General features: G+C 46.9%; 6 protein-coding genes and 1 pseudogene across 18 annotated transcripts; 4 read left to right on the top strand and 3 right to left on the bottom strand.

Annotated features, from left to right (window-relative positions):
- Positions 1–1,327: 1,327 nt before the first annotated feature.
- LOC136546488 (transcription factor bHLH130-like) lies at positions 1,328–4,254 on the bottom strand. Its single transcript, XM_066538460.1, has 5 exons — positions 3,270–4,254; positions 2,588–3,096; positions 2,387–2,452; positions 2,170–2,238; positions 1,328–1,846 (listed from the first exon to the last, which is right to left on the bottom strand). The coding sequence occupies exons 1-5, from the start codon at positions 3,826–3,828 to the stop codon at positions 1,781–1,783; spliced, it is 1,269 nt and encodes a 422-aa protein (XP_066394557.1). The 5' UTR covers positions 3,829–4,254; the 3' UTR covers positions 1,328–1,780.
- A 7,926-nt stretch (positions 4,255–12,180) lies between these two features.
- On the bottom strand, positions 12,181–15,142 carry LOC136546487 (OVARIAN TUMOR DOMAIN-containing deubiquitinating enzyme 4-like). 5 transcript variants are annotated; one of them, XM_066538455.1, is made up of 8 exons: positions 14,988–15,142; positions 14,141–14,313; positions 13,792–14,053; positions 13,570–13,691; positions 13,405–13,445; positions 13,225–13,323; positions 12,727–12,922; positions 12,181–12,568 (listed from the first exon to the last, which is right to left on the bottom strand). In XM_066538455.1, exons 2-7 carry the CDS (start codon positions 14,285–14,287, stop codon positions 12,751–12,753), a joined length of 843 nt encoding a protein of 280 aa, XP_066394552.1. In that variant the 5' UTR covers positions 14,288–14,313; positions 14,988–15,142; the 3' UTR covers positions 12,181–12,568; positions 12,727–12,750. The 5 variants fall into 5 exon arrangements, with proteins under 5 accessions (XP_066394552.1, XP_066394551.1, XP_066394550.1 ...); XM_066538454.1 differs by having other exon boundaries at positions 12,181–12,643; positions 13,792–14,313; XM_066538453.1 differs by having other exon boundaries at positions 13,792–14,313.
- Positions 15,143–16,227: 1,085 nt separating this feature from the next.
- On the top strand, positions 16,228–18,217 carry LOC136546486 (probable polygalacturonase). The gene is made up of 3 exons (XM_066538452.1): positions 16,228–16,916; positions 17,236–17,567; positions 17,671–18,217. The coding sequence occupies exons 1-3, from the start codon at positions 16,357–16,359 to the stop codon at positions 18,156–18,158; spliced, it is 1,380 nt and encodes a 459-aa protein (XP_066394549.1). The 5' UTR covers positions 16,228–16,356; the 3' UTR covers positions 18,159–18,217.
- A 6,606-nt stretch (positions 18,218–24,823) lies between these two features.
- Positions 24,824–82,033, top strand: LOC136544219 (alanine--tRNA ligase-like; annotated as a pseudogene).
- A 6,479-nt stretch (positions 82,034–88,512) lies between these two features.
- LOC136542084 (uncharacterized) lies at positions 88,513–92,916 on the top strand. 9 transcript variants are annotated; one of them, XR_010780576.1, is made up of 4 exons: positions 88,514–89,108; positions 91,411–91,937; positions 92,344–92,576; positions 92,646–92,916. XR_010780576.1 is itself a non-coding variant. In XM_066534367.1 (2 exons), the coding sequence occupies exon 1, from the start codon at positions 88,670–88,672 to the stop codon at positions 89,018–89,020; it is 351 nt and encodes a 116-aa protein (XP_066390464.1). In that variant the 5' UTR covers positions 88,513–88,669; the 3' UTR covers positions 89,021–89,034; positions 92,344–92,909. The 9 variants fall into 9 exon arrangements, 1 of the variants encoding a protein (XP_066390464.1); XR_010780577.1 differs by having other exon boundaries at positions 92,344–92,554; positions 92,664–92,915; XR_010780578.1 differs by having other exon boundaries at positions 92,344–92,554; positions 92,646–92,915.
- An 8,500-nt stretch (positions 92,917–101,416) lies between these two features.
- On the top strand, positions 101,417–106,783 carry LOC136542083 (uncharacterized). The gene is made up of 8 exons (XM_066534366.1): positions 101,417–101,799; positions 103,470–104,548; positions 104,650–104,938; positions 105,069–105,275; positions 105,362–105,535; positions 105,649–105,849; positions 105,934–106,047; positions 106,156–106,783. The coding sequence occupies exons 2-8, from the start codon at positions 103,506–103,508 to the stop codon at positions 106,501–106,503; spliced, it is 2,376 nt and encodes a 791-aa protein (XP_066390463.1). The 5' UTR covers positions 101,417–101,799; positions 103,470–103,505; the 3' UTR covers positions 106,504–106,783.
- Positions 106,784–118,281: 11,498 nt separating this feature from the next.
- On the bottom strand, positions 118,282–119,793 carry LOC136546484 (serine/threonine-protein kinase UCNL-like). Its single transcript, XM_066538451.1, has one exon. The coding sequence runs from the start codon at positions 119,723–119,725 to the stop codon at positions 118,415–118,417; it is 1,311 nt and encodes a 436-aa protein (XP_066394548.1). The 5' UTR covers positions 119,726–119,793; the 3' UTR covers positions 118,282–118,414.
- Positions 119,794–142,901: the final 23,108 nt, after the last annotated feature.

Genomic DNA, 142,901 nt, shown 5'->3' with positions numbered 1-142,901 from the left:
AAAAAAAAAGAGAAAGCTATTAAAGAAGTTGCGCGTCCAGATCCCAGTCTGGATTGAAAAGACTCATCATCAAGTTATAAAAGTAAACGGAAACAGTTAGAGCACGGCCGCCGATTCGCCAATCTGAAGAATGCGCGTACGACACGAGACGGCAGAAAAGTACAAAGGATTTGCTTGCTTGCTTTATGTGATCCCACTTCTGCCCACCTCTGATCTGTGTCGATCTTTGCCCGCTCGACCCATTTACCCTCCGCCACGTCTCGTCTTGCACAAGTTTTTGTGAGCGATCGCTGCTGACCGGGCAAGCTGCCCATCAGGATGAACTGCCGATACTTTATAGAGCGCTCAGCGCTGGGCGACACGAACGAGTAGGGAAGGAGGGTATTTCCATCATGGCGTCCTCCGGTGCCCACGATCGATCTATGCCATCAGATCACGATCCTTTCCAAAAGCCAGGAGCCATATATTTTCTGCAACAAAAATCTAACTAAAGAAAACCAGCCCTTCTGCCCACTGTAGTACTACGCGCTCTGATGCTGCACGATGATGGTTACCGGAGAAAGCAATCAACAAAGAACCGTTGCACGGCGGCATGGCCAGCCGCCAAATGCAGGGTACGACGGGGACGGCACGGCAGGTCGGCAGCGAGGATCGGACGAACTGAAGCGACGAGAAAGCAAGCGCGCGGGGCCGGGGGCCGCCGCCGCCGTTTCTCTTCTCTACCGCTCGTTCCATACTTCCGTCGCCGTTCTTAGTTTTGAGGTCCCGAATTGAAGCGGGCTTCCGGGAGACGGAGGTCACACACTCACTCCCCCCTCCCGGTTGGCCCGTTCGACGCGATGTCAAGACGTCAAGTGTGGCCGCGGATCAGGAACCGGACGCAAAAGGCCGCCGCCGTGCACGCGATGTCAAGACGTCAAGTGCGGTTGAGCTGCCACGCAAGCGCCCGCGGTTTTCTGGAGTGCAGAGGTGGATGAGGCATGCGGTTTTACATACAGCTCGAGACAGCGACAAGTCACGGTAGAGACAGGACAATTCGTACGAGCCATCTGTATAGTGCTCTACTATTGTTCACTGAACCTGTCTGTGTGTTGGGATCCATTGGACCCAGAAATACTACTCGAAACAAACAAACCTTTTTTCTGTTTGGCGCGTGAAAATGTAGTAGAAACCAGTAATATAAAGGCCGTTAGGCGCCTGTGCTTCATATAAGGGCCGGAGCACCTCTACTAGCAACTTTGGCCACAAAAAAAAAAGCAACACGACTGCACGAGGAGGCGATGCTCCTAGTCCAGGATGCCATTATTGTTGGGTGAGAGACAAGAGGACGAGGAGCAGGTTGCTGTTAACACACGGCCGCAGGCTTACCGTAAAGGGAAATGCATCTGGACGACACTGCCTGCACGCAGCCAGACAGACAGGATTGGATGCATGCATATGCATGTACGTACGTGTAGCGTAAGTGTGCGTAACGATGACAGACGGGGCAGGATCAGACAAGCCACCACGCCTTGCAGCAAGAACCAACTAACTGATGCAGCTATCACTAACATGTGGGGCCTGCCTGCTAATGAACTTGCATGTACACACTACTCTCATTTCAATTCCTTGTTCCTCCTCATGTAAGCTAAACAAGTACACTGGTGCTCCTTCAACGGCTTACTAGTAGGGCCAAACGAGGAGGAGAAGGGAGCTGCCGCCTGCCGGCGCGGAGGCGTCAGTCAGGCCTTGCGGCCATGGCCGCGCATTGCATCGCACCGAGAGAAGGCGGCGGCTCTTCTTAACTGGAGAACTGGTCCAGCTTGCCGGCGGAGCAGGTGCAGTTGGCGCGGCCGTCGTTCAGCACCTGGAACGAACGAGATCACCATGAGCAACCATGAATAGAATTGGACGCCTTTTCACATTCTAATATACCGCTCTTATTAATTTGGACGCTCTTAAGCTAATGGAGAGTGTCCATGCCGACAGGAACACGACTTGAATAAATTAATATTCTTTTTGGATCATGTAGTTGGATAAGCCTTATCAAAGTTACCCCTGCCGTCAACCATAGGGAAAATCTACTTGATGGAAGCATTTCTGATGGCTCAGGGCGACCCGATAGCTGAATCGTGCATTCAAGTTCCTATCTCGAGCAGAAAAGAACGGTTTTTGGATGTGGGCATATACCTTGACCTGCTTCTGAAGATCCTTGATGTAATCCACGGCCAGATCCAGCATGTCGGCAGTGTTGGTTTGCTGCAGTCATCAATTAAAACCAGACGCATAACAACTGGTCGTCAGTTTATCTATCTCGCGCTGTTTTCAATCAGGGGTGAAAACAAACACCTTGTGACGTTTCACTGTTCTATCGATCTTTCTTGGGGTTTGGGCTGGGTTTTGTTACCTTTTCCATGTTGGGCACGAGTTCCTGCAGCTTCCGTATCCGCTCGCTGATCCTCGTCCTCCTCACCTGACAGCGACAACGACACGAATCAGTTTCAAGTTTTTTCCTTTCTTTTTTTTGATTGGACTGGAAAACCAAGCGAGAATTCAAGAGCAGTAGCAGCCAGGAATGCAGCTGGCCGCAGCCTGCAGAGGCACGAACCCGCTCGGCGATGCTGCGCGGGTGGGTGGCGCACCCGCGCTTGGCGCGGATCTTGCAGGGGACGGCGTCCTGGAACTGCAGGAACTTCTCGATCGCCGCCATCTCCGCCAAGGCCGCCGCCGGCTTGCCGCCGCCGCCGTTGTTGCCGCTGGCGGGCAGGCTGAGCTGCGGCGCCAGCGACGGCTGCACGTTCTGCGGCGCGGGGCCCGAGTCGCGGAGGCGCTTCGCGCCGGACGTCGGCGACGGCGACGGCTCGTCCGTCCAGGCGCCGCCCATCGGGTACCCCGGGATGCCGCTGTAGCCGCGCGTCGCGCCGCTGGCGTTGCTGCCGGCCGCCTCGGGGCTGCCGCCGCCGTCGAGCTCCTCGCTGCCCACCTCCGAGATCTGCGACATCACCGACCCTCGCCGGGACGAGAAGCTCAGCTGCCCCTTGAGCCGCGCGTCGCTGACGCCGCCGTTCGTCCTGAACCCGCCGCCGGCCATGCCCACCCGGAGCATGCTGCCGTGCCCTGCAAGGTGCAAGCCGCGCGCGGCGGCGCATTAATCGGCCGCGATCAGTTCCCCGCTCCGCAAATGGAAAGCTAGGCGCCTAGCCATGATTGGGATGCTACTACTTCTGGGGAGACCAAGAAAAAGGTAGTACAAGTACAAGACGAGGCAGAGGGCAGAGGCAACCAATTACCGTTGTCCATGTTCAAGTGGTGGAGGAAGCCGGCGGGGGAGCTGCTCTGCCGGATCAGGCTGTTGTTACCAGCGCCAACGGCCGCGCCGTGATCCGTGCCGCCGGAGCTGACGTTGCGGTACAGCCCCTCCATGGCGGCCATCTGCTGCTGCGACTGGTACATGAGCTGCTGCTGCTGCTGCGAGGCGGCCACGGACGCGGCGGCGGCGGCTTCGTCCATGAAGTGAGCGACCGCGGCGGGGCGGGGAGGCTTGCAGTCCCGGGTCTCGGAGTGGTGGTGCCCGGCGAGAAAGCGCGCGAGGACGTTGTCCGCGGCGGCGTGGTCCGGTGGTGGTCCTTGCCCTGCCCCTGCGCCGGCGGCAGCCACCGCGGGGAAGTCCTGATCCCCGCACATCACCTCGCCGAGCAGCGTGCTCGGCGCCGACCTGTACCGCAGCAGTCCCGGGGAGCTCATCTGCTGCTGCTGCTGCTGCGGTGGCGTCCTCGCACCGGCCCTGGTCGGCTGCGGCAGGGCGGCTGCTGGCAGGTTGAGGTCCTTGGGCACCGGCGCGCCGTACATCACCCAACCCCGCCTCCCCCAATTGCAATCAACCCCGGCCGCCTAGCTCCCAACACGCTAGCTAGTATAGAGCTAGCCTCCTCTCCCTGTCCACCGCGCCAGTACGATTGCGCGCGGACGGTGAATGGTGAAACCAATCGGACGGGAGGAGGAAGAAGGCGCAGGGAAGGGGCTCGGTGCGTCGCAGTCGCAGCGGTGCGGGCGGGCGTCGGGGACTGTGTAGATAAGAGGAGCTCGCTAGTCGCGCTGAGCTGAGCTGTGTTGACTGGGGAGGCGTGTGGGCGTAGCAGTTTAACATGTGGAGGGTGAGCTCGGCGCTATTTATAACGGCGGACGCGGAAGTTACCGGAAGAAACGAAGCGCCCTCGTGGCTGGGGCACTCGTCGTTCGTCGACGCGCCCGCGGCCATGCGGGTAGGGAGGGGAACCTCCTTTGCGAGTTGCGACGCTGCCTTGCCATGGCCACCGCCGTGCAGCGCTCTTTATTAAATTTCGATTTCAGTGTTGTTCTCTCTCGCTCATTAACTTCAGTGCTTACTGTGGACCTAGATGCTGTCTAAACTTTCATCTCTACTGACTATTTTTTAGGTTCGAGAATTCTTTACCTTGGCACCGAACCGAAGTGACGATTTTGGAAGTAATTTGACCAAAATCTGTTTCGACCAAAAAGGAATCTGAGCAAAAATAGTATTTCTGTAGCCTGCCCCTGCCTGACAGACTCACTGACAGGAACAGGAGAAGGAGATTGGGTCTCTACCCTAAGGCCCAGGCAAAACATCCTGCGGCCCGGCCCGTTCCACATGACCAACGTGGAGCTCCCACAGACAGGAGCCGCCGCGGGACCACCGAGAGCAGTTTATATACACGACGGAAAAATAAATCGAGAAAGGGAACGAGAAAATCTCCGTTCACGAGGGCGTGCACATGAGCGCAAGCGAGGCTGCGCGATCTGCCCGCGTGTTGCATCCCGGCTCCGCCAATCATCTCCCTGTGTTCGCTGACACCTGAAAAAAAGGATACTCCTCCATGCTGCTGCCAAAAGTTCATCTCGAGACTAACAATAACTAAATACCACGAGTCACTAGAAACTACTCCCGTGTTGATGCTTATCATGCTGAGATCGGTCACGGGAGTGGATGCTCTCGTTTTTGTTTAGGGTGAGGATCAGTCGCCCGATGATAGTTCGGTAAGACCGAATCAAGATCAGTCGCCCCACAGTTGGGTAAGACCGAATCATAACTCTCTTGCAATTCTTTTTTTTAAATGTTTTTCATTTCTTAATTAGACATAAATCTTTTCTGCTGGATATCCTCTCATGTCACACATGTTTAATGTTGTAACGAGATTACACGTAAACTTTAAAACTTCGACAACCATCAACTTTTTATATCATAGAAGCATACCTGACGCGTTGCTACAAGGATCACAAATGAATTTTAGTGGACGGTGAGTACGTTGACGTAGACAAATAAATACATGTTATCGGATGATGTGGCGTGCTAACGCGGATAGCTTGCGTGAATAGATAGGTTCTTGTTAACGCAAAGATTGGTCATACACCATAACTGCTAGGTCGCACATGGATCGCAATTGCAGTGCTACTGAGCAGCTGATGTGGATGGCTTTCATGTGGAGATAAAAATTTAGTAAGTCTAGAATTATAAGATATATAGAATATAGATATAGATATAGATCGTGGTGCAAATATGAATAGTTACATATATGTTCGAAGACTACTTCCATGCACGATAGTACCTATCGGTGTTTCGAACCACCAGCTCGTAAATTTGTATTTGCGCGTCTGGCCCGGATGGTATGCTCGAAGGACACAAGGATTTATACTAGTTTGGGTGGAATGTCCCTACGTCCAGTCTGCTGCTGCTCGTGTTACCGGCACTAGTTTGTAGTAGGGGTTACAAACGTGCGAGAGAGGGAGAATGTCCCAAGTCTCTGGTGAAAAGATCGAACGGAGTTGAGTCTTGTTGAGCTCGTTCAGCCGTGTGCTCGTGTCCCTCTTCATGGGGTGTCCTGCTCCCCCTTTTATAGGGGAAGGAGAAGGCGCATGTTACAAAGAAAAAAAGAGAGAGAAAAAGGAGAAAAGCGAGGGAGAAGAAGGCCTCCAGGGTCGCGGCGTCCTTCATCTCCTTTATCCGGGTCCCGCCGATCCTGTAGATGATGACGGGGACGGCTCCACGTCGCGGCCCTATTCGTCACTGGCGCTATACGCAGGCGTCGTCAGCCAGTCGCGGCGCTCCACTCCGTTCCGGCGGGCGGCGTGGTCAACATGTACTCTTGTCAGAAGCCGTACGGGGATTAGGCAGCACAGCGCCGGCATGCGCCGACACTGTTGGTGACGTGAGCCCCCAGGTATGGTCCGTCGTGGCCACGGATCACGTCGAGACGTGTCCGCTTCCCTCCTGGTGTCAAAAGTTTGACCCTGGGGTCGTACTCTTAGATCCATAGTGGTTGGAGGCGGTATGGATCCCCGTCGAGTGAGACGGAAACCGCGCCCGAGGGTTCTGGCGAGACGGAGCCCGCGCCCTCGGGGTCGGGCAAGACGGGGCCCGCGCCCTCGGGATCGGGCGAGACCTTAAATACGTCTCGGACCATCCGGACGAATTAACGTTCGTGGCCGTTAACTTCCTTCCTCCGAGTATCCCTAATATCGATACGCGACAGTGCCTCTGTTCTGGAAACAAAGCAATTCTTGGTGTATTTTTTCCTTGTCCAAGTTTGACATAAATATAAGTAAAAATATTAATATTTTGACACTAACTATTTTATGAAATATATCTCATAACAAATGTAATGATACTTATTTAATATCATATTTATCTTTTACATATAATTAGTTAAACTTAAGATACTTTAACTTGGTACTGTGTTAGAATTGTATTCTTTTTTTTATGGAGGAAGTATCATGAAACGTATTCACCAGACATATACTAGTATACCAATACCAACAGTAAAAAGTACCACTTTTTAATAACCAAAGAACATCCAGTTTTTTGTTTTAGGTCTTGTTTAGATGCATGTGTATCTACCTCAATGTCCATATATGTTGGAGTAAAATAAAATAGAATTTAGTTTAATTATATTTTAACCTACTTCAACCCATATAGATTGAGTACATACGCATCCGAGACCTTCGCAGAGAAATCACGCTTCATTCATCGCGCCACACGAGACGCGATAAAGTAATCAACCAGTACTAGTCTAGCACTGCCCACTGCCATTGATCATCTTCCTGACTTCCTCGATGCCATAACACAAATCAAGCCCCCACAGCTTGATTCCATTGGAAGGAAGGAATCAGGCGAGGCCCCCATCATCCTATTCGCCGGGCACATGTGAGTGACCCTGTGAACGCCGAGGCTCCACATCTGCACCGGATCCTCCTCGCTCCCATGCTTCCCCGGCACACCGTTTCCCTGAATGGAATTCGATGGCACTATATATTATTCTGTGCTAAGCTTCGGCTTCACTGTTCTACCAACGATATGGATCCTTTATCCATGGAAGCAGCGAGCCACGAAAAGGCGGTCGGTCACTTTTTGCTTCGGTGCGCTGATCCGACAAGAGACAAGAGAACCGAGGGCATATTGCAAATCTTTGGGAGTTCAGGGCATAAAGCCCTAGAAAAAGTGTGGGACGGAATAGGGCGCGATGCGGTTGGGTTTGACACCAGCTGGCTGGCTGGTACAGGTACCATTGGAGTCTCCATCAGGAGGTTGACCGCAATTTGGATGAGAAGAGAACAGGATATGGCTATTCGGCGTGTTCGCTGGTTGGTTTCTGGGCAGGTTTGAGCTGGCTGGTGCTGGTTTGTTGTGAGAGAAAAATACTGTTGGCTGGTTGAATAAACCTGACTGAAACCAACAAGCGAACATGGTGATTACCATTTCTCCATCTCTCTTTTAAGCGGGCAATTGGCATTATTATGGTTTGGTACTAATTTGGTACGGCATCAATAGTTCCACCCAGTGGTGAAGCTAGAGCAAATGAGAGAGGATGCACTTATCTTGTGGGTGCATAGACATGTTCTATGACATATATGGTAGACTTTTAGATGTAATCACTATTTTTATATTTTTTAGATGGTGCATACGTAGCTTCGCCCTTGGTTTCACTAGGCCATTAAAACATGTAATTCAACGAAAAATGTAAACCCTTTAACAATATATTATTGTAACTATTGTAATTCAAAAAAAAATCTATGGCATGTATTGAAACTATCTCCAATGACTTCAATAATGTTCTGGGCTAGATTCACCCTTATTTTATGAACAGTGAATAGCATTTACGTAATTTAGTTCGAGTACATCAAAGTTAATGACTAATATTGTATTAAAAATACCAACAAAATATCATAATTGAAGGATTTTATATAAGAGTAGTGATCAAATATACTCCATCCTTTCTCCTTTCTTTTATAAGGCATACACACATATCAAAATTTAAACTTTAAAATATTTTTGACTAACAAATTTTTAATTATTACAATAATATGGTTAAATTTATAATCAAATGTGCCATCCAATTATCATAAGCTTATAAATATAATTAATATAAAATAAAATAAATAAACGATCAAAGTGAATTGAGATGATGTGCCATGTCAAAATGCGCCTTGTAAAAGGAAACAAAGGGCATTAAAGACTATGCAACGTCAAATGTCATATATCTGTGTTGCAATATACATAAAACTGAACGGAGGGGCATATAAATTTCTAATTTTGAGGTTAGCGACATATTATTTGTTTGCATGATTTTTTTTCATATATTTCATGAAAAGTGAATTTCAAAATTTTCATATCTCTCCCTCTGTGTCCCTCACAGTCTAGTTTAATTTATTGTAAATTCTATATGGACAATGACTTCTTTAGTGTAGTATAAGACCAATGCATTGCCTTGCATTATTTTGTTATATATAGTCTATAGATAAATTCTATATGGACAATAACTTCTTTAGTGAGTAGAATAGTAGTATAGAACCTGTGTGATGAATCTTTCCTGGAAAGTATGCACATCAAGAATCATGTGCCACGGGTTAAAAGTTGTGAAGAACCATATCCGAGGATGCTATTCCTCGAGAATCCAACGCCGTAAAATCAAGGGCCCGCTTCCTCACTGATATCATAAATTCATAATGATCTCAACAAGGATTTCTTGGTGGCATAACCGCATATGGGTATCTTTGATCTAGGAGATAGACGACCTCGACGTGCACGTATGGGTTTGAACATCGCAAGGAAGAGATTCTCCTATTATATTATGCAAATTAAAATACGAGTATATGTACCGCGTGATGATGATTATATTATATATGTTTTCGAAAAGCTTGGCCATTCTTGGAATATAGTGTTCCCATTATTCTCACCGGTGGAAATACCAGCAATAATTCTGATGAGAAGAATCATTTTGGTCGTACTGAACACGAGAATATCTCTGCATTATTATTATTATCATCTGGGCAGTCCATTCCTGCATGCAACGCTAATGCTCTTTTATTATATTCCGGCGAGAATGAGAATTATCCTGTGATATCTTGATGGCAATTGCAAAATTTTGTGTCGCGGAAAGCTGTAACGGAAATCTATTCCCCTCGCTAACTAAAATTGCGTCATGTTATTCTTCAGTTCTTTCCTGAGGGCTTCCATTAAAAAAAAATCCTGGCACCTTCCTTTGTTTGGACCAGAGAAGTGTCACTACATGACCATGCAGCTGGTACCATTTAGAAAATATTTTAAATTCATCGCCTTCAAATTTAGCGATATTGATTCTGTTTTTTTTGGGGTCAGGTTCATCTAGCGTATCGAGAAGTTGTTTCTCTCTCTCTCTCTTTTATTTATACGATCCTTTTTCTGTCCACCCCCTTGAGTGTTGACGTAAGCGTCTGCTATACTTATGCCTATATATATACTACTACCAGTGAAACAAGGCAGGTGAAATGACGTGGGCCCTGTTCGACTGGCTGAAAAAACGGTCGATGCTGATGCCGATGCTGATTTGTTACGAGAGAAAAACACTATTATTTTGCTGAAACGGTGTGACTGGAACATACCCTTGGAACTCACGTGAAATCGCTACGATTCGAGTCCGGAATCCGGACACGATCACACGGCTAAATACAAACATTTCGTCCGATCTGGACTGAGGGCCTGTTTAGATTCCAAAAAATTTTGCGCAGTACCCGTCACATCAAATCTTGCGGCACATGCATGGAGTACTAAATATAGATGAAAAAAAACTAATTACACAGTTGGGTGAGAAATCGCGAGACGAAACTTTCAAACCTAATTAGTCTATAATTAGACACTAATTACCAAATACAAACGAAAGTGCTACAGTAGCTGAACCCAAAAATTTTTGGATCTAAACGCGCCCTGAATTGAGCGCACGGCAGCGGGCGGCAAGTCCGGTTTTTATTGGCCTTTTGAATGCACGAGGTGGTGGGTGTACGGTGTACCCATTCGGCCATTCTGACCACCGTACCGTACAGATGCGGCGCACGAAGTGGTGGTGCCCATGCGACGTGAAGCCCCCGCGGGCCGCCGTCCAGGTCCAGGCGCGGGGAGGAATGGCAGCATGGGCCACCGGTGAGATCAGATCCAGAGCCCGTGCTCCTCCCCGGGCGAGCAGCGGCATGTGAGCGCGTTAGCAGGAATGTAGGATGTCGCTCAGAGGCAACGGGATTAAGAAACTCTCTGCCCACGGTCCTGGCACTGGCCTGCGATGAGCGGACGGGACGTGGCTGACATTGTTTTCTTCTGCTTGTTTGATTGATCGAGGATGGCGAGCATGATCTCACTCAGGGTCGTTCTTCTGTCATGGCTTGCGCATCATATACTTTTTCAGCGAAGCAACGAATATTTTTCTCTCACATCAAATCAGACAAAAAAAAAAAAAAAAAAAAAAGCATTTTTCGACCGGACTTTTTAGCAAAGCGGGATTGCAGCTCACCTGATTTGCCGGAACGGCCGGAAGATGCGACGGCGGAGCTGGTTTCTGACACTTGCACGGGCAGGTAGCGCTGTTTTCTGGTCACCTTCTCACGTCCTGCGAAGCTTGTGTGTCATGTTGCAGGCGGGGCAGGTTGCTAACGTAACCTGCCCGCTCACCCCGTAAAACTGAGCTTCGTGGCTGTTGTAGATCGGCTGTAATTTTTTCATTGCCTAAAGACTTCCAACTCTCCCAGCCCGCTGGACGAGCGAGAAGCCTCGCAACAACCCGCAATACCCGCGACACCCTCCTCTGATTTCCCTTCCGGCTCGTCCTGAACCCTACCGGCCCTCCCGTTCAAGTAGCACCGGCCACGCTCGCCGTACGCGCTGGCCGCAGGCTGCGCTCCCCGTTCGCGCAGGTCGCGCGCCCACGCCGTCGCTGTGCCTCCGCCCCGGCTGTGCCACCGGTAGGCTGCGCTCGGGCGTGCGGCCATGCTCGCCTGCTGGCTGAGCTGGCTGCGCTCGGCCGCGCCGCCGTGCTCGCTCGCTGGAAAACGGCAGTAGCCCTAGCAAGCATGCTGGGTGACCAGCGGTACGACGGCGCTGTGGTCCAGCAGCAAGGCAACAACGGCACGACGAGCATGGAATACAGGCGGCAGGGAGAACATACCGGCTGAGAAATCCACGGCCGTCCATGTCCGTGCCGCGCTGCTTTCGTTTTGGAACTCGAGATTTGGAAGAGCATGGAAACCTCTGAGGTCTGAGCGTTGGGGACGAACTGAAGAAATCGCTTTTGTGGAACGGGAAGAGTCACTGAAGAACTACAAGGGCGAGAGGGATGGTAACCAATATTTGATCAACCTTATTGACTCACCTGGGCCCATGTTTTAAAGGCGGCTAGGCGTCTAGGCGGCGCCTAGGCGACAAGGCGCCACTGTTTCCCAAAGCGAGCTGGGTACGCCTAGGCGACGCCTTTAAAACACTGACCTGGGCACATCGATTTTTCTTCGGAAGTTACAGCTGCTCTTCGCATCACCGATGGTGCTCTGGTGGTGGTTGACTGTATTGAAGGTGCCTGTGTGCAAACTGAAACTGTGCTCCGCCAAGCCCTTGGTGAGAGGACTAGGCCAGTCCTTACTGTGAACAAGATGGACAGGTGCTTCCTTGAGCTTCAGGTTGAGTCCGTGGAACACTTGTCAGTCTTGCGGGTCTTGCATACAAGTTTGTTGTGTTCGCGGAACACTTGTCCGCGAGATCCGCAGCTTTGTGGTAAGCCGCAAACCCGCTAATAAACTTTGCGGCAAGCAAGGCGGGTTAGCGGCCGGCCGCGAACGAGCCCGCCTGCAAGTTGACTTGTGCGCGCGCGCGTGTGTGTTGGCTAGGAGAAGAGAAACAGAGACAAGCAGAGATAAGAATAAGCTCTGGAATCCGGCATCTGAAGCTGTTACGCGAACAGCGGACTCCGCTTGTTTCACTCGAGCCCAGGCTGGTACTTGGCTCAACATAATGGTTTCAGCTCTATACAGCTTCAGTGAATATACCTTTGACTCCACTACTCCGCAGGACATCAACGAAACCACAGACACATGGCCAGTGCACACTGCACAGGACGACTCCTCGTAATATTGTCGCACCTTTTAGGAAGTCAGGAGCATCTGAAGATCGCGAGAGCTGAGCAGATGTCCGTTCCATGGCCACCTCCAGGCATGTCAAAGGGCCAAGCTGAATTATGGCCATCTGTTCTTTGCCACCAAAGCATAAGCAATGTGCACGATCGACTTGCCGCTGCGTCGCTGCCTGCCAATGGAAGTTGCTTACAATGCTCAGTAAGATTACACGAGCAATTGGAATTTGGAAGAACCAACATACGACCTGTTTTTTTAAACCAAACTCTGATCATATTAGTAGATTATGTATAAAGGAAGAAAGGAAGAATGTATCCAACCGGAACTTACCATTTAAATTCAGAGCTACAAATGCTACAATCTTGACCTCGGACCACCCTTTCCTGTTATCTGCAGGGCATCATAATGGCCATAACCATGATAAAGAACTTGGATGGGAGCTTCTGTCCCATACTCTTGGCCATATTCAGCAATCGCTATTAAACCACCGGCTTCGTTATCATGCATGTAAACGGTGATTGGCATCCTGCAAATGCAATAATTGTATTCTTACTACTTTGGTATATCACGATTATGATGAAGGATCACCATAAAGAAGCCAACCTACAAATGGAATTCCCAAGTGTATCTTCTCAGCTATAGTGAATTAACAACAGATTTTGGTCCACGAGATAACTGAATAACTCTATCCAGTGTTAACATGCAGGTGTTGCAGATGATATTAAATGAGCACTATAAGAAGTACAGATGGAACTAACATATCTGACAAATATTTAGCTAAAATAGCAAATAGTATCAAAATATTCAAAGATAGTGGCTAACACTCACTGAAGAACATGTGAAGCCATGAACAACTCTGGCTCACCTCCCCAGACATGTGGCTTCCTAATCTGAGATACGTACGTATCGAAGTCCCCCTCAACAAACCTGAAAACAATGCACAATAAAATACAAGTACAAGAATATGTGAATGAACAAGCAGCATGACTAGGGAAGAGAGAAAATAACCATTCAGTCTCTGCCCGCCTCTTGATAAATTCATCTGCAACCTAGTAATAATGGTAAAGTTCATACAGGGGTTTCAATGATGAAAGGGCAATCACTACATATCTAGTGTTTATGAACTTTAGTAATCGAAACCATGAACCTGATAGCAAATAGTGTACAGGTTACCTTTGTTCTCAACTCATCGGCTAGCTTTCTTTGATGATCCTCATTAGGTATGGGCTTCCTTGACCTAATGCAGGCACCATGAGCTACAGAACGGAACAGACACCTTCCATCACCAGGAATGCCTGCAGGTCATTCGGTTCAACTATGAGTGCCTATTTGATGTTATAGTTAAATCATTTGCAAACTGTGCATTTATTTTAAATGAAACTTTCGCACTCTCACCAGTAACAGAATAATCTGTGTAAACATTTTTTCCATGAGATAAATTTGTTGATGACTTGTCAGGTTCGGTGCTATCTATGTTGTTGTTCACAGGACCCTCAGCACTCGCCAGCCCAGACACTGCAAAACCTAGTCCAGAGACTACACATCCTATTCTTTGTGGCATACTTCCCAAACTCCAGCTTACACTAACCTTTTGGTGGGAGAGTATATCAGACTTTACATTCAGGATATGGCTTCTTGCTGATAGTCTGCACTGCAACTGTTGTCCTAAACCGACAAAACATGTCGCATTTTGCAGTTGAGATGACTTCACGTTCTTCTTAACAGAAAAATCAACTGAACCTACCCTTGCATGATGCCCCACTGCCTGTGAGCAAGAAGTACTCCATAAATCTACTCTTCGAGTGAAACTTCCTTGTAACTGATTAGATGGAGAATACATATTGCACGAAGTAAAGCTCCGCCAGCAAATATTAGGCATATTGATAAGCATTAGATTCAGGTAGTATCAGGTGTCAACTGAAAAGTATTTACAGGGAATCATAATTAATAATCAGTGGGATATAAGATTATTTGGCCAAATAAAATAAGATGACACATAGAAGTGGAAATATAGATAGCCCAGAAGATTTGTGACACAATTGTGTAAATAGTAGCAACAATCAGAAAACAAGAGAAGGTTAAATCACATTCCAATGAAGCTATAAGTAATAAATAAAAAGGCAATAGACAGAAAGCTTCAAGGATTAAAGTCTGTCCACGCGGCCACACTAAACTTTGGCAAATACCCACTTTATTTTTAACCAAAAAAAAAAAAAACATGATAGAAATGGCCTGTTACACACTTCCGTATAGGATTCACCTTTGCTACCTTTATGAACTTATATAAGGACACAAAATATGCTAAACAGCGTACCCAAATCCCAGATATATGAAACATAGACAGTAACCTACATCCAGGTGACTCGTTACTCACTAGAATTCGAGCATATTAAGCCACTAAACAAGACTTGGCCTCAGGGGAAGACTACACCCGATAATTTTTTACAAAAGAACGAAATTAGGAGCCATAATAATACATATTTATATACTTGCAACTAGATTAGATCCGATTACAAATATCCAAAATAGCTTAGGTTAGGCTTGGGGTGCTCGGTTTTGCACAGCAGGCAGGGAATAGAGGGGGGCGGGACCTGGTGGGTGCTCGTTGCCGGAGAAGTGACTGAGCCTGACGAAGACCTGGGAACCTGGCGTAGGGCGGCGGTGGTAGCCGAGTCGTCGCCGAGAGAGAGTGAGATAGAGAGCACGCGGGTAAACGTAAACGGCGGCCGAGGGTGAGCGAGCGAGCGCACCCGCAACGGCCCTTCTCCTGGGATAATGGGCCGTTCTTTTTTTTTTCAAACGCGGGTAATTCGTGCATTTTCTTTCTTTCTCTTTTTTAGTTTTTATTATTATTGCATTTGTTCTTTTCGTAGAACACTGCCAGTCACTAGCGTAACATTGGTTTTAATTAGTGGCATCATAATAATATTTATGAGGACATTTTCATTTTATTTTTATCGTTATGCTTCAAACATTTTTCTCTTTAACATGTAACAATTTTTTGAGGCTGAAAATTTTATATTAAAGCTAGAACACTTCCCTTTTGAACATATAGCTGTGGAGAACTTGTCTAGCATGTACGACGGTTACTAAAATTAATGCTTATTTCTTCTAACGTGGCTCAAAACAGTTTGTTGTTAAGCCGAGTTAAATTAAAATTTATTATTTGTCCGTTGTTCTACCCCCACTATTTTTTTGCATGCTTGTCGCTTTGAAAATTTTGAGGCTCTCAAGTCTCAACCCACTATTTTCTCATACTTTTATTGCTTTTAAAGTTTTGAGGCTCCCGCACTGGCATCTGCTAGTAAACTCATATAAGTAAGTTGAGGCTAGATAAGCACTAAGAATTAGTAGAAAAATCAAAATAACAGGTGGTACATGGGTCTAAAGGGAAAGTTGAGCGATTTAAAGCTAGGTTCATAGCAATAGGATTTACACAAGGACAAGGTGCTGATTCTCATGTCTCCAATAAAGGTTAATTTAGAATCGTCATGATGCTTTTAGCTCATTATAACTTAAAGTTACATAAAATGAATGTTGAAGCTTTGCTAGAGGATTTTGTTACGAAAGGCAAGAAGAACATGGGGGTGCAGATTAAAGAATGATATTTATGGACTTAAGCAAATGTCACGGTAAGCTTTCATATGTTTAATGATTAATATGATGATATTTATTATGCATCATAACTATTAATGATATCTTGTATATATTTGATTAAAGTTAAAAGTACACATTTTAAGAAAAAATCATACTCAATTTTTTTATTATAAAAAAACTTCGCGACGCCGACATGTGGACCGAACCAATCCTTCTGACAAAACTTGGCGATCTTCGAGCTGGTGCCGTGCGATTTCTATACACTGTCATACCACTTCCCATGCTCCCCGTGCGATTTTTCCACACAATCGCCTCGCAAAGATTCTCGCTGGCCAGTTGGAGTCTCGGAGGAGAACAGCCGCGATGGCTTCTCCGCCACTTCAGCTCGCCGCCGCGCCCTTGCTGTTGTTGCTGCTAGTAGTGGTGCCGGGCACACGGTCCAGCCGCGTCTTTTCGGTGGCCGACTATGGTGCGGCGGGCGATGGGTCCCGTTACGACACGGCGGCGATTCAGGCCGCTGTAGACGCCTGCGCGGCGGCGGGCGGGGGCCGCGTTCTTCTCCCGGCGCCGGGCAACTACCTGACAGCGACCGTCCACCTCCGCTCGCGGGTGGTGCTGGAGGTGCCCCCCGGCGCGCGGCTTCTGGGCGGGACCAGGCAGGCGGACTACCCGCCCGAGTCGCGCCGGTGGTACGTCGTTCTGGCCGAGAACACCACGGGCGCCGGCGTCACAGGGGGCGGCGAGATCAACGGCCAGGGCGGGGCGTTCGTGGTCACGCCCAGCGAGGTGAAGAACGTCATGGTGAGCTGGAACGCCACCGGCGACTGCCTGGGCGATGAGTGCCGGCCGCGGCTCGTCGGCTTCATTGACTCCAAGGATGTTAGGATCCACGACATCACACTCAACCAGCCCGCCTACTGGTGGTAAGCATTTCTTACTCCATCAACTTCATCGATCAATTCAGGAAAAAAATACTGATAGATGCTGTTCTCACTGCTAGATCCATAATTGTGAACAGGAACAAACAAGCCTGCCTGATTATTCCATTCCAATTTCCAAAGATGCTAGAAGCAACATGTTTTTACTCTCTGCCCTTGTTGTTCTTGCGGTTTTGTGAAATAACTTATCCTGATATGTTTTCCTACTTAGGAGTTAGGACATATGATGAACAGAAGTAGACAGTGTTTATTTGTCAGTGTACTTGGGCAAAATTAACAGGCTCTATACTTGCATTGCACGCAGTCTTCACCTTGTCAGATGTGACAACACTGTCATCCACAATGTGTCAATATTTGGAGATTTTAACAGTCCCAACAATGATGGCTTTGACATTGAGGATTCTAACAACACTGTCATAACCAATTGCCACATAGACACCGGAGACGATGCTATATGCCCAAAGTCGACCACTGGACCAGTTTACAACTTGACAGCAACAAACTGTTGGATCCGGACTAAATCTTGTGCTATCAAGTTTGGAAGTGCAAGCTTCTTCGACTTCAAAAGGCTGGTTTTCGACAACATCACAATAGTTGATTCACATCGAGGACTTGGGATGCAGATCCGGGATGGAGGTACTAACCTACAACTTGCAATTGTCAGTATATATTCATACAATTAGGTAAAGCAAACATCTTATTGAATGTGAATGACACGCTATCACTTTAACTTTTGCAGGGAATGTGAATGATGTGGTTTTTTCAAACATTAAAATGAGCACCAGGTACTACCATCCTTTATGGTGGGGAAGAGCCGAACCAATCTACATCACAACTTGCCCAAGGCACCCAGATTCAAAAGAAGGCACCATCTCAGACATAAGATTCATCAACATCTCATCGGTATCAGAAAATGGAGTTTTTCTGGCTGGATCAAAGCATGGGCTGCTCCGCAACCTGAAATTCAAGAACATAGACCTTACCTACAAGCGGTGGACAAACTACACAGGAGGGCTCTATGATTACAGGCCTGGGTGCCGGGAGATGGTGAAGCACAAGACTGGTGGCATGATGCTGGAGCATATCTCCGGCCTGGAGATTGACAACGTGAGGATGAGATGGGCGAGAGGAAGCCTGAAGGGCTGGAACGTTAACCCTATCCTCTTCCGGCCATCAACCATCGACAAGCTGTCTTTCCATGACTGGCAGTCAGTGGATGTTCAGTAAATTTAAGTGGCACAATTGTATTACGTGTGTATCTATCTGAATAAAGGGGCGATTCTTTTTGTGAAATACTGAAATGTGTTAATAAGCAATCCCAACAGCATTTAAGCTTCTACATATGGGGGGACTGGTGTGATTTGCTATAATGATTTCATAATGATTCTGAATTCAAATCTTTAATTGTTCAAATGTGGTTTGCTTTGTGATTTTATAATGATTCTACTACAATAATGTACCTGATATTTGTTAATTGTCCAATATTGTCTGAATTCAAATGTTTGATTAATCCAATTCTAAGGATTATGCTTTTTGTGGTTTGAGGAAAGGAGTTCTTCACTTGGTTCTATTTCAAAGTGCTATGTGAACTTGCAATTAGAGTTATGGACAAGTTCTGTAGGCTCATTCCTGTTTGTTATTTTTAACCATTTCATTCAGGTATATGCCAGAGGTTCATGATATCATAGCTGGCTGTGTTATTGAGGTGTGTAAGATGTAAATTAATGTATCACTAACTGGACCTTCTCACTTTTGTGACTCAATTTATAATTACATCAGTTCATGGCATTGCTATAAGCTCTAGAGTTTTAAGAGCCTAAGATTGGTTATTATTGAATGTAGTTAAAAGAATGCATGAAGGGCAGGCCTGGTGCAAGCGGTAGAGTCTTACCGCCTGTGACCGGAAGGTCCCGGGTTCGAGTCGCGGTCTCCTCGCATTGCACAGGCGAGGGTAAGGCTTGCCACTAACACCCTTCCCCAGACCCCGCACAGAGTGGGAGCTTTCTGCACTGGGTACGCCCTTTTTTTTAAGTTAAAAGAATGCATGTCAGACTTCAGTATGTGAACTTATTTTGCACTTGTTTTTGATAATTCAGTAACTCTGATGTAGGCATGTAGCATGGTATTTGCTTTCGGATAGTGTGTCCACTTGTCAATCAGCGGCCTAGGAAAACCTGGTTATATTTGTTATGTCAGTAATAATCCAATACATTTTACATTATTGTCATACCAGTTTAGTGTCCATGTGTACCATTTCTGACCAATGTAAATTACAGTGTTTATCTTTATTTCTCTAGGTTGCTCGGCTGGACTCTGGAGGTTGGAGATAAGTTTTAGGCACAATGCGGTTTTGATGGTTTCTTTTATGAAATTTCCTGATGGAATTCAGGTACGTTTTTCTGCAGGTTTGCCGTGTAACACCTGTAAGCCATAATTTCATAGCATAGCACAATCTAATTAAAAGGGTGTGAATGTACAAAAAAAAAACTAACCCAAGCTGTGGAATCGGCATGTATTCGGACCGTTTTTTCTACCTAGTAATGAAATGATACGCAGTCCTCCTGTGTGTTCTAGAAAAACAAAATACAGCATGGCACACAGCTAAGCACTACATCGACAATTGCCACATTAGTATAATAGCATATCTTCCAATGTACCAATGTGGACGATAAATATCACCAAGCACAGAATCAACAAAAATTTCAACATACATAATGAAGTTTGAGCATGAAGTCTCTCCTTTTATATAGAACGCATTAGACACCAAGAAATCACTTGTTTGGTTCTGGAAATTATGCACCGCACTTACCTTCATAGAGTGTGAGTGTAGGGTAGGGGTATTATCAAAACACAAGTTTTACCAATGTATCATTGTCAAAGAAGGTAATAATTGCTGGCATTATTTCATTACGAATTTCACTGGTGATTCTTCTCCAATACCAGTTATTATATTTTCACACCTTTCTGAGAAGGAGAACTGCTGTTGATGAACTTAACATGTGGAGTAATTTTTGAGGAAAAAGGATGTCGTCTGCGTAAGTATTATACTTGCCTTTTTTTTTTCTTTGAAGCCATAAGAACTAATACTTTATTTTGGTGCTGGAATAGAAACCCATTTCATTTTTTTTGCGCAAGAATAGAAACACAGTTCATGATCTGCCTGTGATCTGTTGTGGTGGACTGGTGGGATATTGGTGGAACACAGCGAAGAGAAGTAGCTGTGTGAGGTGCACGGACGTGGCCCTGGCCCCTTTCGGCGTGGTTACGATGCCGTGCAGCGGTCCGCACCAGCAAGGTTAGGGAAGAGAAGCAGAGTATAGGGAAATAATACCAATCTGTTACTTGATTTTTCAGGTCTTTCGGGCTCATATAAATAGCTGACACGGTTTTCTCCTCTACCAAGTACAGATAGATCAACTGATCTCTTTAACCAAACCAACTCAAAAACCTAGTTGATCCCCTGAAACAAGCTAATCTTTAACCAACTCTACTAGACTCCAATGATGCCACAGTTAGCCCCGATTCGTGCCAGAAGATGGGGTTGCCGGCTTCTTCTTGCGCCTGGAGTACCGGCGGCCCCACGTAACAGATCTGAAAACTTTTTAAAAACAGTATTATGGACTTATGGTATACTTGTATATCTGTCATGTTGGTAGCACAATCCAACAAACATACGCTGTTACTATGCTTTGCTTCAATCATCATTGTTGCCTGTCAAGCCATTACCTTGGCACGTTTCTTTCAAGCCCTTGTTTTTAATTCAGAGGACTAACTAGTCCTTCTGTAACTTGTATTTGATATGTTCGCTTTGATTGGATTTTGAGGAATCATTCTTACTGCTAGCCTGCAGATATTACTAACTCAGTGGCTTTCATAGCAGAGTTACTGAATGTTGCATCTCAATCACACATGATTGCAAGTCACCTGGTACGATTGCCTTTTCCCTGTAAATTATGTGGTGATTTCTGCTATATATTGCTATGAACCAACAATGAACCTTCAGACAAGGTTGCTGTATGAATTAAAAGAAAGGTCATTGTTGGTTCATACTGCAACCTTGTGCTATTCAGGTCAATTTCTGGACCTTAGAGGTGAGGTCCTCTGAAAGAATAATGGGGACTGCAAAACCATCTTGTCGGTGTTTTGGACCGGCGAACCCTCAACCAACTAGTAAATTTGTACTGCGTGTTCCCAATCCCGGATGGTGATGTAAAGAGACACAAGGTTTATACTGGTTCAGGCAATAGGTGCCCTACGTCCAGTCTGAGAGATCGATCTTGTATTCCTTGCACCGAGGTGCTCGTAGTAGGGGGTTACAAGCTGGGCGAGAGAGGGAGCTAGTCCCAGGTCTCTACGTGGGGCAGTGTGGTTTGCTTGAGATGTTGATCTCAGGCAGCGGGGAAGCGCGTGTGTTCGTCTGAGCGTCTATGCGTGAGTTCGTCGTGTGGGCGTGAGCGTAAGTGTCAGCCTAAACGTCCGTCCGTCCATCCTCTCCCCTTTTATAGTTGAAGGGGGGACGGAGGTGATACATGTGTCAGCTACGTGGCGTCGTGCGAACAGAGGCGGTGTGTCCGAGCCCTGTAGCCTGTCACTGTGGCGGCATGGTCGATGGAGTGGTCCTGCTCTTGAAGTGCTGGGGCGACGCGCCGGTCACGCCCGATCCTGTGCGACGTGGGAGCTCCAGTGATGGCTTGACGCAGGGCATGGTAGACGACGCGCCGGTCGCTGTGTGTCGACAGCGTAAAGAGCCGGGGCTCAGTTGGTGTCGAGGCCGAGCCATCGTGGGGGGCTCGGCGGGCGTAAATCCCGAGGCTACCGAGACCCTGAAGTGGGTTGCCGAGGCTTGGAGGGAGCAGTTGGTCCTGTACACTGATTCCGAGGCTACAGGGACCCGAACTTGACTCCCCACGCCACGCTGTCCTCGGAGCAGTTGGGGTTAGGCAGCACAGTGCAGCACGGGCGTCAGTCGTGGATACAGTGTCGAGCACAGCGGCCGGTAACCCCTGCCCCATCCTATGCCGAACGGCATGGCGTCGATGTGACCTACGTCGCGTCGGCCACTCCGCTGTGTCGAGCCGTCATTCGGCTGACATCGCGGGGGCGGCTGATCGCATTAATCGGACGCGACGCTCTGTCGGAGAGTTTGGTCGAGGCAGAGGCGACGGGGTTGTTTGCCGAGCCGGCCTTGAGTGAGGCAGAGAATTGGCAACCCATCCGAGGCCTTCCGGGCAGGGCCTCGGACGAGTCGGAGAATCGGTTCCCTGTCCGAGGCCCTACGTGCGAGGCCTCGAGCGAGGCGGAGAATCGGTAGCCTCGGACAAGGCGGAGGTTAGCCAATAGTTGTGTTGGTGTTTTGGACCGACGGTCCTCAATCGACTAGTAAATTTGTACCGCGTGTTCCCAATCCCGGATGGTGATGCAAAGAGATACAAGGTTTATACTGGTTCGGGTAATGGGTACCCTACGTCCAGTTCGAGAGATTGATCTTGTATTCCTTGCACCGAAATGCTTATAGTAGGGGGTTACAAGCAGGGCGAGAGAGGGAGCTAGTCCCAGGTCTCTTCGTGGAGCGGTGTGAATTGCTTGAGATGTCAATCTCAGGCCATGGGGGAGCTCGAGTGTTCATCCGTGCGTTTATGCGTGAATTCGCTGAATGGGCGTAGGGCTAATCGTAAGCGTCCGATCCCCCCAGAAACGGGCCTGGTCCCTCCCTTTTATAGTTGAAGGGGGGACAAGGGTGATACATGCGCTAGCTATATGGCGTCGTGCGAACGGAGGCGACATGTCCGAGCCCTGTAGCCTGTTCCTGTGGTGGCGTGGTCGACGGAGTGGTCCCGTCCTTGAAGTACTGGGGCGACGCGTCGGTCACATCCGATCCTGTGCGTCGTGGGGCTCCAGTGTCATCTTGAGGTGGGGCGTGGCGGTCGACGTGCCGGTTACTGTGGGTTGACTGCGTGGGAAGCCGAGGCTCGGTTGGTGCCGAGGCCGAGCCATCGTGGGAGGCTCGGCAGACGTGAATCCCGCGGTTGCCAAGACCCTGCAGTAGATTGCCGAGGCTTGGAGGGAGCAGTTGGCCTCGTATACTGATTCCGAGGCTATGGTGACCCGGACTTGACTCCCCATGCCGCGTTGTCCCTGGGGCAGGGGTTAGGTGGCACAGCGTAGTGCAGGTGCTGATCGTGGGCACAGCACCAGAGCACAGTGGCCGGTAACCCCTACCCCGTCCTGTCCTAGACGGTGTGGCGTCGACGTGACCTCCTATCTCGTCGGCCGTTCCACAGTGTCGAGCCGCCGTCCGGCTGATATTGTGGGAGTAGTGGGCGCATTAATGGGACGTGACGCCTGGTCGGGGGGACTGGTCGAGGCAGAAGCGATGGGTTGTTGCCGAGCCGGCCTCGAGCGATACGGAGAATCTTCGTCCGAGGCTTTACGCGCGGGGCCTCGGGCGAGACGGAGAATCGGTTCCCCGTCGAGGCCTCCCGTGCGAGGCCTCACGCAAGGTGGAGATTTGGCAGGCCGTCGAGACCTCCCGTGCGAGGCCAAAGGTGAGGTGGAGAGCTAGTGGGCTCGGACGAGGCCTAGGGTTAACCGATGGCTTACCTTTTGGCTTTGTTTTTTATGGGGTTTGAGTGATTCTTTCGATATATGCTCGGGGTACCCCGCTTTATGGTACCCGACAGTAGCCCCCGAGCCTCAGGAAGAGCGTGAGCGCTCTTCTTGAGGTTTTGACAAGGCTCGACTTGCGGTAGCTCCTGGCGGAAGGGTGTTTCGCACTTCAAGGCCTTGGTGGGTGCGCGTGAGCGCACCTGCCGGGTGTAGCCCCCGAGGCCCTAGGGGAGTGGATTCATTCCTTCAAGGTCTTTTTCTCACGTTTGAGCGAGAGATTTTATCGTATTTGCCGAGCCCATAAGTGCGAGTTCAGGTCGTGGGGTTTCGGTAAGGTCACGGGAAGAGCCCCCGAGCCTCTGCACGGAGCGAGAGGGCGATCAGGAGCTCCCCTGACTTTTTATGCGACCCTCGCGCTTTCTTTTCGCTCGAAAGAAGGGGTGGAATATGCCAGGCTATCCTCGGTGGACGCGAGCGATGACACTTCCTGGTGAGCCGTTATCGGGTAAGTCCGAGTGGAGGCTCGTGCCCCGTTCGCTAGGGGTCGGCTAGCGGTCCAGAGACGCACTCCAAGAGTACCAGAGGGTTTCTCTAGTGGGTGCCGAGGCCGTTTGCTGGGCCCCGGTGGCTCGGTGCCTCCCTTCGGTGGAATCCCATTCGGAGACCTCCCTACCGGTCTCGGACACGACTTAGGACGTCCCGAGCGATCGTTCGCTCGGGCTTGGCCATACGCGGGCTCGCCCATAGTCGTCCCTGACTCTGTTGCCCTGGGGCGGCTGTCGAAACCCTAGGGGGCCCAGCCTTCGAACCCCTGGACCGTAACGGGCTCGGTGCCCAGTCCCTTCATTTGAAAGGAATCGGGTGGGGGGATATCTCCCCCGTCGGCTGGACAACAGTAGGCGCGCCTTTTGAGGCGATATTCTCGGGGAGGCGAAACGGCGTCTGCCGCTGCAGTAGTTGGACGTGACGTGGTGTCAGCGGCTGGAACATAACTGTTCCCGCGATTAATGAGGAAAAGGTGGGCATGTGGGCGGTAAAATCGGATCGGGATTAACTGTGCCGGATCTGAGGGAAACTTCCCCGATTTCGTCGCCCGTCCGTTTTGCCTTCACCCTGCATAAATACGCGACGAGCCTCGCCCCTCCCCTCCTTACCTTGCCTGCATCAGCTTTGCCACCCTTGAGCCGTCGCTAGAGCAGAGAGCACCGGGAAGAAGAAGGGAGAAGGGCGAGGCAGGGAGAGAGAGAGAGAGACTCACCGCCGTATTCGAACCCTCCACCGCACTCATGGCCAGCAACATTGTTGTCATCGAGGCGGACCCTTGGGGTCCATTCGACATATCCGTGGAGATGCTCCAGTCGCTCGTCGACGGCGGTCTTCTCTGCCCGGTTACCGACTCCAACAGGCCAGAGTGGATCACTCCGTCTGGCGAGCCGGAGCCGAGGCCCTGCGACGGCTATGTCATGAGCTTCGTGTCTTTTCACGAGCGCGGCCTCAGCCTTCCGGCAGACCGATTCATGTGGGCGCTTCTGCACTACTACGGCGTGGAGCTCCACAATTTCAACCCCAATTCTATCGTGCATGCGGCCATCTTCGTCGCCGTCTGCGAGGGGTATCTGGGGATTGCTCCCCATTGGGAGCTGTGGCTCCACCTCTTCCGGGTGGGGCACACCACTAAGCCGATGGGTACGTCGGGCACGAGGAAGGCGGTGAGGGTCGGCGGCTGCACTCTCCAAGTGCGCCAGGACTGTCAGCACCTCTACATCCTAGCCTAGCTCACGTCAACGAATCGTCGTTGGTACACGAGCTGGTTCTATCTTCATAATGACGATGGTGGACTTTCCCCCTACACCGGGCGGATCATGGGGAGCTGCCCGGAGAGGTGGAAGTACGGCGTCCTGAGGGAGGATCAGCCTAAGCTACAGCCGCTCCTAGAGGGGCTGGAGAGGCTGTAGGACCACGACCTTACTGCGGTTGTGGTCGTGGCCGCCTTCCACCGCTGGAGGGTGCTGCCGCTGATGGCTCGGCGGCGGCGCCTGTTCGAGATGAGGCCGGATGAGCCGATCGAGGGCATCCGGATGTCTGTCTCCGCCCTCTCCGACGAGGAAATTCTTCGCCGGGTGAGGGAGACGGTGGAGGCGAAGCTGAGGAGCGGTGGCCTGACCCCCTTCGCGTTGCGCCCGTCGTGGGGGTTCCTCTCGCTGGTAAGTCATGCGCCGCTGCAGCCCCCGAGGCCTCCCCGTTTCTCATCATTTCTTGTTCCCTTATCCGTGTTCGTCGTTCCTGTAGGGGATGAGAGACGTGCGAGACTCCCTGCCGCCTGTTCCCGAGGACGCAAGACGGCGGGCGGTCAACCGGGCGCACATCGAGGCGCAGAAGAGGCGGAAGGACGCCAAGGTGGCGAAGCGCACGAAGAAGATCCTCGCGCGCGAGGAACTGGAGAAGCGCCGCCGACAGCAAAGGAAGGACGGTCTCCCGTTGGAGGAGTCTCCATCGCCGTCGCTATCGACGGACGCTTCGGATGGAGATGACGAGGGCGAGGTGGGGCGGGGTCCCCTGGACCATCTCCCTAACATCAGGGAGACAGTGCCCGGGGCATTGACAAGCAGTCCGGCGCTCCTAGAGGGAGGAGGAGGAGCTGCCTCGAGGCCGGCAATCGCCCGCCCTGGGGCCGAGGCCGACACGCCCGAGGCGCGGGCGTTGGGAAAGCGCATCGTTAGCTCGGTGGGCTCGACGGCAGCGGTGGAGCAAGTGGTGGCAGGGGCGACGCAACTGCCCCCGCAGAGGACCGAGGGGGCACCGGGGTCCATCGAGGACCGGCCGGTGCCGACGAATGCAGAGGCCGTGCCTCTGCCTCCACCTCCGCCATCGCCTTCGCAGAGGAGGGTCACCGTGCCGAAGCGGCTGCAACCTCGCTCGAGGTAAGCGTATTTTCAACAGAGTCACAGCATTTTCTGTTCGTTCTTCGGTCTCATGCTGACCCCGTAAGTATTTTGTCTTTAGCCGGAAGCGTCCTGCGGAGGTGCCCACCTTGGCGCCTCTTAAGGCGCTTAAGGCGAACCCTGGCTCCACCACCCACTGGGTGGCGGAGGCGCAAGACGCCATACAGCGTGGCGCGGCGTCGGTGAGTGCCGACATGAAGGAGCCAGCCACCCAAGGAGGGGTTGCCGAGGCGACCCCGACACAGGCGGGGGAGGGAGCGCCTCCGCCCCGCGAGGCTGAGGCTCGTGAGTCAGATGGGGCTGAGGTGCCCTCAGTTGCCAAGGCGACCGAGGTCGAGGCCCCCCGGGCCTCCGAGGCTGAGGCGACGGAGGCCGGGGCGCCCAGGACCGCTGAGGCCGTAGCGATGGGGGTCGGAGCCCTCGGGACTACCAAGGCCACGATGGCGGAGGCCGGAGCCCCTGAGGCCGCCGAGGCCGATGTGATTGTGGCGAAGCCGTCGGCCCAAGAAGTGGAGATGAAGGCGGCGGAGGCCTCGGCGGCGCCCCTGGTCCAAGGCCTTCCGCTGTTGCGGGAGAGCGCCCGGGAGGCGGAGGTCTATCCGATCTCCTCCGACGATACTTCCCGGGCGCAGGAGGTGGTCGACGCCAAGGTGGCCGGCGCCGTGGACCAGCTGGCTCCAACCCTGGGTGAGGGAAGCTCGGCCCTCGTGCGGGTATGACCCAAGCCCCGCGGGTGGGATCACCCGCGTGTTCTATGGCAGAGCTAGGACGACCTTGAGGGGGAGCCTCTGTTCGCCCTTGAGGACGCAGCCGAGGGCGGGCGCTGGGACACCTTCGAGCAATACCGCCAGCTGGCGGAACGATCATTGCGGACGACGCTATCCGTGGTGGTCGACGATCTGCCCGGCGTCGCCCAGGTTCGCGCCTTCTTTTCTCATGTGGTGTCATCTTTTTCCAAGTTTTCTTGTAGTGAATGATCCCTATTCTGCTTACCCAGGAGCTCGAGACCCGGTCCCATGGGAAGTCGGTCTTTCTCCAGCGGGAGAGGGATGTCTGGGACCAGCTTCAGCGACAGAAGGGCCTGCTTGCCGGCGCCAACGAGCTCCTATCGGCGCGGAGCGCGGAGGTGGAGGACCTCCGCCTTCGCTATGCCGATGCGAAGGTCGAGGCGGCCATGACCTAGGAGCAGGTCGCCCCTTTGGCGGCGCGGGTCAAGGAGTTGGAGGAGGAGCTGACCCGCATTGCCGGTGATCGGGATGCCTTCAGGTCCTGGGCCGAAGAAGCGACGGCCTCGGGCAAGGTCCTTGCTGGGCAGCTAGGGGCGGAGCAGAGTGCGCACCAGCTGACAAAAGGCGCCTTGGATGAGGCTCTTAAGGTGGCTGAGGCTTCCCGGACCGAGGCTGTGGTATGGAGGGGAAAAGCCGAGGGTGAGTCCTATTCCCCTCATTTTATTCGCTTTTCTTGTGTTCGCCCCCTAACTCCCTAGTGTGATGCAGAGCTGGGGAGAGAAGCTTCTAGGGCGACCGAGGCTTCTCGGGTCGAGGCCCAGCGCCTGAAGGAGAAGGCCGAGGCTTCTCGGGTCGAGGCCCAGCGTTGGAAGGAGAAAGCCGAGACCTCTTGAGTCGAGGCCCGACGGTGGAAGGAGAAGGCTGAGGGTGAGTCCCATAGGCTTTCGCCCTTATTTGGCTTGTTTTCGTTTGCGCTCAACCCCATTCCGTTTCTTTTGGCGCAGAGCGGGAGAAGGAGGTCACTCGGGCAGCCAAGGCCTCTGTCGCCGTGCAGGCGGTGCTCGAGGCCGAGATCGGGGAGCACGACGCGCTGAAAAGTGCCGCCCGTACCACCTATGAGGCCCTAGAGGTTGAGGGGGTTCAGTCGGGTAGCTCCCTCGGGAGCCGCCTGATTGCGTTGAGCGGCCAAGTGCGTGAGCGGCTCTGAGGGGCGCTGCACACGGGCGTCAAGCGCGCGCTGGCCGTCATCGCCTCGCACTACATCGGCGTTGACCTCCAAGCCATCAGCGATGGCTACATCCTACCCGACGATGACGAGGAGGCTAACGAGGCGGTCGCGAAGCTGATGGAGGTGGCGGAGGGTCCCGGCACGGCGCTGGCAAAGCTGTTCGAAGAGGAGGTGGTCCCTCCCCTACCGTCTACCGATGCTGGAGGCCCTGAGCCTTGACCTGGGCCCCAGAGGCCATGTAAATAGAATAGGGATTAACTTTGTATCATAACGCTTGTGGCCGTCGAGGCCTTTTTTTAAAGTACTCGTGTTTCTTAATCGTTTTTCTTGTATTTTCGAGCCTCTGCCCTCTGTTGTCTCTGGTCAGATTTGTTTTGCAAAAAACCTCCTTGGAACCTAAGCCACCCCTTGGGCGAAAGGTGGTGAGGGAGTGCCGTAGCCCAGGGGCGTAGGCCGTCTCGCGACTCTACCGGCCTTCTGTCCCTGGAACAGACTTTTCGGTCCTTGGGTTTTTTACAACCGATTCGTCAGAGCGTGCTAGAGAGTTTGACGTAGGAATTTTTTCAAAAAATGACTAAAAAATGGTGCGCGGGACTTAGGAGGGAGTCCCCCATCTAGCCCCCGAGGGAGGCTCGGTTCTATAGAGGCAGAGCCGAGTCTCCCTTACAGTGCTATCGTATTGCCGAGACCCGTGATGGGCTCGGGGGGTTTCTCGAAAAATTAGAACAACTAAAGAACACTTCTTAATTGTATTTCGAGAAACAATATATACAATGCTTGGAAATTTAAGGGTAAAAGCGACGTAGCTGTTCTATGTTCCAAGCGTTGGTGAGGATTTTGCCCTTCTCGTTGGCTAGCTTGTAGGTCCCAGGCTTCAGCACTTGGGCGACGATGTATGGTCCTTCCCACGGTGGGGTCAGCTTGTGGCGGCCCTTGTTGCTCTGTCTCAGCCTCAACACCAGGTCGCCTACCTTCAAGTCTCGGCTTCGAATGCGCCGGGCCTGATAGCGCCGTAGGGCTTGCTGGTACTTGGCCGAATGCAGCAGCGCAACGTCTTGGGCTTCCTCCAGTTGGTCGAGGGCGTCCTCGCGGGTGGTGCGGTTGCTTTACTCGTTGTAGGCCTGTAGCCTCAGGGAACCATATTCCAAGTCAGTGGGGAGGATAGCCTCGGCTCCATAGACCAGGAAGAAAGGTGTGAACCCCGTGGCTCGGCTTGGTGTGTTCCTCAGGCTCCAGATGACCGACAGGAGTTCGGCGAGCCATTTCTTGCCAAACTTCTTCAACCGGTTGTAAATTCTTGGCTTGAGGCCTTGTAGGATCATGCCGTTGGCACGTTCTACTTGGTCGTTTGTCCTTGGGTGTCCTACGGCCGATCAGGCCACACGGATGTGGTGGTCGTCGCAGAATGTCTGGAATTTTTGGCCGGTGAACTGCGTCCCGTTGTCGGTGATGATGGTGTTTGGGACCCCGAACCTGTGGACGATGTCAGTGAAGGATAGCACTGCTTGCTTGGATTTGATTTGATTGATCGGACGAGCCTCGATCCATTTGGAGAACTTATCGATTGCTACTAGTAGATGGGTGTAGCCCCCGGGGGCCTTTTGTAGAGGCCCGACCATGTCGAGCCCCCACACAGCAAATGGCCATGTAACGGGGATGGTTTGGAGGGCTTGGGCCAGGAGGTGCGTCTACCACGCATAGTACTGGCATCCCTCGCAGGAGCGTACTAACTTGGTGGCGTCGGCAACCGCCATCGTCCAGTAGAACCCTTGGCGAAAGGCGTTTCTGAAGAGCGTCCGAGGCACCGCATGGTGCCCGCAGGCCCCCGCGTGCAAGTCCCAAAGTAGGGCTTGGCCTGCCTCGGCGGTGATGCATCGTTGGAGGACACCGAATGGACTTCGCCTGTACAATTCACCGTTGCAGAGGGCGTAAGTTTTGGCTAGTTGCGTAAGCCGTCGAGCTTTGGTCCTGTCACTAGGAAGCTCTCCCTAAGCGAGCCAATCAAGGAACGGGACTCGCCAGTCCGTGTCCTAGTCAGTCTAGGGAGGCTCCGTGTTGACTTCCATGACCTCGGGCTCGGCCGAAGGAGTCTCGGCGGTAGAGGGGGCATCGAGCCCCGCGGTGGGTTCGGCCGGTGGGCCCTCTTCCGCTGCCGAGGCGTAGTCAATGGAAGACTTGTGGAGGTCCCTGGCAAAGACGTTCGGGGGGACCGGAGCCCGTGCCGAGGCCATTTTTGCCAGTTCATCCGCGGCCTCGTTGTATTTTCACGCGATGTGGTTGAGTTTGAGACCGTCGAACTTGTCTTCTAGGCGACGTACCAACTTGCAGTATGCCTCTATTTTGGGGTCAAGGCAATTTGACTCCTTCATGACTTGATCAACGACGAGCTACGAGTCACCCCGGATGTCGAGACACCATACTCCAAGTTCGATGGCGATCTACAAGCCGTTGACGAGGGCTTCATACTCGGCTGCGTTGTTGGAGTCGGTGAAGTGGAGCCGAACCATGTAGTGCATGTGTACTCCGAGGGGCGAGATGAAGAACAGACCCGCGCCTACCCCGGTCTTCATTAGGGACCCATCGAAGTACATGGTCCAGCACTCCGTCTGAATTTGAGCAGGTGGCAGTTGGGTGTCGGTCCACTCAGCCACCAAATCGGACAAGACCTGAGACTTTATTGCTTTCCGAGGCGCAAAGGTCAGGGCTTCCCCCATGAGTTCGACGGCCCACTTGGCTATCCTGCCCGAGGCCTCCTGGTTATGTATTATCTCTCCCAAGGGGAAAGATGACACCACGGTTACTGGGTGGGACTTGAAGTAGTGACGCAGCTTGCGTCGAGCCAGGACTATGGCGTAGATCAGCTTCTGGATGTGGGGGTAGCGCGTTTTGGTCTCGGAGAGCACTTCGCTGATGAAGTAGACAGGTCGTTGGATGGGTAAAGCGTGCTCCTCTTCTTGCCTCTCTACTACCACGGCCGCGCTGACCACTTGGGTCGTTGCGGCGACGTAGAGTAAGAGGGCCTCGTCCCTAGCCGACGGTACCAGGACGGGAGGATTGGTGAGCAGTGCTTTGAGCTTGGCAAGGGCTTCTTCGGCCTCAGGGGTCCATGGTGAGCTGGCAGAGCGGTCGCTACGGACGGCCCTATCCGTGGTGGCTGACGAACTGCCCGGAGTCGCCTAGGTTCGTGTTTTCCTTTCTCGCGCGATGTTGTCCTTTTCTGGTTTTGTTGCAATCAATGACCCTCGTTCTGCTTCCCTAGGAGCTCGAGACCCGGTCGCTTGGGAAGTCGGTTTTTCTCTAGCGGGAGAGGGGCGTCTGGGACCAGCTCCAGCGGCAGAAGGGCCTTCTTGCCGGTGCCAACGAGCTCCTATCGGCGTGGAGCACGGAGGTAGAGGACCTCCGCCTTCGTTGTGCCGACGCGAAGGTCGAGGCGGCCACGGCCTAGACGCAGCTCGCCCCTCTGGCGGCGTGGGTGAAAGAGTTGGAGGAGGAGCTCACCCGTGCAGTCAGAGATTGGGATGCCTTCAGGGGCCGAGCCGTTGAAGCTACGGCCTCGGCCGCGGATCTCGCGGGGCAGCTGGGGGCGGAACAGAGGGCGCACCAGCTGACGAAAGGTGCCTTGGATGAGGCCCTTGCTGCAGCTAAGGCCTCGTGGACCGAGGCTGTGGTTTGGAGGGGGACGGTCGAGGGTGAGTTTTAGTCCCCTCATTTTGTTTTCTTTTTCTTATGTTCGCTCCCTAACTCCCTTGTGTGACGCAGAGCTAGGGAGTGAAGCTTCCAGGGCGGCCGAGGCTTCTCGGGTCGAGGCCCAGCGCTTGAAGGAGGAGGCCGAGGCTTCCAGGGCCGAGGCCCTGCGCTGGAAGGAGAAAATCAAGGCCCATCAGGTCGAGACCCGACGCTGGGAGCAGAAGGCCAAGGGTGAGTTCCGTGGGTTTCCGCCCCTAACTTAGGTTGTTTTCTCCCTCGCTCGACCTCATTCCATTTTCCGCGGTGCAGAGTCAGAGGCGGAGGTTACTCGGGCCGCCGAGGCTTCCAGCGCGGTGCAGACGGTGCTCGAGACCGAGATCGGGGAGCACGAGGCGCTGAAGCGTGCTGCCCTTTCCACCTGCGAGGCCCTGGAGGTTGAAGGGGTTCAGTCAGGCAGCTCCCTGGGGAGCCGTTTGATCGCACTGAGCAACCAGATGCGCGAGCGACTCCGAGGAGCGCTGCACACGGGTGTCAAGCGCGCGCTGGCCGTCATCTCTTCTCACTACGTCGGCGTCGACCTCTCGGCCATCAGCGATGGGTATGTCCTGCCTGATGAGGAGGAGTCTAACGCGGCGGTCACGAAGCTGATGGAGGCGGCGGAAGGCCCTGGCACGGCGCTGGCGACGCTCTTTGAAGAGGAGGTGGTTCCTCCCCTACCACCCGCCGGTGTTGAAGGCCCTGAGCCTTGATCTGGGCCCCAGGGGCTTATGTAAAAATAGAGTAGGAGTTATTTTTGTATCATAACGCTTGTGGCCGTCGAGGCCTTTATTTCTGAAGTATTTGTGTTTCTTAGTTGTTTTTCTTATGTTTCCGAGCCTCTGCCCTCTGTTGCTCCTGATCAGATTTCGTTTGCAAAACACCCCCTTGGGGCCTAAGCCGTCCCTTGGGCGAGAGGTAGTGAGGGAGTGCCATAGCCCAGAGGCGTAGGCTGTCTCGCGGCTCTACCGGCCTCTTGCTTAGGAAACAGACCTTGGTCCGAGGAGTTTTTATGACTGATTCGTCAGAGCCTGCTGGGGTCTTGGCGTAGGAATTTTTGCGAAAAACAACTGAAGAATGGTGCGTGGGACCTAGGGGGAGTCCCCCATCTAGCCCCCGAGGGAGGCTTGGTCCTGCCGAGGCAGAGCCGAGTCTCCCTTGCCGTGTTACTGAATTGCCAAGACCTACGATGGGCTCGGGGGGTTACTCGAAAAATTAGACCAACTAAAGAACGCTTTTTAATTGTATTTCAAGAAATGACATATACAATGCTTGGAAATTTAGGGATAAAAGCGACGTAGCTGTTCTATGTTCCAAGCGTTGGTGAAGACTTCACCCTTCTCATTGGCCAGCTTGTAGGTCCCGGGCTTTAGTACTTGGGCGATGATGTACGGTCCTTCCCATGGCGGGGTTAGCTTGTGGCGGCCCTTGTTGCTCTGTGCTAGCCTCAACACTAGGTCGCCTACCTTCAAGTCTTGGCCTCAGACGCGTCGGGCCTGATAGCGCCGTAGGCTCTGCTGATATTTGGCCAAGTGTAGTAGCGCGACGTCTCGGGCTTCCTCCAATTGATCGAGGGCGTCCTCTTGGGTGGTGCGGTTACTTTGTTCGTTATAGGCTTGTAGCCTCGGGGAACCATATTCCAAATCGGTGGGGAGGATGGCCTCGGGCCCATAGACCAGGAAGAAAGACGTGAACCCCGTGGCTTCGCTTGGAGTGTTCCTCAGGCTCCAGATGACCGATGGGAGTTCGGCGAGCCATTTCTTGCCAAACTTTTTCAACCGGTTGTGAATCCTTGGTTTGAGGCCTTGTAGGATCATGCCGTTGGCACGCTCTACTTGGCCGTTGGTCCTTGGGTGTCCTACGGCCGACCAGGCCACACGGATGTGGTGGTCATCGCAAAACATCAGGAACTTTTTGCCGGTGAACTGCGTCCCGTTATCGGTGATGATGGTGTTGGGGACCCCAAACCTGTGGATAATGTTAGTGAAAAACAGCACCGCCTGCTCGGATTTGATTCGATTGATTGGACGAGCCTCGATCCATTTGGAAAACTTGTCGATTGATACCAGTAGATGGGTGTAGCCCCCGGGGGCCTTTTGCAGAGGCCCAACCATGTCGAGCCCCCACACGGTGAACGGCCATGTGATGGGGATGGTTTGCAGGGCCAGGGCCGGGAGATGTGTCTGCCGAGCATAGTACTGGCATCCTTCGCAGGAGCGTACTAGCTTGGTAGCGTCGGCGACCGCCATCGGCCAATAGAACCCTTGGCGGAAAGCGTTCCCTACGAGCGTTCGAGGCGCCGCATGGTGCCCGCAGGCGCCTGTGTGCAAGTCCCAAAGTAGGGCTTGGCTCGCCTCGGCAGTGATACATCGTTGGAGGACACCTGAGGGACTTCGCCTGTACAATTCATCATTGTAGAGGGCGTAGGTCTTGGCTCGGCACGCAAGCCGTCGCGCTTTGGTTCTGTCGCCAGGAAGCTCCCCCCGATCAAGCCAATCGAGGAACGGGACTCGCCAATCCGTGTCCTGATTAGTCTGCGGAGGCTCGGTGTTGACTTCCATGACCTCGGGCTCGGTCGAGGGGGTCTCGGCAGTAGAGGGGGCATCGAGCTTTGCCATGGGTTCCACAGGTGGGCCCTCCTCTGTTGTCGAGGTGTAGCCAATGGAAGGTTTGTGGAGGCCTCTGGCGAAGACGTTCGGGGGGACTAGGGCCCGGGCCGAGGCCATCTTTGCCAGCTCATCGGCGGCCTCATTGTACTTCCGCGCGACGTGATTTAGTTCGAGACCGTCAAACTTGTCTTCTAGGCGTCGTACCAACTTGCAGTAAGCCTCCATTTTGGGGTCGAGGCAATTTGACTCCTTCATCACTTGATCTATGATGAGCCGTGAGTCGCCTCGGACATCGAGGCGTCATGCCCCAAGTTCGATGGTGACTTGTAAGCCGTTGATGAGGGCCTCGTACTCTGCCATGTTGTTGGAGGCGGCGAAGTAGAGCCACACCATGTAGCGCATGTGTACTCCGAGGGGCGAGATGAACAGCAGACCCGTGCCTGCCCTGGTTTTCATCAGGGATCCGTCAAAGTACAGGGTCCAGCACTCCGTCTGAGTTTGAGCCGGTGGCAGTTGGGTGTCTGTCCACTCGGCCACGAAATCGGCCAAGACCTGAGACTTGATCGCTTTTCGAGGCACAAAAGTCAAGGTTTCCCCCATAAGCTCGACGGCCCACTTGGCTATCCTGCCCGAGGCCTCTCGGTTATGAACTATCTCCCCCAGGGGAAAAGATGATACCACAGTCACTGGGTGAGACTCGAAGTAGTGACGCAGTTTGCGCCAGGCCAGGACCACGGCGTAGACCAGCTTCTGGATGTGGGGGTAGCGTGCTTTGGTCTTGAAGAGCACCTCGCTGATGAAATAAACAGGTCGTTGGGTGGGCAGAGTATGCCCCTCTTCCTGCCTCTCTACCACTACGGTAGCGCTAACCACTTGGGTCGTTGTGGCGACGTAGAGTAAGAGGGCCTCATCCCTGGCCGGGGGTACTAGGACGGGAGGATTTGTGAGCAGCCTCTTGAGTCTGTCGAGGGCTTCAAGAGTCGGTATAGAGGCAAACCTTTTTTGCCGAGGCGCGAGATGAAGCGGCTCAGGGCCGCAAGGCATCCCATGACCCTCTGTACTCCCTTGAGGTCTCCGATTGGTCCCATGCTGGTTATGGCCGAGACCTTCTCTGGGTTGGCTTCAATGTCGCATTCCAAGACTATGAATCCCAAGAGCATGCCTCGGGGGACCCCGAACACACACTTCTCGGGATTGAGCTTGATGCCCTTCTCTCTAAGGCATTTGAAGGTTATCCTCAAGTCGTCGATGAGATCCTCGGCCTTTCTAGTCTTGACCACGATGTTGTCTACGTAGGCCTCAACAGTCTGCCCAATGTTGTCGCCAAAGACCTGGGTCATGCACCGCTGGTACATGGCACCTGCGTTTCTGAGGCCAAAAGGCATAGTCACGTAGCAGTACATGCCGAATGGTGTGATGAAAGAAGTTGCGAGCTGGTCTGACTCTTTCATCTTGATTTGATGGTAACCGGAATACGCATCAAGGAAAGATAGGGTCTCACACCCTGCAGTGGAATCAACGATTTGATCGATTCGGGGTAATGGAAAGGGGACTTTTGGATAGGCTTTGTTCAAACCGGTGTAGTCCACGCACATCCTCCATTTCCCATTTTTCTTCTTGACTAACACGGGGTTAGCCAACCACTCTGGGTGGGACACTTCCTTGATGAATCCGGCCGCCAAGAGTTTCTGTATCTCCTCACCGATGGCCCTACGCTTTTCCTCGTCGAAGCGGCGCAGGCGTTGCCTCGCCGGCCTAGATCCGGCCCAGATGTCCAGGGCGTGCTCGGCGACCTCCCTCGGTATGCCCGGCATGTCTGAGGGACTCCATGCAAATATGTCGGCGTTTGCATGGAGAAAGTCGACGAGCACGGCCTCCTATTTGATGTCGAGGGTGGCGCTGATCCTCAGCGCTCGGTCGTCGGGGCAGGTGGGGTCGACCGAGACGAGTTTGATGGCTTCCGCAGGCTCGAACGCCCCCGCGCGATGCTTGGAGTCAGGTGCCTCGCCACTGAGTTGGTCGAGGTGGGCGATGAGGGTCTCGGCCTCCGCAAGAGCCTCGGCGTACTCGATGCACTCAACGTCGCAGTCGTATGCATGTTCGTACGTGGACTCAATCGTGATGATACCGCTGGGGCCTGGCATCTTGAGCTTGAGGTAGGTATAGTTGGGGACTGCCATGAACTTGGCGTAGCACGGCCGCCCCAGGATAGCATGGTAGGCTCCCCCAAACCCGACTACCTCGAAGGCAAGGACTTCCTTGCGGTAGTTGGAGGGAGTGCCGAAACAGACGGGAAGGTCGATGTGCCCGATGGGTCGCGTGCGCTTCCCTGGCACGATGCCGTGGAAGGGGGCGACGTCGCCTTGGAGCCTCGACCGGTCAATCTCCAAGAGCTCCAGGGTATTGACGTAGAGGATGTTGAGGCCGCTGCCTCCGTCCATCAACACCTTGGAGAGTCGGGTGTTGCCGATGATCGGGTCGACAACCAGTGGGTACTGCCCGGGATTCGGAACATGGTCAGGGTGGTCATCTCGATCGAAGGTGATCGCCTCTCGAGACCAGTCGAGGTACTGGGGGTGGCCACCTTGACCGAGAAGACTTCTCGGCGTTCCCTCTTGCGCTGCCGCGTCGTAAGGCACGCCGAGGGCCCACCGAAGATCATGAAGGCGTTGCGTACCTCGGGGAACTCATCGTCCTTGTCTTCATATCGGTCGCCGGTGCCCTTCTGCTTGGCGTCGTCATTAGGGAGCCCGAGCCTGGCGTAGTAATGTCGCAGCATGGTGCAATCCTTGAGGGCATGCTTGACTGGGCCTTGGTGATAAGGGAATGGTTTCTTGAGCATGTCGTCGAAAGGCCTAGGGCCTCTAGGGCCTTGGGGATTCTTGCGTTTTGTGGCCCCGACCAGATCGGCCTCCAGGACCTCCTGCTTCCCTAGGCGCCCCTTTTTTCTCTCTCTTGGCGAGGGGGGAGGCTGAGGCCTCGGGGGCCTCATCCCTCCGCTTTCCCTTGGAGTCGCTGTCGGGGAAGATGGCTCCGACAGCCTCCTCGCCCGAGGTGAAGTTGGTGGCAATGTCGAGGAGCGCAGCAGCAGAGCATGGTATGTTCCGACCTAACTCTCGAACTAGGTCTCGGCAGGTGGTGCCAGAGAGGAAAGCCTAGACGATCTCCGAGTCGCCGACGCTGGGCAACTCAGTGCACTGTTTGGAGAAGCACCGGATGAAGTCTCGGAGAGACTTGTCCGGCTTCTGACGATAGCTTTTAAGGTCCTAGGAATTCCCAGGGCGCACGTATATGCCTTGGAAGTTCCCAACGAAGATCCTAACCAAGTCACGCCAGTCGTGGATTTGTGAGGGAGGAAGGTGCTCGAGCCAGGCTTGCGCTGAGTCTGACAAGAGCAAGGGGAGGTTGCGGATGATGAGCAGGTCATCATCCGTGCCACCTAGCTGGCAGGCCAGGCGGTAATTGGCAAGCCAGAGTTCAGGGTTGGTCTCGCCGCTATATTTTGCGAGATTGGCTGGTTGCCGAAACCGGGCCAGGAAAAGGGCAGCGCGGATGGCCCTGCTGAAGACCCGAGGGCCTAGCGGTTCAGGAGAAGGACTGCGGTCCTCCTCGCTGTCGTAGCGACCGCCTTGGTGTGGGTGGTAGCCCTGAGCAGGCCCCTCGTTGTCGTGGCGTCGTCGCCTGCTGACCACCTCATGGTCTCCCTGCACCTCGCGTCGATTACCGAGGCGGTCCAGAAGCACGGGGACCCTGTGGGCTATCGGCGCTCGAGCGGGCTCAGGACGAGCTGAGGCTTCCCTGTCCTGCCGAGGCGGTGCCACGGGCAGGTTCGAGACGCCCCCGTGCCGTCGGGAGGCGGAACTCTCGGCCTGCTGAACCGCGGCGGTCTCTAGGAGATCCCGGAGCTCGCCGCGGACCCGCCGCCCCTCCGTGGTAGAAGGCTCGGGCATTGCGCGGACCAGCATTGCCGCAGCCGCGACGTTCTGGCTAGCGCGATTGAAGACTGGGGGTTGCTCGCTCCCTTCGTTGTCATGGATGCGGTGATGCACATCGTGGGCCCTCCGTCGGGCTCCCCCACCTTCGCCGCGACCTCGCTGTTCCTGTTCGAGAGTGTCTCGAAGCTGCTGCAGAAGGAGTTGGTCTTGTTCGACCTTGGCCTGGAGCTCACGGAGTTGTTCCAGGTCTGGGCCTTGAGGTCGCGCAAGGGCGGGGGTCTCATTTTGTGCGACCGACAGGACAATGCGTGGAGGTGTGGCAGCGCCTGTACCTGGGCGAAGCGGGGAATGGCTACCTGCCCCCTCGTCCTCCTCGCCCGCCCTCGGCATCCCGAGCCCAACGTGAAAACATTCGCGAGTGGGGTCGTAGGTACCATCGTCGTCGGAGTCGGAGTAGCTGAAGCAGTAATCGCTTGCGGCCAAGAACTAGCGCATAGCCCCAGGGTCGTGGAGTCCGGAGAAATCCACTTCGGGCCATGCCTCGTCCTCCTCCGAGGAGTCGGCGTGGGTGCTCAGGTCGAGAGCGAAGCGCTGGTGGCGTTCTGGGGGATCCTCGTGAGCGGCAGTGTAAGCGTAGGTGTAAGAGGCAGCGGCATTTCTTAACCCAAAGGGGTATGGGGATGGTGCCATCGCCCGACTCTGCTCCGCCGGGATTAGCTCCTCAGGGAGTGGTGGAGCGGACCTTGACGACTGGGCATCACCGCGTGCCACCGTCGATTTTCCTTTGTCCAAGCTTAGGCTAGACAGGTCCCCAGCCAGGGACCCTGTGCCAACAGCTGGTCGTAGGATATCGGTGGGGAGCGGCATGCTGCCCTGGATTCGCGTAGCGTCGGGGTGGTCTTGCTCGCGTCGTGCCTGGCGAGCGCGGCGAGAGCGGCCGCCCAAGCGCCGCCTGCGCCTGGGCTGCCGGTGCATGACTTCATCGTCGGTTGGTGGGGCTCGAGGAGTGAGGAGTACCATGTCGTACTCATGCCCTAGAGACATGAACTCTAGGCTCCCAAACCAAACTACCGTGCATGCAATGGTCGTACGGGGTCTGCCATCCGGGACTTGCTGGGATGACGAAACTGACACGCAGCGCCCCCTACCTGGCGCGCCAACTGTCAGTGTTTCGGACCGGGGGGGTCCTCAACCAACCAGTAAATATGAACTGCGTGCCCCTAATCCCGGATGGTGATGCAAAGAGACACAAGGTTTATACTGGTTCAGGCAATCGATGCCCTACGTCCAGTCTGAGAGGTCGATCTTGTATTCCTTGCACCGAAGTGCTCGTAGTAGGGGGTTACAAGCTAGGGAGAGAGGGAGCTAGTCCCAGGTCTCGGCAAGGTGTTGCGTGGGCCGTTTGAGACGTTGCTCTCAGGCGACTGGGATGTGTGCGCGCGTGTGTGTTACAAGGTGTTCTCCCTTTTTTCTCCCCCTTCGAGTCCCCTCTAAGTGGCCCAAGTCCTCTCCTTTTATAGTTGAAGGGAGGACAAGGACAGTACATGTGTTAACTATGCAGCGTCGTGCCAACAGGGGCGGCATGTCCGAGCCCTGTGGCCTGTTCCTGTGGCGGCGTGGTTGTCGGAGTGGTCGGTCCTTGGAGCATGGGGGCAGCATGCTAGTCCCATCTGATCCTGTGCGTCGTGAGAGCCCTAGGACCGCCTCGGAGTGGGTGCGGCGGTGGACGTGCAAATCGCTGTGGACGGACTATGCGCGAGGCCGAGGCTTGGTCGGTGCCGAGGCTGCACTGCAATGGGGAGTCTCGGTGGGCACGATCCCCAAGATAGCAGAGACCTTGGTGCACAGTGCCGAGGCCCCGAGTGGGCGGCTGATCTGGTGCGTCGGCTTGGAGGCGGTGATGGCCCAGGACAAGTTGTTCGTGCGATGTTGTTTTCGAGGCAGGGATCGCGGGGCATAATGCAGTGTGGGCGCTGATCATGGGCACAGCGTCAGAACATAGTGGCCGGTAATCCCCGCCGTGCCCTGTCCCGGCCGGTATGGCGCTGATGTGACCTCAGGTCCCGTCGACCATTCTGTGGCGTTGAGCCCTCGTCCGGCTGAGATTGCGGGAGTGGTTGAGGTATTAATGAGACACGACGCGCTGTCAGGAGGGTCGGCCAAGGCGGGGGGCGACGGACCGCGGACGTACCGGCCTTAAGCGACAAGGAGAATGAGGCCTCGCGCGAGACGGAGATCGGACTCCTTGCCGAGGCCTTCCGCGAGAGGCCTCGCGCGGCACGGAGAATGCACCCCCTATCAAGGCCTTCTGTGGGGAGCCTCGCGCAAGGCGGAGATCGTGTTCCCTGCCGAGGCCTCCCGTGGAGAGCCTCGCGCGAGGCGGAGATTGCGTCAGGACGCCAAGACCTCCTACGCGAGGCCCGAGGCGAGGCGGAGGGCTTGGTGGGCCCGGTCGTGGCGGGTGAGGGGCCCATGGCTTACCTTCTAGCTTTGTTTTTTATGGGACTTAAGCGACCCCTTTGATGTTCGTTCAGGGTACCCCGTTCTAAGGTACCCGACAGGATGAGAAGAAGAAGAGTGTGGCATTCAAGGCCACATCATCCAAGGGCAAAGCTAAGCAAGAAACATCAAGTGAAGAAGATGAATCATGGGATGATGATGATGATGATAAGATGGCTCTATTTGTCAAGAGATTTGGCAAGTTCATGGTGAAGAAGGGCTACCATGCTAGAAGAAATAAGTCTTCATCCAAGAACAAAGAAGAGTCAAGAAGGTGCTTCAAGTGTGGAGGCAAAAATCATCTTGTTGCTCAATGCCCATACAATAGTGACAATGATAATGACAACAAGAAGAACAAGAAGAAGGACAAGAAGGAAATGAAAGAGAAGAAGGACAAGATGGCATTCAAGAAGAAGAAGGGTGGTTCATATGTAGTCACTTGGGATAGTGATGCTTCCTCAAGTGATGATAGTGATGATAACAAGACCACCAAGAAGAAGGTTCTTGCAAGCATTGCTATAAATGAGAAGCCTTCTCTCTTTGAATCTTCATCGTGCTTCATGGCTAAGGCCACTAAGGTACAAACTAGTGATGATGAAAGCGATGAAGAACATGACGATGAAAATGAAAATGAAAATAACCATGATAGTGATAGTGATGATGAACCCACCAAAGATGAGTTATTTGACATGCTAGAGGATGCTAGAGAACACTTTGATATCAAGAGAAGGGAATGCAAAAGCTTGCGTAAGAACTAAGAGCCCTTAAGCAAGCCTTTGATGAGCTAAATGCGTCTCATGAGAGGCTAGAGGAAGCTAATGAGAAACTTGGCAAAGCTCACAAAAAGCTTGAAAAGGCTCATTCCTCTTTGCTTGATGAGCAAAATAAAAAGAAGCATGTTGAAACTTGCAATGTAGGTTTAACTTGTGATATAATTGATGAATCACTATCTATGCCTATCATTGTTGCTCCTACTAACCCTTCTTATAGCACTTCCACTTCTACCTCATCTAGTGGTGATGGTCTCATGTGATGCCTCACTAGTGGATGAGAATGAGAACCTCAAGAAGGAGGTCACTAAGCTCACTCACACTTTAGCTAAGGCTTATGGTGGTGAGGACCGCTTGCTTATGTGCTTGGGTAGCCAAAGAGCTTCTCTCTACAAAGAGGAATTGGGCTATACCCCCAAGAAAGGCAAGGCGGTCTTTGCTCCTCACAAGACTAGTTTTGTGAAGAATAATGGTCGGTTTTGCAATAGTTGCAAGCAAGTGGGTCATAAAGAGCAAGAATGCAACAACAAGAGCAAAAATGCTAATGTATCCTTCATAAAGCTTGATACATGCTATATGCTTACTAAGGGTACAAATGGTGTGAAGGCTAAGTTCATTGGTAAACCATGGATGGGCTCAAAGAAGAAAGCCATTTGGGTACCAAAGAGCTTAGTGACTAACCTTCAAGGACCCAAGCAAGTTTGGGTACCTAAAAAGAATTGATCTTCTTTTGTAGGTCAATTACAAAGCCGGATGAAGGCATTGGGTTCTTGATAGTGGGTGTACTCAACACATGACCGGTGATGCAAGAATGTTCAACTCAATCAACACCAATGGCAATGATGGTTATGATAGTATCTGTGGGGGGTACGACCCCGGATACCCACGGCAGGTCACATGGGCTATGCCTCCAGGGGCGGTCCAGCCCGCAAGAAGGAGCCTTGCGGGGCACGATTCTGTTCGGCAACCCCCGCAAGGCACGGAGAGGATATCCTAAAGATGTTATGAGATCTGATAGGATATATACGATCCCATGTTTCTTGTAATCTGTTATTACTTTCCGGTTATCTCTCAGATCTAACCGACTTGTAACCTTGCCCCCCGGACCATATAAGGCGGGCAGGGACCCCCTACGAATTCACGACAAATCATACGATAGCTAATGCAAATCAACAGACCACAGGAGTAAGGTATTACGTCGTACCGACGGCCTGAACCTGTATAACTCATGTGTCTCTGTTGCCTTCTTGTTCTCGATTACACGCTCCTCTACCGATCAATCTACCATCGCGGGGTGCCTCTCGGTGGACTGCCGACGATATTCCGTCGACAGTTGGCGCGCCAGGTAGGGGTGTGCGTGCTGTTTCCTTGTCGAACAAGATGGTTTTTTCCATAGGCTCTTCGTCCCTCCCATAGCCCGGCTAGATCTTCACGGTCGGATCCATCACGTGGGTCATCAACGCCGACGGAGTTGGAGAGCTTCTCGAGCTGGTGCAGATCGGCTCTGCACCGACCACCCTCGCATCTGCAACTACAGATCCAATCTCGGAACCACTTCTGGCTCCATCAGCCACCCACCGCTCGCTTCCTTGCTACCAGAGGAGGCATGTCAACAACGACGATCTGATCGAATCTATCGATCAGGTCGGCCTGAAACTCGCCGATTGCCTCTCCATTGCTGAGTCGGCTCTGGACACCCTTGTTCAGCACCGAGCACCCTCCGATCCCGATCTATCAACGATCAATGCTCGGCAGACTCCAGGGCCCGCTGCCCTGCCTTTCGGGCTCTCCAACACCACAACTACATATCAGGACGCCCTGAGGGGCAAATTCGCCGACCAGCTCGCCGACCAATTTCCACCAACCATCAACATGCTGCACGCCGGCCGGGATCTCGGAGCATCTCTCCAAAGTATCCTCGAGGAAAATCCAGACTCCAAATCTCAAGGATCCACCGAGCCCCTCGCCGAGACCTTCACCAAGCAACCTCCTCTCCTGCCTTTCTGGGGTGGTGTGATTTTCAACGTCAATATCGACAGCCCCCCCGGAATGGCGAAACAGACGAGGAGCGCGCCGCCCATGAAAACAGGAACGCCAACTGCGCGCAACGGCATGATAACGAACGCGCCATCACGATGGCCGAGGCCGCTCGTGATAACCAAATCGATTCACAAGGAAGGCCCCTTCATCGCAACCTCAACGAAGAATTCCTCCGCGTTGACGGCCACGACGTTTTCAAGACTCCGAGTGCTAATTTGGCCATGGCCGCCAATGAACTCACTCACCTCCCGCAGACGCCCGAGCTCGCCAAGGTCGCCGCCATGCTTAAAGCGGCACACTATCAAGTTAACGAGATCCGAGAAGTTCAGAGACCTTCGTGCTCCACAAGCGTGATCCGCCAATCAGTTGATCCTAGATCCAATCGCTGCCCCAGTCAAAGCCGCTTCGCCGACCAGTCACCACCTCCCCAGGGGGGAGTTGGGGGCCACCACGCCGAGCATCATCACCGGCCCGACCAAGAGGTCGAACAGGACGCCCGAGTGCACCTCAGCAATCTTCAGGACGCACGATGGCGTATCGACCAACGACGTTTCGGGCGGCATGAAGATGAAGTACGATGTCGCCAGGAGTATGAGCAGGAATAAGGCAACCCGGACTCAGCTCTGGAGCCGATCATCGCTGGCAACACTGCCGATGTTGGTCCTAACAGCCCAGAAGGGCCCCCTGCATTCACCAGGGCATTCTGAACGCTCTAGTGGCCTCGTGGTTTCAAAATCACTGGAGTCGAGCCCTATGAAGGAAGGATGAACCCAACTCAGTGGCTGCAGGCTTACGCCGCCGCCGTCCGAGCCGCCAGAGGAGACACCAACATCATGGCAAACTATCTCCCTGTCATGCTTACGCCAGCCGCCATGAGCTGGTTCACAAGCCTCGCCCTGGACTCCATCGGCTCTTGGGAAGATCTAAAGAGAGTCTTCACCGACAACTACATGGCCACATGTAGGCGGCCAGGCACCAAGCACGATCTCAACCGCATCAACCAAAAGCCGTCCGAACTACTCCGCAGCTACATCAGACGCTTCTCCGAGATGAGGAATTCTATTCCCAACATCACAGAGGCCGAAGTCATCACCGCCTTCGTCCGAGGACTTCATCACCGAGAACTCCATTCTAAGTTCAATAGAAAGCCACCCACCGGCATTGGCGAGATGATCACAACCGCCAATCAGTACGCCGACGCCGAGGAAGCGGAGGTGTGTTTTAACGAAGACACGGGCACTAATCGCCTGTCTCGCCGCCATGACGACCGCAACAACGACCGACAGCACAACGTTCACCGCCGCGACAACCACAACGATAACCAACAGTACAACGATCGCCGCTATGACGACCGTAGTTTCCACCGGGACAGCGGACGTGATTGGCCAGATGGATTCAAACCTGGTCAGAATCGCCGCCGCCGACCAGATCACTTTGTCGCCAACGTCAATGAGCCGCGCGCAAAGCGTAACTACGACGAGCAGTACAAGAAGATTCTGGACGGTCCGTGCCCCCTGCACAAGAACACCAAACACAAGATGAAAGATTGCCTTGGTTTGGCTAAGGAATTCCAGGAGAAAAAGTACAACGACGACAATGGTGGGAACGGAGGACGCCGACCACCAGGGGATAATAATAACGCCTTCCAGGACCACGACAAGGTGGTCGCCACCATCTTCGGGGGTCTCGCCTCCAACGAAAGCAGAAGGGAACGGAAGCTCGCCGCCCGACGAGTGCTCGCCATAGCTTCAGAAGAAACTACCGCTAACCCCAGCTATCGCCCGTGGTCTGAAATCTCCATCACCTTCAGCAGGGCCGACCAGTGGGCAGACATACCCTACACAAGGCGTTTTCCCCTCGTCCTTGACGCGACTGTTCAGAAGGTGTTCTTTAGGAAAGTCCTCGTCGACGGTGGGAGCGCTTTGAATCTACTCTTCACCGAGGCCCTAAGGGAGCTCGAACTCAGGACAACAGACCTCACGCCTTCAGACTCCTCCTTTTGGGGTGTGGTGCCCGGCAGGGCATCCAGACCACTGGGGGAAATTACCCTACCAGTACAGTTCGGCACGGCAACCAACTATAGAGTGGAGCATATCAACTTTTATGTCGCCGACTTCGACACCGCCTACCATGCCATACTAGGGCGTCCGGCTCTGACCAAGTTCATGGCCGTTCCACACTATGCGTATCTGGTGTTGAAGATGCCTTCGCCTGCTGGAGTCCTATCTCTACGGGCCAACCTCTCCGTCGCCTACGCCTGCGAGACGGAAAGTCTCGCCCTCGCCAAAGCCACCGACCTCTCCATCCAGATGGCCAGCGTGGTCGCCGAAGCCAAGACCGCATCTGCAAACGACATGGAGATCCCAGAGCCTCCCCGGGCCTCCGCCAAGTCCAAGGAAGTCAAGGAGATCGGCCTCGGCCTCGATGACCCTTCCAAGACGGTGAAAATAGGGGCTCACCTTGACCCCAAATAGGAAAGCGCGCTCGTCTCCTTCCTACGTGCCAACGCCGATGTGTTTGCTTGGAAACCTACAGACATGCCGGGGGTACCACGGGAGAAGATCGAGCACTCCTTGAATGTCTCGCCGACCGCTAAGCCGATCAAGCAGAAACTTCGACGATTCGCGCCGGACAAAAAGGAGGCAATTAGGGTAGAAATAAAACGGCTTTTAGCTACCGGATTTATAAAAGAAGTGTATCATCCAGATTGGTTAGCTAATCCTGTTCTTGTTAAGAAAAAGAATAAAGAATGGAGAATGTGTGTTGATTATACTGATCTTAACAAACACTGCCCTAAAGACCCCTTCGGCTTGCCTCGGATAGACGAGGTTGTCGACTCCACCACCGGCTGCGAGTTGCTCTCCTTTCTCGACTGTTACTCAGGCTACCACCAGATCTCCCTCAAGGAGGAAGACTAGGTTAAAACATCGTTCATTACGCCTTTCGGTGCATATTGTTACACCACTATGTCCTTTGGACTAAAGAACGCTGGCGCGACCTACCAAAGGGCTATCCAGACGTGCCTCGACCAACAGATCAGCCGCAACGTCGAAGCCTACATCGACGACATGGTCGTCAAGACTAGAACCACCGACAATCTTATCTCCGACCTTGAAGAAACTTTCTCCAACCTAAGCAAATACCGATGGAAGCTGAACCCTTCAAAGTGCATCTTTGGAGTTCCATCCGGTATCCTGCTCGGCTACATCGTCAGTGCTCGGGGCATCGAACCAAACCCCGACAAAGTCTCCGCCATCACCAACATGAAACGGCCGACGTGTGTCAAGGATATACAGAAGCTCACAGGCTGCATGGCTGCATTAAGCCGATTTATCTCACGCCTCGGTGAAAAAGGGCTGCCTTTCTTCAAGCTTCTCAAGGCCTCTGAGCTTTTTTCTTGGTCGGAGGAGGCAGACATAGCTTTTGAGCAGCTCAAATTGTTTTTAACAAAACCTCCAATCATGACAGCGCCACGACCAGATGAAACTCTGCTGGTTTACATCGCCGCCACTTCTCGAGTTGTCAGTACGGCTATTGTCGTCGAATGCGAGGAAACTGGACACGCCTACAGGGTACAGCGTCCGGTCTATTTCATCAGCGAGGTACTTAATGAGCCCAAAACCCGCTATCCTCAGGTGCAAAAGCTGTTATATGCAATCTTAATCACCTCACGCAAGCTCCGACATTACTTCGAATACTACAAGATCGCCGTGGTCACCGAGTTCCCTCTGGGAGACATTCTGCGAAATAAAGAGGCCAACGGTCATATCATCAAGTGGGCTGTTGAGCTTGGCACCTACTCCATTGACTTCAGAAGCAGGCCGACCATAAAGTCGCAGGCGCTCGCCAATTTCATAGCGGAGTGGACCGAAATCCAAGAACCCGTCACCGCCACTTGCCCCGAGCACTGGGTGATGTACTTCGACGGCGCCCTTAATATTAATGGAGCCGGTGCGGGCATTCTATTCATCACACTGACAAAGGATAAACTCCGATACATTCTTCGCATACACTTCCCAGTCTCTAACAACGCCACAGAATACGAAGCATGTCTCCACGGCCTCCGTATAGCCGTCGAGCTCAGCGTCAAACGCCTTATGGTATACAGGGATTCCGCGCTGGTCATCAATCAACTCAATAAAGATTGGTCCTGTTCCAGTGAGAAGATGGACGCTTACTGCGCCAAAATCAGGAAGCTGGAAGGAAAATTCTACGGCATTGAGTACCACCACGTGGTACGGGATCAAAACCAAATAGCCGACCAACTGTCGAAGATAGGATCTTCTCGTACCACGGCTCCGGCGGGGATCTTCGTTCAGGACCTCTTGACACCATCCATTAAGGAAGACAAGGAAGTTGTAGAAGTACCCCCTGCCGAGTAGTTGGTGCTCACGATACCTTCGCAGCTCGATGATTGGAGAGAACAGTTCATTGAGTACCTCTCCAACGGCGAAGTACCTGCCGACAAAATCGAAACTGAACGGCTAATTCGCCGAAGTAAGCACTACGTGTTGGTAGACGATAGCCTGATGAGGAAAAGTGCCAAGGAGGGGACACTGCAGAAATGCATCATCCAAGACGGCGGCGTGAAGCTATTATCTGAAATTCACTCTGGCTCCTGTGGCAATCATGCGGCTTCGAGAACACTGGTCAGCAAAGCTTTCCGAGCAGGTTTCTACTGGCCCACGGCCATTACCAATGCAGAAGATCTCGTCCGACGATGTGAGGGATGTCAATTTTTCGCCAAGCAAATACATGTGCCGGCACAAGAATTACAAACCATTCCAGCTTCCTGGCCATTCGCATGCTGGGGACTGGATATGATCGGGCCTTTCAAACCTGCGCCAGGAGGTTTCCGGTACGTGTACGTCGCCATCGATAAGTTCTCCAAGTGGATCGAATACAAACCACTCGTCGCAGCCACTGCTAAAAAAGCAGTCGAGCTCTTTGAGGACATCATACACAGATTCGGTCTCCCGAACAGCATCATCACCGACCTCGGGACAACTTTTACCGGCCATCATTTTTGGGACTTCTGCGAGGACAGGTGCATCTCAGTTAAATACATTTTCATCGCTCACCCTAGAGCTAACGGTTAGGTCGAGCGAGCTAACGGTATGATCCTCGACGCCCTCAAGAAAAGGCTCTATCAGAAAGAAGAGAAGCACTCGGGCAGATGGCTCAAAGAACTACCAGCTGTGGTCTGGGGACTGCGCACTCAAGCTAGTCGCAGTACCGGCGTATCTCCATATTTTATGGTCTACGGCTCAGAGGCCATACTTCTAGTGGATATTGCATTCCGAGCACCTAGAGTAGAAAACTATGATGAAGACCAAGCCGTAGCTATTTGGACAGAAGACATTGATCGGGCCAAGGAAGAACGTCTGATTACTTGCGTTCGCACAACCAAGTACCTCGAAGGTCTGTGGAGGTATTACAACCGTAATGTCAAAGGTCGTTCATTCGCGATTGGCGACCTCGTCTTACGTCGGAAACAAAAAAACAAAGGGCTTCACAAGCTGTCTTCACCATGGGAGGGCCCTTACATCGTAAAAGGTGTCACTCGACTAGGGTCTTATCGTTTATGCGACCTAGATGGACTTGATGTTCCCAACTCCTGGCACATAGAGCACCTTATACGTTTCTTCCCATGAAATAACATAGATATGTATTCTTTACTTTAATATTAATAAAGTTCTGGTCTCCATAATTTGTCTACATTTTTTCCTTCATCATAAGCTTCAACTACCGTTAGCGAAATGTAAGCCACACCGCGATGGCCTCCAATACGCTCGACTACTACCTCCAAATCGCCGAGCACGATTCCTCCAAATCGCCGAGCACGATTCCTCCAAATCGCCGAGCACGATTCCTCCAAATCGCCGAGCACGATTCCTCCAAACCGCCGAGCACGATTCCCCCAAATCGCCGAGCACGATTCCTCCAAATCGCCGAGCACGATTCCTCCAAATCACCGAGCACGATTCCTCCAAATCGCCGAGCACGATTCCCCCAAATCGTCGAGCACGATTCCTTCAAATCGCCGAGCACGATTCCTCCAAATTGCCGAGCACGATTCCTCCAAATCGCCGAGCTTGATTCCTCCAAATCGCCGAGCACGATTTCTCCAAATCGCCGAGCACATTAACTCCCAATCACCGAACACGATTTTTACGAAAATCGCCTACTATGCTTCCTCCGGGACGCGTAGGTTTTCCTACAAAAACAACGACGGTGTTGCACTTTCAATTTTCGCAACATAGCCCACCGATCGTCAAACAGCACACCTTTTTTCCTTCTGTTATCTATGGAAACGACCCAGTCCCCGACTACATCCTACACGTGCCTAGGGGCTCCGCCCTCTGCGTTACGGTTGGTCAGCTGCGGTTCCTTGGCCATGCCTGTTCGTCCTACACGTGTCAGCGCCTCCGCACCCAACGTTATGGACTATGGGCTAGTCAAGGCCTAGATTTCAGTTATGAATTAATCGCTCGGACGCCGCTTTAGCCATTTCTCTCGCCACGTTATTCACGTTGGCTGCTGGGCAGAACATTTTTTCGCAATAGCAATTCTAGAGGGCAACAAGGCTCTAACACCCCACCAAACGTACCATGAGCTCGGTGCTCGGCATGTTGGCCGGCAGGACACGGTCTTATGACAACGCCTATTTCTCCAACATACGCATGGGCTCCGCGTTATGCGTTACGGATCGCGACCTAACTAAGGCATTTAGTTCAGTGAAAACTAAAAGATCGAACACAGCTTATATTGGGAAAAAAAGCATCGGGTCCATAATACACAGATTCTTCTTAGCCAGATAAATCATGTAATACAGGAGGTAATATCCGAGCAGTTCTTTAAGCTTCGCCAGCAGCTTCGGTTTCGCCAAACAAGTCTATATCGCCGACAAGCACTTTCACCACATCCTCAACGTCATCCTCTAGCTACTGGGTCTATGCGTCGCTCAGCCCATCGGCAAACCCACCACCTATCGACTGGATGTCGACGGACGGATAATGGGACCGAACAACCGCAAGGGCATGAGTAGCGGTGGTCAAAACGGCGTCGCGGTTGAAGTTTTTGAAGTTTTCCCACGCCGCCTTACATCTCTGCATGATGGTGTCTGGCCCTTGCTGCCTACCATCAGGACGGGGCACCGGTTCAACGTCGACGCAGTCCAGCACTGGTTTTATTGCGGCAGTTATAGTGTTGAAGTTGTCCTTCTGGACTTTGGCCTCTTGCACCAGCACATCGAACTGTGCCTTGGTTTTATGTCGATAATCAGCAAGAATTACAATGGTTCGTCATGGCAAAAAAAAATTACGACATCACTTCCGATCAGGGGAAGCCTACCTTTCAATTCTTCGGCCAGTTTGTCGGCTCGATCCGACTCCTTCGTTTTCTCTTGTCGGATTTGTTCGACGGTCTGGCGAAGCCAGTTGAGTTTTGCATCTTGCTCTGCCAGCACAAAAGATAAGACAAAAAAAATACAGCGACTTACTGCAAAGCACATTATGTGAAAAAGAATACCCGATTTCAGCTTGGATGCATCCTCCAACTGCTGGCACTTCCGATCGAGTTGTTCAGTTTTACTATCGAGTTCTACGTTTTTCTTGCTCAATTGCTCGGACATCTTCTTAAGTTCCTCGGATGCAATTGCTAGCTCCTCGGATGTCTTCTTCAGTTGCTCGGACGACGCCGTTAGTCGCTCGGACAGAACCCCATTTTGATGTTCAAGGTCCTACGAATTCGACTCCGCAAGGTCCCGCTCCCGCTAGGCCCTTTGAATACTTTTTTCCAAAAGACTTAAAGCCACCCGGAGTATCTTATTTTCCTCGGCGAGGGGCTCCATCCTCTTTATCAATTGGTGCCGTTGTTCAGCTGTCCGAGCTATCCCCTGCGGGTTAACAGTGCAAAAGATAAACCTTGATCTTCCGACAACATTTATCGGTGTTATTGGCGTGGCACTCACCTCGATTTGAGTCATAACTCCGGCGACGGCAGATTTCAACCTCTTTATCTCTCTGGTGGTGTTTTCTTCTTCGACGACTACCACCTCTTCCCCGTGTTTCTGGAGAATCTGGACGAACTGGGGCTCAGGCGCGGCGCGCTCGATCTCCACGACCTTGTCCTCCTCCATCGTCGCTTGAGGCACCTTTGGGGGGCTCTGTGGTCGGACCGCCGCTCCGACCACTCCTGGCACCCCTGCGGGTGACGACGTTTGCTCCTCAGCAGTTGACGGGGTGGCGTCTATAACCTCCGGCGCATCAACAGCAGCCGCAGTTTCCGTTTCCACGGTAACGACCTTTTCGGTCGTAGCCGCGGTTGCGGTCGCCGACGCGCCCATCGTGTGCGCCAACGATTCACCATCGCCAGGTCTGCTGGGAGCGACGGCTGGCTCGTCCTCTGTTCGCCGAACACTCGGGGACTCCTAGACGGGGGCAGTCGTCATTTTTGCTTCTGAGGCCACGGGCCTCGGCGTCGCACTGCGTCATATCGGCTTCTCAGTAACAAGGTGAAATCAAAGAACAATATAATTACTCCAAGGCAAATATACTCATGGTTTGGTCTTCCGATTGATTTTCTTAAATCGACGGTGCCTGCCTGACCCCCCAGGCATGGCTGCTTGATCGACCTTGTGGGAGGACTCTTGCGCCTCCGCAGCAGGCTGCCGCTCTTCTTGGTGCTCGGTGGCCCCACCTTCCATGCGTTGTTCGGGGGCTTCGGTACTTTGCATCGCCGGGGCGTCCACCGTTGCCCGACCATAACTTTCCCCTGCTCGATGCTTGGGGGCGACACTATCCGTCGGCACCTCCGTCGTGCTCGGCGGAGGTGCTGACTGGTCTTCGTCATCGTCCGACCACTCCAGCACAGCAGTTCGTGGTGGCCGAACTGCTCGGTCCTCTCCAAGAGAGATGCCTCCTGGTTTGTGTGCATGAGAGCTGGCGGTTTTTCTCCTTTTTTGGGCCGGCTCGTCTACTGCCGGTCTCTTCCCATGGACCTTCTCTGACACTGGGGATGGACTATTCGACGAGGAGCTCGGCTCACCTTCTTCATGCTGCAGTGGCCGCCGAGGATCTACTCCTTTTGGCCAATCGGCTCTCGGCATGTTTGAAAAGTATATTGACCTATCCTGCGAATGAATCTTTTCATAAGTGAGTCAGTACTATGCTCGGCAATTATTGCCTGATAGACGCGAAGCGAAATGGTTACCTGAGGAGGCGGGTTGGTGCAGTTGAAAGCCTTTGTCCCTTTAGGCCAGCTGAACGAGACATTCGAAGAAAACAGATCCATGGCACGGTCCATCACTTCTTTCTTCGATAGGCGGTCCGTGCTTTCACGGGTACCCTCGTTGTCACCTTTAAAGTCGAACGCCGGGTGGGCCCTCTCTTTGCAGGGTTGGATGTGCCGAACTATGAAACTAGCTGCAACCAGTTCACCCCTAAGCTCCAAGCCTTTACTCAATTCCAGAAGTTCCATTACCTGCTCCATTTTAGCGTTGTTGGGTCTCTCCGACCAGTTACTGTGGTTAACCGGGATGTAGTGGACGTCACATCGAATCAACGGGTGACTCTGTTTGATATAGAACCATCTAGAGTTCCAACCTTTCAGAGAGGTATTCAGCAGAACATTGATATACTCACTGGCCATCGCATCCCTGAGCTGCAAGTACACGCCGCCGACCACCTTTGAACCGCTGCCCCCCTTCTTCTTCAGACAGAACAAGTGCCTGAAGAGGTTGAAGTGTGGCAGAACACCGAGAAATGCCTCGCAGAAATGGATAAAGATAGAAACATGCAGAATGGTGTTGGGGTGCAGATTATAGAGGCTAATCGCCCAAAACTCCATAAGATCCCTGAGAAAGGGGTGGACAAGAAACCCTAACCCTCGCCAGAAATAATCCTCAAATACTACAGCCTCATCAGTATGTGGTGTCAGGAAGGGCTCACCGCTAGCTGGCCGCCATCCAGCAGTAAGACGGTCAGGGATAACGCCCGCCGCCACCATCTTATCGAGATCAGCCGCCGACGTCCTTGACGGCACCCACTCCTCGTCACGGCTAGCTCCGGTGGCCACTTTCTTCGGCTTTATGGCTCCTTTTTCGGCGCCATCTCCTATGGTTTGGTCCTAAGGTTGAAGGCGAATGCTTGCGATTGATGCGGAAGGTGATGCACAGGGATTGCGAAGGCAGGAAGCAGGGTGGCTTGATGGAGGTAGGAGGTGATGTGAGTGGCGGCGCGGTTATAAAGCACTTCCCCCACTCTGCCTTGACTCTGAGGGTTTTTGGGAAACCGTTCCCGCGATCAGCGCTACATCGATTCCTCCAAAATGGTTTGATGGGCCGCAACTTGGGCTATCGCGTCATAGTAGCCCACGCCGCTCATTTATCGCCGCCACTTTCTCCGAATTCTCCGCATTTTAATGAGGCTTAGTAACCAATACTGTACGGCCATTACTCCGAATTTCTCGCCGCAATTTGATTTATCCGATATCTACGCCAGAAACTCGGGGACTGGCTACCTGCTCGGACGGTTCACTAATTTCTGAGCCTGGCACCACGTGACTATGTCACCTACTATCAGGCTCGGGGACTAAGTGGGCACACTTCACCTTGCGGTGAATGTGCTCGTTTTTTGTCTCGAGGCTACGCTCGGGGACTGGCTACCTGCTCGGACGGTTCACTAATTTCTGAGCCTGGCACCACGTGACTACGTCACCTACTATCAGGCTCGGGGACTAAGTGGGCACACTTCACCTTGCGGTGAATGTGTTTGTTTTTCTGAAAGCCTCCGAGCATCCAAAGGATAAACCAGGTATCTTTACCATTGTTTTCGGATTCTAAGTGGGCACACTTCACTTTACTATGCAGGAATTTTTAATTTTGGACTTGAGCTCCTTACACCCTTATGACAAGTCATGCTCGAAACACACTGCTCGGCGATGTTGTACACTGCTCGGTAGTTGCTCACAACTGATCGGCTGCTCCTTATGGTGGTCGAACCACGATTTGGACAGCTCGGTCTTGGTTCGCACCTACTCGGAAAGTCTCAAGACGGCGTTGCGCAATGGGTACAAGGTGCTCGGGGACTAGCTGTGGGGGGTACGACCCCGGATACCCATGGTAGGTCACATGGGCTATGCCTCTAGGGGCGGTCCAGCCCGCAAGAAGGAGCCTTGCGAGGCACGATTCTATTCGGCGACCCCCGCAAGGCACGGAGAGGATATCCTAAAGATGTTATGAGATCTGATAGGATATATACGATCCCATGTTTCTTGTAATCTGTTATTACTTTCCGGTTATCTCTCAGATCTAACCGACTTGTAACCTTGCCCCCGGACCATATAAGGCAGGCAGGGACCCCCTATGAATTCACGGCAAATCATACGATAGCTAATGCAAATCAACAGACCACAGGAGTAAGGTATTATGTCGTACCGATGGCCTAAACCTGTATAACTCGTGTGTCTCTGTTGCCTTCTTGTTCTCGATTACACGCTCCTCTACCGATCAATCTACCATCACGGGGTGCCCCTCGGTGGACTGCCGATGATATTCCGTCGACAGTATCACATTTGGTGACAATGGTAAAGGCAAGGTCAAAGGGCTTGGTAAGATTGCAATATCAAATGACATGAGCATATCCAATGTGTTGCTAGTAGAGAGCTTGAATTTCAATTTGCTATCCGTGGCTCAATTATGTGATCTTGGATTCAAATGCATATTTGGGATAGATGATGTAGAGATCATAAGTGTAGATGGCTCTAATTTGATCTTCAAAGGATTTAGATATGAGAATCTATACTTGGTTGATTTCAATGCTAGTGAAGCTAGATTATCTACATGCTTGTTCACTAAGTCTAGCATGGGTTGGTTATGGCATAGAAGGCTTGGTCATGTTGGAATGAAACAATTGAATAGATTGGTTAAGCATGACTTAGTTAGAGGCTTGAAAGATGTTGTGTTTGAGAAGGATAAGCTTTGTAGCTCTTGTCAAGCCGGCAAACAAGTTGGAAACACCCATCCTAAGAAAAACATGATGAGCACTAGTAAAGCATTTGAGTTATTGCACATGGATTTGTTTGGGCCAACACAATACACTAGCATCGGTGGTAATAAATATGGCTTTGTGATAGTGGATGATTACACTAGATACACATGGGTATTCTTTCTAGTGGACAAAAGTGATATGTTTGCAACATTCAAATCATTTGTCAAGGGCATTCACAATGAGTTTGAAACAACCATCAAGAGAGTTAGAAGTGACAATGGTACTGAGTTCAAGAACACTAGAATTGATGAGTTGTGTGATGAATTTGAAATTAGACATCAATTCTCGGCCAAGTACACTCCACAATCAAATGGCCTTGTTGAGAAGAAGAATAGAACACTCATTGATATGGCAAGGTCTATGCTTAGTGAGTACAATGTGAGTCAATCTTTTTGGGCCAAAGCTATCAACATGGCTTGCTATTGTAGCAACTGCCTCTATTGTCACCCATTGAATGAGAAGACACCATATGAGCTCTTGAATGGTAGAAAGCCCAACATTGCATATTTTTGGGTCTTTGGTTGCAAATGCTATATCTTGAAGAAAGGCACTAGATTGGGCAAGTTTGACAAGAAATGTGATGAAGGATTCCTACTTAGTTATTCCACTACAAGCAAAGCATATAGAGTTTGGAATTTGGATAGTGGTACTCTTGAGGAAGTTCATGATGTTGAATTTGATGAAACCAAGGGTTCACAAGTAGAGAATGAGAACTTGGAAGATGTTAGAGGCATTCAACTTTCAAATGCCATGAAGAACATGGATATTGGTGAATTGAGGCCTAGGCAAGTGAATGATGATGAAAATGATCAAGTGCAAGTGCTCTCTAACTCAAATGTGCAAGATGATACAAATCAAGTTAGTGCAAGTGGATCTCATGATAATGAACAAGATCAAGTGGCTAGTACATCATCTCAACCAAATGATCAAGCAAGTGCAAGCAATCAAGTTCCAATCCTCCAACCAACCAATGTTGCAAGGGATCATCCATTGGACACTATCATTGGTGATATTTCAAGAGGTTTGCAAACTAGATCAAGATTGGCTTCATTTTGTGAGCATTTCTCATTTGTGTCATCCATTGAACCAAAGAAGATAGATGAAGCATTAAAGGATGTTGATTGAGTGAATTCTATGCATGAAGAATTGAATAACTTCACAAGAAATCAAGTATGGGAATTGGTAGAAAGACCAAAGGGACACAATGTGATTGGAACCAAATGGGTCTTTAGAAACAAGCAAGATCAAGATGGGTTAGTAGTAAGGAACAAAGCAAGATTGGTAGCACAAGGCTATACACAAGTTGAAGGTCTTGACTTTAGAGAAACATTTGCCCCGGTTGCTAGATTGGAAGCAATTAGAATCTTGCTAGCCTATGCTTGTGCCCACAACATCAAGCTCTATCAAATGGATGTTAAGAGTGCATTTCTCAATGGCTACATCAATGAAGAAGTATATGTTGAGCAACCTCCCGGTTTTAAAGATGACAAGAAGCCCGACCATGTGTACAAGTTGAAGAAGGCTTTGTATGGATTGAAACAAGCACCTAGAGCATGATATGAGAGATTGAGGGATTTTCTACTCTCTAAAGGGTTCACAATGGGCAAGGTTGACACCACTCTTTTCATCAAGAAGATTGAAAAAGATCTATTTGTATTACAAATCTATGTTGATGACATCATATTTGGATCAATAAATCAAGACTTTTGTGATGAGTTTGGAAAGATGATGGCTAATGAGTTTGAGATGTCCATGATTGGAGAGTTGAGTTACAAAGCAATTGAAGAATGGTACATTTGTGAGTCAAGGCAAGTATATCAAGGACATGATCAAGAAGTTTGGCATGAGTGATAGCAAAGCTATTAGCACACCAATGGAAACAAATAGCAACTTGGATAGTGATGCAAGTAGAAATATGGTGGATCAAAAATTGTATCGGTCTATGATTGGAAGCCTACTCTATGTGACCGCATCAAGGCCGGATGTCATGTTTAGTGTGTGTATGTGTGCAAGATTTCAAGCATCACCAAGAGAAAGGCATTTGAAGGCTACAAAGAGAATTTTGAGGTACTTGAAGCATACACCAAATGTTGATTTGTGGTATCCCAAAGGAGTAAAGTTTGAGCTAGTTGGTTACTCCGACTCGGATTATGCGGGATGCAAGGTCGAAAGAAAGAGCACATCGGGCACATGTCAATTGTTGGGAAGATCACTTGTCTCATGGTCATCAAAGAAGCAAAATAGTGTTGCATTATCAACCGCCGAAGCCGAATACATATCCGCCGGTAGTTGTTGTGCACAAGTACTTTAGATGAAGGCCACTTTGAGTGACTTTGGAATCAAGTTCAAAAAGTGCCATTGCTATGTGACAATGAGAGTGCAATCAAGTTAACCAACAATCCGATTCAACATGCAAGAACAAAGCATATAGATGTCCGCCACCATTTCATAAGAGATCACCAACAAAAAGGGGACATTAGCATTGAGAGTGTAGGCACCGAAGATCAACTTGCCGATATATTCACCAAGCCATTGGATGAGAAAAAGTTTTGCAAGCTAAGGAATGAGTTGAACATATTGGATTTTTCAAATATGTATTGATGCACCCCCCACTCATATGACATGCATCTCCTTCGAGCAATCCAAGGTAAAAGTTGATTGACATGACATACATCCTTGCTAAGGACATGTTTAGTGCATCCAGTCATCTCTCCATTTTATTAGGCTCATTCATAAAAATCAAATGAATTTGATGATTATATGGTATCACTATTGCTTCTATGCTTGACTTGATCTAGTGATAGCATATGACATGTTTATGGGCTTGTAAACCTAGTGTTTTGATCTAGAAAATGAACTCTAAGTGTTTAACTCAACATGGTATAAGATAACCCTTATTTGGAGGTGTGAAGAAGCTTGTTCTTGGATCAAACCGAGTTAAATATCTTTGGTAAATGATCTAGATTAGACCAAATTTGGGAAAATGATCCTCACCCCATTGATTGACATTGATAATCTCTACCTATCTATATTTTAAACCTTTGTGGTCATTGATGACAAAGGGGGAGAAATAGTGCACAAAGATAGTGAAAAGACAACACAAAGGGGAAGAGAAATAAAGATACAAGTAATAGGGGGAGAACTTGACATAAGGGGAGAAATATAACAAAGGAAAGGGATCAATTAAAATTTTGAGCACACAAGTAGGGGGAGCAAGCTCATAAACTTGTATGGTGCATTTGAATGTGCATTTCATATGTTTGCTTGCATGGCATAAGTTTTAAAATTCAAAATATACATGCTTGTGTGATATATGCTAGTTGTTAGATTGAATGATGAAATGAAATCACTAGATAACTTTTATTTCCAAGTAAGTTTTTACAAGTGGTATTTTTTCTAAGTATGTTTCCAAGTGGTATAGAGCTAACCATGGTGCTAGGGATGGTATAATGGTGCACTCCGATTGGTATCATGCTTCAAAGGTCCATCTTTTATACCTTAGCATCATTTGGTAGACATTGTCTCCTATATTTCCTATCTAAGCATATGTGCAAGCTATAATCCAAACTCTTAGCACATATGTAGGGGGAGCAATTGCTACCATTTGGGGTTCATGAAACTCGTCCATGTCCTTTTACACATGGTAAATATGCTTGGGCAAGCAACATGGATTCAATTGAATTTCAATTCATATCTTTGTGAAAGGGTTGTCATCAATTACCAAAAAGGGGGAGATTGAAAGCTCTAGTTTGGTTTTGGTGAATTGATGAAACCCTAAGTGCTAACCTAGTTTATCAAGTGATCATGAGATAGGTAGCACACTCCAAGTGATGAAGCAAATGAAGATCATAGCATGATGATGATGATACCATGATGATGATCAAGTGCTTGGACTTGGAAAGAAGAAAGAAAAAAATAAAAAGCTCAAGGCAAAGGTATAAACTATAGGAGCTATTTTGTTTTGGTGATCAAGACACTTAGAGAGTGTGATCACATTTAGGATTAATAGCCGTACTATTAAGAGGGGTGAAACTCATATCGGAATGCGGTTATCAAAGTGCCACTAGATGCTCTAACTCATTGCATATGCATTTAGGATCTAGTGGGGTGCTAACACCCTTGAAAATGTTTGTGAAAATATGCTAACATATGTGCACAAGGTGATACACTTGGTGGTTGGCACATTTGATCAAGGGTGGTGAAGTTTTAGGAGCAAGGGTAAGAAACTCCACCGGCGGAGTATCTGCTCGTAGAGTGAGGACAGTCCGATGGTGCCACCGACGCCCTAAATAGAAAAGACGAAGGTCACTGGAAGTGACCGGACGCTAGCCTCAGTTGGACCAACGTGTCCAGTCAGGTGTAACAGCGAAGACGCTGGCGTCGGTCAAATGACCGAACGCTGGGTCGCTCTATGACCAGACACTGGCAGGGTGCGTCCGGTCAGTGCTGATGTACGCTAACGTGAGGCGCACAGAGGAGACGTTGTCTGACTGGACACTGGCAGGGTCCGGTCAAGCATGACCAGATGAGTTCGGTTGGGAAAATACGTTTCTGGAACCTTACTAGAAATGACTGGACGCTGGAGGCTCAGAGTCCGATCAGTTGTAGCGGAGCGTCCAGTCAACAGATGACCGTTGAGATCAGACGACTCCTGTTGAATGCAGTGTGACACATGGCTGACATTGAGGACCGAACGCTGGGTCCTGAGTCCGGTCGATCAGATCGGAGCATCTGGTCACCCCACGTTATGCCCAGTGAAGGGGTATAACGGCTCTATTTCGTGGGGGCTTCCATTTAAGCCCCATGGCTGGTTGAAGCTCACACTCTTGGCCATTTTGCATTGACATAGCAACCTTGTGAGCTTAGCCAAAGCCCTCCCACTCATCTCCATCATTGATTCATCATCTTTGTGAGGTTGGGAGAGAATCCAAGTGCATTGCTTGAGTGTTTGCATCTAGAGGCACTTGGTGTTGGTGTTTCACTGTGGGTTTCGCTTGTTACTCTTGGTAGTTGCCGCCACCTAGACGGCTTGGAGCAGCGAGGATCATTGAGCGGAGGGTGGTGATTGTCTCCGGCTCCGATTATGGTGATTGTGAGGGGTTCTTGACCTTTCCCCGGTGGAGAGCCAAAAGGTACTCTAGTGGATTGCTCGTGGCTTGTGTGATCCTCATCTTGTGTTGGTTGTGCGACACCCTATTGAGGGTTTGGCATGTGAAGCCAATTAGCGCGTGAACCTCCTAGTGAGTAAATCACCACAACGAGGAGTAGCTTGCCGGCAAGCAAGTGAACCTCGGTAAAAAATCATTGTGTTCATCATTGATTCCGAGGTGATTGGTCTTCATTATTATTCATCCTTGTGATTGATTGGTTCCTTCATCCACACGGTGGTATAACATTCTTGATCACTCTCTTTACATTACCGCAAACTAGTTGTCAAGCTCTTTAGTGTAGCTAGTTGTGAGAGCTTGCTTGCTTGGTTGGTGTGGCTCTTTAGTTAGCCTTTGAGAGCACAATAACATAGGGTAGTGTCACAGCTATTGTGTGAATAGATACTATCTAAACTAGAATTGTTGTAAGTGGCTTGCCTTTTGAGTAGGCTAGCGCAACACTTGCTTCGCCTCATAATTGTCTAACCATTTTGTTAAGTGTTGTTGTAGAAATTTTTATTAGGCTATTCACCCCCCTCTAGCCATTAGGACCTTTCATCCTCCACATAGACATGGCCATCATAGCTTGATTAGTACCTCAACTAAATGCAAGTACTTCCTTCTTCACCCTAGCTAGGTTCTTCAGCCGCCAAGCCTTCGCTTGCCCTTCACCCTTGCTTAGTACCTCGAAGCCTTTCCTTGCTATCTTCACCATCTCAAGGCATCAAGTCACATCTTGTGTTGAATCATCCATTCATTTGTATTGTTATCTTTTTCATTTTAATTTAGCAAGCTTCAAATATGAGACCATTCCATATGCAATCTCTCATGTCTCATTAATTAATTCTTACGAGCTTGCTTTCACACAGTACATGGAAATCCCACAATAAATAAGCCTTTGCATGAATTCTATTTACATTGTTGTCTTGTGCTTGAACTAGGTTGTTTATACAACAACACATCATTTTGGCTTTCATTAAGTACCTGTGAGATAACCTATTACCTGTCCACACTTAGCAAATGGGTTAGACCTTTAATCACGTTGTCAATCAATCATCCAAAACCCACTAAAGGGCTAGATGCACTTTTAATCTCTCCCTTTTTGGTGATTGATGACAACTTGATTAAAGCTTACAAAAGAATATAAACTTTTAAGCTTTTGGGTTCAATGATTTATGAGAGGCTCCCCCTTAATATGTGCTTATGATTAGAATCCACAAAATGATCTCAAATGTCAATTGCATATACTAAAATATATAGGAGACTCCCCCTAAATCATTGCATCCATGGGGTGCATGTGTGTGTGACAAAGTAAAACCGTGATACATATGACAAGATATATCACACAAGAATAAACATAAAGGCATCACATCAAATATTTTCATTCTGGCATGCATAGTCCTTATGAAAATAAATATAACACATGTATTTCACACATAGCACTCATTACATATTTTCTCAAGTCCACAAGCCACTAATATAATATAAATAAAGATCATGTCTCAAGAGATACATAGATAAAGCATAAGTAAGTCTCATCTCTCACATGATACAATCTATCTCAAACTCAAGATATACATCAATGAAGCTCAAAAACTAAAAAGAAGCTGAAGCTACAGCCTGCAGTACATATCTTTAGGTATAAAGATAAGCAAATAAAACAAATATCCTAAAGCTTTAATCAGTCTCTCTCCCCCTTTGTCATCTATCACCACAAAGGTCCAACAATGACATACTAAGGACAAAGGGGCTGCAAGCTGTATCTAATCTCTGACATCACTCATCGCCATCACCATTGCCCTCGTCGTCTAAGCATGAAGCACTGGGTGGGCGAGAAGAACTCTGTCTTAGAGCACCAATACCCCCATAGAGATTCTGGCCACCAAAGCCATAGTCACTGGTAGATGTCCTGCCAGAAAGCAGAACCCATCTCCTCTCCTGCACTAGGACGTGGCTGCTGTTGTGCCTACTCTTGAGGCTGCTCCTGCAGAGGCTGCTGTCGCTGAAAGAACTCATCAAACTATCTATCATATCTAGCCTGCTGCTGCTCCTCAGTCTCTGGCTCACTAGATGCTGAGACTGCTCCATCTAACAGAGGAGACCTAGGAGGATCAAGCTCAAGTCTGGTAGCTAACTGCTTTAGAGTCCTGGTGTCCTTCCTCCTAGCCTCCCTCTCCTTCCTCTACCTAGACTCAATGCCCCTCTGCCTAACCTGAATGTCCTAGCACATCCCAAAGATGGAACTAAAAAACTTATGGATAGACAAGGGAGGACTTCCACGTCCTGAGGAAGAACGTGAGTGAGAACCATGTGGTGGAAGGGAAGCTCCTCCTGCTTGTGCACCACCAGTAGGTGCATCTGCCATAGCTGCAGCTGCTGCTTTCCTTGGACCTACTAGAGGTATCCCTGTCTCAGGCAAGTCTACAATAATCTTTAGGGCCTTGTGAATCTTGTCATACTCGAATGTGTGCCCTGTGACCTACTCAATCATATACATGATATAAGGAGCAAATCCACAGCCCTTGAGGGGCCTCTCACATACACTCCAAATCTCACACTAGATAAAGTCAAAAACACTGAAGGGCCGAGCATTAGGTGCCATCCTATGGAGCAGGTTCCTGGAGTAATCTACGATGTTTCCCTTATCTCCACCCTTACAATCAATTGTCTTCCTGAACATCCTGTCTAGGTATCTATAAGTAGGGTGAAGACCTAGAACCTTGCCCTCTACTCCTCTCTCACCTCCTAGTGGGTACATGTAGGCTAGCTGCTCTAGAGGAAGTACCTATTCTATGTGAATCTTATCCCTCTGGAGATCATCCTCTAAGAAGCCAAGCTGGATGATGAATACATCATAATCAACACTATACCATAGCCCTCAAGCATCCAGTGCATCCGTCTCTCATCCTCCTCAACGAACAGAGTAGCATAAAACTAGGCTACCACCTCTATGTTCCAGTCATGCTGGAACTCCATGATCTCATAAACTCCTATGCGCTAGCAAATGGCAATAGCAAGATCAATTGAGACCTTCTGCAACTCTTTGATGTACTGCCAGTCTATCCACTAAGATTTGGCTACCACAGGGTTCCTAGTGAGAATCACACTAGAGTAGAAGTCCATGTGAAAGGCTATCTGGAAGCGGTGATCATACTGAACCTTAGGTAAGCCTCTTGGATCTACTCTTCTCTCATCTCTGGCTTTCCTGGTCATGCCCTTTCCCCTGTAGTCAACTCTGGAAACATAAGAGGGCACATTAGGCAAACGTGTCTCAAGAAGACCATGATGCATACCCTGACTAGGCTGGTGCTGAAATGGAGGTACTAGCTCCTCCTCCTCAATCTCCTACTCCTCATCTAAGCTGTCACCATCTAATCCTCTGTCAGTGCTCTTCCTCTTTCTATCTTCTTTGGGTTCCACTCTGAACTCATCAGTATCAGTGTCAGAAGAAGAGCTCCCTGACCTTTCTACATATGAGGTGCTGCACTAGAGGCAGCTCTGGTAGACCTCCTACTGGTCGGCTCAAATCTAGGATGCATGTCCTGCCTTGCTTTCTTGTATCTGTCCAGAGCCAGATCATGACTGTGCTTGGCTCTGGGTTCCTTTCTTCTACTCATAGCTACTGCCCTGTATCCAAAAGATTTCCAAAGAATTTTAGATACATGCCCAAACGATAGCTTATTTTAGTTGAAACATAGAAATAAGAGTAATTATCCTATGCTTTGTAATCATCTCAACCAAACTAGGTCAAAAAGGTTCACAAAACACAATAGATAATTAAACTTAATCCTAAGAATCAACCACTAAGAAGATTGAAATAAGAGAGCAAAATCTGCTCTGCTGTCCCATACCAGACACGTCCGGTATGTATACCAAACACGTCCGGTATGAGCAGACAATGACCCTAACCGGGGTCCTTGGCTCAATCTTCAACCAATCCAATCAAAACTCTAGGCATTGCTTCTAGATAGGTAATGTAGCATCTCTACCGAAGGGATTTCAAAATTATGCCCTAACCACTTAGATCGGATGAGGTCTGTGATTAGGGTACCTTGTGAGAGTGAATGAAGATACGATTGGAAATCCAAGTCCCAGAGTCTTTGATCTTGATGCAAATCTCCTCTGATCCAATCTCTCTCTCTTCCTTTTCACGGTGGAAACTCGAAATCACCAATGGAGGTCGAGGAGAGGCATCTGGGTTGGCTGGAAGGAGGAGAAACTAACTTGGCCGAAGGGGTAACGACTATTTTATAACCCCGCTCATACCGGACACGTATGGTATGCATACCAGACACGTCCGGTATTTGTGGGCTAGTTGATCTTTTTCTAAATTTCATTCACTTAATTCCATTCCCCCTTCTCTATCATTTCTTTATCCAAAAACATGTATGTCCTTGATCCAAACAAGGTGTAAAAACTTTTCTTATCCAAATGCCATGAGTAGCACTTCTCTTTTCCAAATATTTGGCATATGTAGATCTTGATTACTCGAGAGAGAGATATTGGGAGACATGGTAGATTGTGGACTTAAGAAAGCCATGTCATGTGTAATTAGCCAATCAAACAATCAAGGAGAGCCATAATTATCACCTAACAAGGCTAGGTCACAAAGACCAAGATTCAAATAGTTTTTCAAATTCACACCACCTACACATTCTAGTTATGGGTTTTGAAAAACATCTCTTCTATGTCACACAAATGCACATTCTAACATATAAAGGGCCTTAGATGTACTTACAATGCATGTATTTAAAAACATACCTTTGCCTTGAGCCCACAAGAATACCACTAAGAAGATACATAGCATGATAATCTTTATGTTGACCTTAATTGCCAAATAATCATTCTAGATACGAAATCACTTTTTCATCCAAAGGACTACAAAGAATGCTAGATAAATTTGTTATTCCACAAGGTGCAAAATAGAAACTGAGCTCCCCCTAAATAAGTGCTTTAAGTAATTTAAATGACTTTCAACTAGCACTTTATTCTATTAAGAATTTGGGGAGTCAATTTTCTATTTTGAACCGCAACCAAATAATTTGCCATATTTAAATTTGAGTTCAAGAGATGCTCACAATTCACTTAGATTTGGTAAATCACAAGCTTATGAGTAAATTAAGGATATATGAAAATATATGGATCAAAGACTCAGTTGCAATCCAATTTGTGTTCTGGATCTTGCAATATTGGACACGTCCGGAATACGTAGAATAGAAACACTTTCTTTCTATCCCCGGCCATACCGGACATGTCTGATAGTAATACCGGACACGCCCGATAGGTGCAGGGCAGAAACAAATAACCCGCTGCTTGTGATTCTTCGTTTTAGCTATATCATTTATTTTATGCCCTGCATCTTAACAAATAAATTGCTCTACTAGAGAGCCATTAAAAGCATCATATGGCAAAATAAAATACTTTTCAATTGAATCTAATTAGCCACTTTCAATTTTTTACAAATATGCCTATTTGTGAACTATTGAACACAAAACGAACAAAGTGGCTATCCCATAAGGTTTAGGTACTTGTTACCAATGGTGAGGATAAAATGGATGATATATTCATTGAATTATCTTCTAGTCAACCATATAAGAGATTATGATAAGACTTGGTTGATAGATTGAGTGAATATTATCAATTTGCTTGCTCAACCACCCTGAAGCCTTCATCTCATCACCAAGTACCTACATCATTTACCTAAGCACACTTTGGTACCCAACTCTTGTTGGGTCCTTTTGAGTTAGTCAACAAGTGCTTAGGCACCCAAATGGTTTTAGTACTGGTTTGTGGTGAACACATCACCTTGCTAGTGCTAACTCCATTTGTGGTCTTCCTAAGCATATCATTATAAACAAATGTGTTCGACTTAGGAGCGTTACCATTTGGGCATTCATAGCTTAAATGCCCCTTTCTCTTACAAGCATAGCATATGCGGCCTTTGTTTGCTCTATGCTTGTTTTGCTTGTATGGACATCTATCAACCTTGTGGCCCGTCTCATTGCATCCATAGCATCTTATTGTTGCAACTTGGGCTTCCTTTCTTGCCTCTTAGTACATTGGGCATTTCTTGGTATGATGCCCCAATTTCTTGTTGATGAGGCAAGCACTTTATCCATCACTTTTCTTTTGGTTGGCCAACTTGTTTGAGGCCTTTTGTTCGGTCACTTCACACTTGTTGGCCCAACTCTTATGTGGACACATGGCCCACTCATGTCCATATAATCCACAACCATAGCATAACCTTTTTCTATGTTTCTTGCTCTCGGTTGTGTTGGCCTTGCTTGAGATGTGATTCTTTTGTTGGGTTTTGGAGGAAGCAAGGTTTGAACCCTTCTCAAGCTTCTTCACCATGTTATCACGATTATCTTGAGAAGGTTGTGCTTTCTCCTTACCCTTTAATTGAATCACATCTTTCTTTAATCTTTCCACCTCTTCTTTGAGCTCTATGTTTTCTATGAGATTTAGCTCAATCGAAGATTGGCTTGCTTGAGGAGCACATTCATTAGTACAAGAAATATTTAATTGAGATGGTGTACTAGTGAGTGAATGTGTGAGAGGTTGAGAAAATTTTACCGATGTGATCACAACCTCATGAGCCACCTCAAGCATGATGCTTGATTCTACTACTTCATCATGAGAGCACTTTAGATGAACATAGTTTGCTTATAGCACATTATACTTGCTTGATAGTTCATCTAGCCTTGCCTTGAGCTCCAAGTTTTCCTTCTCTAGTTGTGAAACACTAGAAGAGGAGTTAGTAACTAAAGCATGCTCAATTGATAATTTTTCATACCTTTCACTTAGAGCCTTTAGTTTTTCCATCTTGGAGATGAGAAACAATTCTTGCTTTTGAAGTGATTGCTCTTGCTTCTCAATCTCTTCTTCAAGCTCATCATTCTTTTCAACTATCTTCATGATGATGAACTTGTCTTTGCGGTTGAGATGATCAAGGTTGTAGTTGTCTTCAACTTTAACATCACTCTCATCTTGATCATCTACTTGTGCTTTCTCCTTTTCTTGATCTTTCTTGTTACTCTTCTTCTTGCTTTTCTTGGCCATGAGACACAAGTGATGAGTATCATGAGATACTAAGGTTAACTCATCGCTTAGCCGCCACCGAGCTTGAGCATCATTGCAAACAGCGGCTTGTTGCTCTGCTGCCTTGGCCATACCGGACATGTCCGGTAGGCATACCGGACACATCCAGTATGTGCAGGTAGACAACAAATCATGCGCTGCTTGCACTTCTTGCTCTGGCTCGGCGCTCTTGAGGTCTTGTGAGGCTTCTTCGCTGCATGAAGACATAATGGACATACTTTCCATTGACTCGATCTCAAGTGCATCATCACATTTTGATTTTCCATATAAATCAAAAAGTCTAGTCCAAATAAGATGAGCACTCTCCGGAGGTGGTTGTCCATTGAAGATTGCCTCATCTTGAACCTCTACACTTAATGTACTCAAAATGACATTAATAGCTTGAGCATTGAGTTGCACACATATCTCTTCCTCTTTTGACAAATTTTTGTAGTTGCTCCAATCAACTATAGGAAGAGGTATGCTTACATCCACAATATGCTCAACAAGAGGACTAATATCCCTAAAAGCATTGAGTACACGAATTGACCAAGGTAGAAAGTTTGAACCATCATTTTGGAGAAGCACCGGCTCCAACTCGATAGGCGTCGACATCCTTTTCTCACGGTGGTGAAGCTTTAGGTGAGAACCTTGCTCTGATACCAATTGAAAGGACCTAGGATGCCGCCTAGAGGAGGGTGAATAGGCATTTCTAAAAATTAACACCTTTAAATATGAAAACGATTAGTAAAGAGAGTTTCTAAAATGGAAACTCCAAATTAAGTGTAGTACCACCCCTCACAAGTTAGCCATAGAGTAAACAAGATATAAAGAATATATATATATAGAAGTTACAACCCTGCAATACAAAGTTAGAACAGAGAATGAATATATTCAGCACAGGCAGGAAATACCAGACGTGTCCGGTATGCACGTGTTCTGCAGAACAGCCTAGCACAGTGATCAATACCGGATATGTCCGGTAGCTATACCGGACATGTCCGGTATACACAGTTTCAGTGGAACAGCTCTAAACTTGCTCCTTTTGATTTCTAACTTCAAATCAAATTGCAGGTACCTACTAGATATGACAATATACACAAATAACCTGCACAAGAGTAAGAGCAACACAAATATCAAATAAAATACGAATTGAGACACGATATTTGTTTTACCGAAGTTCAGACTCGTTCAAGTCCTACTCTCCGTTGAGGAGGCTACGGGTGACCTAGCGAAGGTCAGCCCTAGAGGGTACCACGAAGGTCACTCTAGCCAGAGTCTTTTCCAACTCCTTTTCGTCCTTCCACTAGTTGATTCTGAGGCGGCGGAATCGACCGTTACAAACTTTTTGAGGCACACACAATCTCTAAGGTGCTCTCCAGTGATGCCTAGCCATCTAGGACCAAAGAGTCCAAGAGTAACAAATGCGAATCATGAGACTGACAATATGCACAAGTGCTCAAGTGGTTGGTTGGCACTCTTTTTGAATTTCTCTCAACCCACTAATTGATTTGGCAATTTGGATCACACACTCACTAAGAGAGGGTTTGGGAGAGTTGGCAAGGCAAACGTGTATGTGTATTAGCAGAATCAGCAGCCTCCAAAGATGGAGGCTTAGGGGTATTTATAGCCCCCTTGGAAAAACTAGCCGTTATATAGTCGTTGCCATACTGGACATGTCCGGTATGACTTACACTGCGCCAATGGTAACTGAGTTACAGTAACGTTGTGAGGCGTCGGAACTCCCAATGAATGCTGGAACTTTCGACCGTCGGAACTCCCGACTTACGTCGGAACTCCCGACCCTCAACACATTTGAAAACTATGGTAACTGAGTTAAAGTATGTGAGGTGTCGAAACTCCTGACTCATGCTGGAACTTTCGACCGTCGGAACTCCTGACCCTCAAGGCATTTGAAAACTAGCCATTGACTTCTGGCCATCCATACCAGACACGTCCGATATGACCACCATAGTGAACTCTCCTAAGTCTGTTAAGCACGAGACGTCAAAACTCCTAACCATTGTCAAAACTCCTGACCGTCCGAACTTCCGACTCACGTCGGAACTCTGACGAACCAACCCGAGATCAACAATATTATCATTGCTGGGCAAATACTGGACACGTCCGATATTGCCAGACCAGCAAAAAAATAGTTAGCGCTTTTGTCTCTCAAACACTCAAAACTCACATGGGTTGGCTTTAGCACTTATGAAACATTGTCTATCAATATGATGCATCTCTCTTAATAGTACGACATTCCTATTAACTCAAATTTAAAAGTATAACGAATTTAAACCTTTTGAGTTGATCTCTTTCAACCGAAGCCGTGTATTCCACTCTTTATCAAGTGAGGGTCCCAACATGTTGATATTGATCTTTTTACTTGAGCATAGCCATCTTGAGCACGTGACTTGATTCCATTCATCAAATTTGAATAATCCCAAATGTATCAAGTCACTTCCATCAAACACTCCAGTAGTGATTTGATCCTCCACATAGACATGGCCATCATAGCTTGATTAGTACCTCAACTAAATGCAAGTACTTCATTATCCACCCTAGCTAGGTTCTTCAGCCGCCAAGATGTCGCTTGCCCTTGACCCTTGCTTAGTACCTCAAAGCCTTTCCTTGCTATCTTCACCATCACAAGGCATCAAGTCACATCTTGTGTTGAATCATCCATTCATTTGTATTGTTATCTTTTTCATTTCAATTTAGCTAGCTTCAAATATGTGACCCTTCCATATGCAATTCCTCATGTCTCGTTAATTAATTCTTACGAGCTTGCTTTCACACAGTATATGGAAATCCTGCAATAAATAAGCCTTTGCATGAATTCCATTTATATTGTTGTCTTGTGCTTGAACTAGATTGTTTATATAACAACACATCATTTTGGCTTTCATTAAGTACCTGTGAGATAACCTATTACCTGTCCACACTTAGCAAACAGGTTAGACCTTTAATCACGTTGTCATTCAATCATCCAAAACCTACGAAAGGGCTAGATGGACTTTCAATCTCCCCCTTTTTGGTGATTGATGACAACTTGATTAAAGCTTACAAAAAAATATAAACTTTTAAGCTTTTGGGTTCAATGATTTATGAGAGGCTCCCCCTTAATATGTGCTTATAATTAGAATCCACAAAATGACCTCAAATATCAATTGACATACTAAAACATATAGGAGACTCCCCCTAAATCATTGCATCCGTAGGGTGCATGTGTGTGTGACAAAGTAAACTGTGATGCATATGACAAGATATATCACACAAGAATAAATATAAAGGCATCACATCAAATATTTTTATTCTAGCATGCATAGTCCTTATGAAAATAAATATAACACATATATTTCACACATAGCACTCATTACACATTTTCTCAAGTCCACAAGCCACTAATATAATATAAATAAAGATCATGTCTCAAGAGATACATGGATAAAGCATAAGTAAGTCTCATCTCTCATATGATACAATCTATCTCAAACTCAAGATATACATCAATGAAGCTCAAAAACTAAAATGAAGCTGAAGCCAAAAAAATGTCTCAAATCAATCACTACGAATGTTTTGCATATGCACAAAATAGACAACACTGAGAACACAAGCAAGCTGGATCCACTGGATCATGGTAAAATGATGCTACTGTTGTTGATGACAGCTCAGGCGCCAATAGACTCAATAGTCTGAAAGGAAATGGCTCTAATTGCAACACATAAAAACATACGGCACACGGTTTGGAGAAACAAGTTGGATCCATAGTACTCATGATAGAGATAGAGAAGCACTTTTAGTACAAATCAACATGTTTAAAACCAGGGAAAAGAATCTTGAGTAGCTAATGTAACTTGAGTAAAAAACTCAATTGGCTAGTACGAACATCAAACGACCCTAACATTTGCATCCTAAGAATAGGTGAACTAAAAAAGGCTATTCTAAATCAAAGACAAGAGACATGTAGATGCCAAAGGACAATTAGTATGCTGCTAATGAATCATAACATCCCCGTAACTCCTCTCAAAAGGGAACCAATAACTACTCTAGAACCAGCGTTATAAGCTGCAATAGGCCAGTGGTGTAGTGTCAAAGGAACAGCAACTAGATAGCATCACATCCACTTAGGCTGATTAAGAATAATCTCTGGTCTCACAAGGAACAGGAACAGGAGTAAAAAACCAATAGAAATCAGTAGTAGTACCTTGTTGATCCTGCAGATTTAGTCGTGCCTTGTTTGGACTTTTTCTTAGCTGCAGGCTCAATGCTTTGGCTCCTCCTACAAATTCAGATTTTAGTAATAAAAAATTTGAGCAAAAATTTTGTACAAATAAGAATCATACCCTGCTGATCCTGTAGATTCAGAAGCGCTACGCTCGCCCTTTTTCTTAGTTTTTGGTTCCACGCTAAGGCTATGGTAAATATAAATGAAGTTACATTCAAAGCATGTTTTCATATAATGATGAACATAAGATTTTTAGTTAACCTTGGTGAAAAAGACATGGATCGTGTTGTTGTTTCATCATCCATCGACACAATGCTAGATTGAGATGCTGCCTTCTTCTTCTTCTTCTTTGGTTCCCTACAACTGAAGATATTAAATCAGGGCCACTTATCTTTAAATTTCTTCTCTTCTATGGTACTGAACATATATACAAACTTTTATTACCTCAGTGCTACTAGAGCTTTCTTGTCTTCTGGATTACCCTTTTTACATGTATGCCAGTGATGCCCAACCTCCAAACAAATAGGACACTTATGCTGTCTTTTTTTCTTGTTCTTGTCAGTGCATCCTTTGAACCTTTGGTTCCTTCGCCTACCAGAAGTGGGTTTTAAGAGTGGAGGATACATGAAAAATCCATGTGTTGCTTTAGGTCATTGAGTCTTGTCAGGCATAGCTGGGATTAATTGAGCATATGCTACTCTAAATTTGTCAACAGAGTAATAAGGGTCCACATAGTTATCTAGAGCTGCATTGCTAAGTGATGTAATAAATGCTATGGCATGTCTACATGGAATTCTAGAAACCTGCCATTGCCTATAGGAACATGTTCTATCAAGCAAGTTTACCACAAACCGGAAGCCACTACCCCCCAATGCAGTAACTTCTCCCACTTCCTCTGAGCATTCCTTAACTTCCAACTCTAGCTCCCTGCTCTATTAATTCAATTTCTTAATTATATGTGGGAGAATCAAGTCATCTAGCTTCCTTGAGATTTTTCTTCTTTGGTTCCATTTGGTCATAAGCAATTGCCTAATCTTGTCCAAGAAATCATCCAAATTCAGGACTTGTGTTCCTTAATCCAATTATTGAAGCTCTCAGCTAAGTTGTTGGTTACATAGTCTACCTTTGATCTAGTGGAGAACTGACTCCTAGTCCACAACCTAGTATGGCATTTACTTAGGTATGCGGTTGCGGCTGGTTTTTCTTTCTCCATTGCAAGCCAATGCTTCTCAAATACATAGGGGTTCCATGAGTAAGCTGCTTCCCAAAGATGGTCATCAAACACTTTTCCATGGTACTTCTTCTTAAAGTAGGTAAGTGAAACATGCATTCCCTATGTTCTACTTGTGGAAACACCTCTTTTACACCATTCATGATTATCTGCCCTGCATTAGTACATATGGCTAAACCGTTTGGTGAACCAATAGCATCTTTGAGCAATTGCATAAACCAGATCCAGTTATCATTAGTTTCAGAATTAAAAAACCCAAAAGCTACTGGATACAACCAATTATGGCCATCAACACCCGAAGCACTAGCCAATTGTCCCTTGTACTTTCCAGTTAAGAATGTACTGTCTATAGCTAGATATGGCCTGCAACCAGAAAGGAACCCCTCTATGCAAGGTTTTAAAGCAAAGAATAGCCTTCTAAATCTGATTTTCTCATTAACTATGTGATGATCAATAATTACCATACTACCTGGACAACAATGCTCAATTGCTAACTTAAACCTAAATAGATTATCAAAGCCGCTGTCCCAATTACCCTAAAGCTGATTTAGTGCTAGCTCCATACACTTATACACTCTCTGGTAGTGAATGTGTACCTTGTGGTGCTCTTTTAGTTTCTTCTACAGTGCTTTTGCTCCCAAAGTTGCATCATGAATGAGCCAGTCCTTCACCTTCTCACATATCCAATGCTTGGTAGCATTCACTACCTTCTTTTTTCTTCTTGTGCTAGAACATGTATGCTGAAATGAATTCTTTTTTACCTAAAATGAAATGTTGTAGTTAGAAACATTTAAACAATAAGATGGCAAAGTGTACACAATGGTAGGATTATTATCATTATACGGCATGTTCGCTGGTTGGTTTCTGGGCTAATTTGGGCTGGCTGGTGCTAGTTTGTTGTGAGAGGAAAACACTATTGGCTGGCTGAAACCAACAAGCGAACAGGCTGATAGTCTGCTTGTCTTTTGTTGTTGAAGCATGTATCCTCCACGAACATTTGTCTTCATTTTTCCTTGAACAAATACCTGTGAACCTTTTTGGTGCACTTTTCACAGTTCTATATTCAAACTCATTTTTATTGCATGTTGAGATAATGCCAGTTTAAAAGTTGCCATGTTGGGATATGTTGTGCCTTCTGTCATTGGAGGGTCTTCTTTATCATATTCTGTCTAGGACATGACCTTTCTCATTGTCGTCTCCTACTAAATCCTTGGCCTCCTCTATTTCAGACTCTGACTCAGACCCTGACTTCCCTAACTCAGACCCTAACTCAACTTCATCCTCATCATCTTCAACTAGAACATATTGCTTATCCTTGTCTTTGGCAGAATAAACAACTAGGTCCAAACCATGTATAGCTTCATTGTACATACCCTCATCATCTACACCAACATGTTCATTCTCTGGTTGTGGATTTCATAGATAAGCATCCTCACCCTCATCCAATTGTGTGGTGTCACTAGGAGGCTTATTTGGCTTGTTCCTATTCTCACTATCCCACTCAGTGATAGGATGCTATTGCTCAGAAGGATCACAATATGCTATGAACATGTCCACAACCTTTGTATTCATCTGTCTCTCAAACATTAACATCAAGTCTTGGTCTGTTTTAACTTCTAGAAAGCTTTTCAAAACATGGTCATGATATTGAAGATGAGCAACTTCCATGTAACCGTGTGGATATTGCTCTATGATTGATTGAATTAAGTCTTTTAAATTTGTTCTGTCACTATCCACAATTTTCTCAAAACAAAAACATCTCAGATCCTTCCTAACTTTCTTTGGATTACAAAGATGTTTAAAGTTCAGCATAAAAGTGGATTTAGGATCCATCCTGTGAGCAAAGTAATTGTAAACTTAAGTCATCGATACACACACATAAATCAAAGTCGGTGATTGTTAACTCACCCTTTAAGCCAATCTGCTTGTACTACAGATGCACCACCTCCTCTAATGTCTAGGTCCTCGTCTGCACCTTCGTCGGGCTCCATTCAACCCGTGTTGGCATCGCAGGCCACTGGCACACAGAGAGCCGATGTCTAGGCTATGCACCTAGGCCGCACGCCCTGGCCACCGCAACCCCAGGCAGCCGCACGCCCTTTCCTCCACCCACCCAGTCACCTGCTGAGCCTACGCGCCCTGGCCACTGCCCCACAGTTCCTAGGGTTAGGGTTCCTTTTTATTTTAGAAGAAGAGAGCGGGCTCGGATGTGGGAAGGGACAGAGACGAGACCGAGAGGTCGAGATAGAAGAGAAAGGAGAGACACGGCTTTAGTTAGGGGAATTTCTGTCTGTTCAATAAAAACTGACAACTCAATGATGGCAAACTTTGACAGATCTCATGGTAAGACCAGATTAGAAAATGAAACTTTGAGTGAGGCCAAATAGGTAAGAAATTTTGTTTTAGGGCCAAGGAAGAAAGACAACTTTAAACTAGGACCAAATAAGAAATTTTCTCAAAAAAGAAGCCCAATGCTCGCACGTAATCGCGGTCACCAACTCGCCGCCTGCCCGCCTTCCTGGTCCACCACGGCACCGCTTGCTCCTCTCCCGGCCACCTCCTACCCTCCTCCAAGCCGTGGCCGCCCGCCCGCCCCTCATGCCTCGTCACCTCCTGCCCAGATGCCAGCCAGCCAGGAGCCAGCCAGGTCTCCGATCTCCAGTGGCCAGCACATCCAGATTTCTAGAATCTAGATTTTCAATAATAAAATCTCTAGCCGTATGAGTCCTCAGTTTTTAGTTATGGATTCTAGATATTTTAAAGAGTTTTTCTCCCAAATACCCCTCAGCATTGCGTTCAATTAGTAGAGTGGTTAAGAAAAGGAAAACATAAGAACGTACTTTGCCTAGGTCCATGTGAATTGCATCTCATCTCCATCCCTGTGCCTATTGGTTGCTGTATGCCATCACCACCTTTGATCTATGCCAGGTTTGCTTCTTGTCTCCTCCAAATATCCCCTGCAACATCCAATCGCTCCTGCATCCTGATCCACGATGCGTGTCCTCCATCGATCAACCATCACCACTAGCAGCCCAAGTCCCCATTCCCTGTCCGCTCTCCTTGGCATGAGGAAGCCTGTAGAGTACATGTGGATGTCGTCGCCAATGTCGTAGAGTGTGAAGCGGTGGGCCCAGATCTGTAGAGGGGAAGGACGATAGAGGAAGCGTGTGCGTACCAGTGAGTAAGCATGATCTCACCCACGTAGGCGGTGCTGTGCCACTCCCTCACACACTGGGGCGTTCGCTTTCCTGTGATGCGGCTCGCCGGCACCGCCCCGCATGGTCATGAATACAGCCGCTCCGATGACGAATCATGAATACAGCCGCTCGCCGGCACCGCCCCGCATGGTCATGAATACAGCGTGCTCGTCATGTCGTTGGTAGCCGTCGCGTACACCGCTCCACGCCACATCCAAAGTAGGCTCGAGGCCGCTCGTTCACACTCCTCGACCTCGCCGTAGCACCAATCAGCGGAGCCGAGTTGCCTACTAGTGGCGGCGCTTGTGGCTGGGGCGGGGCGGAGGCGGCAAGAGTGGCTGTGTAGGTGAGAACAACACATGATGGCAGCCGACAGGGGAAGATAAGGGTAAGGGCAGACATGACTTTTCGAATGTACTATCCTGTGTTATCTGGGTTTGGGGAGAGACAGAGATTTCCATAATCCTGATGGCGGATTTCCAGAATCCTACCCATAATCTGCCCTATTTGAATGCTTGTAGAATTTTTTTATCTGGATCCTCAAAATCCCAATGGATTCAGACGGGCCCTTATTAGTTATACTCAACTTTTAGTTCTTCCCACACTTTTGATATTTGTAATCAACCATTAGGGTTATGCCAGTGTTTACTATGCTTTTCTTGATCTTACCATTAAGAATTTGTAGGAACATGAAAGTGCGGTGAAGGCTATCTATACTGGCTCAGAATACATTACTACAGCCACTGGTGATGAGGACTTTGGCCTTGTGCTGGAAAGTACGAGTTTCTATGCCGAACAGGGTGGCCAGGTACACCATGTCTATATCAATGCAATAGCAATATGAAATCTGGCATTAAGTGTTTTTAAATTCACTCCATCAAACGTTAGCCTTGTTCAGTGTCTAGAAATATCAGCCTCGTCTGGCTGGCAAATTCTCTTTAATTTTTATTTTCAGGCAGTTCTTGGATAGTTACTGCTGGTATTCGACCCAAATGTGCTGTTCTAGGACTTGTTTCAATTTGCCAAAATATTGTCATGTTAAAACATTTCTGTTTTTAACTTTATTTTATCTATATCATTTTACCATTTGAAACACAAAGTTTGTATTGTCCTTCCTGATCTCGAGACTAGAATTGTAGCGTGGGAACATTGATGCATGGCTCTAAAGGTTCTCAACGTTACTTTTAATATTGAAACTTGAAACATAGTATATAATTGTTGGAAACAATCCTGTGTGCCTAGGTGCATGCTAGTGTCAAGGTTCATAGCATTTACTTTAGCTGAATTTCAACATGGAGTAATAGGCTGATTATTTGGGTAATATTCTGCATTAATTTGGAGGCTATCACAACCACATTTTAGCTCACGGCTGCCTATATATGAGAGAAAAAAGAAAATGATAAGTCATTTTGTAGCCACCAAACCCACTGTATTTGTGTGTGTGCTTGTGTGTTAGAGTTTCTTAGTATCCTGTTATGGGCTATCTGCCTTTCAATAATTTCTATAGCTTGATGTCATTATATCACAGCAATAATATACTCTAGTTTACATTCAAAGTTATCTGCTTTTTAAAATGTCATCACTGAGACATACATTTGCTAAATCTTTTGGATTAACATGGATTTTCCTGCATCAAGATATTTGACACTGGGAGCATTGAGGGGTCTTTTGGAACTTTCAATGTGAACAATGTCCAAGTGTTTGTTGACTATGTTCTACATATTGGCTCATTTACAAAAGGTTCCAAGGTTTTGTCTCTTGGTGATAGTGTGATATGCAAGGTGATACCTTTTACTAGCTACATTTTTGCACTGAATTAGTTCTTATGTAACCGATCATATTTCAATATGGCAAACCCATTGGTAGGTTGATTACAATCGGCGCACACTGATTGCTCCAAACCATACGTGTACCCACATGTTGAACTTTGCTCTAAGGGTATGTTTCTACCTTGTCCAAAATTTATACAGTTGTTGTCTTTCTCTCCTGATGATTCTGCCATTGCATTTATATGAAGTACTTGGTGATCATGTTGACCAGAAGGGTTCAATTGTTCTACCGGAGAAGCTGAGATTTGATTTCTCTCATGGTATTGTGGCTCCTTAGTATTCCACTGACTGAATTTTATAAGCTCGTTTACTTAGCTGTTAATTAATATGACAGGAAAACCTGTCCAACCTGAAGATTTGAGACAAATTGAGTCCATAGTGAACCAACAAATAAAGGACGAGCTGGGTGTATATGCACGTGAAATAAAATTAGAGGATGCGAAGCGCATAAATGGTCTTCGTGCTGTGTTTGGTGAAGTAAGTTTTCTTGCTCATGGAAATGTTGATATTTCTTGTTTGGCTGGTTATTAACGGGGTTCGCATATTGATTTTGTAGATCTACCTAGATCCAGTAAGAGTTGTATCAGTTGGTCGCAAAGTGGAAGATCTGCTTGCAGATCCTGATAGCAAAGAGTGGTTATCCATATCAACTGAACCATGTGGAGGATTATTTTCAGCTCTCTGCTATGTAATTCTATGTTTCATGATTATGATACCTAAAATTCTGTGTATATGTCAGGTACACATATCACAAATACAAGAGATGCTAAAGCATTCGCACTCTTATCTGAGGAGGGTATTGCAAAAGGTGTTAGGAGGATAACAGCCGTGATTGCTGGTTGTGCCACCCAGGCTATGGAGTTGGCATCATCTATTGATTCTGATATCAATGAAGCATCTCAGTTGGAGGGAGCTTTGTTGGAAAAGGTATTAAGCCTTTATCATTTTTAGGGATTGTCTCTCCTGGAGTTGCAGTGTTGACATAGCATGATCAGTTGAGTGCTACAATAATGAACCAAGGCGTAATCTTTTTCGTGGGAGCATAAGAAACAACATTAATAAAAATTGTTCTGATGCATGTCTTACATTAGTAATGTTTTATTCTTTAATAACCAAGCAAACATGCCCGTATGTTGTAATGGGATGTATAATTTGTTGCACAGTCCTCATGCTAATGAAAATGAGCAAGCTATTTTTATTGGATTTAATTGGGCTTGGCCCAACCTATAAATCATATACTCCCTTCATCCAGAAAAAGATGCAATTAAAGCACAGTACCAAGTTAAAGTATCTTAACTTTGACTAACTATATATAAAGAAGCATCAGTTATTATGATATCAATTAAGTATCATCACATTTGTCATGAGATATATTTTCATAGTATACTTATTTGGCGTTAGAAACATTAATATTTTTATCTATATATATTTGGTCAAACTTTAGGCACTTCAACCAAGAATACACCAAGAATTGCATTCTTTTTGGGACGGAGGAAGTAGATTCCATGGCCTTTAATTAATGTTAGTGCTATAAAGTATTAATGTTAGTGCTATAAAGTATTATTCCCATGTAGAAAATTGATAGGAGATTGACTCAACTTAAATATGTGGATATTGTGTGCACCTGTTGTGAGTTTGAGAAAGGTGGAGGGCGAACCACATACGTGCTACGACATGAACGGGCTCTGTCAGCCAGGCGGACATGAGTAGTGCAGCGCCAACAAAGTTTTTGCAGCTCCAAACTTAAAGCGAGAAAGCCGAGAGTGATGGACGACTTACTGAGGATGGGTGGATGGCAGTGGAGAAAGTGAGACGGAAGAAAGAACATTTTGCTCTTTAATATTATGTATAGATGTGGATATAGGTAACATGGCACTCTTGTTCAAACAGATGTGAGGGATGACTGACTGAGGGACGGAAGAGGAGTGAGAGATAGATGGTTTGGAGAAAGTAGGAGACGGAAGATACTTCTGCTCTTTAATAGGAGGTATATATAGATATAGACTAGATGATTTGATGTAAATTGTAGAATGACTATAATGCACGAGTGATATAGAATTGTCGAACCACATTCACATTTAAAGTGTTTATTATAGATCTAGTCGACACCATTGGGCAGGTTGAAGGACTGCATCTGTACATTACTCATGTGGAATTGTGGACTTCTTTGTCTTTTCTGCTGAGATATATATCATTCTAAGATTACCGTCTAATATCAATGCCTCTTTTATCAGAAAATTGCTTCCATCAAGAGTGGGCTGGATGCAGCTGCTATCCCTGCTGCGAAAAAAGCTGATTTGAGAGGCAAGGTTTCAAAGTTAGAGGTCTGTAAATGTTTCTATTTCGGATGTCATATATATGCTCATGTTTAAGAAAGAAGAATCACCTACGACATTTATGATCTCTTTTTAATAAAAAGTTACCACCTAGTAATTTACTCCCTCAGTTCCAAATTGTAAGCCGTTTTGATTTGTCTATACATAGTGTATACTTAGGTGCATAGCAAAAGCTATGTATCTAACCAAAATGACCAATTTGGAATGGAGGGAGTAATAGTTTAGTTTTAGGATGATTATAACTGTTGCACATCTCAGGATGAACTTAGGAAGCCAAAGAAGAAAATGGGTGAGCAAAATATACAAAAGGCTGTGAAGTTTGCAATGGATGCCGCAGAAGCTGCTCTTTCAGGAAATAAGCCATTTTGTGTTACTCATGTTGATGTGGGTCTTGATACCACAGCTGTTCGGGGTTATCAAAGTCATGGACCAGAAGGTACTTGCATTGTTCATTTTCGTTTTATTGTTAAAATAATGTTAGTCAGTAAATTGCTATAGTACATGGCATGTTTTAGAACTATTTTATCCCATCTCAAGTCTTAGACATCCTGGTGAACTTTGGATATGTCTTGGCCCAGGGTTTGCCTATAATGTTATTCAGCACTGATGATGCATCAAACAAAGCTGTTATCTATGCTGGTGTGCCTCCCAATGCTCCTCTAGCGGCTTCAAGGTGTTGGACTGGCTAACACCTTCAATTGCACCACTCAAGGGAAGAGGGGTTGGTGGCAAGAACGGCATCGCCCAGGGCCAGGTTAGTGAGCAATCCATTCCTAGAATATTCTATGGTCTTGGGTGCAAGTCATGAAGTAATAAATGTCTAAATCAATTCTGCGATTCCTTTTACTGCAGGGAAGTGACGCTTCTCAGCTCAAGGAAGCAATGGCACTTGCGAATAGCATTGCTTCAGTGAAGCTCCGCTGATCGGTGATAACAGCTGCACTCCCCATGGGGTCTTATGCGTGGCTGCTGTTGGATTACACTTCGCTTTTAGTTTTCCATTTACCCAATGTACTTACCAAAACTGTAGCCGCCTAACATTAGTCATGGCAACCTTAGGCCGTAATCCAATAAACAGACCCATATAACTTTCTTTTTAGGACATTTACTTCTTGGCCAAACAGAAAATAGGCATTCCTTAATTCCTTTGCGATTTTTTTTTTCAATCACCATCCTTAAACTATAGGATCAAATATAACCTAATAACCATGATATTAGCAGTTGGATGCTCATCTGAGGGCCTAATATGGCGTGACGAAAAACAAGTTAGTTTGAAGCACTTAAAAGTTTAATTCTTTATTTTATGATTTTTTGATATAATATAAGCTATTAAATTCATTTTTCACTACTGCCGGAGATGCCTTCACCAAATTGGTGCCGCGTGCTTATACGTACATGCTAGCAGTCTCGCCTTCTCGGCGATTAATTTTTGCATAGGCTTCTGGTACGAGATATTTTGATAAATTGTTCAATAGTGAGAATACGGACACAACCTTTCAATTGGATGACTCTTTTGATGACATCAATAGACGCTTTGTGCGTAGAATCTAAGAATCTGAGGTTAGAGAGGCGTTGAAAATGATGAAAGGAGGTAAGACGATGGGACCGGATGGTATCCTAATTGAGGTGTGGAGATGTCTCGGGGACATAGCTATAGTATGGCTAACTAAGTTGTTCAACCATATTTTTCGATCGAACAAGATGCCTGACGAGTGGAGAAGTATATTGGTACCGATCTACAAGAATAAAGGGGATATTCAAAGTTGTACTAATTACCGGGAAATTAAGTTGATAAGCCATACGATGAAGCTATGTGAGAGAGTTATCGAGCATCGCTTGAGAGCAATAACGCGGGTCTCTATAAACCAATTTGGTTTCACGCCCGGAAGGTCAACCATAGAAGCCATTTTCTTAATAAGACAAGTTATAGAGTGGTATATGGAGAAGAAGAAGGACCTACACATGGTTTTTATTGACTTGGAGAAGGCTTATGATAAAATACCAAGGAATGTTATGTGGTGGGCTTTGGACAAACATAAAGTCCCAACGAAGTAGTTGGGCTCATTAAGGACATGTACAACAATGTTGTGACTAGTGTTCGAACAAGTGATGGAGACACGGATAACTTCCCGATTAAGATAGGACTACATCAAGGATCAGCTTTGAGCCCTTATCTGTTTGTCTTAGTGATGGATGAGGTCACAAGGGACATACAAGGGGACATCCCTTGATGTATGCTTTTTACGGACGATGTAGTGCTAGTTGATGAAAGCCGGACAGGAGTGATTCAGAAACTGGAGTTATGGCAGAAGACTTTGGAGTCCAAAGGTTTTAGATTCAGTAGAACTAAAACTGAGTATATGAGATGTGACTTCGACACTACTACTCGGGAGGAGGAAGATATTAGTTTGGAAGGTCAAATAATGCCTAGGAAGGATACCTTTCGATATTTAGGATCAATGCTACAGAGACACGGGGATATTGATGAAGATGTTAGCCATAGAATCAAAGCAGGGTGGATGAAGTGGTGCCAAGCATCTGGTGTCCTATGTGACAAAAGGGTACGACAGAAGCTAAAAGACAAGTTTTATAGGACGATTAGATCTGCTATGTTGTATGGTGCAGAATGTTGGCCTACGAAAAGACGACATGTTCTACAGATAAGTGTCGTGGAAATACGTATGTTGCGTTGGATTTGTGGTCATAGAAGAAGGGATCGAGTTCAGAATGATGATATACGTGATAGATTAGGGGTAGCACCAATTGAAGAAAAGCTTGTCCAACACCGGTTGGGATGGTTTGGACATGTCCAACGGAGACCTCCAGAGGTACCGGTGCGTAGTGGAATCCTAAGGCAGGATAGTAACGTGAAGAGAGACGGATGAAGATCGAAGTTGATTTGGGTAGAGACAATAAAAAGAGACTTAAAAGGATGAAATATACCCAAAGACTCAGCCTTAGATAGGAGTGCTTGAAAAACAGCTATTCACGTGCATGAACCTTGATTGCTTCTGCTGAGTTTTAACTCTAGCCTATTCCAACTTATTTAGGATTTAAAGGCTTTGATGTTGTCGTCGTTGTGAGATACACTGTGCACGCTCGCGCGCGTGATATAAGGATGTGCTATCCATGTAATATTTAAAAGGGAAATGCCCTGAGCACATGCATGATTGAACTACGTGAGGTTAAACATAATCCCTGAAGATATCTTATTTTGCTTTTCTCAGAGTAAAAAGAACAATCATTTGTACCGTGTGACATCCGGATATCCATGGACATTATTAATAAGCACATCAGAATTTTATGTCAATTAAAGAGGAAGGTCCAGACCCCCTTGCCCTCCTCCACCCCAATTATCTGAAGAATCCCCCTGTTTAGCACCTGAATTAAGAAGCCGACCTTCAGAAACTCAAGTACAAGCAATACTCCAAACATTTACATGTTTGTGAAGACAAATAGACAATGTAGTGAATTCCTTCATTACCAGTTCCACAAGGAAGGTGCCAGTGAGGCTTGTGAAGACAAATAGACAATGTAGTGAACTAGTGCAAAGGCTGTAACTATGCTTTGCTTCAATCATCATTGTTGCCTGTCAGGCAATTACCTTGGCATGTTTCTTTCAAGCCCTTATTTTTAATTCAATGGACTAACTAGCCCTTGTGTAACTTGTATTTGATATGTTCACTTTGATTGAATTTTGAGGAATCATTCTTACTGCCAGCCTGCAGATATTACTAAGTGGCTTTCATAGCAGAGTTACTGAAATAGCCTTTTTTACACTATTGCATCTCTATAACACATGATTGCAAGTCACCTTGTACGATTGCCTTTTCCCTGTCACTTACGTGGTGATTTCTGCTACATATTGTGATGAACCAACAATGAAACTTTAGACAAGGTTGCTGTATGAATTAAAAGAAAGGTCATTGTTGGTTCATACTGCAACCTTGTGCTATCCAGGCCAATTTCTGGACCTTAGAGGTGAGGTCCTCAGAAAGAATGATGGGATAGACTATTAGAGCATCTCTAAAAGTTTTTTCTTAAATTTACTCTCTAAATCATCCTTTGGAGAGCCATTTGAATAAAAATAATTCTCTATATCTTCCACACTTAAACTTTTTCTATATATCTTGTGTGCGCTTTAGAGAGCCAGTCTCGTTATCTATCTTTGGCTAGCGAGAAATCTGGAATAGAGAATGACAATATTTAGAGGTCTAATTAAAAAATCTGTTGGAAGGTATTTTATTTATCAAAACCTATATTCCTATCAATTAGGAAGGATATAAAGAGCCTAGGGACTGCAAAACCATCTCTCTCAGTAATCTTAGAAATATTATTGGATGACCCTAGTACTATTTTGATGAGGATAAGATATTAGGAGATATGTGAATAGTACCTGATTTGCAAGTATCTACCTGCGGCTACATTGTACACACTTGAAAGAGATGTTAAATTGAAGATACTCATTTTTTTTCTCCAACCTGTAGACTGTAGTGCCTCGCAGGTCTGAATACACTATTGTCGACTCAAGGTTTCTTTTCATTTGTAATTTGACATGTTTTTGCTGGCTGTACATGTAAGGTGCTTGAGCATCTCAAACTAAAGTTATCCTATCACAACACGGCAAGAGCACTGGATTATATTCATGGCATCTGTCCAGTTCTGACAATAATATATTATATGATTTTCATGCTTGTTGAGGTCCAGATGTATTCATCTTGTTTTGACGTGAATTAAAAAAAAACAAAGTATAAAATCAGCTGCACTATGAGTTTGGAAGGTTAAGTAGTGCCTAAGAAAGATACATTTTGTTATCTAGGATCGATGTTACATAGAAATGGAGACATTGATGCGGACGTTAGCCATAAAATCAAAGCAGGGTGGATTAAATGGCGATAAGCTTCTGACGTTCCTTGTGACAAGAGGGTACCATAAAAGATAAAAGGCAAGTTTTATAGAATGGTGATTAGACCGGTGAAAGCATCTAGGCCCCTAATTGGGTTTCGGTGATTAATGACAATACGAGATTACTGTGACTAACGTGTGTTTTACAGATGCAATTAAGTTAGATCATAGTAATGGCAATTGATTGGGCAATCATGGTTGTCATGCCCCTACGATGGAAATTATTTCGGTTTTCAAAGGATGGACGACAAGGTTAATGATGGACTAGTTCTAAGTGTCGTTTGGTGTTGAAGAGACACTTATAGTAGTTTAGGATTTTGTTTTTCCTTTGGTCGTACTATTAAGGGGGATATGGACGGGTAGCTTGACCTAGGTGAGTCTAGTGGGTTAGGTGTGGTGCACACTTGTCAAATCTAGCACTAGGTAGCTCCTAAAAACTATTAGATCAATTGGAGCAAACTTCATTCGCATATAATTATGAGTTGGAAGTGAATGGAGAGTCAAATGTTGATCGGACGCTGGTTCCGGTGTGACCGGACACTAGCGCAGAGTCCGGTCAGTTCATTTGATCAAGGTGAAGTCGTCTGGCGCGATCGGACGCTGAGAGGTCAGTGACCGAACGCTGGGTGCCAGCGTCCGATCGACTCCAGTAAGGGTCCAGAGAGGGGAAATCCTGATCGAACGTGTCCGGTCAGTGCTGACCGGACGCTGGTCAGGTTTCGGCTACTGACCGGACGCTGAGCAGCAAAATGACCAGATGCCGGGTTCTAGAGTCCGGTCAACATCAGTAAAGTTTCAGAGGGTAGTTTTTGTGACCGGACGCGTTCGGTCAGTGCTGACCGGACACTGGCCAGTATCCGGTCACAACTTAAACTGCATAGAGGCGGGTGAACTAACCGGAGCGTCCGGTCACCCCGCAGAGGCACATAATGGTTCATTTTGAATGAGGGGTTATAAATACTTTCTCTATTCACTCAAGGGATCACTTTTGCTCATTCCAACAGCTGAGAAACACCCTTGAGAGTGCAAAGAAGAGCAATGTCCTAGTGAGGTGATTGAGATTTGAGAATCTAAGTGAGAGGCCTCATTAGTGAAAGCAAGAGTAGCAAAGTGTGCATCCACCCTTCTCATTAGACTTGTCGTGGTCAAGTGAGAGTTCATGCTTGTTACTCTTGGTGATCACCATCACCTAGACGACTTGGTGGTGATTGGGAGCTTGGTGATCATCCGGCGGAGCTTGTAGATGATCCAACTCAAGTTGTGAGCGGTTGTGGGTGATTCACCATGACGGAGTGTCAAAGAATCAACCCGTAGAGAGCACTTGATCCTTGCGCGGATCAAGGGGGAGCTACACCCTTGCGCGGGTGCTCTAACGAGGACTAGTGGGGAGTGGCGACTCTCCGATACCTCGGCAAAATATCGTCGCATTCCTCCTTCTCTCTTTACTTTGAGCATTTACCTTGAGCAATTCAATTATTGTCTTTATATTCATATAATTGCCATGTTAGAGTAGGGTTGGAACATAGGTTACTAAGCTTTTGTGCGGTAGAACAATAGAAACACTTTCTAGGCATAAGGGGTGAAGTGGGCTAACCGTAGGGTTTAATTATTGCAAAGAATTTTAGAATTAGCCCAATTCACCCTCCTCTTGGGCATCTTGATCCTTTCAACCGGCTATGTTGTATGGAGCAGAATGTTGACCTATAAAGATTCATCATGTTCAACAACTGAGTGTTGCAGAAATACGTATGTTGCGATAGATTTGTGGTCACACAAGAATGGACCGAGTTAGGAACGATAATATACGTGACCGCCTATAGGTAGCACCAATTGAAGAAAAATTTATCCAACATCGGTTGAGGTGGTTTGCCATATCAAAGGAGACCATCAGAGGCACCAATGCATTATGGAGTCCTAAGTCAAGATAATAATGTGAGGAGAGGTAGAGGTAGACCGAAATTGACATGGGGGATACAATAAAAAGATATTTGAAAGTTTAGGATATAGCTAGAGATTTATGTTTGAATAGGAGTGCTTGGAAAGCAACTATTGATGTGCCTGAACCATGACTAGGGATTTTTTTATGGGTTTTAACTATAGCCTACCCAACTTATTTGGGACCGACATGTTTTGTTGTTGTTGTTGTATAAAATCATCTGCACACTTAATGTGTTTGATGATAAAGCCCCAAATCTGAAGAATGACTGCTCAACCGTTTTTTTTAAGATAAATGCTCAACTGGTTAAAACACTTTTGTGAAATAGGTGCTTCCAAACACATTAGATTTTTATTAGTATATGGTGTATAGAAAGACTATGAACGAAACCGCATATGGGATTTTGAAAAAGAAAAAGGAAAGAAGGAATTCATTTCAAAGGGAAAAGGGGAAATGTTTTTTCTTTTGAGGAAGAAGGAGACAGCCCTCACTTCTGTACAAGATCCAAAGCAAACCGTAAAGACCGTTCCATCCCATAGATAACAGCAGCTTCTGCTATGCCCAGCTCAGCACTCTCAACCCAAGCCCAGCCCATTTACAGCACCTCCTGGCTCCTGCAAGCGGGACGCCGGCCAACCCGCGCCAGTCTCCACAGCGCAACCTCGACGAGCACCCAAATCGACGACTTGTCCCCCCCTCTCCGATCTCGACGTTCACCGATGCGGGCGATGTCGTCGGCGGTTAGTGGGATGCTGCGGGCACGGCTGCGCGGGGCGGCGCGCGTCCGCCGCGGCGGCGGCGGCGAGGGGGCCGGGCGGTGGACGACCCCGGGGCACGAGGAGCGCCCCAAGGGGTACCTCTTCAACCGGCCGCCGCCGCCACCGGGGGAATCTCGCAAGTGGGAGGACTGGGAGCTGCCCTGCTACGTCACCTCCTTCCTCACCGTCGTCATCCTCGGCGTCGGCCTCAACGCCAAGCCCGACCTTACCATCGAGACCTGGGCGCACCAGAAGGCGCTCGAGCGCCTCCAGCAGCAGGAGCTCGCCGCCGCCGACGCCCAAGCTGAGTGATCCGCGCGTCTCAGGTCCCCTCGAACTCTCGGCTGCCTCTGATTTGGTTCCAATAAGATGGTCACGATGTGCGGTCCTGAATTTTCTGGTATGGATGGAACACGAGCTGAACACTATGATGTTGTTTTTTTCTGTTTCGTTTTGAAATTTGCCCGATGATGATGGCGAATGCCCGAAATATTTTGAAATGTTTCACTGCTGTATTATCATCTTATCCTTCGGTTGTACTACTACATGACCACAATTTAGGATTTTACTTGTTTCGCACTTCTGCAGATAGCTCTGTTGTGAAATGTTTCTTATATTGTTTGAGAGCCTCAGTCATTTTCCACATTTCTCAGTAGGTATATTACATAGATAAATCAGGAGCACTGCTATGTGTCTGACGCTTGTATGAGTATGACCAGGCCTAATCAACCAATCAGAGAGCTCGTTTTCATCCATTTGGGATAGGCAGCACACATGTTTCTATAGTTGCACACAGGCACAGGTCGGATGGCCATGGCCATACTATAGCCAGTCTAATAAATTTGTTTTAAAATGATAGATGGTAATGCATACTGTGTTAATTAAGTAAATGTGTAAATTTGTTGGGCTATAGGTATAGTTGTATGTAAGATGCAGAACAATATTTAGGTGACTACATAAGGTGCAGACTGCAGAGGCTTTCTATGGTAACCTAACCTGTTGTCTCATTTAATGAAAAGGTAGATTGAAATTGTCACCTCGAGCCAAATGGAATGTTGCCTTAATGTTGTTGCAATGAATCCTGTGAATCTTTAATCATAGTTTAGACTCAAATAATTATGTTGTGCAATTGAATTGTGGATGCTTTGAGTATCTATTGATCTACATTGAATGTGATATTCTTGGTGAAAATGTTCATGGATTGCTTAGATATCTTAAAATAAGATAATGTTTTAACTTTTAACTTTTTAAGTACAGCAGCTGTTCAGGAGGGTGTGGGCAAACCTGTGCTTGCCCATACCCTAATTTGGACATCAATTCCCCATTTTCGCCCTTATCCAATTTGCCCATACCCAAATGCCCTTACCCAATCAGGAATCAGATAAATTGAACAGGAAATGGGTGGGGAAGATGACATGACAAGAGCAAGCCATGTTAACCATGAAGTTTGAATTTTTTTATAAAATAATTAGAGACAAAGGCACAAAGCAGCAAGAAATGACTGATTAACAACATATCACAATACTACGGCATAGAAAGAACCAAGGCACTAATTCAAGATTGGAAGGATCACACCCCGGTTCCATTTTTGTTCATAGTCTTGTTTCAACTCGCCTATCTTCATACATGTGGCATATTCTGATGTTCAGAAATTTTCAGTGTAAGAAGAACGATCAAAAGCTCTTGCGTAAATTGTACATACGCATTTCATGGGACCAATCGAGAATTTTGGAAAGGCCAACCGGAATCGACCCAATTGTAGATACATGCAGTCAGAAGAAACTGTTTTTTGGGTGGGTGGGGGGCGGGAGGGGTGGGGGGGGGGGGGGGGGGGGGGGGGGGTGGAGATTTCAGAATTTGGTCCACCATCTGATTTGACCAGCTGTACAAACTTTTACAGCGCCAGAAGCATTCAAGCTTGCAGTTTCACCAGATCCATAAAAGCATTAGTAGATAATTTGCTAATTTTTCTATTTCGCATTTTAATTTACCTGATGATGATGGCGAATGCCCTATTGCCCTAAACATTTTTAAAATGTTTTGTGGCCATCCCCTTCATCCTTTGGTTGTAATTGTACTACATGTCAACAGTTAGGAACTTTGGATTGTCTTCTGTCTGTTCTGCTGATAACTCTGTTGTGAAAGATTCTCTCTGTAAGTATGTTACTTGGAGAAGTTAGTTTGAAAACATTAGAAGAAGACAGCCCATAATGTGTAAATGTGCTGGGTTGTGGGTATAATCATGTAGAAGATGCAGGACAATATTTGGATTGCTATTAGGCATAACTATTAGCTTCTATGGTGGCTGAGCCCGTTTTATCATTTGATAAAAAGGGATATAAAACCAACTAACCAAATCAATGTAAAGCAAGTGGAATGCTGCTTCATTAGTGTCGCTATGAATCTTATGGTCAAATAGGCATGTTTTACACTTGAATTGATGATATGATGAAGGATAAATCATTGCCTATTGCTTTGCACTGAATGTGATGGTTTCTGGTAAAACTGATCATGGATTGCTTAGATGTCTTAAAAATAAGATCATATTTTGACTTTTAAGTTGGCAAAGGATCCAGGACCTCCATTTCATACCAAATCCTTTATGTGTCATGACATCTAGTATTACCTTGTGCTCTATTCTGTCAAAAGCCTTTTCTAAGTCCAGCTTCAACACCACAATCTCCTTCTTTGAATGGTGGCAGAGGTGAAGGTACTCAAAAGACCAAGCAATGCAGTCCTGAATGGTTCTTGTTCTGATAAAGCCATACTGATTTTGGTGCACCAATTGAAGGATTACTGTCTGAAGCCTATTAGCTAGAAGTTTTGTAATCAGTTTGATAGAACAATTCAGTAGGGAAATTGGCCTGAAGTCTCCAACTTGCTGGGCCCCATCAATTTTGGGGATGATTGTGATGTATGAGTCATTTATACTTTGGAGGCATACTGAGTTATCCTGGAAGGCAAGGCACAGTGCATAAAAATCCTCCTTGATAAAGTGCCAGCACTTTTTAATAAACTCATTGTTAAAGCCATCTGGACCTGGAGCTTTATCATTGGGTAAGTTTTTAACTACTGCGTCAATTTCAGCTCTTGTGAAGGGTTCTTCAAGCCATGCTAGATTTGGGTTACTTTCCAGGAAAAAACTGAGTTTGAAGGCCATGGCAGTGAAATCAGATTGTCCCAACCTTTCTCTGAAGGCCTCCCAGAGAACCTTTTCTTTCTCAGCATGGTTAAGAACTATTTCCCCATTACTTTTCTGCAGTTGTGCAATCAAATTATTCATGTGCTTGATGGTAGCATTTGCATGAAAAAGCTTAGTCCCAGCATCACCTTCCTTTACCCATCTGATCTTACCTCTCTGTTTCCAATAAACTCTCTGTTGCTCTAGTAGTTGATTCAGCTTTACCACAAGTCTCTTTGAAGTTCCATTCTATAATTGTCAGATCTTTGTACTCTTCTATAGTCTCAAGGAGGGATAGAATTGTTTTGACATTGGTCAGATTTCTTTTAAGACCAGAGAGCTTCTGTTGCCAGCTTCTTAATACCTTTCTCAAGTTTTTGAATTTAGCAGTAACTGCTTTTGCTTTGTCAATTTGACTGCTAATTCCCTCCCATCCTTGCTGTGCTATTTGCAGAAAAGTTGGATGCTGGAACCAGTAATTTTCAAATCTGAAAACTTGCCCTTTTGGAGTATTAGTTGAAATGGTTATGTTACAAGGTCAATGATCTGATGTTTGCATCACAAGAGTACTGACTGAGGTATCTGGATAGTTGCTGGTCCAGGAGCTTGAAGTGAAGAACCAATCCAATCTTTCCATCAAGGGTGATGGTTGTTTGTTTGTCCAGGTATATTTTCTCCCATACAGAGGTAATTCAATCAGACCAAGAGAGCTTATAGCTTCATTGAATAGCAGCATTTTATTCACATCTCCACCAGGCTTATTCCTATTCTCAGGTTTCCTCAGAAGGTTGAAATCCCCTACTATGAGCCAATTATCATCATCAGTTATTGTGTAGTGTTTGAACCACCAAATGAAACTTCTTTTTCCATCATGGGTACAAGGACCATAAATGTTAGTTAGAAACCAAGTGTCTCTGTTATGTTTAGCAGTAAGCCTGACAGTGATTGCAAAGCTATTTTGGAATACAATGTTTAGAAACCGTTTTTTTCCTGTGTTCCCTATATGGCTATGTGGCCTTAACAGTCTGGCATGAGCTGAGTGCCTCAGTTACAGTTACGTACCATGAAATTCCTCCAAAACTTACGTGAAAAACTTGCGTTTCGATTTTCGGACGTCCCAGAAATTATATAAGTACTTATTACCACATAGTCTTGTGAAACTCAGCGACGGTGGATTGTGGTGTGATTTGCTGGGTGACGCAGTCGGGGACACAGATCCTGTGCAGTGGGTATTCACACTGCAAGATATGCAGCGGCAATATCTGAGCCCTTCATCTAATGGGGAACGGTAGGATTAGGGATTTTCTTTTTCCCCTCCTTTCTTCATCTCACCTTTTACTCAAACGAATGCAAAAATGATAATTCAAGAGCATATACCACTATATAGTAGCAGACACGTATGGAGCTGAGCAGAACACATGCCCATATACAGATCATATTCAAAATCAGAGTTCGCTGAATTGTCAGCCCACATACTGAACATATTGGATCTCTTTTGGTCCAGGTTACGAATTCATTGTTAAATCCTACATATATTTTACTCTAAACTGAAGTATTTTTTTACCGAAAAGCTTAATACAAAAGCTAAACAGAAGAGCATATATCACTGTTCCTATCTTCATATACAAAATGCTGTATCACTCAATAGCAGATTTGATCATGCCTTCGGTACATGGCCTACAAAATAAAGATAATTCAGATATGCCGATTTCTAGATTAAATTGAACTAATACAATTTACATAGACTTACATTTATATTCTGCTAAAAATACCAATCATCTATCCCTCCAACAGAGTCAGGATTAGTGGCATCTTGTATAACACTTCTGAAATGAGAGAGGAAGCTGGATAGGAAAATAGCATGGGTCAAATTTTAGAATTATATTTTTTTTAAGAAAAGGATAATGCCAGCATACCTTAATAAGTTCAGAAAAAACTACTAAGTGATTCATATTGTTGAGATTTTTCCAAAGTAACATCTATGTTTTCCTCGTATGCTTGGAATTCTTGCACAAGGTCTCCACTTTCTTCATGTTGTGTAGCTTTCTTTGTTTTCTTCTTGTTTGCATTGTTCTTTTTCTTCTGAAAATTTTCAACCCAAGATTTCTTCCGTTTTGACCCATCGTTTGGCTTTTCTTTCTTCTTAAGACCAGCAACATTTGCAAACTGTTCAGGTAAGCTGAATGGTGCTTGAACACTAGAATTTTCAAAACATCAGTTTTAGGAGTTTCTCAGATTTTTCCTTCCATCTGCTTGCTCACATTATGAAGTGCCTCTTCAACAAGCAAGCAACAATCTTCAAAATCAGCAGTTCGTGAAGCCAATGGAAAGAATATCCGGCAAAGATTTTTGTACCTAAGTGTAGCATCTAACTTAGGATTTTCCACTATATCCCTCCCATGCATATCTTGGATAGTCTCTAACCTTGCGCCTTGAGTCCATCGTTTCAAAATGTATCTTTCAGGCAATAACTTAATATTCATCAAATCGAGACCTTTTAGTGCATGCCTACATAATATATCAATTCTTTCAAAGAGTCGACAACTACATGTGACAATCTGATCAGCAAGGTTGACTATAACTGTACGCTCTTTTTCAAGTGTAGATGACTACCCAAGAGCTCCAATTGCAATGGAAAATTCAGTACTTCTGTCTGAATCTACAATGTAAGCTGCTAGCGACTTTTCATATTGAGCTTGAAAGGCTTAAAAAATCGCAGGTGTATATATCTTACTAGTTTGTACCAATATAGATGCCATCATCCCAATTCTTGGTTGTTTCTTTCTAGATTCAAATTCAGCTTATAACTCCCTCTCTCTCTTGTCTTCAACAACATGCTCCACACGCTTTAGAAACCTAACGATGTCAACATCCGATTTCAAATGCATTATTCAAGCTCTCGCTTAGTTGCGTACTTCGCATTCCTATTGAAAAAACATCCAGCATGTAGCATTCAGCCTACTTGTGTCTCAACATGTAAATGTTGTCCAGCTAGGTCGATTTGCTTACTTTTCCTCTCATAGCATCAAAAGCTTCTTCAAATTCTGCCTTTTGTTCATACTGATACATGCAAGCACTGAAATCTAACAAGATACTTGACTCTTCTTCAGTCTAGGACTCTTCTTCATTCTGAGAGCACAAGTGCTTTAATGCATTTTGCGATGTATGCTAGGTACATAAACCATGCCATGTACTAGTGAATACATTGGCCACTGCCTTTCCCATTGCACTATCTTGATCGGTAAAAATTGTTTGAGGCTGTTTTTGATTATGTATTGACAAAAATGCATTGAATAACCACTTGAATGACTCGAATGTCTCATCTTACATTAGAGCAGCACCAAATACCACGGTCTCTCTAAATTGGTTGAAACCTACAAACACACCAAATGGCCTATCTTCTTTGTTGGTTCCAAGGTAGTGTCAAATGTGATGACATCGTCAAAGTGCGCATAGTCGACAATCATCTTTGCATATCTACCAAGAAACTCATGTGCTAGTTTAGGTGCAATTCCAGAATCATCAGCCACATCAATATCAATAGCCTGATGCTTAGAAATGTTTCTCTGTGATGGCATCAAATGACTTGTTTGTGTAGTCTCAAGAATGTGGTTGTGCTCACCAAATAAGTCATGTACTTTGTAAGTCCCATTTCCTCTATCTAAAGTAATGCCCATACGAACCATGCAACCTGTTCTCGTATGCGCCCTATTACGCTTGCAAACTGAGAACTTCTTATCCTCAGCCCGGGAACCTTGATTTGAACAAACAAACCTACATGTTGTTACTAATCCGCCCTATTACGCTTGCAAACTGAGAACTTCTTATCTTTAGCCCGGAAACCTTGATTTGAACAAACAAACCTACAGGTTGTTACTAATCCATCAAGACCACTCTTGTTTGCATAGCACTTCCGAACATCAAACCCCATCATGCCACCATATGTGACCCAGAAGTTCCATGCCTCGTCAACACTGCTAAATGTCATACTTATTTTACGAATCCAAAAAGGAGTTGCATCCACCCTGTAGTTAAATATTGAAATATTGTGTCGGTTCTATATTTCATCAGTAACAGTCACAAGAACCAACCAGACAAAATCAAAATATTGTGTTTCCCTAAAATTCTTAAGACATTTCAACAACTTTAATTCAACTATGCAGGAATGGATTAGCTAGCTTTGGAACAAGGATTAGCACAACCTTGCAGGCGATGTTGGGCGTCATCCATGGCACCATCATCTGCAGCTGCTGACCTGCTGTGGTCTCTTTTGCTGGAATGCTTTGCGCCATGGGAGCTTCCACGGGGGCATGGGGAAGTGCGTGGCGCTGGCCTTCTTCGACGCGCACGCCTTGCTCAGTCTCGGTGCGGACACTGTGACGTCTCCTGGAGCGATGGGATGAGGACGTTGGAGGACGGCAGCTTGAACAGGCGCATTAGGAGCAGCATCACCTCCACTAGCTGCGAGGAGGGGTCGGCGTTTCATGGCGCGGCAGCTCGCCGGCCTCCCTGTGCTCGCCCGCCGCCTCGCTTTGTGCTTATGGCGCCAAAGCTCAGGAGTTTCCCTCCAGGCAAAGGAAAAAGAACAGAGGGAAAAAAGAAGATCCTAATCTTACCGTTCCCCACTAGATGAAGGGCCACTGCATATCTTGCAGTGTGAATACCCACTACACAGGATCTTGTGTCCGACGCGGTCACGCAGCACGGTGGCCGGTGTCGGTAGAACGTCCGAGAGTTGAGACTTGAGCGGAGTCGCCGATTCGCCATCTGTGCACGCCATCAATTCATCATGCCCTTACGACGAGACGAAGATCATCTTGTTCGTACCGTAAGCTCGTGCAACACAGCTCGTCCTTTCTTTGCGCAGCAGCGCGATCACTCGCAAATCTCTCTCTCAGTCTCTGTTCCAAAAACATTCCATTTCCACTGTCCATTTGCCTGGTTGCGCGCAACCTTGCAGTTCAGTTCTCCCCTACTGTCTCACTGGCATGTGGGCCCACTGGGCAAAGGTCCGGGCTGGCAGGGCCTTTGCTTCTGGTACATGAACAGCTATATCCGGTCTGGCAGAGCCCTGATTCTAGTGCAGCTATAAGAGTGTGTCCACCAAGGAATCTATATGGGTATCCAAATCTAAAATGGATAGTCAGAGATTCAAAATCAGCTTCCAACAGAGTACATATACGAAAGATCTATTTTGGGTTGCCTAAGAGACATAACCTAAATATGGGCATCCTCTCTCCTGGAAACCCATTTGCAGAAAGGTATTTTGGGTCTTGTTGTTAGAGAAGATATCGAATAGGTATTGAACCTTTTGCTTGTAGCGCTGCTCAAATGACAAATGAGTTTTGTATTTTGGTGGAGATAGCCTAACCGTGCGTGCGATGCGTCATGTACTAGAAGCCGAAGGTGGCGCTCCGTACGCGTCCAACCGGTTGGTCTGGCTCACGATTGATGTACGGATCTCAATTATACCGTGCTAATTTAAAAAACAACAAGAACGTAAGGCTGAAGGCACATGATCACACTGTGGCATTTAGCGCATGAATGTGTTTAGGAATTTCCCTCAAAATGTTAGTATCTGATAGAGAGGTTGGATCTAGAGAACCTTGGAGATTGTCATATCATATCCGTAGATGGAAACGTTTGAATTTGAGGCTGTTTATTTATTATTATTATCATTTGTTTTTCAAAGTACAGCCTTCTGTCAATGGAATCATAGCCCGTTTGAACGGAGAGACTCAACATAATTTACTGGTCAAGTATGGAAACCTATGTATATGCATCTAACTTAGTATAACCCCATCGGATTCAAGTGCAACAGACAATAAATTATATGCTAGCACAATGATTCGAGAAGTCTCACTTATTATGAAATGTTAGTCAATCTACATTTTGGTGGTTGGTGGTTAACCCATATATGATCAGGCCAATATAGAATGGCACAAAATAAAAGGTGCCACATGATGACAAATGTATATACACAGAAAAAGTATCCACACATTGGCCCTCCTCGGTTTATTCCATATTTGGCTTGTTTGACTTCTTTTTTTCAGTCGGTTTCTCTCACCACAATTCAGCCAGAAACAATATTTTTCAGCCAGTTTCAGTCAGCGAAGGAGGCAACTGTACAGTGTACACTACTAGTAGCCAAAAATTGTATTCTGCGCTGCCCTGTACATTGCTCATACGCTCGGCCGTATACCTGTACGGTGTGGGGCCACCGCGGGGGAGCAGTAGGCGTCAGCGATGTGACGTGACGTGACGGCGAGCTGAAAGGGTGAGGGCACCGGGCGGCGGGCGCCCAGCTGCTGCCGCCTGACAGGTTCGGTGTTTGTTTACACGGCCAAGCACCGGGCCACCGGCAGCTCCGGCGTATGATAAATAAACTGGTTAGGCCTCGTTCGTTTTGGCTCCAGAACGTGGCCCGTTCCAGGTGGATTACCCGGACTCAGAATCAATACTAGCCTAACCGGAAACGGCTGTTCGATTAATTTATGGTTGAATCGTAGCCGGTCCATTTCTAGTGTTTTTCCTGTCTCATTCCACAGGATTAATTCCCGGCTTCCTACCCTCGGGAAGAAAAACAGACCCGTTTTCAATATGTTCACCAGGTTTTATTGAACCACTGGGATCCGCTCAATCCAGCTCAGGAAGGAAAACAGGTCCGTTTTGAATACGGAACAAACGAACAAGGCCTTAGTGAGGGCAGAACAGTAACATGCGTTCGTGATTAAGGCGCCTAATCCGATCCTGTGACGGCGACGGTCACCTGGAACCGGCGGTGGCGCTGCCACCACCGACAGCCTCTGCCGGTCACACCCCCGCGGATAGGGGGCTGCGGATCCCGAGTGCGCGCGCCACTCTTTTGGGGAGCCCTGGCTGGACATGCGCTTCCGACCTCTGTTAAGCCCGTGTTTAGTTAAAAAAAACTTCCAAAAAAATGGTAGTATCCATCACATCGAATCTTGCGATATGTGTATGGAGCATTAAATGTAGACGAAAAAAAACTAATTACATAGTTTGGTGGGAAATCGCGAGACGAATGTTTTGAGCCTAATTAGTGCATGATTGAACACTAATTACCAAATAAAAACGAAAGTACTACAGTAGCCAAATTTCAACTTTTCCCAAAACTAAACACGTGCTAACGCCTTCTTTTAGAAAAAAACGACGAGGATAGATTCCTCTGTCTTTCGATCGGAATGAAGCTTTTTGTTCAAAAAGCTGGTTCCTCATTACGGAGTATGATACAGATTCTGTCCGGAGTTTTATTATTTCAGTATTTTGTGTTAATTAACGGATGGACGTGTGGGGAAGTTTGGTGAGGCTACTGAAATTTGCTTGTGTGTCCCCTAAAAAATCTCCAGCTGTCTCAATATTTGTTCTTTTTTCTTTATTTTTTAAGGACATCAAATTTCTAGAACAGGTGAACATACTTACCACATGCTATAAGTCGAATAGGTCTTACAATGAGCTAGAAAAAAACCTACCAGGTTCCTCATGTGAAGATCAAAAGTGTTGTTTGAATTATGGTTTTATTGTTTTGATATATAATCCGAACTGAAACAAACAAACTAGCAAATACGGTAGGAGTAGCTTTCTACTCTAGAATTGTAACAATCCAAGAGGGTGGTCTCACCTAGCTTTTCACAGTTTGTACTTAGGGGTGTTTGGTTGCCCGCCATGGCACGCCACTGCCAACTTTAGGTTGCCACACCTTTTTGTCGGTGTTTCGGATCACCAGCTAGTAAATTTCTAGTTTGCGCGTCTGGCACAGATGGTGTGCTCGGAGGACACAAGGATTATACTGATTCGGGCAGAACGTCCCTACGTCCAGTCTGCTGCTGCTCGTGTTACCGGCACTGTCTGTAGTAGGGGTTACAGATGGGCGAGAGAGGGAGCAGATCCCAAGTCTCTGGTGGAAGGATTAAAAAGTGCAGAGAGTTTGTTCAGCTGCTCAGCCGTGTGCTCGCGCCTATCTCTTTGTGTTGTGTTGCGTTGTGTTCCCCTTTTATAGAAGAAAGGGAAGATGCAGGTTACATCATAAAAAGAGACGAGAGAGAGAAAGAGGGAGAGAATCGAGGAGAAGAAGCCCTCTGGGATCGCCACGTCCTTCTTCTCCTTCATGCGGGTCCCACCGACGCTGTAGATGGTGACAGGGATGGCTCCACGTCGGGCTCCTGTTCACCACTGGTGCTATGCCTCGACGTCCTCAGCTGGTCGTGGCGTCCCATCCCGTCTCGACGGACGGCGTGGTGAACCGACATGCCTATTAGCGGCCGTACGGGGTTTAGGCAGCACAACGCCCACACACCCGTCACTGTTGGCGATGCGAACCCCCGAGTGTGGCCTGTCGTGGCCACGGGTCACGTCAAGGCGTGCCCACGCCCCTTCTGGTGCCAGAGGCTTGACCCAGGCCCACACGCTTGGACCCGCAGTGGTTGGGGGTGGTACCGACCCCGCCGGGCGAGGTGGAGCCCGCGCCCGAGGGGTCGGGCGAGACGGAGCCCGCGCCCAACGGGTTGGGCGAGACGGAGCCCGTACCCTCAGGGTCTGGCGAGACGGCTCCTGTACCCTCGGGGTCGGGCGACACGGGGCCCATGCCCGAGGGGTCTGGCGAGGCGGAAACTATCCTTTTGGGGTCAGTCGAGACTAAAATACGTCCTTGATTATCTAGATGAGTTGTCATCCGCGGTCCTTATATCCCTTCTTCGGATATCCCTAATACTGATACGCGACACCTTTTGATGCAGCTGCTTGGTTCGTGAAACTAGTTGAAGCAGAAAATCATGCCACAAAGTGAGGCGGCCAATTTTGCCACCGCACATTCAGCGACGCCACAGATGCGGCTTGGCAAACAACGGCCGAGAACCAAACAATCTCTTGTCGCGAACAACGGCCGAGAACCAAACAACCTCTTGTCACTCGGTGACCCTTCAACAACCCAACAACTCTAGAATCCAGGTTGCCAAACAACTACCATTTTTCTTATCTGCATCTTCTGGCAAGTTCATTTTTTTTTCACAATCCACAATGTAACAAGTTGTTTTCAAACAAATATGTCCTAGACAACTGAAGAAGTAACTACAATTAATGGTAACGAGGGTAAAAGACTGACTAACTGGCTGTATACCGATCTGTGATGCATTTTTGCTGCGTGCCTGATCCGACCTGATGAAAATCGTGAGACACGTTGACGATAATTCATGACTTTATGCCGTGGTTTATGCTCCGCCCGTCGTCCACCTATCTCGATCCTTTCACGGTCGTCGGTATTACTAGGAGCGCGATAGATGGGTCCATTGAGAGGAACAGTGACCTAGCAATGAGGAAGAAAATGGATGGTGGCAGATCTGACAGTTTGCACAACAATGGAATTGTAGGGGAACTTGATAGGCCACACGCCCCAACGAGCCGGTTGCTAGGGTCACCGACTCACCGTGCGGTGAGCAGATTCGGCGGCCTCCAAACACACGTTCCTATAAGCATAGCAGCAACGGCGCCCACGCCCACGCCCACGCCCACGCCCAAGCGGTGGCACTCCTCCTTGCCATGCCAGTGACGCCTGCCCTGCCTGCCTTCCTGCCTCGCCGTAGCCGTAGCCCGCCGCCCCGCGCCTAGAAGCGGCCGCCAGACCAGCCAAGCGGCCGGTGGCCGCCTAGCCGTCCCCTCCCGCGCCGACCGCCCACGCGGCGCCGCTCCGCACCAACATTCCCTCGGGAACGACGGCGGCGCCCACTCCCACACCGCGTTAAACTAAACCCTGCGCAGGCGCGCCATTATAGTTAGATTAGAAAAAGAAGGAACAGAAACAGATAGAGCAACAGCCTCCCTCGTCTCGCTCCTCGTCCCGCTCCCGCCCGCGTCGCGCGCGAGGAACTGAACCGGCGCGGCAACCGCGAGAACCTCGGTGAGCACCAGCGGCTTCTGCTCTGCTTACCGTTTCGCCTTCCTCCCTCCTAATCCCATCGACCCCCCGGAATCTGGTTCTTGTGCATTGGGGGGAGATTGGAGTGCCGTCGTGTCCGATTCGAGATTTGGAGGTTGCATTTCCTTTTGCAGTCCTGGGCTCGAACTTTCTTTTATTGACGCCGCGACGTTCCGTTGCTGAAACTGGTGGGATCTTGGTCTGACGAGCTCTGCGTTTGCTGCGTGCGCTTGTAGATTGGTTGCAGCAAGCATCCGGTCAGCATTCGCGGACCGACTAAGCCAAATTGGTGGCTTCTGGGCGTGCGAGGTCTATATTATATTCATTTCATGTTCTTGTTCTTGCTCGGGCTGCATGGCCAACTATGCTTGCTCCTGTGCCGTCTGAGCATTTTTTTTTTTCCTCCAATGTCAGTTACTATATCTTACAACACGGATTAGGCTGGCATTTTTAGACTGAAGTTGTGGGGTGATTCCCACTTTTCTGTTTTGTTAACTGCCTGATAATTATCGTTTTCTCAACTTTCTTGGGCTTTTCCGTGTGAAAATTGCTGCTGCCATTTGTTGCAACGGTGTGTAAATCGAATTGATGGACCTGCCTGTTTTGTCGGGTGATTGGCAATTTCGAGGAATGGACTAGGACATAGTGGTCCCGTTCGCGTGCCCTTTACCATTCGCTTCTTTCTTTTATCCGGAACCATATTTTTCTCTCGTAGATTTCTCCAGCATTCCTCCAAACCATCCAAATTCCTCCAGAATTCCTCAAAGCGAACAGGCCCGGTGATTCTTGTGGAATCAAGTACTGCCTCATGCTCAGTATCAACCGCGTCTGCATCCATCATGGACCGTAATTACCTTTGCCATACCAGTGGCTTGTCAGATCTCTCTGTAGTTAAGTTATGGCGCAGCTTTATGTCTGGGGCTCTCTCATCGCCCTGGGACCTCCTCCTTCTCGAATGCAATCCAGGGGCACCGTGGTCCAAGATCGGCTGGAGCCCCACGGCCATGTGCCTCCCAACTACCGTCTGTCCGAGCGAATTACTCGCTTGTCCTGTGGACAATATTATTTGTACCAGATTCTCTTATTAAGTTGTTAGAGAATTTTCAATTTTGCTTGCAAGACAGAAATCTTGCTCAGCTGTCCAGTTCATGATTTGAGTTGCTGTCCTGTCGCTTGGTTTATGATGTCAACATTTGCTTGTCAGGACCAAAGATTTAGGACTTACTGTCTTGCTCCGTGGTGAATGCTTATTGTAAGCTGCACTTTTTAGTTTTTATTAACTTATTAGGATGCAGAGGATTGATCTGTGTGCAACTATGTTTTATAGTGAATGTCTCCATGGTGAACATTTGCTTCTAAGAATGCCTGTCAGTATTCAGGAACATGCTTTTAAGTGGATTTCTTACTGGAAGCTGCATTTTTAATCTTAGGGGTGCAGATGGCTCTACATATCAGCTCTGAACTTGCACTGCATCTTTTATTTTCTTCAATGCAAGTTGCTACTATTGTGCCTGTGCCTTTTTTTCCTTTTATTTTTTTTTTTCATTTCATAATCATTTGAATTTGTCAAACCATCTTGGAAATTCCCTATTGACGTTCTTAAGCTGATAGGACTTTGCTGGTGTTTCTAATTCTGTTGGTGATCTGTCCAGGTATCAAACTTCTAGTGCATCACAAAGGATACTGAAATGGGTGCCAAAGAGAATGGGGAAGAGAGAGATGATCATTCAAGTGATGTGGAAAGAGATGGTAAACAAGGGAAGGAAACTGAATCAGACTATGAACCAGCTAGAAATTCCCTTTCATCACCTGGTGAGGCTACCAGTAACGAAGACACTAAAGTGAAAAGAGTCTCAAGGGTTCCAAAGAAGCTAGCAAGGAAAGAGTCTAAGGAAAACAGCCCACGCTCAGCAAGAAGCATTTCCAATCGTCAAATCCACACCAAGCTGCAGTTTATATCGTCAAACAGTAGCCAGAACAAATCGCCAAAAACAAACAAAGCAGCTAATGGTGCTAAAACTGTTAAAATGAAGAAGCCAGAGACTCCGAAAGCTCCTTCTTGTTCTTCATCCGAGATGTCTGAGGAAACAGATGACAAAGCTATTGAGGATAGACCCACAGATGATAAAGCAGTTGAGGGCAGAATCAAGGATGATAGTGCTTTTGAAGGTAGAGCCACCAATGATAAAGCTATTGAGGACAGAGCTAAGAATGATAAGGACATTGAGGACGGAATGAAGGATGATAAGGCCATTGAATGTGAAGTCACTGATGATAAACCTATTGAGGGCAAAGTAACTGATGGTATTGCCATTGAGGGCAGAGAGATTGAAGGTAAAGCCATTGAAGAGGCAAAGGAGATCGATATATTGGATGAAGCTCCAAAATGTGATCAGAGTACTGGCACTGATGATGAAATTGCTGATACTGAAGAAAACATAGCTGATAATGGCAACTCAGTTTCATATGAAAATACTGAGGAATTATATTCAAAAATTGAGAAGTTGGAGCAGGAGCTACGTGAAGTTGCTGCCCTCGAGGTTTCTCTCTACTCTGTGGTGCCAGAGCACGGTTGTTCATCACATAAGTTGCATACACCAGCTCGCCGTCTATCTAGGATTTACATTCATGCATCAAAATTTTGGTCCTCAGTTAAGAAAGCTTCAGTCGCAAGAAATTCAGTTTCTGGGCTTGTGCTTGTTGCAAAGTCTTGTGGCAATGATGTTTCAAGGTAAATTATCACTACCCTCTACTGCTTGTTTCCCCTTATTGTCATTACCGTCAACTCCTTCAGATCAAAATTTAAGAACTGAGAATCTAATTTTGATGTAGGTTGACATTTTGGCTATCGAACACAGTTGTCCTGAGAGAAATCATTGCACAAACATTTGGTTCTTCACGACACTCAAGTCCAGTTAAGCTTTTCAACACAAATGGTGCAAAGAAGCCTGACAGGAGTTCCGCTCCAACACGATGGAAAAGTAACTACAATGACAAGTATGCGAAACCCAATATCATGCAGGTGCCAGATGATTGGCGTGAAACTAGCACATTGCTGGATGCATTGGAGAAGATTGAATCTTGGATCTTTTCTCGGATTGTCGAGTCTGTGTGGTGGCAGGTAAAAGTTCACCCTATTACTGTCTTGGCACTTTTCAGAAAGCTGAGTATGGCTTCTAAAACAGTGATGATTAAAACCTATTGCAAATTAATCCAAGTTTTCAGTTTTCTGAAGGATTTTCATTTCACAGGCAATGACACCCCACATGCAAACCCCTGTAGAAGATTTGTCAACTCCAAAGATTGGGAGGTTGTTAGGGCATTCTTTGGGTGATCATCAACATGGAAGTTTTTCTATCGATATCTGGAAAACTGCATTTCATGATGCATTAAGCAGAATCTGTCCTCTTCGTGCTGGTGGACATGAGTGTGGATGTTTACCAGTGTTGGCAAAATTGGTATGCTTTCAGATGCTTATTTTTGTTTCTTTGGTAATGGTATCTTTTGTGTGAAGTTTTCTCATGAAATTTTCTGTTTCTATCAGGTGATGGAGCACTGCATAGCCCGTTTAGATATTGCTATGTTTAATGCCATCCTTCGTGAATCAGAGAATGAGATACCCACGGATCCTATATCTGACCCAATTGTGGACTCAAGAGTTCTGCCGATTCCAGCTGGGGACTTAAGCTTTGGATCAGGCGCACAGCTGAAGAACTCTGTATGCACTTAAATTATGAAATCCTTGCAATTGCATGATGATCAAACAAACAAACAATCTAGAATAGGGCTCCCTTGCACTACTGATTGTTAACACATGATATACATCTGCAGGTTGGGAATTGGTCCAGATGGTTGACTGATACGTTTGGCATGGATGCTGCTGAATCTGAAAAGGATGGTCAAGGTGTGAAAACTAATGGTGATGACAGAAGAGATGCAGCTGAATCAACTTGTTTTAAGCTACTTAATGAGTTGAGTGATCTTTTGATGCTCCCGAAGGACATGCTTCTCGAGAAAACCATTAGGAAAGAGGTATGCTTCCATTCGTAGTTCCTGTCTCATTCCCAGGTCCTAATATGTGCCTCAGTAAGTTTAGATCTTCCTGTTTTGCATCAGGTCTGCCCTTCCATTGGCCTTCCACTAGTAACAAGAATACTCTGCAACTTCACTCCTGACGAGTTCTGCCCTGATCCTGTTCCTGGCATGGTTCTAGAGGAGCTGAATTCTGAGGTATACTTTCCGTTTACTAAACTGGTTTGTTCTGCCTTCGATTTGGAAGAATCTTGTGTTACCTACATGTCAGATTGCTCAACTGGTATTGCGACTAATACCTTGCAGAGCTTCCTGGAGCGTTTCACAGAGAAAAACATGATCAGCACATTCCCAGTCACCGCCGCTCCAGTGGTATACTGCCCCCCTACGCTGGAGGACGTCACGGAAAAAGTGGCTGACACGGCTTGTGGTAATCCAGAGCTGGACCGGAGGGGGTCAATGGTGCAGAGGAGAGGGTACACCAGCGATGACGATCTGGATGACCTGGAGTTCCCCCTGGCATCCCTGTACGACAAGAGCAATCCCCCCTCCCCGTGCAACACTGGCGTCGCTCATTTCAGCACTCGGCAGGGAGCCTCCATAGAGAATGTCAGACACGAGCTCCTGCGAGAAGTATGGTCTGAGCGGCGATGATCAATACTGCCCGTGGAGCCTCTTTGATCTCTGCATTGTAGAAATGGTGGGACAACCGTGAAAAAGAAACTGCAACCGAATAGCGATGGCAAAATGCTAGTATTCATTTGTTCTTGTATATCCGTTCCTCTGTGAGCCCGTGCATTGGTTATTTCTGTCTAGCATACAAGAAATTTGAGAATAGTTCTACATTATTTTTCTTTTGTATATGAGATAGTGCAATTGTATTCTACAGTGGCTATGAATGTGATGTGATCATGAAAGATTGGGAGACGTAGCATCATACAGGCACACGTTGCCGTTCAACCTTCATTATTCTGCCTGCCCTCCCATTTCCTTTTTCAAAAGGAATATTCTGTCAGCTCTTGTGCCTTGGATCCATTTCTTTCTGTTCACCGACACTTGGGTCAGCAGGCCACTTGTGGGTGAGCTGTTTCCACTTTACTTGTGGTCTTATCCATCATTGGTCATGGTGGGGTGATGTTGTGTGTGGAGTGTGGACAGTGTGGTGTACTGGTGTGCCAGCTGAGAACCAACCACCATTCAAGGAAGGCGCCGAGGAGATGACGGTGAGAGGGAACGTACTGACGTCCCACCGGCCATGGATCAACATCAGCCAGCCGCCGTTCCAATCGAAGCGCGCACAGCCCTTGCCCGGAGTCGGGGGTTGGGAGGAAACGAACTCGTGGGCCGTCGCGCGGTCTAAAAGCCCACACGGCACAAAAACGAGAGAAACGCACGAACTGCACGATGGCGCAACCCCGACGGCGACGGCCCAACTGGCTGGCGCGGCGAAAATGGCCCCGCTCGGCTGCCCTTTCGTAGGAGCGGCAACTGGTCGATGACTATGTGTGTGTTTTGTTATCGGACAGGGTTGCATTTTCTACGAATGATGTAGGTTGGGTGTAACCTTATTTCAGCAAATAAAGTGTTCGATGAAGTTGCAAGAGAGGATATAGAAAAACTGAGATACTGTTTGGTTGCATAAATAAGCGAATGCAATTTATCTAACTTGTGAGACTGACGCATGGACGCTGCACCTTATCTCTGCATCCACCGAGCTTGGTTGGCGAGTGGAGCTTAAATTGGACATATCCCGAAAGCCTGTATCTACTCATGCAGATACACAGCTATGTATCTACTCATGCAGATACACAGCTAAACAAACATGTTGCCCGCTTAGTTTTATACGGCTCCGCCCGTGTAGGATGAGCAAAGCCGACCAACCAAATACACCATAGTTCCTGCCGAGGGGTGTTTTAGGGACCGTGACGCCTAAGAGAAAATATGGTGAATTAGGCTTTCAAAAACTTTTACTTTATGGCCTCTAATTCTACTTAACAAAATCTATGTAAGAAACTAATCTATCTAGATGTACAACTAAGGTTCCAATCCTATCAACTAGCCTAGCAAAATCAACGAGCGGCAAGAGGTTTGCAAACCTCACTAAACACTAGACCTAAACCTAGAGCAAGCGCATAAGTGGTGGTCTAACTACCCTTTTCTGTAAGCACTGAAAGTTCCGGTGGTCATAGGAGAAATGGTATTAATTAACCTTTCTTTCTGGTGGTCACCAAGAATAGCAATGGAGTTTTCCGCTGCTCAATTTTTAGTCACATACACTTTCGTATTTTGATCATAACATTTTGCTCCGAACTCCGATTTTGATGCTCTTGGAATTTTTGAAAGCTAATGAAGAGATCTACATTTTTGAACTGATATCATATCAATTTGAGTAAATACAAAATCATGAGACAAGACCAATTCATCCGTCTCTTTGTCTTGGCTTTAATGGCTTCAGTTTCTTTTATGTCTTCGCGTTCGAGCTTCTACTTTCTTCCTGTCATGGACTTCTCGCATGCCCTATAGATCTTCAACGTGGCTTTTAATGTCTTGCTTGAGTTGTTTACCATCCCAATGTCCATGCATGTTGCCTAAGTCTAAGCCAACCTTGTATCCATTTGAATTTAGACCTTGTATAGTAGCAAACTTTACTAGTCCAAATGATCATGTTATACATCAAACACCAAAATCACATAATGGCCTATACAAGGTACCATTTTCCTTACAGGCGCTGCTGCAGCAAGCATTTTCGTTTAGGCTGAATAATGTGCACAGAGTGTTCTCGAGTTTTTTTTTTCCAAAAATAGTAATAGTAGCATATATCAGGGACTAATTCTTTTTGTCACGCTGCCTAAGAGAGCCATGGCGTGACAAATGAATACGGTCACGCACTCACGCACATGCATCTGCATGACTATCATAGATAATAATAATTTTTTAGGCTAAAAAAAGAAACCATGTTCTGGCGCCATGAGCCCATGACGTGCATTCATAGCAAATTGATCAAAGCCCAACTCCCTCTAATAGCCCGGCTGCAGCCTAGTATTTGTTTGGTTGGTCCTCATGCTTCCACCGCGCGGGCCGAGTTCCCAACCGGCCCCGGCAGGCCGGCAGCGTCAGTGAGTCACACATCACAGGACAGGATGGTTCGTATCTTGTTCGATTAAAAGGCGCCGTTCGGTTGGTAAAATTTTAGCTAAAACTGGCTAAAAAATACTGTTTTGACTGAATTATTATGAGAGAAAAATATTGTTCTAGTTAAAAAAAAAAGTCGAACAAATCGAATATGAGGTAAACCGAAGAGGGCCTTTACGATAAACCATCGGGTTTTCAGACAAACAAGGCCCGGCAGCTGAATCAGTATCAGTCCAGCAGATAGCTAGATTAACACGAGTGCGGCTGTTTCTGCTTATTGACGGACGCAGGCTTCTCCTATATCTGTGACTGTGAGCGCAACGCGCAACCATGCATGCACGTCGCCGTCGGCTGCCCGTAGCTCTGTCCGTCCCCACGTCGGCAAACTCCCAACAAGCAAGGCCTACACTACAGCTACAGCTAGACAAGCGATCGACGACAGCCGCCCATTTACGCCATGCACTACCCTCTCCAGCTGTTATGCATGCAAGCATTGCATGCAACTGCAAATCACACGGCGCCGGTCAAAACGCACAGTGCTCCCGTCATATCTCAGACACCTCTTGTGCCGGCAGTGCCGCTCATCCCATGATCCCATCCATCCTCATGCAGTCGTGCTGGCCTGGCCGCACGGACAGACCGTTCCATCTGTCTCTGTCCTGTCCGGCCGCTGGTTAATGCACTGGTTAACGTGCATGCCATGCAAAGTTGCAAACCATTACCTAGCAGCGTCTTTAATATAGGCCCCCCGTTCGGTTTACCCATATCTGGTTTGTTCGGGTTTTTTTCAATTAGAATAGTATTTTTCTCTCACAATAATTCAGTCAGAATAGTGTTTTCAGTCAGTTTCAACCAAAATTCAGCCAGTCGAACAGAGCCATAATCCCACTCCCAGCAGCCACTGTCATTGTCGATCGGAGGCTTTTTTTCATTTTTTTTGTTGACTCCATTTCGTTCTTTTTTATATATATATTCGTTCAATTGTTAACCGTAATAAAAATCATCAGCAATTGTCCCCCACCTATGATTATCTATCTATGACGGGACCGCTTGGAATAACACATTTTCGGAGGAGCTTGTCTTCCACTAAACACTAAACACCCCGAAAGTGGACTATACCGAATAGTTTCATCGAGCACACCCCAAGAGAGAACTCGAAATAATCCATGTTTCACATCCAGAATCCAATAATGAGTACGAGCTTACAATACTTAGTCCATTTCATACAACTTAGAGTCTTAAAAATTATTTATTTCAATACCAGTGTTCAGAGTGCGATACTTAAACAACGGAAATGTAATAATCATCTAGCGGGAATGATGCACGGATCCATCTATGTCCACCGAAAGAATCCTCCACACAAGAGCTAACTCCTCAAGCTGCACCTGCAATAGGGTAAAATAAACACTAAGTACACAATGTACTCGCAAGACTTACCCGACTAGTAGGAATAGTTTCCCGACTTGCAAGGAACATGATAGGCAATATGGTCTGTTGTTTTCTTTTGTTTACGAAAAAAACATTACTAAAAGAATATCCTTAGGGTCAAGTTTTATTAGCAGTCACGATTACTTAATTAGCTAACCATTCTAGGTAAGCACCTGTTCTAATTTCCAGAAATAGTTGAGCAATTAGAACCATTTCACCATCTTTCATCTTCCAGTTTTTACTACGGTGCTAGACCATAGTCAAGTCGTACCGTCTCACGAAAACAGCGATTCGTGAACCAATGTATCCCAGCTGGGTACCCCGAAACACACGTCTCGCTTGTACCCTAGACACAAATGAGACCAATCCACTCCACTCTTGTCGAGGGGTCTAGGTCCCCATCTAAACTTAGACTCTAAGCCCCCACTCTTGAGACCCGGTCTCAGCATGGTGCTTAGACCTCCATATTTCTCTGCCTCCAATCAGTCGGTCTAGAAAGAGCCAAAACCTACGACAAGAGCGCAACGAGCCTTCCTACTCCCATAAGTAAGTATGTACTAAGGATAATAAATATGTGACCTGACTACCATCCATAGTAACGGACGGTCCTCAATCGACATGGATAGGGAAAACAGTGTAACCAAGTTAAGCCCCGTGGCTGTGGGACACAACTTGTTACATCCACCAATAACCCATGCCATATCCTTGTCCAGTCTCTATTTTCTTTTTATTATTTTTATTATGAAAGTAATAATAATCACCTATTGTGAGTAACGGTAGGTTACTCACGCTACCAATAACCTAAGCATAACAGCTACTCGAACCTGCATATATATATATGCATGTGGTTTTTATAGAATTCCTGTAACGTAAATGCACATCACATATATTTACGGTGATTATCAAAAATAAGGGTTATGCACCGAGGCTTGCCTTAGGCAGGCGCGGTGTCAGCTGAGTTAGTCAGTGGTGGCTCCGGGACCTCCTCCTATATGAGAATCTCCTCCTCATACTCCTCGACGGTCTCCTCGAACTTGGGCTCGCCGGTGGTCACGATCTCCGCCAACTCGTTCTCTATATGCATGCGATGATGATGATGCAATAATTCAGTATTTAGGCAACAACAACTCTTAAAATAAGAATACACATGCTAAGCTACTAAGCTAGCTCTAATGACTAAGATACTAAGCGAACTATCATCTTCATTAAGCAAGACAATGAGTTCAACTAACAAGCACCTAGTTTCGCAATTCAATGGTATGCCTTTATCTCTATTAAAGATTTAATGTATATTTAAACATAAAACATTTAACTACCCTAATATTTAGTCCAGTGTAAGGCTACAAAAATTACAGTGAGCACATAATAATACAATGAAGCTACTGTAAAAATTTCAGGATTAAAGCTATCACCAAATTACCACAAAAATTCCTACAATAATTACCTTAATAATATTAAGCACTTTCAAATGATTTAATATCGTTTAGTATCAACACAAATATGTATGAACTAACTACACTATCAAGTAGACAGTGATTTTAGGAACCTAACAAAATGAGTTTCACAATTTTTAGACATCTATAAAAATTTATATTAATTATACAAATCTAGCTCATAAATTAAAATAGAAAGCTGTTACCTATTTCTAATAAAAAGAAAAAAAATGAAACCGACCTCGCTGCCCACAAACGCGCGGACCACGCGTGTCGGCCGGCCCATCAATGCGGCCCAAGAGGGAAACCCGCGTAGGCGTGGCTCTTTTACAAAAGAGACCCTAATCTTTTCTGAAACTACGTCGCCATCCATTTACTAATTTTTTCTCTCTCTGACCTCTTCACTTAACCTCCTGGCCTTCCTCTAATTCCCCCCCCCCACACGACTACCCCCGTGCACGGTGGCACGACGAGCATTGGCATTGGGTGGCTATGCCGGCCACCAGAGGCTCACACAGGCCCATCGATCGGGCCAACCTCCAACTACAGCCAAAACGCCTACGCTAAGCGGCAACGCGGGGCAGCGGGACTCGCTGGAGCAAGCTGCAGCGACACGCGGCCATCCACGACGGTGGCGCGACTGTTCTGGCAAACCAGAGCACCTAAGGACCTAACCGGCTAGCGAGCAAGCACTAGGGACTTACTACGGGCTCGACCGGTGTGGTGGTTGTAGCGGAGGAGGCCTGGGATGGGCTGGCCACGTGCGCGCAGCAAGCTCAGCGACGAGCCACGGCGGACACGGCCGCGTCAGTGACGCCGGGGAGGCGGTAGCGGTTCCGCTGGTACACGTAGGGTGGAGAGAGAGTCAAGGCGAAGCTAGTGGTCAGACGAATTGGCTACGGGTGGTTCAATGGGGAACTGCCATCGGCTTTTGACGCACACGGCCTTATCGGCCTAGCGGCGAGGAAATGCCAAAATTAAAGCTTGGCTAGGCTCTGTCCAAGGCAGGGTGGGGTCAGGTGGCTAGGTGACTTGATGGCGAAGCTAGCGACACGATGAATCGGCTCGAGATGATCTCTCCCTGACGGATTTAATGGTGCGGCCCAGCCGACCATGGAAGTAGAAAGAGAGGTAGGTAGGTGGGGCTCAGCTCAACCTCATCTTGGCGGGACGTGGCCGGCGCGAACGGGGAGACACGCGCACAAACACTGACCAACCGCGTGCGTCCACGATTGGGCACGGCCCGCGCGGCCGTAGTGCCATAAATGGCAAGACGACGACGAGCCCAGCCATGTGCGCGTAGCAGTGGCAGGCATCGGACCGGGCCAGCAGCGGCACTGAGGTGCAGGGGGGTGCAGACGCGATGGTGAGGCGACGGCACCGACAGTAGCTATGCACGGCTAGGAGCGGCGGGACAGACAGCAGCACCGCACGGCTAGGGGAGCAGCAGCGGCGGCTCTGCGCGGCAGCGGCCAGTGGCGGCTAGGCCACAGCCAAGCCACTGCCGCCCGAGGACGACCTTGACCCAACAATGCAGCCACGCGCGCGTGGCCCAGCCGGGATGACCACGGCGAGCACAGGCGCATGGTGACCGCGCACACAGACCGAGCAGGTGATGTGCACGAATTTTAAAACGTCAATAACAACCGGACTATAGAAGTTGAGACCAAACCACCTTCACTATGCTAAAGTGGGCATATCAAACTACCAGCATGAGCTAAAACATGACATCACTGCCTAGTTAAATTGCACGGAATTGATTAGCCAATATAGCGTCGTCATCCTATTTTTAAACTTAAAAATCTTCTAAGTCTTGAGCTGGATTCAGTTTCAGGTTTTATTTTTAGACCATTAGAAATATTAGCTAGTTGCTCTTTTTCTATAGCAAAATTTGTATTTCAATCCTTATTTAGGTGTCACGCATATGTTCTATAATACTTTTGCTTAATAAAGAATAGTTTTCAAACTTACTTGATATACATGAGCTATTGAATCAACTTTTATTTAACATTTTTATTAGTCATTTTATGTTATAAGAAATTAGTCTACGTCCTTTATCATATACTTTATTACATAAATATGATATTTATAACATGGTTTAGTAGTTTGTTTACACTGTCTATCTTTACATGAGTAGGACGCGGGCGCGCCGGCGACAGGACAGGAGAGACAACAGTTGAGTTGCGAAGGGTCGGAGCTACCACTTGTTTATAGGCGCGCGTCCATTATACGTGTGTGTACTGCAACGAGAGCGCGGTACTACATGACACACCAACGAGTTTAGGCCACGTTTAGTAAAAAAAAAAACTTTTTCTAAAAAGTGCTACAGTCACTATCACATCGAATCTTGCGACACGTGCATAAAGTATTAAATATAGAAAAAAAATTAATTACACAGTTTAGTTGGAAATCACGAGACAAACATTTAGAGCCTAATTAGTCCATGATTGAACACTAATTACTAAATAAAAACAAAAATACTACTATAACCAAATTCTCAAATTTCCCCAACTAAAACGCACTTAGCGCATGTTTAGTTGGACCCCAAAATCCCAAAAAGTGCTACAGTACCTATCACATCGAATGTTTGCGGTCCGCGTATGGAGCATTAAATGTAGACGAAAAAAAACTAATTGCACAGTTTGGTGGGAAATTGCGAGACGAATGTTTTAAGCCTAATTAGTCCATATTTAAACACTGATTGCTAAATAAAAACGAAAGTGCTACAGTAGCACCAAATTCAAACTTCCAAACTAAACACAGCCTTACGCAAGACCCCTTTCCCATCTCCCAACCAGCACGTGCTCGCGCCGTGCCTGATCGATCAGTCGGCGTTGACTACCCATAAGTGCATGCCAAGCCGTATATGCATGCATGGTGCATTCCAGCCATCCAGGGCAGGGCAGGGCCACGCCTTCACTGCACCGAATCCGGTGTTCTTATCGTTCCGGACAGAAGCAGCTGCCGCGCCCGGCATCTCTCGTGCGCGACGTGCGTGCATGTATGTGTCGCGGATTACGTACCTGCAGGCAGCCAGTACCGTTGTCTGCCGGCAGTGGCGCGCGGAGGATGGGGATTAATAGGGGGGGCTAAATTGTTCGACAAAATCAATGTATGATCCTTCTTAATAAGTTGTTGATGTAAACGTTTTATATTTATGCAGTATATCTGCAAAACAATTTACTTTTAAGCCTTGTACAAAGAATAACTACTCTCTTTGAGCGCCAAAGCGCCCACGAATCCCTAGCCTGGCCTCTTCGTGCTTCTGCCGCTATTCGACACTGTTCAATTTTTTCTTCTTTTTCTTTTCTTTTTGCAATTTTTTTTTTGCCCACCCCTGCTCCTGCCCTACTGCGCCGTTTCCCTCCTCTACGCTTGCGCAGAGCGCGCACCACCTGTCTAGTACTAGTAATTTCTCCATAAAATACAAGCACAAGGACCCTGTTTCGCCTCTAGCTAGATATAGGAGAGGCTCCGCCAGTGTCTGCCAATTCGACCCCTAGGTCACCCCTGCAAGCCTAGCCGTATTCATGCACGCATGGCGCTGCAAGGGCTAACGGTGACCTTTGCACTTCAACATCGATGTGCGAACCCTCTAATCTAAAATATGTCACCGAAAAGAAAAAACTCCAATGCATCTTTTATAGAGTATGTTTTTCTTTTACGATGGGAAGGAGAAATTATTTTACAATTTGGCACATTTAATGAAACCTTAGATTACATATGAATTATGATAGAACCTAAAAATAAAAAAGAAACAATATTCTATCCAACACTCCAAGTGCTCTCATCTTCTTCTCTAGTGATCTTGGTCACGACAGCCGATGCTTCGGATGAATAGCCCCGTTCAACACTGAAGTCAGAGTACAGTGTTCTCATGCCGAATCTGCTGATCAACTCCAAAACCTTGATCACGTTGCAAGATCTAAAGTTTCACATAACCAAACCAAAATGTATCTAAACCCATGAAAAACATTGAGAGTTGAACCGTCAAGTATAACACATGCTACAAATTCAAGTGCCTCCAAAACCCTTGATCCTTCAAGTTGGGGGAAAGTTAAATTTGCCCTTAGAGACATATGCGCCTGCCCAATGCACCATTGGATGTGCATTGGCATGTGTGCACTACGATGTGGCCAATGTGTAAAGATGATTAATTGTTTGTTTGGCATATTTTAGAAGTAAGTTTTCACCCACTTCATAGATTGCATAAATAAAGCGTTCAAGTACATTGAAGCTCAACATATTGTAGGCGCTACAAACCCAACAAGAGTTCTAAAGCCTCAAGGGTACCACTTCAAGCATTATTACAGGCAACTTGTGTTTTTGATTTACCGCCATCATCGACCTCACTATGAGTCGAGCACGCAGCGATGGAGTCCCACCTCCAAACAACGTGGAGCATCCAATTGTCCTGACCTTGATGATTTAGCATACATCCAATGATGTATTGGGTAGGAGCATATGCCCCTAAGGGCAAAAAAAACCCAAATAAGTTAATATCCCTAGGGGGGAGTGCCAATGAGAATCCTTGCCCTTGCAAGTAATAAGTAATAACCACAAATCGACCTCCCGCCGAAATCAACTCCTGCAACAGTCCTTGTTGTGGCATACAATGAAAAAGCAGCAGCAGGGTGTGCGCAGAAATTACCTGAGCATGCAGAAGTACCGCGATACGCAATAGTACATGGTTGATCTTGTTAATAGTGATTACTAGCTATGATGTCTGCATTAGTCTGCTTACGTTGAATGCCGTGAAACAAAGATATGTATTATCTACTAGCTAGCCAAAGTTCATTAGAAAATACCGCCTCAGTACTCCTAAAAAATATAATTCTAGCTTTATCGATACTTAAACTATTTATTAAAGCTTTTACCAAATTTATAGAAAAAAACTACCAATATTGATGATGTAAAATATAATAGGTATACTATGAAATATATTCCACAGTAAATCTAAAACCAATTATTTGCTATCATAAATATTAATATTGATGCTTTTTATATAATCTTGGTTAATTAAACTCAAAATGATTTAACCCGAGACTATGCTAGAATTTCATTCATCTCATGACAAAGGGATTATATATAATCTACCTGCCACTGTCCCGTGAGTGCATATTTATATGCGGAACCTACACATTAAGTTCGGCACACATGAAAGCAAGCTCTGCTTCAATGTCCCCCGGTCCATGAACACTCTCCATCAAACCCTCCCAATCGTGCGGTTTGTAGATTGCGTGGCTAACAGTGACGTTCTCATAGGTTTTAGTTGTCTTGTCGACTCTGATGGTGAACCGGTTGATATAAACTAGGCGGCTTGTGCTGATAACATAATAAAACTCTTCTCCAAGTGCTGCTCGGTCGCTAAGCGCCAAGGTGAAGCAATTTAGTAGGTCTTCGTCAATGGCGCAAACAAGCGCTTGGTCAAGCTCAAAGTAGATCACCTAATTTGTGTCCCCACTGTCTGATGCTAGCAATCTATATCGCTAGCGTTTTCAGATCAGATAAGCTCTGCACGCGCGCTTGAAGTTCTTAATTCTCAGAAATAATTCAGCTATAATTAAGTTTCCAGAGCCGTATATCTGTGTTTTTTTTCAGACATAACACCGTTTCAACTCAACCGAAAAGTCCTATACTTGAATTGATCGAAGTAAAATAAGAGCTAATTTAGAAGTAAGGGGAGGCATACCAGTGATGGAAAACCCTCCGAACTAAATGAGTTATTCAAACGATATCTCCGTAGATTTTCCATCTTGGAAAAAGTCAGGGATCCCAAGGGGATTTGAGTTTCAAAATAGCCCTAAGACTTCTTTTCGATAGCACTAATCGAATACTATACAGAATCTCGAATTTGGGACAGAAATGAAGAATTGGCAAGCAGACTTACTGAAGTTCTGATGAAACAGCTAGCCATCGGTTATGTTAGCCATCGCTGAAGAAAACATGCATTGACATGCATTGACCGGCAGTACAACATTTACAGATCAATTGAGCACGTACAAATATAGAGAAGTGGTACGAGCCATGGACGGAATCGACTCGTACATGGTCCAACATTCAGAGATGGGAGTGAATTCATGGTCCAACAGAGTTTATACTGGTATAGTACTGTACCAAGCAACTCCGCCGTCAATGACGCTCTTTTCTTTCTGAAGATGTAACCGTACTATGGAGTCATGACCAACTGTAATTCAGTAATTGATCTGTGGCATAATAATTCAGTAATTGATCTGTGGTATGCGCAAGGAATTCATGATCGTGCATCAGTGCCTGACATCTTCAGCACAGTAGTTCAGTTACGGTTGCTGTGGTAGTAAAGAAACTGACGAAAGACTTTTTTTTTTTTTTGAAACTGACGAAAGACTTGAAACCACTAGTCTCTGTCGAGTGTCGACTCATCACTCGACTGTATCCTTCTCAATTTCACCAGGCTTCCCCAACTCTCTTCGTTAAACAACAAAAGCCCTCACTATTTACACAAATCACTGAGATAATGATATAGTGATCTTAGAGGGTGCGAAACGAAAAAAAAAACATGGAGCACACATCTCGAGCGGGAACAACCGGTGTCAGAACTCCGGCAAGAGGTCTTCCTCGGGCGAGTGCTCCGCCGGCGACAGTGGGGGCTGGTGAAGCTTATCGAAGTACTCCACCACGCTGAACCCATCGCAGGAGACAATGTCGTCGGCCGGCGCGGGGATGTAGGGCGGCCGGGACACCTCCCCGAGCAGGTCCCACGCCACCCCGGCGAAGAACGGGTGCGCCCGGACCTCGTCGGCGCCGCTGGCGAAACCCAGCCTCCGCGAAGGGTCCTTCTCCAGCAGCCGCGAGATGAGGTCCGTTAGCTCCGGCCACCGCCGCCGCGCGTCCGCCGTGAACTCCGGCTCCCGGAGCAGCACGTTCCGGAACGTCTCCTTCCGGCTCCGGCCCCGGAACGGTGTCCGCCCGTGGCACATCTCGTAGACGAGCACCCCAAGCGCCCACCAGTCGACTGCGAACTCGTGCCCGTCGCCGCGCACCACCTCCGGCGCCACGTACTCCTCCGTGCCCACGAACGAGAACGACCGCTCTCCGCCTGCGGCGGAGCAGAAGCTCGAGAGCTTCTTGCCTTGGTCCATCGGCGATACCCTGGCCGATTTCGCCTTCTTGATCTGGTCGACGCCGCCGTCGATGCTTCTGTCCAGGTACCAGGCCAGGTTGCGCGGTTCCTCCTGTCCGGAAGTAGACGCGGTCACCGCGGACTCGCTCCTCTTGAAGATGTTCTTCACGTGGTGGTACTGGCTCCGTCCGTGGCTCTGGGCCTGAGGCGGCGGCGGCGACGATGTCGCCGAGCACGACGACGAGGTGGACGTGGACGTGGACGCGGAGGGGGACCTGGGCGGGAGCTGCCGTGAGAGGTCAAAGTCGGTCAGCATGACGTGGCCGTCGGCGCGGAGGAGCACGTTCTCGGGCTTGAGGTCGCGGTACGCGATCCCGGCGGCGTGGAGCTCGGCGAGCGCGGACACCACCTCGGCGACGTAGAACCGGATGGCCGCGGGCGAGAACACGCGGTCGGGCTGCGCGTGGCGGAGCTCGTTGAGGTCCCCGCCGGGGCAGTAGGGCAGCGCCCACGCCAGCAGGTCGGGCGTCTCGGCGCACCCGAGCAGGGACGGCAGGTGCGGGTGCGCGAGCCTGGACAGCACGGACACCTCCCATCGCGCGCGCCGCGCCGCGTCGGCGCCCGCGGCCGGCCTCGCCGCCGCCGCAGGGGAGCAGCGCTTGTCGAAGACCTTGAGCGCGTAGGCCTCCCCGCCGGCGCCGTCCATGGCGAGGAAGACCGTGCCCATGGCGCCGCGGCCCAGCACGCGCGCCGCGCGCACGTCGTGCAGGTCGATCTCCATGGTTGGCGTCACTGGCACGAGCGTGAGCGCGCGGGCTGTGTGTGTGGCCGTGTAGTGGCGTGTCGCGGTTGTTGCCAAGGGAGGGGGAGGCGGGTAGGGGCCGGCTCATCATAAGGTTCGCTTGTCTTATCTCGTCTTCCCTGCAAAAGAAAACAAATCAAGTGGCGTTGCCACAATGACACTTTGAGCAGAAAATATATATTTATATGGCTGCCTCCGGCACGGATTTGGCGTTTCTTTCTTTCACAATCAGCTCATCAGTTTTATCCAAAGCATAGTTATATTCTTTTTTCCGTTCTAAATTATAACTTGTCTTATTCTATATTAAGTTAACCTTGAATAACTATAACCACACTCTATAAAAAAAATTAAATTAACATTTATACATACAAGTTTAAATAGATACATTATCAAGACATATTTTATGAAAACAATAAAACTAATTTGATGTTGTATATATAAGCTAATATATAATTTAGGAGTCAGGGAACACTTTAATAATCACATCAAGTAAGTACCAACAGAACTGTAACACCCTCGGTGTTACGCCCTAAACAAACTACTAAATCATGTTATGAGCATTATGCTTATGTGATAATGTATGTGATGGAATGTGTAGATAACATTTTTGTAACTTCAGATGATCAATAAAAATGTTAAATGATAAGCTATTACATAACTCATATGTATCAATTAGGGTTTAAAACTAAATTTTATTGAACAAAAATGTTATAGAACATATATGTGGCACTAAATAAAGTTTAGAATATGAACTTTGTTGATGACAATTAAATACTTACCGTGGAAAAATAATAGTGCTAGCCAACATTTCTAATAGCCTAGAAATACAATTTGGAATCAAGTTCAGCTCAAAAATTTAGAATATTTTCAAGTATGTTGATAGCTAGACAACGCAATGTTTGACGATTTATTTTGTGAAATCGATTTAGGAGGTGGTGTCGTGTTTTAGCTCGGGTTGGTTGCCTCGTATCCCCTCTGGAGCATGGTGAAGATAGTTTAGGTTTCAGAACAATCGTTTAGTTTTTATAGGCGCTTTAAAATTCGGCCAAGACGTGATTTCGGGCTAGTTCACCGAGTGAGCACGGTCACCACGTCTCGGGGGCGCGACGTTGCCACGCCTGCTCGCTCGGCACGCACACGTGCGTGTCCGGCTGTGACTGCCCTGGCCTGGCCACCACTGGCTCTGTTGCGTGAAGCCGCTGCCGCTGCTCACACGGCCGGGCGACGCTGTAGCCTGCCTTGCCGTGCTGTCGCACCGTCGATCCGCCTTGCGCCACGACGCAACTGATGTCGGTGTCGTCGCCTCGCCGTCCTGTACGTGCCTCCCTCTGCACATCTGCGCCGCTGCCGGCCTAGTTCGATGTTGCCAATGCCGCGCGCACTTGTGAAAGGTCCTTGTGTGGTTTTGGTAATTGAGTGACAACCTAGGTGGACTAATTGTGTTTATGTGAGATACACATGTGATTAATTCACAGGTACATATGTGTAAGCAACATATGCCATGAAGGTGAAAATGGCTTGGAGATGTTGCAAAGCTCACACATGTGATGATGAAGGAGCTGGTTGCACATGAGACATGACATTGAGTCATATGATCAAGGTGGAGAAGATCAAGACAAGACTTGGCTTGATGGACCGGTTGCAAGCGTGAAGGGCAAGTCGGAGGCTTTGGAGCAATGGACCGCGTGGTGGTGAAGCTTGAGCAAGACTTGGCGTCGATGGACGAAGGCAACGGTGAAAAACAAGTGAAGTTAAGATCGATAAACCAATATAATCACGTAATGATATGAAGTGGATCATATCATTGTTGATCGTGTTGGTGCATGTGTTGCATCGACATTGGAGGAGATAGAATGGAATGCGTAAGACAAAGGTATAACCTAGGGCATTTCATTTTACCGGTCATAGGTGTGTAGAAAGGTTGATGACCGGGTTTAGGATAGATGGCCGTACTATTAAGCGGGGCAAACTTGTTTGCATATCAGTAATCTAAGTGCCACTCGAGTGATCTAACTTTGCATCGTTGCTAGGATTGAGTGGCGTGGCAAGTTGAGTGGCTAATCCTTTGGAAAACGTTTGTAAAAATGCTAACACACATACACATGGTGGTGTACACTTGGTGGTGTTGGCACATTTACAAAGAAGATGAAGTTGGAGTTGATGTGGATCAACTCGGCGAAGGAACGGAGAGAAGGGTGTCTGCTCATAGAGTGCGGACAGTCCGACGGTGTCACCGACGCCCTATATAAAAAATAGGGTCTCACAGAGTGGACCGGACGCTGGTGAAAGGTCCTTGTTTGGTTTTGGTAATTGAGTGACAACTTAGGTGGACTAATTGTGTTTATGTGAGATACACAGGTGATTAGTCCACAGGTACATGTGTGTGAGCAACATATGCCATGAAGGTGAAAATGGCTTGGAGATGTTGCAAAGCTCACACATGTGATGATGAAGGAGCTTATTGCACATGAGACATGACATTGAGTCATGTGATCAAGGTGGAGAAGATCAAGACAAGACTTGGCTTGATGGACCGGTTGCAAGCGTGAAGGGCAAGTCAAAGGCTTTGGAGTGATGGATCGCGTGGCGGTGAAGCTTGAGCAAGACTTGGCGCCGATGGACGATGGCAACGGTGAAGAGCAAGTAGAGTCAAGATCGATGAACCAATATGATCATGTGATGATATGAAGTGGATCATATCATTGTTGATCGTGTTGGTGCATGTGTTGCATCGACATTTAAGGAGATGGAATGGAATGCGCAAGGCAAAGGTATAACCTAGGGCATTTCATTTCACCGGTCATAGGTGTGTAGAGAAGTTTATGACCGGGTTTAGGATAGATGGCCGTACTATCAAGAGGGGCAAACTTGTTAGCATATCGGTCATCTAGTGCCACTCGAGTGATCTAACTTTGCATTGTCGCTAGGATCGAGTGGCGTGGAAAGTTGAGTGGCTAACATCCTTTGGGAAATGATTGTGAAAATGCTAACACACATACACATGGTGGTGTACACTTGGTGGTGTTGGCACATTTACAAAGGCGGTGGTGTTTACAGGGTTGAGATGGATTCGGTGCTTTCGAGAAAATGAAATGTCTATTTTCTATTGCGCCGGATGCAAATTCTTGTGGTTAGCACACTTGAGCAAGGGTGAAGAAAATGGAGGAGATGCCAGCGTCGGTCAAGTGATCGGACGCTGGATCCAAAAGCACCAGACGCTGACTGCCTGCGTCTGGTCGCGCTGACGTGGAGTGTAGCAATAGCTGGAGAGTGACTGGACGCTGGCTGCGTCCGATCGCGTTCGACCGGACGCGTCCGGTCATGCTCGGGAGCTTACTAGAAACGACCAGACGCTGAGGGTCTAGTGTCCGGTCAGTTGAGTGCTGCTGCATCCAGTCAGGTCAAGTGACCGTTGGAACCGGGACACGTGATCGTCTGTGAGCGATCGGACTCTGAGGTCCAGCGTCCGGTCAACACAACCGGAGCATCCGATCGGCCCGACCATTGCCCAGTGAAGAGGTAATGGCTAGTTTAGCCCTTGGGGCTATAAATAGAAGTGGCCTTCGGCTATGGCTGGTGCTGAGCACCTTGGGGGACTTTGTGTCCATGCTTGAGAGTGCTTGGGAGCCCTCCATCACACATATACTTGATAGTGATCATTCGATTGTGTGAGTGAGTGATTCTAGTGCGATTGCATTATGAGGTTGCATCGAGTGGCACTAGGTGATCGAGTTGCAAGCCGGTGGTGCTTGTTACTCTTGGAGGTTGCCACCTCCTAGACGGCTTGGTGGTGGTCTCCGTCGAAGCACGCAAGAAGCTTGTGCGGCGCTCCGGAGAAGTGCTTGTGAGGGGCATTGTGCTCGCCCCACGGGAGTCGTGAAGAGCAACTCTAGTAAAGCGTGTCATTGAGCTACCCTCACTCAAGGGGTAGGTTCTTGCGGCGCCCGACGTGCGGGCTTAGCGAGTGATGCTAATTAGCCGCCGAACCACCAAGTGAGCGGTCGACACAATGGGGACTAGCGTGTTGGCAAACACGTGAACCTCGGGAGAAAAATCATCGTGTCAACTTTGTTCTTCCCGTTGGTTTGCATCCCCATTACACAAGCTTGCAATTACTTTTATACATATTAAGCTTGTATAGTTGCTCTTGTAATTAGATAGCTTGTGTAGCTTGCTAATTACCTTCTTGCTTGTGTAGCATAGAAGTAGCTCCCTAGCGTGGCTAATTTGGTTTTAGTAACCTTGTTAGTCACATTGCTTAGTTTGTGTAGCTAAGTATTTGCGCTCTCTAATTAGGCATTGGTTGCCTTGTTATTGAGCATTGCTAGTGAGTTTAGTTAGCTTTGTGCTTTTGCTTACTAGCATGTGTAGGAGCTCCCTTGTTGCTTAAAGTACTAGTGGCATAGGTTTGTGTAACCTTGCTCCTAGAATTGTTTAGGAGAGCTCTAGCTAGCCCGGCACCTTTGTTGCATAATTGTTATCTTTGCAAGATGCTAGTGGACATATATAGTGGGGTATAGTCTTGGCTAGACCGATAGTCTTAATTCCGCATTTGTATCCGTTAGCCGACGCGATTAAGTTTTAGAAAAGACTATAGAAAAGACTATTCACCCCCCTCTAGTCGCCATCTCGACCCTTCAGCTGGTCACATGGTGACCGGACGCTAGGGTCCTACGTCCGGTCAGTGGTAGCAGTGAGCCCATAGGCGTCGATCTTCGACCGGACGCTAGCAGGGTGCGTCTAGTCAGGCTAACGTACGGTGACGTAAGCGACATAGAGAAGTTGAAGGACCCGACGCTGATGCTGCGTCCGATCATGACTGATCAGACGCGTCTGGTCACTACTAGTACCTTACTGGAAATAACCGGACGCTAGGGTTGCTGCATCCGGTCAGTTTGAGCAGCTACGTCTGATCATCACTTGACCATTGAGATCAAGTGACTGAGGTTGAATGGAGGCAACACGTGGCGAGCATCCGTTGATCGGACGCTAAGGTCCTACGTCCGATCGATACGATCGGAGCGTCTGGTCGTCTCGAGTTTTGCCTAGTGAAGGGGTAATGGCTAGTTTAGCCTATGGTGCTATAAATAGAAGGTGGCCTCGGCCATGGCTGGTGCTGAGCACCTCATGGGACTTTGTGTCTATGCTTGTGAGGCTTGGGAGCCCTCCATCTCACATATGCTTGATACTGATCATCCGATTATGTGAGAGAGCGATTCTAGTGTGATTGCATCATGAGGTTGCATCGAGTGGCACTAGGTTATCGAGGGGCCTATAGTGCTTGTTACTCTTGGAGGTTGCCACTTCCTAAATAGCTTGGTGGTGGTCTCCGTCTAAGCCCGCAATAAACTTGTGTGGTGCTCCGGAGAAGAGTTTTGTGAGGGGCATTGTGCTCGCCCCGTGGGAGCCATGAAGAGCAACTCTAGTTGAGCGTGTCATTGAGCAACCCTTACTTTCAGGGTAGGTTCTTGCGATGCCCAACATGCGGGCTTGGCGGGTGATGCCAATTAGCCACCAAACCACCAAGTGAGCGGTCGACACAATGGGGACTAGCGTGTTGGCAAACACATGAACCTCAGGAGAAAAATCACCGTGTCAACCTTGTTCTTCCCGTTGGTTTGCAATCCCCTTTCACAAGCTTGTATTTATATTTCATATACATTGTACTTGTGTAGTTGCTCTTGTAATTAGTTAGCTTGTGTAGCTTACTAGTTACCTTCTTGCTTGTGTAGCATATAAGTAGCTCCCTTGCGTTTGCGTGGCTAATTTGGTTTGTGTAACCTTGTTAGTCACATTACTTAGTTTATGTAGCTAAGTAATTGCACTCTCTAATTTGGCATTGATTGTCTTGTTATTGAGCGTTGCTAGTAAGCTTAGGTGGCTTTGTGCTTTTGCTTACTAGCTTGTATAGGAGCTCCCTTGTTGCTTGAAGTACTAGTGGCATAGGTTTGTGTAACTTTGCTTCTAGAATTGGTTAGGTGAGCTCTAACTAGCCCGACACCTTTGTTGCTTAATTAGTATCTTTGGAAGGTGCTAGAGAACATAAATAAAGGGGTGTAGTCTTAGCTAGATCGATAGTTTTAATTCTACACTTGTTTCGGTTAGCCGACACGATTAATTTTAGAAAGGACTATTCACCCCCCCCCCCTCTAGTCCGCCATCTTGACCCTAAAACGTGGTTAAGCTCGCCATCGCCTTGTCATTTATGGCACTGCGACTGCGCAGGCCATGTCGATCGTGGACACATGTGCTTGTCCATTGTGTCTACGCGCGCATCGCACCTAGATCACGCCGGCCCCGTCCCGCCAAGGTGAGACCGTGACAAGCCCACTTGCCGCCTCGCCTCTCTCTCCCTCTGTGGCCGCCATTGAGCCACGCCATCCAATTGTCCACCAAGTGATCACTTCCATTTAATTCAGCATGTCTGTGGCTTCACCATCAAGTTATCTCGTTGCCCGATCCCACCCAGCCACAAAGAAGGCACTACCAAGCTCTAATTTGGCGCTTTTCCCATTGCCGTGCCGATAAGGCCATGTTCGACCGTGGATGAGGGTAGCCCTCCTACCGTCCCTACTGAGCTAATTCACCTGCACCACTAGCTTTGCCTTGCCTCCCTCTCCACCTTGCGCACGCTAGTGAAACCGCTACCACCTCCCCATCGTCGCTGACGCGACCATGCCACCACGGTGCACTACCACACGGGTTGGTTGCATGTGGCTACACCTCCTCCACCATCCTCCACCCCAAATGTCACCTCAGCTAGGTCCATGGTAGTCTACTGATGCTCCCTCGCTAGCTAATTAGGTTCTTAGGTGCTCTGGTTCACCAGGGCAACCGCGCCACTGTCGTGGATGACCGCACATCGCTGCAGCTCGCTCCAGCGTGTCCCATCGCCTCGCGTTGCTGCTTGGTGTAGGCGGTTGGACCATAGTCAAACGTCGACCTGACCGACGGACCAGCGTGAGCCTCTGGTGGCCAGCTGAAAGGTCCTTGTTTGGTTTTGGTAATTGAGTGACAACTTAGGTGGACTAATTGTGTTTATGTGAGATACACAGGTGATTAGTCCATAGGTACATGTGTGTGAGCAACATATGCCATGAAGGTGAAAATGGCTTGGAGATGTTGCAAAGCTCACACATGTGATGATGAAGGAGCTTATTGCACATGAGACATGACATTGAGTCATGTGATCAAGTGGAGAAGATCAAGACAAGACTTGGCTTGATGGACCGGTTGCAAGCGTGAAGGGCAAGTCGAAGGCTTTGGAGTGATGGACCGCGTGGCGGTGAAGCTTGAGCAAGACTTGGCGCCGATGGACGATGGCAACGGTGAAGAGCAAGTAGAGTCAAGATCGATGAACCAATATGATCATGTGATCATATGAAGTGGATCATATCATTGTTGATCGTGTTGGTGCATGTGTTGCATCGACATTGGAGGAGATGGAATGGAATGCGCAAGGCAAAGGTATAACCTAGGGCATTTCATTTCACCGGTCATAGGTGTGTAGAGAAGTTTATGACCGGGTTTAGGATAGATGGCCGTACTATCAAGAGGGGCAAACTTGTTTGCATATCGGTCATCTAGTGCCACTCGAGTGATCTAACTTTACATTGTCGCTAGGATCGAGTGGCGTGGCAAGTTGAGTGGCTAACATCCTTTGGGAAATGATTGCGAAAATGCTAACACACTTACACATGGTGGTGTACACTTGTTGGTGTTGGCACATTTACAAAGGAGGTGGTGTTTGCAGGGGTGAGATGGGTTTTGGGTCCCTCTCTCCCTCCCGTCGAGCTTGCGAGAAGGGATTCGGTGCTTTCGGGAAAATGGAATGCCTATTTTCTATTGCGCCGGATGCAAGTTCTTGGTGGTTAGCACATTGGTGCAAGGGTGAAGAAGTTAGAAGTGAAAACGAGTTGGTTGCGAAGATGCCGGCGTCGATCAACTGACCGGACGCTGGATCTGAATGCACCGGACGCTGGTAGGCTGCGTCCGGTCGCGCTGACGTGGAGTGTAGCAGTCGCTGGAGTGTGACCGGACGCTGGCTGCGTCCGATCGCGTTCGACCGGACGCGTCCGGTCATGCTCGGGAGCTTACTGGAAATGACCGGACGCTGAGGGTCCAGCGTCTGGTCAGTTGAAGCTGGAGCGTCCGGTCAGGTCAAGTGACCGTTGGAACCGGGACATGTGGTCGTCTGTGAGCGACCGAACGCTGAGGTCCAGCGTCCGGTCAACACGACCGGAGCGTCCGGTCGGCCCGACCGTTGCCCAGTGAAGGGGTAACGGCTAGTTTAGCCCCTAGGGCTATAAATAGAAGTGGCCCTCGGCCATGGCTGGAGGGGAGCACCTCAAGGGACTTAGTGTCCATGCTTGTGAGTGCTTGGGAGCCCTCCATCACACATATACTTGATAGTGATCATTCGATTGTGTGAGTGAGCGATTCTAGTGCGATTGCATCATGAGGTTGCATCGAGTGGCACTAGGTGATCGAGTTGCAAGCCGGTGGTGCTTGTTACTCTTGGAGGTTGCCACCTCCTAGACGGCTTGGTGGTGGTCTCCGTCGAAGCGCGCAAGAAGCTTGTGCGGCGCTCTGGAGAAGTGCTTGTGAGGGGCATTATGCTCGCCCCGCGGGAGCCGCGAAGAGCAACTCTAGTAAAGCGTGTCATTGAGCTACCCTCACTCAAGGGGTGGGTTCTTGCGGCGCCCGACATGCGGGCTTAGCGGGTGATGCTAATTAGCCGCCGAACCACCAAGTGAGCGGTCGACACAACGGAGACTAGCGTGTTGGCAAACACGTGAACCTCGGGAGAAAAATCATCGTGTCAACCTTGTTCTTCCCGTTGGTTTGCATCCCCATTACACAAGCTTGCAATTACTTTTATACATATTAAGCTTGTGTAGTTGCTCTTGTAATTAGATAGCTTGTGTAGCTTGCTAATTACCTTCTTGCTTGTGTAGCATAGAAGTAGCTCCCTTGCGTGGCTAATTTGGTTTTAGTAACCTTGTTAGTCACATTGCTTAGTTTGTGTAGCTAAGTATTTGCGCTCTCTAATTAGGCATTGGTTGCCTTGTTATTGAGCATCGCTAGTGAGCTTTGTTAGCTTTGTGCTTTTGCTTACTAGCATATGTAGGAGCTCCCTTGTCGCTTAAAGTACTAGTGGCATAGGTTTGTGTGACCTTGCTCCTAGAATTGTTTAGGAGAGCTCTAGCTAGCCTGGCACCTTAGTTGCATAATTAGTATCTTTGCAAGGTGCTAGTGAACATATATAGTGGGGTATAGTCTTGGCTAGACCGATAGTTTTAATTCCGCATTTGTATCGGTTAGCCGACGTGATTAAGTTTTAGAAAAGACTATTCACCCCCCCCCCTTTAGTCCGCCATCTCGACCCTTCAAGTGGTATCAGAGCCCGGTCTCTCATTTGTGGTCTTCACCGACCCGAGAGGATGGCGTCTAATGGGCTAGATGATTGTCCATACATTTTTTATGGCACACACTTTGCACGATGGAAAAATTGGATGATATGTAATTTTAAGTATGTATGCCCTCAAATGTGGTGGATGGTAGATGTAGGCTTTTCTCATGTGTTATATGAAGATAATCTAACTCAAGCACAAGAGAAATGCCTAGATCTCGACATCCATGCTACTAACATCATGTATAGATCTTTGCATGATTGCATATTTGGAGAGATCATGGACATGAAGACCGCCCATGAGATTTGGAGTTATCTCAATGAGAAGTATGGGACGGTCTCCGATGATGATGATGATGATGAGCCCAAGGAGGAGGCACATGAGTGTGTTGAGCATAACCACAATTTGGTGATTGTGGAAGATCGCTCCACCTCATTGTCAAGTGAGGATGATGATGATCAATCCACTACAAGTTCACTTGACAAGGTTGATGATGATGCCACAAGTGTTGCAAGTGATGATGCTACCCCATGCACACTTGATGGTGATGATGGTTCATGCTCAAGCCATGATGATGCTACTACAAGCCCAACAACCACATCACCACATTGCTTCATGTCACAAGGTGACACTAAGGTATCAAATGATGATGTGGTTGATCATGTTGATTCATATGATGAGCTTGTTAGTAGACTTGCTAGCATGACCATGACTTTAGAAAATGAGAAAGCTAAAACATTAAAATTAGAAAGTGAGAACTCATTTCTAAAGAACTCTTGTAAAGATCATAAGAAATTACTTGATGCATATAAATCTTCACTTGATGAGCTTAAATTGAATCATGAGACACTACTTGCATCTCATGATGAATTATTAGAAAAACAAGCTTCTCTCATTAAAATATTTACAAAGAAACTTAAAAATAATGAGAGCTCATCACATGGGTCAAATGATCAATCACATGTTGTTGCTAACCCTTGTGATGTAGGCAAGAAGCATGTATCCACCTCTTGTGATGATTTATTAGATATGCCATGCTCTTCACATATAGATGCTTGTTCTACTTCTATGTCTTGTGAGACTAACATTTTGAAGGAGAACAATGAGCTCAAAAATGAAGTGAAGAAATTGAGCAACAAGTTAGAGAGGTGCTACAACTCAAAAGTCACCTTTGAGTATATGTTGAAAACTCAAAGAAACTATGGTGACAAGTGTGGCCTTGGCTTCAAAAAGAAGATGACAAAGGGCGAAAGAAAGAGAGAAAGAAAGATAAAAAAGCCACATCAAAGAAAGCTCTCTCACACCATGTGCTACCGGTGTCATGAAGCGGGACACTTTGCAAATGGTTACCCTAACATCGAGAAGCTCAAGTTGAAGAAAGAGGAAGAGAGGCTAAAGCATGTCAAGTGCTTCAAGTGCGGCACTTGGGGTCATCTTACCTCGATGTGCCCAACCAAGAAATTGGTGAAGCAACAAGTGAAGCCTCAACCAAAGCCACAAGTTGAGCAAAAGAAGACACCCCAAGAGCAAATCAAGATCAATCATGAAGATGATGATTTGATGATCAAGAAGAAGAAAACAAGAAGGGGTGGAAAGGCAAGGCATCCAATGCAAACTCAAGATGCCAAGATGATGAGCAAGAATGACAATGAGAAGAAAGTCTATGCTCACATCAAGTGCTTCAAGTGTGGAAGTACGGGACACTTTGCCTCTAAGTGTCCTAACAAGCTTGAGAAGAAGGCTCAAGCAATCCATGAGAGGCAAGGCAATGAGAAGCACCACATGAGCAAGGAAGAGAAGGCTCAATCAAAGAGAAAGTGCTACTCATGCCGGGAAAGGGGACACATGGCATATTCATGTCCCCTAGGTAAAATTTCTAAGCCTATTTCAATTAATGATCATGATATGCTTAGAAAGGATGGTAATGGTACCTCTATGGTTGCTATTGCAAAACATCCCGCTACTCATACTAAGGCATTGCCTAAGTATGTTGCTCCTAACTTGAGAGGACCCAAAGTTGTTTGGGTACCATCAAAAAGTGGATGAATGTGTGTAGGTACCATTGGCATTGGAGGCTTGATTCAATTGTCTTCATAATGATCATCATATGTTGAATCAAGATATGAAGCTTAGTGCACATCCTATCCCAATGCCATGACAAATTAAGTGAAGTCCAAATATGCTACAACATGCAAGTGTAAATTTCAAGTTGTGGTGATTTATTGGAATATTTGATGACTTACAAATAATTGAGTTGAAGCTTGCTAGTTGGATGATCATGAGCTAACCAAGGTATATCTCTAGTTGATCATTTCATTTGGGTGCATATGAGTTGATTGAATTGGATAAATATGCAATGTTGCTTGCTATGAGATATTTGAATGGATAATTGCTTAGTAATCAAGTTTGGATTGATTTGTGTTGGATAAATTCATAAGATGACTTTTAGTAAGTGGTTTGAATGGATATATGTCTTATGGAAGTATTCAAACAAGTTAGTATCAAGTTTGATTCATATTTGATGAAGTATAGCTCAATTGCTTAAAATCTGTCCTATATTCAAAATCTGAGCTAGCTGTGATCATAGCCATGTTTGAGTGATCAAATCTTATTGGATTGGCTTGAAAATTGGTATACATGCTCTAGACTTATGGTATAAGATGCTGTAGAAATTTCATGGAAATTGGATAAGGAATGGTTCAGTTTTGGAGTGGTTCTTGTCAGCTATAGTGCAGCAGTTTTCAGCATGTAGCAGTGGTGGAAGAATTAAAATTTAGCAGTCCATATGAGATGAAATGAAGCTAAAATTTTTATGGCTGCTAGATAACTTAGTGAAGCTCATCTCCACCAAATTGTGTGGTATTTGGATTTGTACTTTGAGAGATATGCTTAGTTCTTTGGAGAGTACAGAATCTGCCATAAAAGTTACAAGTATTGGATTGATCTAGAGTCACTTTGATTGAAAGGTCCTCAAGTTGGAAACATGTTTACAAGTGATTGAGGTACCTAAGTTTGGTTTTGAGATGATCTAGTAACATGTTAAACAAAGAGTACAAGGCCATTTGATTGAGGAGTGTAGTTTGCACATATTTGGTACTCAAATTGAGAAGATCAAAATCAAATTCAAGATGAAGATAAAGTTTAAGTTCTAGTTGTGATTGAAGATCATTTGGTAGAAAGAAAAGGACTTAAACAAGTAGAAAGAAAAGGACTTAAAGAAGGAATCAAGGTTACTCATCAAGTTAAGTCCATCACTTGGATCAATCAATCAAGTTATTTCAAGTGAGTGTCAACAATGGTTCTTGGAGAGAGGTCACTTCTCCCTAGTGTAGGGGCTTGCCGCCTATGTGTAGGTAAACCAAGTGTGGTACTTGGAAGGCTAACATGGAAGTGGTGATCCGAGGAATATTTGAGATGCTTAGTTGAAGCAATCAAAAGGATTGATCAAGAAAAGCAAGCAACACCCAAAAGAGAGCTAGTCATGATATTTCAAGTGGTATTCTCATATTGATGCTCTCATGCAAGCAAAGATCAAAAGATAAAGCAAGTCAACCACAACAAGAAAGTGCATTTGATCATAAGTGGAATTCATTTCATATGGGTGAAGAATGAAATTCAAATTGGTATCTATTGGTCTTCACCAAGTTTTTAATTAGACTTCACATTGCTATTAGAGTAATGAATTGGAATCTATGTGACTATCCTCTACTCCAATATAGCAAAGGTATCATTGTAATGTGAATGATCATTTCATCCCTTACTAGTATGCGGTTAGTGCATATAGTACATGCTTCATAGGATTATGCATTACAAATGAAATGTTTTGAAATTCATATCCTACCACTATTGCTTGAATGATTACTTGTTCTAGTGGTTAGTACATGAATTTGTTCATGAGCTAGTGAACCCAAGTACTTGACTTAATTTGGATTGCCAACAAGTGACAAGTACAACATTGGCAAGATAACCCTTGCAAGAGGTGTGAAGAAGCTTGTCATTGGTTCAAACCGGACTTGAAAGCTTAGGCAAAACAATTTAGTTCAAGTCAATCATAGAAGCTCATGATAATGATAAGAGTACAAGCACAAGACAACAATGCAAATGGATATCTAGTTTGTATGTTTCAACTCACAAGTGATATCCTATAAATGGTACTCATGAAGATAGCAAATGTTCAAGAAATGGTCTTTATTGATAAATCAAACAAGTGGTTCCATACTAGAAGATTCTTTCAAATGATATTCACTTCCTACAAGTGGTATCTATACATAGTAGATGATGGTTCCACAAGTGATCCTCAACTTTAAGTGATCATCAAATGAAGAATGCATCCCTCACCTACAAGAGCTTAAGTGAAATAAAATGGATGACCCATGCATAAGAATGATAAGATACAAGTAGTACAAGTTGCAAATTCTAAATGGTATCTACTTGTGGTGTCATTTCAATATTCAAGTAGTGTCCATCAAAAATGCAAGTCTCAACCATCTACCCCAAAGAGCATACCTTTGCATCAATAAGAAACACACCTTTTATGGAAATTGATGACAAAGGGGGAGAGATTGTACAAAGATATGAAGCTTGATTGAATGGGAGAGAGATTGTACAATGGGAGAGATGAGATACAAAAGAAATAGAGGTTGGACATGGACAAAGAGGGAGTAACATTGAAGAAAAGTGATGGATCAAAATTCTTGGACAAGAGAAGCACACAAGTAGGGGGAGCAAGCTCATGAACTTTGATTAACTGCATTTGATATATGCATATTCATGTGCTTGCTTGCATTACATAAGTTTTTTAAATTCAATATGCATGCTTGTGTGGTGTATGCTAGTTGTAGAACTTGGATGATGATTTGATAACTAGCATGCATAGGATGATAGCTAGACACTTGGTATGCTTTTCAAGTAATGCTAGTACCTTGCTTTTAATGTTGATCTCACAAGGTATCTAGTGTTTTATTATCAAGTGATATCTAGCTAACCATGGTGCTAAGGATGAACTTAAAGGTACAACTTCGATTGGTACATGCTTCAAAGGTTTAGTCTATACACCTTAGCATCATTTTGTAGTATTTACTCTCCCACAATCTCAATCTATGCATATGTGCAAGCTTCAAATTAAATACTCTAGCACATATGTAGGGGGAGCTAATACTACCATTTCGGGTTTATGGTACTTGTCCAAAATCATTTTGACATGGTAAAATTGCTTGGACAAGCAACATGAATCCAAAAGAGCTTAATTTCTATATCTTTGTAGAGTTGTCATCAATTACCAAAAAGGGGGAGATTGAAAGGTCCTTGTTTGGTTTTGATAATTGAGTGACAACTTAGGTGGACTAATTGTGTTTATATGAGATACATAGGTGATTAGTCCACAGGTACATGTGTGTGAGCAACATATGCCATGAAGGTGAAAATGGCTTGGAGATGTTGCAAAGCTCACACATGTGATGATGAAGAAGCTTATTGCACATGAGACATGACATTGAGTCATGTGATCAAGTAGAGAAGATCAAGACAAGACTTGGCTTGATGGACCGGTTGCAAGCATGAAGGGCAAGTCGAAGGCTTTGGAGTGATGGACCGCGTGGCGGTGAAGCTTGAGCAAGACTTGGTGCCGATGGACGATGGCAACGGTGAAGAGCAAGTAGAGTCAAGATCGATGAACCAATATGATCATGTGATCATATGAAGTGGATCATATCATTGTTGATCGTGTTGGTGCATGTGTTGCATCGACATTGGAGGAGATGGAATGGAATGCGCAAGGCAAAGGTATAACCTAGGGCATTTCATTTCACCGGTCATAGGTGTGTAGAGAAGTTTATGACCGGGTTTAGGATAGATGGCCGTACTATCAAGAGGGGCAAACTTGTTTGCATATCGGTCATCTAGTGCCACTCGAGTGATCTAACTTTACATTGTCGCTAGGATCGAGTGGCGTGGCAAGTTGAGTGGCTAACATCCTTTGGGAAATGATTGCGAAAATGCTAACACACTTACACATGGTGGTGTACACTTGTTGGTGTTGGCACATTTACAAAGGAGGTGGTGTTTGTAGGGGTGAGATGGGTTTTGGGTCCCTCTCTCCCTCCCGCCGAGCTTGCGAGAAGGGATTCGGCGCTTTCGGGAAAATGGAATGCCTATTTTCTATTACGCCGGATGCAAGTTCTTGGTGGTTAGCACATTGGTGCAAGGGTGAAGAAGTTAGAAGTAAAAATGAGTTGGTCGCGAAGATGCCGGCGTCGGTCAACTAACCGGATGCTGGATCTGAATGCACCGGACGCTGGTAGGCTGCGTCCGGTCGCGCTGACGTGGAGTGTAGCAGTCGCTGGAGTGTGACCGGACGCTGGCTGCGTCCGATCGCGTTCGACCGGACGCGTCCGGTCATGCTCGAGAGCTTACTGGAAATGACCGGACGCTGAGGGTCCAGCGTCCGGTCAGGTCAAGTGACCGTTGGAACCGGGACACGTGGTCGTCTGTGAGCGACCGGACGCTGAGGTCCAGCGTCCGGTCAACACGACCGGAGCGTCCGGTCGGCCCGACCGTTGCCCAGTGAAGGGGTAACGGCTAGTTTAGCCCCTGGGGCTATAAATAGAAGTGGCCCTCAGCCATGGCTGGAGGGGAGCACCTCAAGGGACTTAGTGTCCATGCTTGTGAGTGCTTGGGAGCCCTCCATCACACATATACTTGATAGTGATCATTCGATTGTGTGAGTGAGCGATTCTAGTGCGATTGCATCATGAGGTTGCATCGAGTGGCACTAGGTGATCGAGTTGCAAGCCGGTGGTGCTTGTTACTCTTGGAGGTTGCCACCTCCTAGACGGCTTGGTGGTGGTCTCCGTCGAAGCGCGCAAGAAGCTTGTGCGGCGCTCCGGAGAAGTGCTTGTGAGGGGCATTGTGCTCGCCCTGCGGGAGCCGCGAAGAGCAACTCTAGTAAAGCGTGTCATTGAGCTACCCTCACTCAAGGGGTGGGTTCTTGCGGCGCCCGACATGCGGGCTTAGCGGGTGATGCTAATTAGCCGCCGAACCACTAAGTGAGCGGTCGACACAACGGGGACTAGCGTGTTGGCAAACACGTGAACCTCAGGAGAAAAATCATCGTGTCAACCTTGTTCTTCCCGTTGGTTTGCATCCCCATTACACAAGCTTGCAATTACTTTTATACATATTAAGCTTATGTAGTTGCTCTTGTAATTAGATAGCTTGTGTAGATTGCTAATTACCTTCTTGCTTGTGTAGCATAGAAGTAGCTCCCTTGCGTGGCTAATTTGGTTTTAGTAACCTTGTTAGTCACATTGCTTAGTTTGTGTAGCTAAGTATTTGCGCTCTCTAATTAGGCATTGGTTGCCTTGTTATTGAGCATCGCTAGTGAGCTTTGTTAGCTTTGTGCTTTTGCTTACTAGCATGTGTAGGAGCTCCCTTGTCGCTTAAAGTACTAGTGGCATAGGTTTGTGTGATCTTGCTCCTAGAATTGTTTAGGAGAGCTCTAGCTAGCCCGGCACCTTAGTTGCATAATTAGTATCTTTGCAAGGTGCTAGTGAACATATATAGTGGGGTATAGTCTTGGCTAGACCGATAGTTTTAATTCCGCATTTGTATCGGTTAGCCGTCGTGATTAAGTTTTAGAAAAGACTATTCACCCCCCCTCTAGTCCGCCATCTCGACCCTTCACCAGCGTGGTCGTGCTGTGTCATCGTCCGCCGCGCCATCGTGCACTGAGACATCGGGGGTGTGCGCGTGTGAATTAGGGAAAGGACGAGGGTTAAGTGAGAAGGTCTAAGAGAGGGGAAAATAGTGTTAGCTCTTAGTTGTGATTTGGGAGAAGTGTGAGGCCTCTTTTGCAAAAGCGCCAATACGCACGGGACTCTCTCACCATGGGCTGGGTCGCGAGCGGGCTGGCCTCGCATGGGTCGCGCCAGCGGGCCACGCAGGAGATTTGCTTTTCATTTTCATAAGGAATTAGAAATAATTTGTAATTTAATTTCTGAGCTGATATTTGGTAATTAATATAAAATTGTGTAGGTGTCTAAAAATTATGAAACAAATTTTGTTAGGGTCCTAAAATTGTGCTCCATCTATTGGTGTACTTAGTTCGTGTTTATATGTGTTGACATTAGGAGCTATTAAATTATTTGAGAATGCTTAATAATATTAAGTTAATTATTGTAGGATTTTTTGTGGTGAATTGATGATAGTTTTGATTCTAAATTTTTTACAACAGTTTCATTGTATTATTATGTGCTCACTGTAATTTTTGGAGCTTTAGAATAGACTAAGCATTAGGGTAATTAAAAGCTCTTTGTTTCCATATATATTAAATCACTAGTAGAAATAAAGACGTATCCTTAAATTACCAAGCTAAGGGTTTGTTAGTTGAACCCAACACTTTGCTTGATGAAAATGATAGTTAGTTTAGTATCTTAGTCATTAGAGCTATCTTAGTAGCTTAGTATGCGTATTCTTATTTCAAGAGTTGTTGTTGCCTAAATGTTAAGTTTTGCATCATCATCGCATGCATGTAGAGAACGAGTTGACGAAGATCATGACCACCGGTGATCACGAGTTTGAGGAGATCGTCGAGGAGTATGAGGAGGAGATTCTCGTGTAGGAGGAGATCTCGGAGCCACCACCGATTGACTCAGCTGACACCGCGTCTGTCCAAAACAAGCCCCGATGCATAACCTTTATTTTATAATTCACCGTATATATATATATATGTGTGTGTGTGTGTGTGTGTGTGTGTGTTGTGCATTTACGTTATATGAATTTTATGGAAACCACATGCATAGATATACATGTCCTAAGAGTCTTACTAGTGCAGGTTCGAGTAGATGCTATGCTTAGGTCATCGGTAGCGTGAGTAACCTGCCATTGCTCATAATAGGGGATTATTATTACTCTCATAATAAAATGATGAAAGAAAAAATAGAGACAGGACAGGGATATGGTATGGGTATTGGTGGGTGTAACAGGTTATGTCCCACGGTCAACGGGGCTTAGCTTGGTTACACTGTTTTCCCTATTCGAGTCGATTATGGACCGTTCATTTTTGTGGATGGTAGTCAGGTCACAGACTTATTATTCTGAGCACATACTTACTTATGGGAGCAGGAAGGCTCGTTATGCTCTTATTGTGGGTTCTGGCTCTTTTTGGACCGACAGATTGGAGGTGGGGAAAGGTGGAGGTCTAAGCACCATGTTGAGATCGGGTCTTAAGTGTGGGGGCTTGGAGTTCAAGTTTAGACAGGGACCTGGACCCTGTGATAGGAGTGGAATGGGTTGGTCTTGTTTGTGCCTAGGGTACAAACGGGACGTGTATTTTGGGGTACCCAGCTGGGATACATTAGTTCGCGAATCGCCGTTTTCGTGAGACGGTACGACTTGGCTATGGCCTAGCATCATAGTAAGAACTGGAAGATGAAAGATAGTGAAATTGTTTTGATTGCTTAACCCTTGCTTGAAAGTAGAACAATGCTTACCTAGAATGGTTAGCTAATGAAGTAATCATGACTGCTAATAAAACTTGACTGTAAGGATGAACTATTAGTAATGCTTTCTGCAAACAAAAAGAAAACAGCAAATCCATATTGCCTATCATATCCTTGAGAGTCGGGAAACTATTCTCACTAGTCGGATAAGTCTTGCGAGTACATTATGCACTCAGGGTTTATTTTACCCCTGTTGCAGGTGCAGCTTGACGAGTAGCTCTTGTGTGGATGATTCTTCTAGTGGGCACAGACGGATCCTTGTATCGTTTTCGCTAGATGTTTATTTTTCTTTCGCTGTTTAATTATCGCACTCTAAACTCTGGTATTATAATAAATAATTTCCAAGAACTCTTGTTATATAAAATGGACTAAATATTATAAGCTCGTACTCATTATTGGATTATGGATGTAATTATGTAAAACATGGATTGTTTCGAGTTCTCCCTTAGGGTGTGCTCGACGGAACTGTCCGATGTAGCTCACTTTTGAGGTGTTTAGTGTTTAGTGGAAGACGAGCGCCTCCAAAAACGTGTTATTTCGGACGATTCTACCGCAAGAACTTATCTATCCGTTGTGTGGATGAAACTATGACAACCCTGGGATGCTGATAGACCTTTTTATGTTATGCTTGGAAGACAAAACCTCAAAGCAAGAGAGATGTAGGGCTGTTTGGTAGAGTTTGCAGAGTAGCTTCCTGAATAAATTTAGAAGAAGCTCTGTCAAACATTTTTTTCTATTAAGATTTGATTTTATGTTGATCATGTGAGGTAATTTTCTGAAATCAACCATAGGACTAGGAGCTAAAAAGAAGGATTTTCTGACACTCCACGGACAAAGCTATTGTATACATATAGTGTTTATATATCCAAGAGAATAGAGAAATATTTTTAATTAGAGAATGAGCTTCTACAGAGAATTGTTTGAAGGAGCTTAACCAATCAGCTCGTTGTATAACTAGTTACAAACCACGTACTATATCTCTTTCAAATTATAATTCGCTTTAGCTTTATCTTAAACTAAACTTCTCTAATTTTAACTAATTTTAGTTTCTTATTAGAGATGATTTGACAACATTTATAAGGTTAAATAAATGCACTATCAAATAATATTCAAGAATGCGTTGATGAAACTAATATGATGTTATAGAATTTGTTGTATTTCCCATAATTTTAATTAAGATTACATAAGTTTGATTTAGAATAAAATAAAATCTCATCTATAATTTGAAACTGAGTGACAGGATCTATGCGTGCCTGCTGGTTTACGAATAAATCAAACGAAAATCGCTGAAATGATCATTTCAGCGGGTGGTTGGACAAGCTAATATCAATGATTCTGGACCGGTTATTTGGTTGCTTTAGGGTCTCTTTGGCATGGCTTATGTTGGCTTCAGCTTTATCTATTTTACGTAAAGCGAGGCACTGTAGCGTGAAGCCATTTTGTAAGCCGGGATTAAAATGAACTAGAAGCCGAGAAAAGTCAGTTTTTCTAGTTTTACCGGCTTTGGCTTCACCGGTGAAGCCATTTTGGATGAAAAGAGGCTTTAATAGTACCACTGTGTTTTTTTTTATCGAACACGAGAGAGATCATTGGGCGTGGAGCTCGAGGCGAGAAAGCGCACGCTGGGCTCTACACGTGTGGACAGTAGCAGGAATCACGAGGAGATTCTTTTTCAAGAACGCTCCAATTCAAACGAGAAGGAAAACATGATTAGTCACCAATCATGCGATGCAAAGCATTAGTAAATATACGGAGTATATACTATTTCCGTCCAATTTTTTTATCATAAATGTTACTATTTTAATAGATTTAGTTAAATATTGAAATTATTAGACTTCTTGGAAAATGAGAACTACATTCTTTTTTAATGGAGGGTTTACAATTTTAGTTAGGTCCGTAGTCAAAATTTCTAAAGTGATCAAAACATAAAAAATATCAATATTTACAATACAAAATACATTTTCTATAAACATATATTTCACAAATCTAATTACATTTAATCTGATATAGATATTAATATTCTTATATAAATTTAATTAAATTTAAAACCGTTTGTTTCTATTCAAACCTGGAGCGAGGAAGTATATGATGAAAAAAAACAATAATAAATAATACACTCCGTATCCCAACTCGGATATTGATTGGATGGGCTAACAAGGAGGCGAGATCACTTGTAAAATCGTTGCAAATCGCACATTGACAAAAGATGCTGGATTCGACCGGACGTGTCATACTAGGAGTTTCGCTCGGGATGCGGCTCGTGCCTTGTTGTCCCTCCACTAATTCCAAATGATAAGAAGTTTTTGGCTTTTTTTTAGATAAGTAGTTTGTCCACGCACTTAAGTATATACTACGCCTAGATTTAAATAAAAATAATATACCTAAAAAATCAAAATATCGAATGGAGGAAGTATGTAATACCCAAAAAAAAGAAGATAGGGGAGGGGGGGGGGGGGGGGGGGGGGGGGAGGGGGGCTGCTAAAGGCCCAGCCAGCCAGCCCCTCCTTCCTCCTGACCGACCCTCTCCTCTTCCTCACGTTCTTTCTCTCTCCCTCCTCCTCCCATGGCTGCCTACCTTTGAATCCAAGCTCTGCAGCGCCAAACCCTTGGGGGGATCCAGCAAATCGGATCGGGGATGTCAAGAGGAGCAAGAAGAGGTGCGTCTTCCATGGAGATTAGTCCTTTCCCCATCTCTTCATGTTGCCCTAGGTTTGGGGAATATCCAAGGTGAGGTGAATCCACTTTAAAACTGTTAATTGAGGTGCTTAGATGTTTCTTGGTCATGGGGATTAGTGGGTTTGTGGGGGAATCACCATTTGGATGTCAACCTAGGGTCTGCTGTCCTGGAGCTCGAGCAGTGCTGCTGTTCATGTGGTTTAGTTGACCTAAACGATTTTTCCTCAACAAGTTGATAATATGGAAGTTATAGAGGACCTTCAGATCTGTTTGTCTGTGAAATTTCATGATTTTAGCCCAGATGGTTTGAGAGAGATGAATTTTCTAAGCTAGCTGCTATTTTCTGATGAAAATCTGGACAGAGCTGGATCTAGCCGGATTGGAAGAACCTTAGAGGATTTATATGACTTTACAAATTATAGGAGACTTGTAGAATTTTTCATTAGCTTTCCATATTGATAAAGATCATGGCCTTTGGATAAGAGGAACTCTAGATATAGATTTTTGAAGTTAGAGGTACTGTTTTCTCTGCAGAATGTTCAGTTATTCTTTGCTCATTCATTGGGCCACCTTGCTGACCCTATCTGCAAATGTGAGAAATATGAGAGTTGTATACCATGAGATGATTTGCAATCTGGCCAAATTTCATAATTTTTGGATAAATGGATATGGAGTTATAAAAATGTGAAGTCTGTTGTCTTAATTGTTAGACAAATTCTGAAGCCTGTTTTCAACTGCCGATTAGGCCATCTTTTAAGCATGATAAAAATTTAATCTCTTAATGAAAGTTGTAGGCCTTGTTGTGTAGATCCCCAAAGTGTATTTGTTTGCTATCATAGCCTTAATAGATTAAAAGATACAAAAAGATGAAGCAGCAGTGCTGCTGTTGGCTGAATTTCCAGAGTATTGTCAGGCCTTGTTTGTGGGGGTTTTTCCGAGCATAGGAAGCATTTGTCTGCTGTTTATATACATCTTTGGTACTGCTGCAAACTGAAAAACATGTATGTTCAGGTGGAGTCACTTCGAGACGCAACTAGTGTCCGTTTTCATCGTCGGTAAAGGCAAGTGAATGTAGCTGTTGTGTTGCTACCACTTTAACATGCTATCTTTATTGCCTCCACTTATAAAATGCAGCACACATATTTATATGTGGTAATCTGAAAAACATACATGATGCTCATAGTTATGGCAGAAGTATAAATATGATGTTACTACTACAGCTATGTAGTGGGTGTATTCCTTTTTAATTCGACATGGCTGCATAGATAAATGAAATGTTCAATGGATGATGGTTTTTGAACTCATGGTTGAGGCTGATAGTATATTGCACATGTGGCACATACTTGGTAATTTAAACTATCTCATGATTCTTTTACTATAGACGAAGTCTATGGAATCCTTAGTGGCTTAATAGCTGATGGATTTGTTATAGCATTATGTTGATCTTGGTGTTTGAAAACATATGTGGCATTATGCTACTTTTTGTCTCCTAGGGCTAACACGTGCGGACCAAATGAAGTTTTGGGTTATGAGTAAGGTCAGAAGTAGTTTCTAGAAGTCTTTGGGTAT

The sequence above is a fragment of the Miscanthus floridulus genome, chromosome 3 (assembly GCF_019320115.1).
Source record: "Miscanthus floridulus cultivar M001 chromosome 3, ASM1932011v1, whole genome shotgun sequence".
In the NCBI taxonomy this organism is placed as follows: domain Eukaryota; kingdom Viridiplantae; phylum Streptophyta; class Magnoliopsida; order Poales; family Poaceae; genus Miscanthus; species Miscanthus floridulus.
This window is presented reverse-complemented; position numbering and strand designations above follow the sequence as displayed.

What these genes read in the sequence shown, in the direction of transcription:
- LOC136546486 (XM_066538452.1), top strand. Translation starts at nt 16,357, where the DNA reads ATGGCTTCTCCGCCACTTCAGCTCGCCGCCGCGCCCTTGCTGTTGTTG. An exon ending in AACCAGCCCGCCTACTGGTG is followed by an intron (nt 16,917 to 17,235) that starts GTAAGCATTTCT and finishes CATTGCACGCAG; the next exon opens with TCTTCACCTTGTCAGATGTG. An exon ending in GATGCAGATCCGGGATGGAG is followed by an intron (nt 17,568 to 17,670) that starts GTACTAACCTAC and finishes TAACTTTTGCAG; the next exon opens with GGAATGTGAATGATGTGGTT.
- LOC136542083 (XM_066534366.1), top strand. Translation starts at nt 103,506, where the DNA reads ATGGGTGCCAAAGAGAATGGGGAAGAGAGAGATGATCATTCAAGTGAT. An exon ending in TACCAGTGTTGGCAAAATTG is followed by an intron (nt 105,276 to 105,361) that starts GTATGCTTTCAG and finishes TGTTTCTATCAG; the next exon opens with GTGATGGAGCACTGCATAGC. An exon ending in AGAAAACCATTAGGAAAGAG is followed by an intron (nt 105,850 to 105,933) that starts GTATGCTTCCAT and finishes GTTTTGCATCAG; the next exon opens with GTCTGCCCTTCCATTGGCCT.
- LOC136546487 (XM_066538454.1), bottom strand. Translation starts at nt 14,287, where the DNA reads ATGCTTATCAATATGCCTAATATTTGCTGGCGGAGCTTTACTTCGTGC. An exon ending in CCGATGAGTTGAGAACAAAG is followed by an intron (nt 13,446 to 13,569) that starts GTAACCTGTACA and finishes CATTATTACTAG; the next exon opens with GTTGCAGATGAATTTATCAA. An exon ending in ATGGCTTCACATGTTCTTCA is followed by an intron (nt 12,923 to 13,224) that starts GTGAGTGTTAGC and finishes TTGCATTTGCAG; the next exon opens with GATGCCAATCACCGTTTACA.
- LOC136546484 (XM_066538451.1), bottom strand. Translation starts at nt 119,725, where the DNA reads ATGGAGATCGACCTGCACGACGTGCGCGCGGCGCGCGTGCTGGGCCGC.
- LOC136542084 (XM_066534367.1), top strand. Translation starts at nt 88,670, where the DNA reads ATGCGGGCGATGTCGTCGGCGGTTAGTGGGATGCTGCGGGCACGGCTG.
- LOC136546488 (XM_066538460.1), bottom strand. Translation starts at nt 3,828, where the DNA reads ATGTACGGCGCGCCGGTGCCCAAGGACCTCAACCTGCCAGCAGCCGCC. An exon ending in CCACTTGAACATGGACAACG is followed by an intron (nt 3,097 to 3,269) that starts GTAATTGGTTGC and finishes TGCACCTTGCAG; the next exon opens with GGCACGGCAGCATGCTCCGG. An exon ending in ATCTTCAGAAGCAGGTCAAG is followed by an intron (nt 1,847 to 2,169) that starts GTATATGCCCAC and finishes CGTTCGTTCCAG; the next exon opens with GTGCTGAACGACGGCCGCGC.